A 144,179-nucleotide genomic window follows, 5' to 3' on the forward strand; every position below is an offset into this window, starting at 1 on the left:
CAAAGTAAGAACAAAAGAGTGGTGAGGCCACACTGGGAGCGCAGGGCTCGTATGCGGGTCGTGCAGCACCAAAGAGAGCTGGAGTCCAGCAGAGTGCCACGAAGATGCAGGGACCGTTCAGCCTGAAGAGGCAGCTCGGGAGCAGACTTCCCCTTCCAAGTCTGCCTAGACGTGTTTCTCGAGGCACCTGCGGCTCCTCCTGCGGGAGAGCCCCTCGGGCGAGCTCAGCCCCATCATTTCCCAACCCGTTCCGTGCATACAGCAGGCGGAGCTGCGCCTCCCACACGGCCACCCCGCCTCGCCGGGCCTACCTCTCGGGGGCGGTGGTTGCGCCTGCGCCGTGCCGCTCCAGTCGCTGACCGCTGGGCCGTCCCGGGCGCCGTGTGCTGCGAGCCGAGCGGACAGCGATGGCGGCGGGGCTGCGGTTTGACGGGAGGGTGGTGCTGGTGACTGGAGCCGGAGGAGGTGAGCGACGCTACTCCGCGCCGTGCGGTGCCGTGACAGAGAGGAGCTTTGTCGGCCCCGCAGGGCGGTCGCTGCCCGAGGCCTGTCCGAGTGCGCTGCCGGCGGTGGAGGCGCGGGTGCTGCTGCTGGAGCGGGGTGCGGGCGAGGCGCGGCCGGGCCGGTGCTGTGTTGTTGGAGGGAGCTTCTGGAGCTCATCGCATCCAGCTTTACTAAGAGCAGGTTCCCTATAGCAGGTTGCCCAGCAAGGATGGGCCCTGAATATCTCCGGAGAAGGTCGCTGCGCAGCTATGGGCAGCCTGTGCCAGTGCACTGTCACACTTAAAGGGGTTCTTCCTCACATTCAGATAACTATCTGTGTTCCAGTTAGTGCCTGCTGCCCTGTGTCCTGTGGCTGCGCAACACTGAAAAGAGCTTGGCCCCATCTGTTTCTGCACTCTAGCTATTTATAAGCATTGATAAGATCCCCTCTGAACGTACTCTAGGCTGTACAGCTCTTTCCTCACAATAAGTTCTCCAGACCCATCATCAACTTTGTGACCCTCCGCTGGACTCTCTGGAATATCCCTGACCCCTAGGACCTTCTTCACAGAGCTCCTGTCTACAGCACGTCAGCTGCTGACCTGTACTGGTGGTGCATGCAGTTATTCCTCCTCGGGTGCAGGACCCAACACTTCTCATTGAACTTCATGAGTTCTGAGGAGTTAGTGACAAAATCTGTAGTTGTTCTTCGTTTTCCATTCTCCTTGCAAAAAGATTGTCCGTGTATCGTGACGTTTTCTTGTTGTTCTTTTGACTTCTGGGTAAGGACCATGAATGAGAGATCTTGTGAAAAGCAGTAAGTGGCTGATTTGTGTTGCTTGCAGGGGCTCACCCCAACAGAAACTAAGGGAAGCAACGTTTCTACGTGGTGCCTGTCAGCTTTTACCAGACCTGTACTGATGTGCCTCTCTCTGTGTACAAAAGTCACTGAAGTAGAGGTTAAGCTCTTAGCTAATAGAAAAACAAAACAAAGAAACACCTTTGTCAGTAGCAAGACCTGTAGAAAGCAGCATGTGGAGCAAAAATTGCTTGTTGTAAGTATGAGTACAGTGACCTTTGTACTTCTGGTCTTCAGCTGCTTGTAAATGGTTTGTAAACAGAGAAAACTGTCCTTGGATGTTTATTTCACAAGAGTTTTTTTGATAAGTGGATGATTAAATCCAAGCAAAGGTAAACAGAAGCCCTGTTAGCGTCAGGTTAGTTCTTGGTTTGTTTCTGTCTAGTTTAAAGCACTGCAGGTTAGCATACTGCCCAGAGATGTGGGTGCTCCATCCCTGGACACAGTGAAGGTCAGGCTGGACAGGGCTCTGTGAGCTTGCTGTAGGTGACCTTTCTAATTGCAGGGGAGCTGGAATAGATGGTCATTAAGAAATCAAAATATCCTGTGATTCCGTGGTAGTCTGCTGATTGCCTTGTTTGTTGACACTGGTTGTTTTGAATGGCAATGAACAGATGCGAGCTGAAAATTTATCAAAAACATCTTCATCAGTAGTTTGTTTCGAAGAGGGACATGTATTCACACACACAGGCATCTAAAAATGCTTCATTTTGCTTTCATTTTGGGCAAATCCCTGTGTAGATGACATTGTACTTGCCTATCACGTGGCACTGTCATTGTAATTAATTAATTTTACATTGAGGTTATTTTCTATTTTTAAATGCTCTGCTCTTTCTTACCAGTTGAGTGCACTGGCACATACTATTCTTTGTTTTATAATCAGTTACTTTCTTTTTATTACTTTCTTTTTCCATGAAATTAGAGTCTGCATCATGGATTTGAATAACTTTTGACTGAGAGGGGTATAGTGTCCATCTGAGTAAATCATCTCTCACTACAGATAACTAATGTTTAACCCATCCAGCATCAAATCAGACCAAAAGTACAATAGGCTTGCTTTGGTATGTGAGGCAAAAAATATGTTCTACTATATGTTAGACTAGGTGAGCTGTGTGTACCTGGTACTGAGATCTTGCTTTGTTCCCAGATGCTTGGAGGGGTTTTGTCAGTACATCTTCAGTCACAGTTTGGTTTGTAAAGTTCTTCAGACCTTAAAGGCTAACTTTAGCTCTGGAATTCTCTTAGAGTGTAATTAATTAACTTGAAACGTCCCCTCCTGTGAGTCTGTGTCAAGACATTAAACTTTCTGCCTTAACAGTGTATTTTTCAGTCACAAAGGAAGAGATAGCAGCAGGCAGCGTTCCCTCATGGTTTTGCTGAGTGCATTAACAAAGAGTAATCACGGGCAATTTTTTTTCCCCTCTTGTCTGTCAAGAATTTATCTGCGAATTAACTTTTATGATTTGAAATTATGTGAAAGTTCAGTTCCAATCGGAGATAAAATTTGCATTGTGCTTTTGTTTAGCTTTCATTAGAATTGTGCTTCAGGAGACAAACTGACGCTTATCTAACTTCTGCTTTTTTAATCCAGGTTTGGGCAGAGCTTATGCTCTCGCTTTTGCTGAAAGAGGAGCTTCAGTGGTCGGTAAGTTCTGCTGTAACTAACTTGATCAAAACACTAACCTGTACCTTCTCCCATAGCTGGTATTCAGCAATCGTGCCCTTTATGGCAGTGGGCTTTCTTATAGAATAGTTACTTATCTTTTGCTGTTTAGATTCTAAGGTTTATTTTTTTATGAAACAAGATGCCTAAATTTGTCCAGGGGCTTATCTTGGCTGGAGAGCCAATATGAATGAGATTATCATCCTGCCTTGAATTTCAACCATTCTTCATGCTACCTTGTAGCCAAGGAGCTTAGTATCTCAGGTGAGCATGCTTCTGAAACTTTTCACCACTTGGAAATGTGAATATATATCTTCTCCTACCTCCTCGTAGGCAGGTAAGTACATTGGGATGTAATGCAGTACTGGTAGCCCCAGAAAGTAAGGTATATGCTGGAAGTGGCGATGTTGTTTCCTTCTGCAGAACATGACACAGGAGCCATCAATAAATAACAGTAACAGGTATCTCTCTGTAAGGCGTTTTGTGCTTATGGCTTCCTCCTTTAGCTCTACCATGTCAGAAGCTAGTTCTGGAGGCTGTTACATTCTTGGGTAGTTGTACTCTGCCATTTCACTGCCTTTGAGTGAATTTGTACAGATATTGTTGATGAGTTCAAGATTAAATGTTTAAACAGCTTGTGGGCAAGAGTTTGCCAGTGGATTTCTGCAGCTTTCAAGTGAACATTCCAATCTCAGTCTATACACTTCAACAAAAATTAACTACATTTACTTTCATGATTAATTTATAAAAACAAAACAAAACAAAAAAAGCCACAAAAACTTCTGTTATATACCTTTTATACTGGAAACTTGAATACTTCATTGCAAGTTCTCATTTAACATGAACTGGATCACTAAATAGTCAAAATGTTTAGTAATGTTGATTCTGTGTAGTTTAGTACTGTTCTGACTTTCCAGAATGATCTGAAAGAGAATGCATTATATTGCTTGATAGCTAATACTGCTTTAGCTCACGGCCTTATTGCACAACAGCTAAATCATTATGATATGAATCAACTGTGAAGGAAGGCTCTTGTTCCTCTCTGTAAATTGAACCTCACTTTGGCTTGTAGAGGAGTACTCTCCTATTACCAAACTTCTGTTTAATTTTCTCATGATTCTGACTCCAGCGAGTTGAGAAGTTACGTCTGTAAACTTTCTCCCTTTTCCTTTACTATTAAAGTTACTTATTGTCACTTATTTTTTTGTCATGCTTGGTATTTTCCATATTTCCTATCAGAAAGACTTGTTAGCCTGAAGAGGGGAATGCTTTTTGTCTCACATGCTGAGTTATGTCCAGATCCTGCTCTTTCTTCCTTTCAGTGTATCTGCAGTCTGCATGCTTCTCTGTGTTGCTGTTTTAGTTTGATTACATGAATCTTTCTTGACAGTGTCTGTTTCATTTGCATTGTGGGATGGTACTGAAGTGGGGGAGTGAAGTTCCTTTGGAAACCAAACCAGAAGATGAAATTTAGCAGTGTGCACAAGTTCTTCCATATGAATATTTGGTTTGTAGCCCCAACTTACAGATAGTTGTTAAATGGTTTGTTTTGTCAAAATGCTGTACTTGGGATGTCAGGTGCTCAGCACCAACTGTTTCACTGTACATATGTGCCTCTGCTTTTCTGCACTACTTCTGCTAGTAGTGTACTCACAGAAGAATTCTTCTCTGAAGCTCAGGATATGACCATGCTCTGTCACAACTTCTGCACTGTCTGGCTTTTGTAATGGATTTTTGTAATTGAAAATTACAAGATGTTAAGCTTGAGTTTAGATGAAGTTGTTTATGTGTTGTTTTATTTTCTCTGTTACACTTTCAGCTATTTTATCGTTTCCTAAGCCCAGAATAGCTTTCTTCTTTCTTGTATACTCATTGTGTACAATACAGCTTCAGTTGTGTTAGTGCCTGCACACAGCCTTGGGTACTTTCCTGACTTGGCAGATTTCCCCAAGTGATTAATTAAGCTGTTCTCAGAAATTTACTTTTGAAGTGAAGGAGAGCGGTAGTGCCTTTCAAAGACTAGCTGAACATCTGTGTATAAACGTTTGGCACAAAATTATCCACGCTTCTTACACAAAACATGGTAGAATTTCCACTCCTGATCCTCACTGATTTCTCTTTAATGTCAGATTTGATACTGAGGACTAAATGGTCTGCCTACCTTGCCTATTCTCATGCTACACTTAGAACTGATTTTCTTAATGCCTCATCTGAGTTCTTCTGGCTGTGCGTTTGGAATATTAGATATTGATCTATTCAGTTTGGAGATTTTGCTTCCTTCCTCTTTTTCATCAGTTTTGTTACGTACTTGAGCATATCAGCATGTTCTGTGTTCATTCTTCCTTCTTCAGGCTGTGCGTTTTTCTTTCTTTGACCCTTTCTGTAACTCATTTCTTCTAGGATTTGACATTCTTTTTCACACATTTGGATTTTCTCTAGTGTTTCCATCTCCCTCTGAAGTGTTACACACAAAATGTAATACATGGCTGGCTATGTCAGGTGGCCCTCTTGTCCATGCAGAACCAGGATCTGAAGTCCCAGGGCAGGCTCTCCTCCTTTTGTTCAGATTCCTTCACTTGTTCTATAATGAAGATTGCTAGTAACGCTTCACCTACTGTGTTAAACAGGCACACAGTCTTCCCAGTTTTGTTTGCAGTTAATTCTGTAGCTGTGGCAGTTTGACAACAGACCTGAACTAACTGCCTATACTTGGCTTGCTATCTCAGTCTTCGTTTTTGAAATACAGCAACACAGAGGTGTAGCCTGGACAAAGCAAGTAAGCTGTGTGTGTGGTGGAAAGAAAAAAGAAAAGTTGTTTCACTTGTGACCTTCTCTTTTTCACTAAAAATCTGAAATTCTCTGTAGGATCCAAAGCAGCAGATTTTATTAGCACCACTTAGGACTTCACTCGTGTTAATGAGATAAGCAGAGACCAGAAATTTTGAGTATTATAAATCAAAAATCAATGTTTTCTTTTTGTACAGTGAATGATCTTGGAGGTGACTTCAAGGGATATGGAAAGAGCTCTTCAGCTGCTGACAAAGTTGTCAGTGAAATCAGAGCAAATGGAGGGAAAGCAGTACCCAATTATGGTATGTTGTTTTTCCAGACTAGTTCAGTGGTCTCTCAGTAGGCACAGTGGACATCTTAAAAGAAAGATTCACACTGCTTAATAAAGGAATGCTTCAAGCTTGCCAGTACCGTATCAATGAAACAGGTGGACTGTAAGGTGGAGAAAGGTGGCAGATTTGATAAAAGCAAGTGCATAAACAGTTTTCTAATGAATACTCTTTTAGCAGTACCTTTTTTTCTTATATGCTGTCCCGGCATTGGATCTCTGAAAACATATCTACCTGCAGTTGTCAGAGAGAGGGTGGGAATGGACAGTTTTTATTTGTCTGGCTTACAGTGCCAAAGATTTCACCATTAAGACTTACCAAGCAGAGTTTGCTTTAGGCCATGTGCAAGTGATGGCTAGATTTATTTTATACTAGAGTTTTATGCAGTTTATCTTCTGAGATCTGTGGAATTAATATTCTGGAAGTGCAATGCATCTAGCTCATTTACTTAAATTCACTTTTTTTTTTCCTTACAGATTCAGTGGAAGATGGTGAAAAGCTTGTTAAGTCAGCACTTGAGGCTTTTGGGAGGATAGGTACGGTTGCATAACTCTTGTCTTAACTTGTTCATGAGTGCAGTTAACAAGTGTATGAAGTGCAGCTTGGCATCAGAAGAACTCAAAAGCTCTTGGTCTCCTTAGACTGTAGAGACTTGCTGCTTTGAAACTAAATTGATATCTTTTCTTTGTTGTGCTTTTTAACACAATTTTAAAGCTCAGTGTAGGATTCATGTTTCCCTGTCCTGCAGAATTTCTGTACTTAAGTAATGGTTAATAGTTTTTGTCTCAAAGTACATCACCTATCAGTTATTATAACTAGCTGCATAACACTGAATAAATACCTGAGCTGAAGGATCAAAGGGGCTCTGTCATCTATTGGAAGCTCCTTTGCCTATGTGAAGATCACAGTGCTTCAAGAGAAATTAAAAGTATTAAGTATTTTTTTTAGCAAGTAAAGATCCTGTTTTCCATGTGGTTGCCACTGTTTACCTGTGATGTTTATGTAATTTTAGCCCATTCTTAAATGGCTTACATTTATATGATCAAAGCCAAGAGCGAAATTAAATACTTGATCAAAAGTTGTTTTTGATCCAAGTTGTCTTAGTGGCTGTGCAGCTCTGCGGTGCTTCTAGCTTTTATTTGAGATTACCATGACAAAGATGGTGGTACAAACTGTGATATTTGGAGCACTGTGGAATATCAAGGAGGCTGTAAAACTGATCAGGATGTTTGTGTCCTGTAGAAAATGTACTCTCAATTAGCCAGGACTTCTCAGCTTTTCCTCTGTAAAGCTATTTTGTTGTTATGCTGAGACTTGCTGGCACTCAAGTATTTTGTCTTTTCTTAACTATTGTTTTCTTAACTAGAAGAAGTGCTATGCAATAGAATGTGACATGTGTTTTAACTTAATACAGTTTTTAACATTATGTGGTTGTTTGTTTGTTGTTGTTCTATTTTTGAATTGGAGAATGACAAAAGTAAGGTTATAGTTTGTCAGTGCACTCATTTAGTTATATTTTCTTTTTTGCAGATATTGTTATAAACAATGCTGGGTAAGTGAACCTGAAGATACTGCCTGTATGTCCGTGTCATGTCACTTTTGTGTAAATGCTGTTTCATTTTTCATTTTCATTCTCCTAATGATGTTTTCTAGAATTCTAAGAGACCGTTCGTTTGTTCGGATAAGCGATGAAGACTGGGGTGAGTTAATAAACTTAGAAATGTACTTAATGCGTTGAAGACGGAAGGTACGTCCCCCCCACTTAGATATGGAGGTAGAGAGGAGGGGAAAGTCTGTCTGTGCCAGATCAAACAATTGTGTTTGCCTTGAAAGTTTAGTGGTCAGTTAATTGTGTTCTGTTGCCATGTGTTTGGCTTGTAAACCAGATCCGGGAGGCATGATAGATGGATGAATTTTGGAAAGGGAAGGAGGGCTCTAGCTGCCACTCCTATTTTCTGGATGGAAAATGAAAAAGAGACGTGTAAAAAACCAACAGTTTTTGTGTCTGGAATTCATTCCTAGCGTCAGTACTGACTGAATGCTGAACAGCCTTAGGAGACCCAAAACTAATGACAGAAGGAAGAAAACTGGTGTTCCAAAGGACAGAAGGTCCTTCTTCTAGTGAGAGTAGAAAACTTCTAGTGAGGCAGTAGGTAGTGACAGAATGTCAAGCAGTGTTCTTTAAAAATGTCCTAGCTTCTTTAGAGATCGTTCAAGTGCAGACATTCTGAATGCTTGTGAATTCTGTACAAGAGATTCTCATCCAAGAGGAGGAAAGCAAAGTGTGTTCTGCAAATGCTCAGATTATACTACACACAATTTGAGATGAGGATGCTGTTTTGTCACAAGGAAAAAAACAAATTATGTATTTCTAATATATAGATGAAATTATGGAATTATTACATCGTCATTAATTTGTTCCTAGATATAATTCATAGAATTCATTTGAGGGGATCATTCCTGGTCACTCGAGCTGCATGGAATCATATGAAAAATCAGAAATTTGGCAGGTAAGACTTAATGTATCTTTTTTTTTTTCCCCACTAAGATATAGAGGAGTGATGCATGTCATGAAAGTGAAGGATTTTTTGCATTCTTTTCTTTCACTGTCACCGAGATGAAATAAAACCTGTCCCAATAGGAAAATTCTTTCCTTTCTGCTCCCCTCACTGCTGTCTTTACACTTTCTTTCCACGTAGATGAAGATATCCCAGACTAGAGCTGTAGGGTCGTACAAATATGATTTCATTTCATTAGAACTCATTAGAAATGTATATTAGGTGCACGTTACTGCAATTCAGGGAGGTCCTTCTACTCTTTTCTTCCACTTGCTTGGAGGTGATGTTCAGAATAATCAGTTCTTTCAGATTCCCAAGGATGGAGATAAGGCTGACAGGCCTGTAGTTTCCTAATTCCTCCTTTTTGCCCTTTCTAAAGGCTGGAGTGGAACTGGCTTTCCTCCAGTTTTCAGGCACTTCTCCCATTCTCCGTGACTTTTCAAAGATGAGAGAGAATGTCTTGGAAATCACTTCTGCCAGCTCTGTCAGCACTTACAGGTGCACCTGTTGGGGACCCATGGATTTGTGTGCATCAAATTTGCCTAGACAGATCTTTTTGATGAAGGGGACGTCTCCCTTTTTCCAGCTTATTTCTCCCAGGGTCTGCGATTCCTATGGGTCAATCTCAGCAGTGAAGGATGAAGCAAAGAAGGTGTTCAGTTACTTCACCTTCTTGGTGGGCTCAATTACTAGAGCACCCACTTCATTCAGCAGTGGGCCTGCATTTTCCCTTTTCTCTTTCCTAAAAGTCTTCCTTTTGCTGTTAATATGCTTAAAGAAGTCTTTCTTAGAATCATATGTGGTCATCCAGTCCAACTGTCTACTTGTTGCCCTTGACCTCCCTTGCCAGATTAATTCCAAGCGAGTCTTAGCCTTCCTTGTGCCATCTGCAAAATGCCTGTGTTGCATAGAATTTGTAGCTTTTACTCATCTTGATAATACTGAGCTAATAATTGTAAAGTTAATACTTGTAATTTCTGTTTAGATTAAAAACAGTAGTGGAAAGTGGAAATGACAACAGAAACGAGGAGTGCAGTAACAGTGCTTCATAGGGCATATTCTTAGCAACAGAACGCTATTTTTCAGTGTAGTCACCAGCGTTAGCTGAGCATTTTTGCCAGCAGTGAATGAGAGTCTGCATGCAGTGCTCATAAAAGCCTGCATCAGCAGAAGACCTGCTGTCACCACTGCTGAAACGCACCTCCCACCACCTCATTTCACTGACAGCCACTGGCTGGCATGCATAAACATTCAGAGAGCGTCAGTGAATATCAGTGGGTGCCGTTTTTTTCCACAGGGAGGAATTCAGTGACACAGTTCTGCTTCATGTGCACTTCCATGCCAGATGCCATTGTGTCAGAGTGCCCCTCTGTTGCAATTTGTTGCACAGCAACAGCATGTAATGGAATATTAGTGGGAATTTTCAGTCACCAACATCCACCTCTGACATCATGGGCCAGTGAAATAAAATAAGAGCCACTACTATTGGGACAATCCTTGCATAAAGTGCAGCTGTTTTAAAAGTGTTTTCTGAGCAGTTCAGTCATCTCTAAAGTAATGTTAAGGGACAGCAAAGGCGAAACCTTGTCTTTGTCTTTTAGGTAGTCAATAGACAATAGTATTCTTTGAAATTTTCTATGAATTCTGTAATGTTTCTTTATGTGTTAACAAGTGTATATTAAAGCAAAGGCATTTTCAATGAAATAGTTTGTCCTGACCACTAAAGCCAATTGGTACTGATATCATAATTTGAAATGCAGTTAGAGCAGAGAAGAATCTACCTCTTTCTACATCATAATCTATTGTATGAGGCCATATATTCTAGTTTCATAATATAACTCAATAAGGTTCATGACTTTATTAGTTGTTTGCTGCTTTGGTAACTCAAGACATGTCCAGTGTTCCCCATCAGTCAAACATTAAAATGGTACCTTGTTTTCTGGCAAAAAAAAATCATATTTTGATTCTTATTTCCACACTTTCATTTTGCTGTCAAGAATTGAATGAGATGAAATAATGTAATTACTTTTTCTCTTCCCCTAAGAATAATTATGACTTCTTCAGCTGCTGGAATATATGGAAACTTTGGTCAGGCCAACTACAGTGCTGCAAAACTTGGTCTTTTGGGTCTGTCAAACACGATTGCAATTGAAGGCCGAAAGTATAACATCCATTGCAACACCATTGCACCTACTGCTGGATCCCGACTGACCCAGACTGTCATGCCACAAGGTGAATTTTATTTAAGGTGTTTAGACGTTTTTCAGTGGATTGAAGCACAACTAACTTTCCTACTAGAAAAAGCAAATTAAATTGCTTGCTCTTAACAAGAATTGAATTAGCTATTTCTTGTCTTTGAACAGTCAGCCTGCTAATTCACAAAAACAATTCCATGTTTCAAGGCTATTTAGTTATATTCTTTTCCAAGGCTTTCTTAAATAGTAGAAACACTTGTTTATTTAATTTGTTGTGGAATCACATGTGCGCATAGGCTGTGTGCACTTCCAATTGTGTGATTTACAGATGCCATTTTTTACACAACATGTCGCTTGTGTTCCCCTTCATTTCATGATCAGCATTAGTGATAATGAACTGAGTTGCCTAATACATTTTTCTGTATTGCACAACTTTGAATGCTTGAACAGGTTATAACAAAACACTGTACCTGAGAAGTCACTAATAGAGTATGTTGTGGAAGACAGCTGTGTGTAAAGTGTAAATTTAGTATAAACAGACTGTGTACTTTGGAAATGACTGGAGAAGCAAAAAGAATTTGATGGAAAAAAAACACCTCTCTAGAAAAGAAATTGCTTCCAAAACATCTTCTTGTCAGCTTCTTTCGGCCCCCTGGTTCTTTTACCTAGTTGTAGACAGTACAAAGCCAGCAAAATTATTAAGTTTCCAAACATAAGATAGCAAAGAGTTTGTACATATGCATATATTGTATTGTATGTTGTGTATATTTTGCATATATTGAATACATTATTTTATTTCACTAATTAAGTTCTGTGCAAAGTGTACTTTTGAGAGATATTTAAAAACCACCAGATTAAATGCTGTTGTTTTTCCTGTTACCTGTGTGGAAATTACAAAACTGAACTTGTCTTACTTCATTGTGCTGGTAAAGAAGTGTAGGTAATACCAGACTTTTCCAACTCCTCATTTTCAGAAAGTGGATCAAATACGTGTTTATAGCTGCCTGGACAGCCAGTTTTGGTCTTTGATAATTTCTCTGTTTTCAGTTTGTTTTCTCTTGTGCTAGATGGCCATGTAAATAAAAATAATAATAATAGAAAAAGATATTTAAAATTAGTAGGATTGGTATTACCCAGTATCTCACTGAGAGATTTTTGCATTTTGGAATGAAATGTTTCTCAAATAGCAGTTGCAAGCATTCTCACTATCTGTAAGTTATAAATCAAGAAGAAATTGAAATTGCTTAGGTACATTTCTGTCAGGTTCACGTCTGGATGACCTGTCCTTGTTTCAGATCGATGGTCAACTGGAAATTTAGGAAGGTTTCTGGCTTTTCAGTCTGGGGGTTAGTGCTCCCAGCATTTGGATGTTTTTTTATCTGTCCAGCTCAGAACCACCATGGTTTGGTGTAGAGGCAAACATTCTGTGTTGCAGGGTGAATGTTGCAGTGAATCTTCAAGTGTTTAGTTTTGTTTAGCAGAATACTGTTGTCTAAACTTTCTTTGTGCCTTTCATCAGAAGGTGTTAAGTAAGGACAATCTTTGTGAAATCATACCATATTTCTGTCTTATGATTTCCCTTTCTCCAATTTGTTCTAGATCTCGTTGATGCATTCAAACCAGAGTATGTTGCTCCGTTAGTTCTTTGGCTTTGCCATGAGACCTGTATGGAGAATGGCAGTCTTTTTGAGGTAGTTTTTCATTTTCATTTGTTTATTTATTTATTTATTAGCTCCTCCTTCCTACCACCTTGCCAGCTGAAAATCAGTCATTTGCTTGTATAGTCATAATGTTTTTACTAAAACTAAATTGTCCAGTAAGATGATCCATACTAAACACAGACAGAACAAGAGTGCTATTGATGATATATATGTCAATAGCAACGTTGTCAGATTCTGGGGAGTGCCCACATTATTACTGATTGATTGCTAAAATTCTTATTGTGACCATGTGTGTTTGAAAAGATTGTAAAGCAGCCACTTCACAACAAAGTTTGTATTTTTAAAAGTCATTCAAACATACAAATCAATTGACAAGAAGGATGAATTAGTTATGGATTACATTATAAGTATTATCATCAAACTGCTAGCTCTTAAATTGAATGGAAACTGTTATCTTGTTCTTTAAATTGTATGTTGCTTACATTCCATTGTTTGAACTGCTAAATGCCACTAGGGGTAATTTAGAAATTTTTATTATGTTTAGTTTGTTCTGAGGAATACTTCTGTTTTTCTACATTATGAAAAATTGTGTAGTGATATGATAAGCTGATGATGATTATCTTTTCGTTTGGCAGGTGGGAGCAGGATGGATTGGAAAATGTAAGTACTTTTTGTTGCAGGATTGGCTTTGCTTTTTATTTGACAAGAAATGTGTACAAACTTTTGCAGTAAGTTTCTCCTTTCAACCATTTTTTTTTAGCAATCTGAGGGAATTGTTTATTTTAGGTGGAAGTTAAAAATTACACAGTACATGGGGGAAACTGGTAATTTAAGAAAGTGTTCTGAAATACTTTGAGCTGATTAGTGGTAATCAGAAATCTACCTAAATAACTTTTAACTCTTGGTTTGTTGTGATCCAATGAATCTTTATCTTCCCAGAAATGATTTCACATTAGCCTTAACAATTTATCTCAAGTTGCAGTATTAAAATAAGGCTGCAGGGACTGTTATTGGTTACTGGTATTAACATTTTTCATATATATTTTTTGTATATTCTATATAGTTTCACAAGGCTTTCAGAAAATTCCTGACTAGCCAAACGTTTAAAAAAGGTCATGTCAGAGAAGAGTGTAGATGCACACTAGCCATGTTTCACTAGACAGAATTCTAAAACTAATATTTCAAACAAGCAGCCCATTGTTGGCTTTAACAAAATATAAGATCACTGCTATTACTTTTCTAAATATTAACAAAAACCAGTGAGTCTTTTTATTCCAGGCTTAAGTTATACTGTAAAGCTAGACTGGAGTGTCTCCCTTAAAAGTAATGGTCTGGAGGAAGGAAGAGTACTTAAAAATAACTAAATGGCTTTTTGCTTTATACCCTGACAATCAGCTTTAGCTCTCTTGTCACTGTCTCCTGTTTCTACTCTCCTAATTAGTGCGCTGGGAGCGATCCTTGGGTGCTATTGTCAGAGGAAAGGATCAGCCAATGACTCCTGAGGCAGTAAGAGATAAATGGGAGAAGGTCTGTGACTTTAATAATGCCAGCAAACCAAGAAGTATCCAAGGTAAAGGAAATTGTAATAGTCTCCATGGTTAGACAAACAAGGTTTGAAGTGAATACCTCTTTATGTGCATCTACTGATACTTCACATACTCTATAAAACTGATTAATTCTCTTGTGAAAGTGTAATACTGATCATTTACTGTTTCAGAGTCGTAAGATCTTTTGTAGGAGGCTTTTGTGTTCTTGCTTGTATTATTGAGAGTTTTCTAAGGTGATGTTACTGCCATTTTATGTATTGCAGCCAGATTAGAATTAATGTAATACTTGATTGGACACAAGTACAGGCAGTAAGCAGTGTAGTGGAGAGGTCATATATTCTTTTCAGTTCTGGAATCTTTGTTTCTGGTAGGCTTTTCCATACCAAAAAGCTCTTTGGTTGGTATAAGCAGTGGTATATAGCGTGAAGCAGTTCGTCACGTTGATTTCAGTTCCTGAACAGCATCAGCCCCTTTACCAGTGTCTTTCAAAGCTGGTTTATTTTTTTTTTCAGCTATTTTCCGTATCTTCCTTCCTGCTCTTGTATCTGTTTTATGCCAAAATGACTCTGATCTTTTTTGTTACCATCCTTACTTTGCTTTCAAATTCCAAACTGTGTCTTCATTGTCTATCTGTCTGTGTAAAAAAATTTGTCTGAATAGACTTTAATTTCCAGTTCTATATTAAAAGTTCTTCATACTGTCAGTATTTCACCTTTTTTGTTTGAAGGCATTCAACTGTTAGATATGGGTATGTGCTTTAAAAATGAAGTTACAATACCTATTACATGCACATTAAAAGCTCTCTCAGAAGAGTTAGGTAATTCAGTGCTGGGAAGAGCAATCATACTAACCATTATGTATAATTATAAAGAAAAAAATGCTAAGTAGAGAAAGTATTTGCCTGTAATGTACTGGGAAAAGTTTAATAGTAAGAGATGTTAATCTTAGTTCGAATTTGGGCATGTTACCAATACTGGATTGAATCTTAATTCCTTGTGGATTATAAAAACTAGCAGCATTTTGTGTTTGCTTGTTGTTTGTTTTGAAAGATAATTTCTCTCGCATCTGTAAGACCATAATAACAAAATATTGGCATTAATTTTTTAATTTTTTTAAGCATGAAGCATAAGGGAAGGCCTTCCTCTTAGATAAATTTAAGGACTCCATATGTAATATATCATGCATCTTAGAACGCGGTCTATCCAACAGTCATTTGTTGTTTAGCTAGATCATGCTTATAGTTCTATACTTCAAGCGGTATGAAAATAAAACCTTTAGGAAGACAAAGAAATGGAAGAATTAGTTTTGCTGATTTTCCCACGTTCTCTTTACCAATGTTGAAACGTGACTATATACAGTGAAGGTGTCAGGGCCTCTAAGGCAGCAGTGAATCTGCAGTGTCAGAGCTTTTTCCTGATTTGGATGATGATGTTGTCTTACTAACAGTTAAACTAAAGTCATATTTATAGGTTATTTTACCAATTCAGAGCAAGCTCAGAAGTCATTCAAGTAAGTAAGCAGAGCATACTTAGGTCCTTGGGGTTGGGACATAGAACAAAGTTACAGTGACTTTCCACTTTCCTGTATGTCAGGCAAGCCACTGTAATGCGTAATGCTCTCAGGCAGCAGCAGTTGCAAAATAATGTGACTTGGCTTAGCTTGTGCTAGAAAATTATTGATCAGACTCATTTTCAGCTGTCTCTTAGAGATCTGGGACTCCTATGTGTAATGAAAATGAATGTTCATCAGGACAGCTTGAAGATTACTGAAAAGTCAAGTTTGTGCTTATGTAAAAACCTTACTTTATCAGTTCATTTGTTATCTTCCATTTCTGGCCAGCTATTAGCTCATAACAATGTACCTAATCGTAACCTTTGTACTTCTTATTGCAAAAGTATAATTCTCTATAGCTATTAAGGCGTAACCCTGCCTCACACAAAGGATTGATATCTGATCAACTGCTAGAATTTCACTGTAAATCTAATGCTGTAGGTACTAGTCCAGCTTGTTATGCCAAGCAACAGAATTTCAATGGAGACTGAAAGGAAATAATATGTTGAACCACTTCAGTTTCATGCTACTCTAGCAGTCTCTGGAAGACAAAAGTAATATAGGCGGGTTTTTGACTGGGAAACTTCTATGTTATAAAATCATTAAGGTTGGATAAAATCACTAAGATCATTAGTGCAACTGTCAGCCTATCACCACCACCCACTAAACCATGCCCCTCAATGCCACATCTACACATTTATTGAACACCTCCAGGGACAGTGACTCCACTGTTTCATTGGGCAGCTTGTTCTGATGCTTTATGGATTTTTCTGAGAATTTCCCTTTTTTTCTTAATATCCAACCCAAACCTCTCCAAATGCAACTTAAGGCTTTTACCTCTCATTATATTGCTCGCTACCTGGAAAACGTGGCCGAGCTCCACTACACTACAGACTCCTTTCAAGTAGGAGTTGCACTAGTTGCAGAGAGCCATGAAGGCTTCTCTGAGCCTCCTGTTCCCCAGACTAAACAATCCCAGCTCCCTCAGCCACCTTTCATAAGGCATTTGCTCCCAGCCCTTCACCAATTACATTACCCTCAAACATGCTTCAGGGCCTGGATGTCTTTCTTAAAGAAGGGGCCTAAAACTGAACACATTACTAAAGGTGCACTTACCAGCCCTGAGGGCAGAGAAATGATTATGTCCTTGTTCCTGCTTACTGCACTGCTTCTGATACAAGCCAAGATCCCATTGGTCTTCTTGGCCATCTGAACAAGCAATTGGCACACGTTCAGCTGGCTGTTGGCTAACACTCCCATATCCATTTCTTCCACATACCTTTCCAGCTACTCTGCAGACATGGGGTTACTGTGACCAAAGTGCAGGATCTGATACGTGGTCCTGTTGAACTTCATCCATTGACCCCAGGCTGTCAGTCCAGCCTGTACAGATTCCTCTGTTGGGCCTTCTTACCCTCAGACAAATCAACACTTCCACCCTGCATGGTGTTATCTGTGAGCTTAGTGAGGGTTCACTCAATTCCCTCATCCTGATCATCAGTAAAGGTACTAAACACATCTGGCTCCAATACTGACTCCTGATGCAAATCACTTGTGTCTGGTCGCCATCAGGATTTACCTCAATTCAGCACCACACTATGGGCCCAGACCTCCAGGCAGTTTTTTACCCAGCAAAGGCTATGCTTGTCCAAGCCATGGACTTCTCCTGGAACATAAACAGGGAGACAGAGTCAAAGGCAGACCCTACAAACTAGGTAAAGTATATCCACAGCCTTTCCCTCATCCACCAGGCAGATCACTTGATCATAGAAGGAAATTGGGTTGCTGGCAAGGCATGATCCCCTGATTGTCCCACACATGCCTTGTGATTGCATTCAGAATGATATGCTTCATATTGTAGTAATTGCAGGAGAAATATCATTTAGCCATACTAAGTTATGATGAACAAAGAGAAGCAAGCTTCTTGATGCTTTGCCTTTACCAGAACTGAATTCCATGCATCATCTTTCTTGTAACCTTGACATTAGTTTAAAGGGCCTTTTTGTTGTTGTTGTTGTTTTGTTTTGCTTTGTTCTTGTTTGTTTGTATGATCATTTAGGAAAGAAATTAGCCATCAGGAGATGCGATCTATTACATTTATGGCAAATACAAACAGTACTAACTTTCAGATGCTTACTTTTGAGACAGCTGAAAAATAATTCCTAGTATTTTCTGAGTACTGTTGTTCAGTATTTACTGTTGGTGGTATTTCAGACACCAAGTCTTGTAGCTGATTACACAGAGCAGACCTGATAGAGCGGGTTGTCTTGTTCTTATCTGAAATAGAGGGTTTCTTTTTTTGTTTGTTTGTGTTTTTTGCAGAGGCTCATATTGCACTGTATTTTGGGTTGGCAATGAAAACAGTGATGATGACACACCAGTATTTTAGTTTTTAGTTCTGTCTTGGCACAGAGACTCCTCAAGTGAGGGCCTGCAGGTGCATGAAAAGCTGGGAGGGACAGAACCAGGACTGCTGACCTGAACTGGCTAAAGAGATGTCATAAGTTGAAGGTGGAGGTAGAGAGCAGTGTTGGTGGGAAGAGCAGGGGTGATGTCTACAGTGATAGTATTTGCCATTTCTCACAGTGAGCCCTGCTTTTCTGAAAATGGTTGAATATCTGCTTACTGATGAGGGGTAGTGAATAAATTTCTCGTTTCACTTTGCTTGCATAAGCAGCCTTTGCTCTACATAGTAACCTGCCCTTATCTCAACACAAGCTCTCCTTTTCTTCTGAGAAAGGGAGCGAACAAAGTAGCTGCATGTTGCTCAGTTGCTGTCTGAGATTAAAACCACTACATGTGTGCAGACACCATTTACCATCAATCATTGTGTAAATGCCTGTAGAAAACAGCACTGTGGTCAATTTGCAGGAGTATACTTGTGTTTAAAAATGAATTGAGAAGCTACATCTTATTTGCTGTCGTGTTGTGTGTATAATCAGAATATCTCATTTATGTCTGATTTCAAATATTGTTGTTTTTTTTAATTCCTTTCTCTAGAATCTATAAGTGTGTTGAATGATGCGTTAAGTCAGATAGAGTCACAAGGGAGTATATCTATGAATTCCACAAGTTCTGGATCGGTGGTCTCTTCAGCAGTTGACACGGTGAGTACTTCTGCACTTAAACCACAGCTTGAACCTAGCTGTGAAAACCTTGGGCATGAACACTTGTTTTGTTAGTGATTAGCTTCTATTCTAGCTTACAGTCTGCAGAACAAAAGATGTGAAGGAGCAGAATAAGAAACTTTTGTGGACTCCACTCTTTATTTTTCTTATCACTGATGGGAAAACTTGATGCTAAATTGACAGAATAATATAGAATGCAAATACTTGTAAATTTTCTAAGCCTTTTTAGTTAGGTATCATTCAGATAAGAATCACCAAATATCCCAAGATGGAAGAGACCTGCAAGAGTCATTGAGTAGAACTGCTGGCCCACATGGGACCACCCATCATTAAAACACTATGTCTGTGAATATTATCTGCACACTTAAACTCTGGCAGTGTGGGGCAGCGACCACTGACTGCCCTGGGGAGCCTGTTCCATGCTCACCACCCTCTGGTGAAGGAGCTTTTCCTAACACCCAACTGGTCAGTCCCAAGATGCAGCTCTTTGGTGTTTTCTCATGTGCTGGCACTGTCACCAGGGAGCAGAGATTGGTGCCTGCTACTCTGCTCCATGTGAGGAAGCTGGTGGGAGAAGACATCAACTAGGCAGTGCATTTTTACTTCTCGTTTTTAAAATATAGCTAATTTTTCCTCTTTTCGATTTTATTAGTACTACTTCATTGACAGCTTGTCTTTAAAAAAAGCACTTGTACATTGCTGGGCACAGAGCCATATGAAATTACAATGTAAACTGCTTGCAGTAAGACTGTTACAGTAAGGTTGCTTGTAGTGCAACTAAAATACTAATGTGTTACAGTATCTGCACCTTTACATGGAACTATACTTTTATGAAAACGCTCAAATCTGGATTTTTCTTGAAATGAGAATTATAGAAAGAGTGCAAGTGTGTTACTAAGTGTTAGGAAGTTTTATTTTACACTGATTTCTGATTTTCAGACAAGCCTTGTTGGCCGGAAGTTGACTACTAATGTGTATAAATATACTCACTTGGAGCCTATTCTGTATGCTCTTGGTGTGGGAATGTCAACTAAGGATCCGGATCACCTGAAATTTCTATTTGAAGGAAGTGAGGAGTTCTGCTGTTTACCTACCTTTGGAGTCATTCCAGCTCAGACTTCAATGTTTGATGCTGTTCCTTCTATTCCGGGACTAGATATGGATCTTGCAAAGGTATGGAAGAGCTAAGTATCTTTGTTTGTCCTTTTTGTAACTATAAATTGAATTTAATGAGCACATTTGTAATACTAGCAAGTCTGTTTTAGAAAAGGAAAATTCAGTGTTTTGTATTTGCTCTTCATAAGAAATAACTAATTTACTTCATTTACATGAACTGAATATTTCTAAAGTGGTATGAAAAAAAAAACTTAAATATCATTTTGAAAATACTTGTTGTTGGACATGAAGCTGGAGTTAAAAACAACAACAACAACAACAACAACACACAATTCATCACATTCTAAAATATTGATTTCCTGGCCATTAAGGACTGGGGGGAATGAAGAGCAACAGAGTATGGAGCATATTTTTATTGTAACATTGCCTCTCTCTTCATAGATGCTTCATGGTGAGCAGTACCTGGAACTGTATAAACCATTACCAACCTCAGGTCAGTCCTTTTGTGTTGCTGATTTGCTTGTCATCATGTCAACTTTTCTTATAGTCATGTTAAAATTAGGAAGAGGGAAGCTGTGTTTCAATTTGTTTTATTTTTTTTTTTTGTTTTTTAATATATTTACACTTATTACAAAAAGTTGGGGAGAAGAAAGGCCAAACCATTGCACTGTTGAAGGAAATAAGAAACTTAATGTTTTGGAGCTCTGGTGTTATGTTCCTGGTGTTATGGTGTTATGTTAATGCTAAGAAAATACTACACACGCTGATCTATTACTTGTATGGAATCATATGATTCTCTTCAAGTTTCTACGATTCTGTAATTAGATATTAACTAGTGATCTGTACGCATTCTTGAAGGAAAACCTTATGATTCTAAAATATGTATATGTTCTTATTCTCTTACAGGAGAACTAACGTCTGTTTCAACTATTGCTGATCTACTTGACAAAGGTTCTGGAGCAGTCTTGCTTATAGATGGTGAGATGGTTCATAATTTTCTAGGGAGGTGTACTAAAATTTCAGAGGCTCAATATTTAATTAGCTGTAGCAGTAACTGCCAGACTTTCCATAATAAAATCTTACTTTAACCTTCTTACATGTTAATGAGAGCTGAGAAATGAGCTAATTACTGATAGCTATGTAGATAATGTCACTGTTAGGCAGTCAATGTATTGAATTTAAGAACACTGTTTTTTGGAAGAAGATTTCGGTGGTTTGCTTTCTGTCTGTGCAAGGGAAATAATGCATTGTACAAAGTGAAAAAAGTTCTTTAATAAGAATAGTTAGTCTTGTCTGAAGGCAGCCATTTTAGATCTGCTGCTCTTCCACAACAGAACACGTGTCTCCAGAACTTTCCTTACTCTTGTATCCAAGTCAAGGGATCAGAACATTGCTGGAAGTTGCTGCTAAGTGGATGTTTCCTGAATTTTGAAATCTTTAGGTGTGATATACCATGAAGAATTAGTCTACAGGAATAGATTAGTAGTCAGTGAATCTCTAATCACTCTTAAGTTTTTATTTTCCCAGTCTACTGACAAAATTTTATAAAGGTGCTTCTGTCCTTCTGTTCCTCCTTGTTGTGTTTTGCTTCCTTATTGGCCTGACTTGGAATCATAGAATGGCTTAGGATAGAAGGGACCTTAAACCCTGTCCAGTTCCAACCCACTACTTGCCACTCACCAGATCAAACAGCCCAGGGCCCCATCCACCCTGACCTTGGCTTCTTTTTGTGAGCAGAATGGTTATTTATGATGGTCATTATGTAATGGCTATTTATTTATAAACATTCATTTAAATTCCTTCTAGAAATGAAAGTGGGCATTACTGTCAATATGTTAAATTTCAGTCTGACGTGTGAGGAAGTGGAGTATGCATGAACTGGAAATAGGAACCTGAGTTGTAATGATTCAGTGTGAGATGTTTAGATTCAGGAATGACTGACCTTAAAGTAAAGCTTGCTCATGAGCTCTTTTAATGCACCACTTTATGTAGAATGGTATTACATTATTGTGTGAGTTGCTAGCATACTTTACACACTAGGGATTCTTAATAGCTTTTAATAACTTGTATTTTATAGCTCAAGACTGTCCTATTAAATAAATTGCTAATGCAGTGTGAAATGCTGAAATAAATACTAATTGCAGTGATGCATTTTTAACACCTTAAATGTCATCAGCATTTTAATAGCTCATTTTTAAATTTAGTGCTTGCGTATAGATAAAATTCAAGATAATATAAAAACAGCTGGTCAGTTTTTGCTAGCCAAGAAGTGATTCACAATAATGCAATATGAGAGTGTAACCACTGTTTTTTTTCTTCCTTATCTTGTTAAAGCGAGCTTTGGCATATCTAAAGCTCAACTATTCTCTTGTACCAACGCATGTTAGTTATATGGAAAAAAGTACATTATACAGCCATTCTTCTTTCTTGTTTTTCAGTGAATACCTATTGCGGAAAGGATCTGGTGTGCTATAACCAGTTCTCTTTATTTTTTGTTGGAGCTGGAGGATTTGGTGGAAAACGAACATCAGAAAAGGCCAAGGTAAGTTAAAGCAGATTCATATTAAGAAAAAAAACATTAATAATTCTGTCATTCTCAGAAAAATACTTGCTATTTCAAGTAGGAAGGGATAGTACAGAATAGAATAGCTCAGTTGGAAGATACCTCAGAGATCACATCCCGCTGCTTGACCTCCGCAGGCCTAACCAAGTTGAAGTGTATTATTCAGCACATTATTCAAATATCTCTTGAACACTGGCAGGCATGAGGCACCGACTGCCCCTCTGGGAAACCTGTTCTAGTGTTAGACCACCCTCACAGTGAAATGAAGGCAGTAAGAACCTGTGAAAAAGGTAATGTTCAGGACCTGGACAGTCAATGCATATATTCTTACAATTAGAGAGCAAAGTGAACCTCAGCATGGTACTGGTTGGATATTCCTACAATAAAATATTTGAAATTACAAATACAAAATGTTTTAAGTGAGCACAGGATAGCAATTACCTGGAAAATGTTTAGAATCAGAACTAAGTTGCATTGCTGTAGTTGTAAGTAAATGAAAAAGCAAAAATAGAAGTTTTGGGAACTGGTATTTTCATATTCTGTGCTGCTCTAAATTTGTGAGGGGCTGTTTGCTTCTCTCTATCTAATTAATTCTATGGTATGTCAATAGCAAGTATTACATGAACATTTTGTCTGTCATTAGTAAGGATACCATTTCATGCTGACAGTATTTATAATAACTTGCAGTCATTTATGAGCTTGGCATTAGAAAATAATGTCTTTCAATTAAATCAAAATTAATATGAAATCTATAGCATGACAGGAGGCTTCTCAAATGGATTCATATTAGGTCTTTTAGAAAAGGATCTATTGAAGTTGGCAGTCTAGCTGGCTGTAACCTGGAGTATCTAGATTTGGTCCAGCTATCCATTCTATCAAACTGCCCTTCTGCTGCCATCTGGCACACAGGAACAACATAGAACAGAATACTGATTCAACCTCTACTGCAATACCACCAACATCCACCTCTAATGTTGAGGGCCAACGTAATAAAATAGGGGACATTACATTCAGAGCAGCCCTCATATTTAATTACTGTCAATGACACTTATTAAACAGACTGAGGAAAAAAATGTATGTTTTGTCACAAAAGCCAGCCTTGATAGTGTCTCTTCTCAATTTACTTTTGATCTCAGCAACTTTTAAAAACTGCTGAGACCTGAACAAGAGCAGTAAAGTGTCTTTTATTTGTAAAAGTAGATTTTTGGAGCTTTAGCTCTCATGAGTAACTTTAAGATCGTAATTTTTTGGCTGTTCTTGTTTAGCATGAGCAGTGATGTCAGTGACAAGAAGGAAGTTGAGACTTTGCCTGGAGGCCTACTGCTGAGCTGTAGGGATTATGCCATCTAGATACATAACAGTCTTTTTTTGTGTGTGATTTTAACCCTGTACCAATTTTGCTGTACTGACCCCACTTTAATTTCTGTCTGAAGTTTATAACATCAATTTGGAATCCATGATGCCATGTTTCATCAGTTTATCACTGCAGTATATTATTTTCCTCCACTTCAGAACTTCTTTTTATTTTATTTGGGAGGGGTGAGGTAGATCAGGGGGCTGTTTTCATTTGAAAATAATTGATCTCTAGTGGCAATATTCTGTTTATGTATACAGAGGGTGCTAATGTTTCATTTAGTATATTTTTTTTCATATGTTAAGTTTGTGCTAGTAGTTGATCACATTTTAATGCTTCAATACATGGCTTTGGAAAAAATCTTAGCTTGCTAAAATGCTGAGGAGTGTTGGGTTTCAACTTGCAGTTTCTGCAAGAAAACTCTAGGTGCTGCTCTTCATAAATCTATGTGTCCATATGAGTGAGGTTTGGAAAACCTAAGAGCAGAGAAACATTTTTATTTCTCACTTCTGCTGGAGTGGTGCTCCTGCATTCTTGGGGGAGAGTTAGCAAGTGATGAATGTCACATGAACACACAGTGTGCATGTCCAAATGCATGCAGTAACTGCTCGGATTTCTGATGTATAACTTCTCTTTATTGCTATGTGGAAGAGTAGGGCCAGCTCTGACAGAATGTTGTTACTGTGAATTAAAGCCTTGAGGCGCTACAATAATAAGTCAGTTCAACATGGGCTATTGTAAGCTCAGCATTTTCACTGATTCACACCTTTTTTGTACATTTGTAGTACAGTAGGGAATGTTCTTTGGGGTTTTGTTTTTTAAGTTTTGGGTTTGTTTTTGATTTTTTTATATTTTTTACATAAACCTGTATCAGTCATAGAGAATTTTTGTCAAACTTCAAGTCAGACTTTTTGAATCAACCATACCTGTATGCATCTGCAGGTTGCTTAGAATGCTGTGTGGTTTCGTGTTCAGAATGTATTTGTAAAGACAGAAGGAAAAAGCTACTGAAAGACTGAAGGCAACGTAGTTTGTAAGCAAGGGAGTAAATCTTTTTGTATTGGATATAATTTTAAAAGTTTCACTTTTATGTCTACATTCCAAAATACTCTTGTTGCATGAGACTAGTTTTTAATGTAATTCTTGTTTGATCTTTTTGAATAGTTTGGAAACAATGTAATCAAATTGATTGGCTAATTGATTGGTTAATTAGGCAAATCTGGTGCCTTATACTCTCTGTCATTGCAAAGGCGGGTTTCGAAACTTATTTTTCTAATGTTAATATTTTTCTCCTGGTTGTCCTTGAAGAAAGGTTGGGAGAAACCCTGACAACTTTGTAAATGCTATTTAGTCTGTACATTTTTAACTGTAATTCTGATAAAAGACTTCTTGTGGTGAAATATTGATCTGACAACTTTTTCTTTAGGTAACAGTTAATCCACCCAACAGACCTCCGGACGCTGTACTTTCTGACATCACAACAGCTGATCAGGTAGAGTGGTACATGCTCAGGATGTAAAAATGTTTATTTTACTTGGAGAAACTAGTCTTGCACAATACTAATAGCTCCAGTTTTGTTATAACTCCAGAATTTATATATCCTTGTACTCCTTGTATAATTTGAAGGTAAACTTTTTGCTACGTTAAGATACAATAGTGTATTCAGTGTAGTAAAACGATTTTTTCACAAGATGGTGACACCTTTATTATGCTTTTTATTACAAAATTCTACATAGAATAAATTAACATAGTGAACACACACGTGTAGAGGGAAAAAAAAGAGGAAGTTCAAAATTTATGTTAAATGCTGCATGCAAAAAGACAGTGGCTTTAAAACATAAGAGATTTTGAAAATTTTTATTTCTTTGGTAGTTTTTGTTAGGTAAACCTGAAATACTGACATGTGTCTGTTTAGATATGTTTCCTTCCATCCACAGTCACACTGAATCACAGGCATCTACTTTCCAAAGGTAAAACTTAAGTAAATAAAATCTATCCGTTTCTGAAGGTGCAGAAATGTAAGACAAGAAAGAAGGGAAAGGTACCAGCATTAAGAGAGAGAATATTAGTTTTAGAAGCAGTGCAGTCCTGACAGGAGGCTATACCTTTTGGAGGTGTTCAATTAAATTATTGGTCATCAGCTGAGCTGTGGTAACCATGATGCCTGCTTGGCTCTACTTATGTACACAGTAATTCAACTGAAGTCTCATTCAGCTGATTTATGTACTTGAAGTCCTAGTTACTCCTGTCACTTAAACAAGACAGACACTAGGTCAGCATTCCTGTTTCTGTCACTAATTTACTTGCTGCATCGCAGAAGACACAGTGTCACTCTAAAGGACACAGACATCCAGTTCTGATTAGACTTTATCAAAAGCATGTAAGCACATCAACAGAAAGGGAAAAATGAGAAAATATTTTACTCTGGAGAGGTGGAGAAATGATGCTGTCTAGCAACTGACACTTTATTAGAGATAAAGTAAGACACAGCAATGGTCGAGTTGTTAAGGCATTTTGTTCCAATGCTGAAAACCAGGTTCAGATTCTTCTCTGTGTGATAGTTGCAGGATTAATTCCAGATTCATCAGCTTGCAGAAGGCATTTGTGACCCCTCATTCCTAGTTTAGTTTCTGAGCCTAAATTTCAAGCTAGAATCTGTTTAGGATTGTTGCTGTGTGCATCCTATGATGTAGAAATTTTGAAACTTTGCTACTGCAAAATAGCTTGTTGGCAATAAAATAGGTGGCACAGAATAGCCATCACACTGCTTTTGTTTCATTATCTGCTCTGACAGGTAAGTATACAGTGATAATTCATCTCAGATTAGATCTTGCAGGGCTAAAGGCACTGGATTTTCAGCATTAGAAGGCTTATCTGTTAAATTATTCAATAGCACCTGTGTTCAAGTCATGATACTAGTGTGTAGGATGGAGAATATGTAGATCTCAGGAACTATATGGGAAAAGTACAGGATTTTAAGTGTTGGACAACTTGGGGAAACATTATCAAAATTTTACATTCCTGTGTCAGTGGAATGACATGTAACTGCCTAAAATTCTTCTTGTAAATAGAAGCTGGCGTGCAAATTGCATTAACATTTCTGTTATGGAATAAATGGAGTTTATTTCTTCTTTGTGTTTAAATGCCTAGGGTGTTGGCAAAAATTGCCATTGCCATTCAGCCATCAAAACAGTTTAAGAGTCATTTGTTAACGTGAGCTGTGTTAGTTTCCAAAGATTGTTGTGACATTCAGCAGGCTGTTTTTGTGTCACCACAGTTTACTTAAGAAAAACAAGAGTTTTGTCCCCTTTCGCTTCTCACAGTCTCATCATATAGTAAACTTCCTGATACCTGGATCATCACGCATCTTTTAAAAACATTTACAGTGACTCCTTTCTTTCATTGAATTCGATGACTCTGGTTGTTGTAGAAACTACATTTAATTTTAAATTAACTGCTTGCTGTTACCTATGTGTTGGCATTTCCCTAGCTTCACTGTACACTGCACATTGCAGCTGTATGTGCACTCTGCGGATACAAGAAGGCTGCTGAAAACCCTGAGTAAAGTTGGAGTGCGAGAGGAAGGGTACTTTTTATTGTTTCCAGGCAGGATTAAGTGCTTTATAGGGAAGAGCATACTGGGAACATAGGCACAACAGCTGATTTAGCCCTTCACTGTGTATGTTGCACAATGGAGGGTACAGCAACTACAGTTCCTTGAAATATGATTGTTTATGTCAGTGTCTACTGACATAAGTACTGATCAGAGCAAAGTGATCCCTTTGGTTAGTGGTATCAAAGGCTAATTTGATAGTATAATAAGGTACTATAATGAGTCTTTACCCTGCAAAAATTTGAGCCTATTCTGGAGAAGTTGTTTAAAGATCAGTCAGTGCTTTTGAATGAGTGACCTGAAGTACCACGTTGTAAGCTCCTGGAAGATGAAAAGTAGTTAAGTATCTGGGCTTCTAAAGCTGTTTAAGGATTAAAAATTTTATCCTGCTGAAGTACATAAAATGTTTTCTCTGTAAAGAGCAAGTGACGTTTGTCCCATGTTGCAGAGATACGTTTGTGCTGTGGAATTTTCTAACTTGTTCTCTGTAACCAGAGCCATGCTTTACTGGGCATACTTCCATAAATCCTTTGAGTAAAAATAGAGCTTTTGACAGAAGAACACAAAGTCTAGAGGATGCTCAACTATTAGCCATTTAACAAGAAATGATTCATACAGTTTCAACCAATTAGGGAAAGTATAACACAGTTCCAGATCTTCAGTATCACCAAGCTACTCTTTTTTTGCCAGCTTTCAAACCAGAAACTTATGCTTCTAAATCAAATAAATTTTGGTAAATGATTCCTCATGCAGTTTAGACGCACTTAAATCTTAGACACTTGCATCTCCAGAGAGTTACTGTCACCTTTCCAAACGTGTTGGTTTCTTTGGAATTCTTTAGTGGTTGGTAACCCTGCGCATAGCAGGGAATTGAAACTAAATGATTATTGTGATCCTTTTCAGCTCATGCCATGATTCTGTGAATTCATTTTGTGATGACAAACACAAAATAAGCTGTAGTGTGTATTTGAGGTTCATGGTGTCAGAGTGATGCAGGCCACTTTTGAGGAAAGAAAAAGGTGTAAGGTCTTGAGTTTGTTGGAGCTTTCAGTTTTTCTTTTGTTTGCTTGTTTGGGAAAAAATCTACAGTATTCTAATATTGTTCAGTGCAATCAGTTTCTTCTGTTATTTAACTGCTAGTTAGAACTGTTACCTAACTGCAAATATCAAAATGAATATTCAGCATATACAATATTGTCACAGTAAGTACACAGTATCCCACAAAATTAAGTTTTCCAAGAAGCAGTTTTGGTTATACTGTTCTGTGTTCCTTTCCACTTTGTTGATAAGGAAAATGGAAGCTACAAGAAGCTTGAAGAACTTCCAGATTTTTGTTAATGTCAAGTTAGTTTGGTAAAATGTCTAGCTTTTAAGGAATGGTTATCAATTGAAAAATTACCTTCTCTTGTGTCAGCATCTTGTTTTTCACTGTAACATTCTCCCGTTTTCAATTTTGAATCTTGAGTATTTGTTGTTACTTAAATTGATGAGAAACAGGCAAGGTGAAGAGGCAGACAAAACTGTTCAGATGGATTTCGAAGCGTCTTCGATCTCCTGTTATTTTGGAACAAACTGTATGTAGAGGCAACTGCGCCCCCAACATGCCTCTGCTAAAAACAGCATCATGTGGCTTGTCACACAAATCATACTCCTGGTACTGCTGCTCCATGCAACGTAGCTGTCTCAGGCACATGACAGTTCTGGTATGCAGCTAAAAAAAATTAGCCATCCTTTTGGGTAGATCTTTCAAGACTTTTTGAAATTCCTTGCCTGTGAATGTTTCATGATGCAGTTTTTAATCAAATGTTACACTGGAGAGCCAGAATTGGTTTGTGCTGCTGACAATTCTGACCTTTTCTGCTGTCTTTCCATTTTCTGTCTGTAAGTTAAAGATGTTTATAAATTCACGAGGCATTTTAATTCCACAGTGTGTGTTTAAAGAAGTGATGTACGGTGTGTGGTGCTCTTCAAGACAGTGATACAAAGCAGCATAGAGAAGCCAGCTGTAGGAAACGTAATCATTTTGTATTTATTGAGGGATTTTCAGAAAGAGTCAGTAAATCCACACTTGAACTTATCTGATCGGATTTAAAGCACACAAACTGCATAAAGCCACCTATAGATCAAGTATTGACTAACAAGATGTGAATAAATTGTTCCTTTTTAGCCTTTTTTTTTTTTTTTTTTCCCTAAAATACAGACACTTTTATTCTCGAAGAAATAGAATTGGTACCTCAGGTAGTGTTGTCATCACCCATGTATATGACTTCAGGAGTCTCCCCTCTGTCCTGGTTTCATCTGAGACAGCACCGATTTTCTTCATGTTGTCTGATATGATGCTGTAATTTGGCTTTAGGTGAAGAACAGGGTTGATAATGCTCTGATATTTCGGTTGCTGCTGAGCAGTACTGCACAGAGCCAGGGGTGTTTCCATTTCTGTGCTTCTCATGCTGTCCTGCCAGTAGGGTGGGCACAAGATGCTGAGTGGGGACATGAATGAGGACAGCCGACCTAAACAGGCCGAGGAGATGTTCCTTACTTTATGACAGGTGATAAAACTGTAAAACTGCAGAGAGTTGTCAAGGGGAGGAAACATTGCACAAGGACTGGCTGGGCATCAGTCAGTAGGTGGTAAGAAATCATATTATGCATTGTTTGGCAAATGTTTATAAGACTGTGTGTATACATGTATATAATTTTTCCATACATGTATATATATAAATGTTTACTATTATTTCTTTCAGTGTAAGAGTTTTACTTCAGTTTTTTTACTTCCCAATTCTCACCTCTATCTGGCTAGGTGGAGGGAGTGAATGAAAGGCTGCGTTTAGTTGCCTGCAGGGTTAAACCACAGCACACTCCCTTCCTGAGTGACTCTCAGTCTTGCTGTCCTCTCCCATTTACGGCTCTTCTCTAGCTGTTTGAGTTTTCACTGTCTAATATCCTGTCAAAACCACACTTCTTCATCCAAGTGAAAACAAGCATGAAGACAGTGTACAAAATAAGTTTATTGCAAAAGTGTGGACTTTGGAATAAACCTTATTAAAAAGATAACTCGGAGGAAAGATGTGTACAGGAAACATTTAAAAGTCTAGTGTGTTACTGAAGTGAAATCTACTGTAAAATGTTGTCCACCCATTGTCACCAGGTCCAGTGCTGTAAAACACCGCTTTACATGTGAAATGTGAAGATCCTTACAAGCTTCTGTGTAATTAGGATGCTGGTTCTCACCTGTGGAAAATAATCATTTATACAATACATTTCATATCTGTTTTCGTTTTAAGCCTAGTATTAGAAAACATAGATGTAGGTAGAATATGCAATTTTCTCATTGTGACACTGTGCACAGACATTAGTTATTTCCAGCTTTTGCCTGTTTCTGTGGAGAGATTTTATTCTTATTTTTAACAGCTTGGAATAAAGAAAAAAAAAAGAAAGGAAGAAAAAAAAAGAGAAAGAAAACAAAAACAGAGGGATGGGAATGTTCTGAATTAAGGCTGTTTTTTGAATGAATGGAGCACAGTCCTTTGAGAGAGATGATGATGAAAACATGTTCATGCAGATGGGGAAAATGTGGTTACAAGACAAATGTTTCTTTATGTCCTGCTCTGTAAAGATTGTGGCACAGCATTGCCTGAAAACATGTAAATTTAAATTAACTTCAGAATATAGTGCCAAAGAGCCTCCTGAGAGCCTCAGGTAATTTTTTGCTATTTGTAGCATAAATAATTTGTTTCATAATGAAAAGAACAAAGTTCTGCAGTAGGTTCACAGATACTGAGAGCATGTCTGACAAAATGTGCTCAACAACTAAGGATGATACATGCAGAACCAAGGAATGTGAAGCCATAGGAAAGACGTGACAATGTTATCTTAATTGGTCTAGAGGTTTCAGGATTATGTAGATAGTGAATGGTTGCATTTGGAGTTTATTACGTATTATGGTGCTTGCTGTACCTGATTGATTTTGTTGTTGTTGCTTTGTTTTGTTTTTATGTATGTGTGCATCCCCACTAGGAAGATCAGAATATACTAATTATGATAATAATTAATGGCTTTCTTTTATAGTAGAATTTTGTGTGGTTAGATTGTACAAAAAGAAAAGGTGTTAGGATAGCAGTGATTTTGTTTAAGCAAGATGATCATCATTTCCAACAGTTGATTTCCTTCCCTTGTCCATGGATTTCTTACAAAGATCTATAACACTTGTTATTTCGTTTGATTTCCTGTAAAACAAAATGATGTGAAATGGTTTGTAACTTTTAATTGAGAGGCCCCACTAGAGAAAAAGGCTCCCTGTATATTCACAGTGCTAATAGCTAACATTCTTCAAAGCATGTGCTAGAGAATTGCTGAGCTTATGTTGTCCAAAGAAAACTTAATTGCAAGCTGAAAACAGTCTAGGAAACTACAATTGTTTTTCTTCGTTAGTCTTGTTATTAAATAGAACTGTATATGAATCAGGTATCTGCAAAACATATTCAAGCATTGGAAGCTGTTATGAACAACTTATAGTTTCTGTTATATTTTATGCAAAGACCTACTTTGGTAAGAAAAATGGTTACCGGAAGGAACAAACACTTTAACTTTTCTGTGTGTTGTTGTTTACTCATTGCTCCTTCTCAGTATCTGTGCTTAGGCTTAAAGAGATAGTTAAAAAGGAGTTACAGCAAGTAGAGATCTCAAGGAGTTGAAGTGTAGTTGCTTATTTATTAGTATAGTGAGTTATTTTGATCCCTTTAAGCATCAGCACTGACAGTCTACCTGGAAACATTCATTGTTATTAATGTAAGTTAGAGCTTGTTGAAATGTAATGAGATTTTCTCTTTTTCTTCTGTTTTTCTTCTTTCTCAGATAGCTTGGCTTTAATAAGTTGGCTGAGATAGTTGCTTTAAAAAGTTGTTCAGTGTACACACATGCACATAAACACACATAAACAAAAGTACTTGAAAGCGTAAGCTGTCGGGCAGAGCTCTTTCTGACAAGTTAGAAGGCAAAATATATGGAGAGCTGGCTTCATTTTTTGTTAACTTTACCACTGACCTTTATTGCAGTCCACAGGCAAGACTGAAATGTTGGCACAGACAGTTTGAATATCGCCTTTTCTTTTGTGGTCTGGCAGAACTCCTAAATTGTTAGGAAATTAGACTTGACAGTTTGTGTTATTAATTGGAGAACAATCTAACCATATTATGACTGACTTCAATCTAATGCCTAGCATCAGTTGGCTCTTGTCATCCTTCAAGAGTGCATTGCTCTGTTTTCTTTTGTGCTATCATTCAAGATTTCAGGAAATGTTGTTGTAGGAGTATAGAAAATAGGGCCAGCAAGGCTTTACAGCAGTTCTGTTCCAATGTGGTATGTAATTCATATAATTTTATATAATTAAGTAATGCCAAAGAATGCAGTAAATGAAAGAAAGTCTGGCGGACCTAAGGTGACTGCACTGTATTTGAATAGTCCGCTCTGTAACTGCATTACTTGTTCCAAGCGAGGTGTGTCCGCACAGTGACCAGGACCACTTCCAACTGTCAAAGATAGAAAAGCCCAAGTATTTCCTATATTCGTGTGCCAGGTTTTTAGTAAAATACATTGATTGTATTTAATTCTCTGAACTAAATTATTTCCCAAATGTTATTTTGTTAGTGGAGTAATAGTATTTTTCACCACAGCTATTTTGAAAGGCATTTTGTATACGTATTGTCTCCCAAGCACTGCTTATCATCACCCTAAATAAATGATTGGTGTATTTTACAAGTTCAGTAAGAAACAGCTGCATAGCTAGATTTAAGTTGAAATTTGGTCTCTTATGTAAATAGAATTCTCCACTACTATAACTGTTATTTAGTATCAGTTAGCATTGATTGCAGTGGCTCCTTTGTGGAAAACCTTTTTAAAAAGTCTTTTGACAGCATTTTATTTACTTTAGAGTAGTGTAATAATTTTGTGCAATTCACGTTTGGCAACTTTAATTTTGTGCTTCTAAAGAGTGGTGATTGTTACATTCTTTTACTCCATTGAAAGAACTTCATTAATAAAGGTTGATACTCTACTTTGTTTAATTGTGTTGACAGAAACTTCATTAAAATTGTTATCCTGTAATTTTTTTTTTTAATGAAACCAAGGTTCTGCTTCCCACCAAAACTAACTTCAATATTTGTGTGTCACAAAGACCATAGATAGGTCTTAGCAAAGAAGTTAATGGTACCTCAAAGCTGCTATTCACTCTAGCTTTTGATAGTGAAAACAAAATTGAACTCCTTCTCAGCAGAAGAGTGAGGACAAGTGAAGATGCATCAAATCAGAGGAGCAGGATGTGTTCTCTAAACCAATGCTGTTTCTGTGTGTACGAGTGGGGAGTGCAGTGCCACGCTTAGTTCCCTTTTTTATCCTTCATTTTCTGTGAGAATTGAGATCAGACAGAATGCTGGTAAGCTCTGTGATGCAGTTAACATGCTGGAGAGAAGGGATGTCATCCAGAGGGACCTTGGCAGAGGGACCTTTAGAGATGGGGCTGTGTGAACCACCTGTGTTGGTATGGGAGAGAGGTTAAATTTAGATTAGACATTAGGAATAAATTCTTAACTCAGAGAGGGGTGAGATGCCAGAAAAAAATTGCCCAGGGAAACTGTGGATGCTCCATTCCTGGAAGCGTTCAAGGCCAGGCTGGATGTTACTTTGGGCAGCCTAACCTAGTGGAAGGTATTCCTGCCCATTGTAGGGGGTTTGTAACTAGATGTCTTTCAGATCCCTTTCAACACAATTTTATAATTATGGTGTATGAAGGGAGGAGATGCTTTCCACAGATAGATAGCATTAATCAGCCCCTTCCCAATTTTGTCTTCCCACTGTTCGTTCCAGCTGCCTTCTCTGTGGCATTGAAAATATTTACATTAATCTCCATTTTCTCCTGTGCTTCCCTGTTGGTCCCTCAACCAGCACTGTGTATTTCACTGCACACTCCCTGGAGACCCCCTTTGGAATGTCATCTGTGACATCAGATCAATTGACAGTAAATTCCTTCTTTCAGCTTGATTGGATTGGGCTTGTATGTTGCTAGCTGTAGTGTCACCCCACCAAAAGGTTCTTATCATTTTTAAGGGTTTATCAACATTCACAGTATATTCAGTATATTTGTATTTCTTATCTAGCGAAGGAAAATATTTAACATGAAGCAAAAGTCTTCTAGAAAACCTTGCCTGTCACTATGGGGGCTTTTATTTGTTTAATATTGAGATCAGCCCCGCTGGAAGTTGCTGAGAGAACACTATCACACTTACTCTTGCTGCTCTTAAAAAGCAAGGGATGTTTCTGACCTGTGTAAGATGCATCATGTATTGAAGAAGCATGGCAGCATTTTTTCTTGTTGTTTACTTTGAAAGTTTTCGTATGTTGTTTTTTTTTTTTAAGTGAATGAATCTGTCATGCAAGAAGACTCATTAAGATTTCACTTGAAGCAAATGAACCTATGGATAAATTCTAAGAAATGTATTACTTCCTTGCTGTTAAATTTTATTTAATCTGGATCTGCCTGTCACCAGAATGTTTTTACCACAGTTCATTATTTTATCATGTACCAAGGCGCCTCACATTTTGTTAGTTTATTCTGGATCTTGGCTGCCTGTCTATACAAAAACATAACTTTTATTTAGTTGATGGTAGAGTTTATTAACTAAGAGCTAGTAAAATAAATTTAAAGTAGTTTGATAATCTATGATTTTAAGTAATTTTGCTGGTTTCTACAAGCCTGGCTAACCTCCCATTTTTCTTTGCTTCTGAAGGCTGCCTTGTATCGGCTTAGTGGGGATTGGAATCCTTTGCATCTTGATCCAAGTTTTGCTGCACTGGGAGGTGAGTTGAGGGATCCTCTTGTATTTGTATTTGGATAAAGGATGATGCAAATGTATTTCTGTTTTCTTCATTTTATCAATAAGTATCTAAGAGGCTGGGAAAAGCAGTGCTTTTTCACAGGTGTCCTTAAAGTCACCTTTAGATGTCTTCAAAGTTTTGTGTGATGCCTCACTTAGAAGCATTGCTTCATGTAGCTAGGAATGCATAGAATAATGCTCAGATTCTTATCTACAGTGGGAGCCCATCTTTTGTCCTATTTTTCTGCTGGAGTTTGTGTGTTTCCACCTTCCCATCTGTTCAGTCTCTGTTTTCACAAGCAGAAATAATTCAATTAACTATCAAAAGCTTTGGAGGAAATTACATAAACTGTTTGATAGATCATTCTTTCCATCTAAGTGATTTTAAGATTGTGTTAGTGTTGGTGTAGCATTTTCTGCTTTTGAGTAGTCTTCTCAACTCCAGTAATTGACATGAGGTCAGTATAGAGTGGGTAGCAGGTTTTCCTTTTAGGGTTTTATACCTAGACCTCTTGGTAATGCAGTAGGTTGGCCATTGATGAAATGCTGCATTAAAAAAGTCGTTGCAGAAGGAGTAAAATTCTTCAACATACTGAGAGCGCTGGTACTTACAGTGAAAAACAAAATTTACTCTGTACGTGAATCTGTCTGAATAGAAGAAGAATACTTAATAGAAGAATACTTAAGAACAATGCAGGATGTGTCAGTTTCCTACTCATTTTACAACTGTGTCAGTTTCCTACTCAAATATCTATACTAGATTGATGTTTAAAAGAAAAAAGATTACTGAGGAGATCTTTCAGATGTATTTATTCTAGTTATTCCAAAACTTTTTTCTTAAGATGCATTTAAACTCCTGTCTTTTAAATTGACTACCTATTATCTGTGTGCACTGGAAGGAAGCATAAAGCTTAATGCATTGAGGTGGTTCCAAGATTACTGTTAAGCCTTCTTGCAGATAGATAATGTTTCAGAGAAGATATTGGAAGAAAACATGTAGATATCTTTGTGGTTTTATTCTTATAGCATGTGAATACTTCTAGGGTATTAAAATGTGAAAACAGCCTTTATTTTCCTTTCATCTTAGTCTAGGTAAAAAGTCACTTGATTACCTTAGGGGTTTTTCTTTGAGTATGTATTTTTTGTTCTTCTGTCATGTCTCTTTTACTAACCTAACCAGTCTTAATCTGTATTTGTCATTCTGATTCCTGGTAGTCTCTTCTTTCCTTCAGGCTCTGTCTTAGACTTCCTGTCTTCCCTACATCAAGTGCTAGTGGCCTTTTTGTCTCAGTCTTGAAAGTGGTGTCTTTTATCTCTTCTGATTCTCCCCAGGCCAGTCTTTCTCCTGTCCCCAACTCTTCCCCCACAGCCTCCCCCCCCATCTCTCTCTATTTATACTCACACACACATTATTATTTATTTTCTCTTTTTTTCTTTGTTTTTCTCCTAGTTATTGTCCCTTCAGACAACTTTTCATGATGTGTAGAGGCTGTGAGGAGTTGTTCATAGAGCTCAGGAAAAACAGATTCTGACAGTTGAGAGTGGCAGATGAGTTCCAGGCAAAACATCTATTTTCAGAGCCAAGGCCGGACAGACCTGTCTCAGATCCAGATCCATGCGCTGTTACAATCATGATCAATTATTGTTCACATGCCCAGTGAGATCAGAGCAACCTACTAAGGGATCAGAATGTACTCAGTGCAAGCTGTATTTTTATAACTTAATCATTGTGCTTTAGCACATGTCAGACTGATTTTTAAAGGCTTATTTTGTCAGACTTGGTAGGACTGGAAAAAGATTAATTACTAAATAAAGTTTATCCTCTTCCATGACCCAGCTTGTGCTGTAAAGCTTAATGCTTCAAGGAAGCCTGAGCAAAGTGTGAATATGAACAAAACATTGTAACTTCTGTTTTGTTCATTTCATTCTGAATGCCGTAACCCTTTTGAGTGTTGTTTTTTCCATTCTTAACAAGCTCAAGCTGTTACTGAATTGTGTTCTAAATATGAAGATGTTTGGCAACTATTAAAAGGAATTCAAAATACGAAGCATTTTGTGTGTGTGTGTGTGTCACCACCTTTCAGTTATTACTGTATCCCTTATTATTAATGTGCAGACATCCTTGTAATGATGTATCTGGTGTGCCTTTCACACATAATAACATGAATAATCTTATTTTCATTTTATCACCAGTTCAGACAGCCGCTCATTCTGCTTATGAGTTTTACATGGTATATTCAGTGTTAAAGTTTCAGTTGTCAGTGAACACATTCCTTTGCCTTGAGGTATTAATATCAGTAGGTACAGATGCTTTTTCAGTAAGAGTAATTTTATTAGACTAATTTAAGAAAGTCACTGGAATAAAATATTCCAGCTAAAACACAAATACTTGCAGTAGAGACATGCAAACTCCTAATATTACAATCGCTAAAACATTAATTTTTGAAATAGGATTTCAGAAGCCAATACTTCACGGACTGTGCACCTTTGGGTTTGCTGCTAGAAACGTCTTGAAGCAGTTTGCAAACAATGATGTGACCAGATTCAAGGCAATCAAGGTCTGTAAGTTTCTTCTTAGACATTAGTTTTCTTAACATTCTAATTTCAATGCCAAGAGAATTCTTTAGGGTGCAAATAGGATTTTCATTGTCGTGACTGCCGCAATTTTACTTCATTTTCTCTAATCTTTTTATTTGTTTATTTTCAGGTTCGCTTTGCAAAACCAGTCTACCCAGGGCAGACTTTACAAACAGAAATGTGGAAGAAAGGAAATAGAATTCATTTTCAGACCAAGGTGAGAATGCAACCACTGTTGTTGACTTGAATGAAAAGTGTGGCTTGTGTAAAAGTTTGTGGGTATGACAGTAAGTGATAAAAGTATCTCACTGAACACACCATTGAAGAAGATTCAGGGAAGAAACGAAGCAAAAGGAATTAAATACTCGTTCTTATTGTTTCACAAAGATTACAGTAAAATAACAGAAATATTGTTAGAGGACTTTATATGCTCCTTGGTTAACTAGTACAAGAACTCATTTCATTGTTTTCTCTTTGTCTGCTATGGAAAAAGCAAAAAACACTCATTCTTAGGTCAGTATCTGTTGCTTTTTGCAGATAATCTTAGCCATGTTTGTGTGTCTTTTTCTTTAACATTTGCTTAGCATGCTGAAATGAACTCCTGGCAGTTAGCAGATGAAGGTGAACTTCAAAAAAAATGTAATTAAATTGAGTTAAACTTCATCTATATCTACACAGAAGAGCTTACTTAGCAATTGAAATTTCGTAGCAGTCAGACGTAATAACTACAGTGAAACAGACCTTTCTCTTCTATAAATTCACTTTTTGTGTTAGTCAGATTTCTTTGCATTTGGTGTTAGCATTTTATATGAGTATCCTGTAGTGGTGGAAAACTTCAGCGTCAGCAAAAATACTCCATGTGGAGGTGAAAAGTAAATTGTCATTGTTTCTGTTGTAGAGTCCTGTGCCACTGGTATTTCTGTTAAATCATGAATTGCTGCTGTTATTTGTCAACATGCATTAGCTTGTACAGATGTAGTGTACATTGTTTTGGCTGGCCAAAGTTTTGCTACCCATATCTCTGTAAATCTGCAGCCAAACTGTTAATCAGTGTGTACAGCTGCAATGATAGAAGCAGGTAAAGAGAGGATTGGGCAGGAAAAATCAAAGGAAGAGGATCGTTATAAGGACGCAGGATAGATAATGCTTCCAGCAGAACACAGATTTGCAGAATACATGTTGACTAGTGAAGGTAAATTTCGTTTGCAGACATGATAAGTGCTGGTAGCTGTGGAATCTCATATGGACAGCATTAAGTCTACTAGATGTAAACTCTATCTCAGGCTACTAGTAGTCAGTCAACAAGACAGTTTAATTCCTCACAGGAGTTCTGGAGCTACTGCACAGCTACAGTACTAGAGACATAGAGATGTGTACCGATATTTAAAAGTTAGTATTGCTCAGCCCTGACAGAACTTCTAGATCTTTTTGAGGGTTGTGTGTACTAAACTAACACTGTTCATGGTATGCTTCCCAGCCCTTTGGAAGCTTGTGTATAGAATGTGATCCTTCATTGTGTTCAAAGGCTGGGTTTACTGTTGTGCTTGGTTTAGCGTTAGCATTATATACAGAGTTCTGGGGGATATCGATAACGATTATTTTTTAGTAAGCTGCAGTGTGGAATAACATAGTTTGAAGACAGAGTATTAGTGTTTACCACGATTATGGAAAACAATGTTGTTTCAACAGTTGCTTGCTCAAAGCAATTATTACTTTTTGTAATTCAGAGTAGTCTAAAATCAAGTCATATCATCTGCGTACATGTAAGTACACTCGAGATAAATCAAACTGAAAATACACACTTAATTGTGATGCAGTAGTTTAAATTCATTTTCAGCACTGCCTGCAGTTGCCGTGATGGTGGTGACAAGATGTTAGGAATGACCTGAATAATCTTTAGTGTACATTCTTTCTATCTTAAATTCACCTGTGCAATCTATGCAGACTATGGTTTTGCCTCGTCTTTTCAATTTATGGTATAACTCTCTGTATGCACTGTCAGTGAATCACTTTGCTGCTGCCTTTTTCTCACTGTCAGGAAATCAGAATGGTTTGTGTGTCAGTCCTCATTAAAGAAACAATGCCAAAATGAAACTCAGTTTCATATCTGATGCATAACTATTTCAAAAGATAAAACAGAAAGGAATTCAGATATTTTTCCCCCTCTTTCTCCTTGCAATCTTTCTGATCTACAGGTGTTTAAATAATTGTTTCTAGTGTAAGATGCCTAAAGATACTGTCAGCTGCTTACCTACCTCACTAAAATCGTCCTGGAGCAATGTGTTTTTCTCAGAGCTATTTAGGAAGTAATATTAACAGTTAATCGTGTCAGAGATGATAATTTTTCAGTTACGTAATGTTTTTAGATCACTTCGTAAATAGAAAACCATCATTAGCTTTTGATTTAATTTGTCAGGAATCAATTAATTGTTTCATTTGCAGAACTGTTTGCAAATGGTCTAAAACTAATTGGCTTTAAATCTAGACTTTTTGTTTTTCTTCTCACTGAAACCTTTATTATTAATTTTTTTTTTTTCTGTTTGTTTAACCTCTGGGCTTAAGATGTAAATGAAAGCTTATGCTGTTTTGTTTTTTTTTATTATTATTATTATTTTTATTTTATTTTATTTTATTTTATTTTTATTTTATGTTATTTTATTTTATTTTATTTCCAACGCACTATGTCTTCAATGTCATTTTTTCCCCTTCACAGGTCAAAGAGACCGGAGACATTGCTATTGCAGGGGGCTATGTGGATCTAGTATCTGCCTTGGATAAGCCTTCTTCCCTGAAGCCTGTAAGCAACAGAAGCATTGACTTGTAAAGGAGCATAATGGGGCCGTATTGTTGGGAGAAACAGGAGAAGAATAATAGAATCACTTGCCAGTCCTATCCACAAAGATTTCGTGTGAATAAGACTTCAGAGAAGTGATCACACGCTGTGGTTATTGTGTAGGGCTTGTGGATCTATTTTGAAGGAAACATGCTGAGAGAATCCACAGAATACCTGGTGGAGTTTGAAGTTCTTTATGCCATTTGAGCTGTTATGTAAAAGCATTCCTCTGCGTGTTACAAAAAAAGAGAGAGATGCAGCATGCAGGGCCACACATTAGGGCAGTACCTGTAAAACGAGCATGTCGATTTTCTTTTGCAGATGATTGAAATTGAGCTCATTATAAGCTTTAAAAATTAGTGACTTTTCTTTCCCTATGTTTGTAGAGTTGTGGGGAAAGCGACAGGAAAGCACTAGAAGAAGAGAGCAAGTGAAAATGAAATAGTGTCCTCACAGAAAGAACAATTTTATCATTGAATTATCTTTTTGAAAGAAGGCTCTGGATGCTGTTTGTGCATATGACCTAACGCATATTATGTAATTCACAGTATGTTTTCTCTCTGAAAAGGAGAGGGATAGAGAGAGAGAGAGCTCTGACTTGATGGGATATTGGTATATACCCAGGATACTGAAATGTGCTGATGTCTTTCTGGGTTGTTAGTGAAGTCTTTGGAGAACTGGGTACACAGTACCTTGCCTTAATAAACCTTGATTTTCATTCCATTGATTTTTGTGTGCAAAACTTCATTGCATTGAAGTTTATGAAATACCGAGATAGCGACATTCGTCTAAAGCTTGTGATACATTCCTGTAACCGAGTTTTTACACTGGTTGTGTGCAGTCCTTTGATATTCTGAACTGTTGGCAAATCTACATTTGAGGTTCAAACATCTAAGCATTAGAATGTGTATGTGAAATAATTACAGAGGTTTGTCTAACGTGGACAGCACAGGTTTGGTTTTTTTTTCTTCAAGCTAACTTTGAGAAATTAAGGTACTTGGGCAGGAGTTTCCTGATTGATTCATGCAGGGGAAACTCACCTGAGTGACTGTCAAATTGAAATGTCATCAGAAATCATATCGGATGATGTAAAATGTTTCTTAGTCATAACTGTGATGATGAAGAGATAGCAGTGTAAGAAGTACTGCATCCTTATATGCAGTATCTGGGTAGGTACAGCAAAAAAAAATAAAGCTAGGATAACTTCTTGCTTTGGTTCTCTTTGGATAAAGATGTTTCTCAGGGGAGCTTCTTAAAGTAGAGCTTTTTATCAAGTATAAATATTAGTTGAGGTAAAACAGTGAAAGGCTTGCACAACATCACATGTTTGGAAAAGTTAAAAGATGTGAATGTAGCTGATCCCACTCTGAAGTGGGCAACGTTTTGTGACTGCACTGGGTTCTGACTGTGTTCATATTGCGGTCTCTGATAATCTATCGTGCCGTACTAAGGTAACATACTGGTGAAAACATTCGTTGTGTTTTGAAAATGAATATTCCATTCACCATGGAAGAAGTGGCAATGGTTATCCTCTGAATGGAGGAAAGGGCAATTTAAAAGCTGTCAAAAAATTCCTAAGTGTAAAACATATCTTAAATTGTAGTGATAAATGGCAAAATCCATAAAAGCAAGATATGAACTAATTCTCCAGTAAGAGTCCATGAGTGTGTTCTGCTAGAGTATACTATTTAATGCAGACGATTGCTAGAAGTAATTATTTGTGGTGGAAAACATTTTGATTGCATCGGATAATTCTGCAGTAGAGACTCCTGGATGCAGTGCTTAAACTAATAGTCATATGTGCTCTTTTTTTTTTTTTTTTTTTAAAGAGCTTTCCTTTTTAAATTCTTCCTGCTCTCTTTTTCTTTTTAAGACTACAGGGCTGCAGAGTGACCTGGTGTTTGAAGAAATTGGCCGTCGCATCAAAGAGTTTGGACATGAATTGGTAAGGAAAGTAAATGCTGTGTTGCAGTGGGACATCACTAAAGATGGAAAAACAGCAGTGCAATGGAGTAAGTAGTAGCTCTTACATAATGTCCCAGTGTGCTTACGTTTTCCAGAATAGGTCCATACTGCACTTAGGCTAATTTAACCTTCTTCTAGGCATGTTATGCTGAAATAACTAGTCTGTTGATAATGTACAAACTGACTAATCTGTATTGAGCAAGCATTTATTTCTTCTGCATTGTTCTTGTGCCTTCAGTAAAAATCCAATTTATTTCCACTTGAAATTTGTGATGTGAAAGTGTAATGAATATAAACATTGTTTGCCCATCCCTCAGGGAAGGACTGGATTGATGAACAACCTAAAGCTTGTAATGGCAGTGGGTGGGAGGGAGGGGTGTAATTTGCACTCAGGTTGTAATTTGCAGGCCTGTCTGTCATCTTTGTGGAGAAATGCAAATCTTGGGGTCAAGCCTGTCCTTTGCACAGCTTGATTTCTGTTGGCTTCAAAGGCTGAACCCAATCAGAACAGTTTTAAGAGGTACTCATGAGGTGGGCTTCCCCTTGGCCAGCTGTTGGGAGATAGTGATTCTTAAAGTCAGACCTGGTCTTTTTTGCACTTTGTCCTGTAAATTGTTGCTGGATTTTCTTTGTTGTTAATATTTTATTTTATTTTATTTTATTTTATTTTATTTTATTTTATTTTATTTTATTTTATTTTATTTTTTAATTTTGGTTTGCTTTTTAAGAAGCGTTGAGTCTGTTTAATGTCATGTCCTCATGAAATGTTTACTGTGTTTACAGAGCAGTTTAGGACCTTATGATTTCACTTTCTTTTAATTCTAAGGATCTGGAAATTCTGGAAAACATCACCTGTAGAATGATCAACATGGTTCTGTATTACATTCTCTGCAGTTTTTAAGGAAGGGGGAGAGATGCACGCTTGGATAGCAGTTAATCAATGTGTTGAATATACTTGTGTAGATTATTAATGCTGCGTACCTATAAATCAAAATGAGAGAAAGGATGCTGCATAATTTAACTAAGATGTCTTGAAACTTATTACTACTCTTAATCATTTCTACTGTTCCTCGGGTCTTCTACTCTTAACACTTTTGTTAATTCAAATGATACTTAGAACTGGTTTATGAAGTCTTTTCTGTGTTTCTGCCTGAATTTTTAGAAAATACATTACAAATATACAGATTAGACTCCAAAACCCTAGAAGTGGTTACTTGTGTTTGTTAACTACATCGTTCTCATCTGTTGTTTCATCTGTAAGTAAAGGTAATACATGGCAATTGTGTTTACAGTAACAAATAGGAAATGACATTGTCATTAACATAGTTTACTGTTGTTTTTAAATTTACAATGGCTTTGTTAAGTGGCTAAATATTATGTACAGAGAATGGATAAATTAATGGAAGAAGAATCTGGCAAAGAATACCATGCAAAATCTCTGGTTAAGGAAGACTGTAAGCTACAGATTACTGAATGCAGAATAGACATGCTTGAAAGACAGAAGCTTGAGCAGTGGCTTTATCTGGTTCACGAGACCATGTTTTATTATGGTGGAAATGGTTGGATATTTTTGCCTCTGTACGTAGAGAGGAAGGATCCATCCTTGTTCTCTCTTCTGTTTACTACTGAAGCAGTAGGAGGGAAGCAGTGCCTTCTTCCAATGAACGTTTCACTGCCTAAAAATAATTAAATGGACGTAACTTTTCTGTATCACATTTTCCTTTGCTTGAGTGAGATCCTGGAAAATAAATAGGCATGGTATTGGAGAGAAACACATCAAATTAATTGAGAATTAAAATTAATTTAGAATTTGTTTGCTGCGAGTCAATATTGCATGTTCCTTCAACACATGTTATGAATTCTTATCACTGAAACAACTGGAATGTCAGGAGATTAATTTGGGAGAGGCTTTTGTTTTTCTCTGAGCTCTGAGTCTGTACTAACTGTTTTATTATACATCATCTTTCTAAGACTCTACTTATAAGAGCCTCCCAGGACTGTGCAAATAGTGCTTACGGCTCTCCTGTGCTACCTGCTGGGCTTCTTTCCTTCATTAAATTCATTACTTAGTTGTGCTGGCTTGTCTTCTGATCTTTGGACTTATCACTTTTCACAGCTTTGTGCTGTTGTGAAAACTGCAGCAATTGACAGTGCTAGAAACGATCAGGGCCCTGTAGCTCATTGCCATCTCACTTAATTGTAGCATCTCCTGCTAATGTCCTTGAGCTTCTTGAGATCTTGGAGGAAGTTGAGAGGGAAAGCAGATAAGAGAAAGCAAACTGTCATGGACTGCTGTGACTTTTTTTCTTGTACAGGCAGTCATTCCAGTGTTTTCCAAACTTTCAAGGCTTCGGTGCTTTTCATTTTCTTTTAAAAATTATTTACCTTTAGTGCCTTAATTGTTATTCTAACCTTTTGATCTCTGTTTTTGCACAGTAAGCCAAATTTTTTGTTATCTTAAATAGAATATGTGAACTCTTGTTACAGAGGCAACTCCTGATGATACTAGTAATGATCATAATAGTAATGGCATTTTTAATTTGCAATGATCTTTATTTTTATCTAGCTTTCTATATATGATATGAAGCCGTGGTTATAGAAATTCTGGTTTTGCACTCAAGATACGAAAGTTTTGACAGCTCATTCACTGTCAGAAAAGTGTTAAAATGTAGCTGTTGACAACTGATCTTAAGTAGAGGTTTTTTTCTTATGGAAACAAATGGTTCTAATTTACATGGATGCTGAAAATGGAAAAGAAATCAATATCCATTCTGTCAGTATCGAAACTGTAAGGGATAAGCTAAGAAGGGAAGGGTCATTTTTTAAAACAGAATTCTTGTTAGACACCCACCAGCTTTAACTGCAGCTTCTCCCATTACGTTCAGTACCTAAAGCATACTCTGTACTCTTCTGCATTTTTAATGCTGTACAATTGCTTCAGTAGTTTTCAGACATTGCCATTGAGATTTATTAGCTGATAGCTAATAGAACATTGCTCAGAAGTTTAGAAGTTTCCTCTTCTGTTGCTTTGCATCATGCTGAGGGCATAAAATATTTCTTTTCCAGTTCTTGAAAAAATAAAACTTTTATAGGAAAGTTTATGTGCATTTCATTGTCACTAAAATTACCAGGAAGCTGCTTAATAATTTACGATGCAAAGTAACTCTGGGCAATGAAGAGTGAATGACGCTTTGTTCTGTTTGCTCTCAGGCTGAGGTTTATATTGCAGCTACTTATCTTCTGCAAGGGAGAATTGGGGTGAGGGGAAAAAAAAAACAAAGGCAAAAGCCATGTAATAAATGCTATATTTTTCAATTCTTGGGCTACTTGCTGTTGAAAGCCATTGTATAGGGTTTTAATCTGGATAAATGTCATTTTTGACCTTTGAATTATTTCTCTGACAAGCATATCTTAAGGAGAATAATAATTCTATGTATTTACTGTCATGTACCATTTCTGTATGTAATTAGAAACAAAAAAAATTGAAGGTTGGCTACTGCTTCATGTGCTGTAACTGCTTGACTTTGTTGTTTACTGGGTGAGCAATACTGGAATTCCACGTATTTGAGAAGCTAGTTGATTTTGAAAAGGGATTTCAGCTTCAAGTTTCATTTAAATTAAGTTCCTACACAGAGTATTGAAGAAGTAGCATGCCTCTGTTTCAAACTTCTGTTTTTATATGGAGCAAGTCAGCTGTGTGAGTGGGTAGGGGAAAAGCTGGGACATCCTGAAGCTACTTAGCTGTTTCTGGAAGGTGTGCTGGCAGGCCACCACACAGCTGAGGAACTACTTGGAGTCCAAGCAGGGACACAGACACACCACTATCACATCATTATTAAGGTGTCCACTGTAATGGCTGTGCAACATAGAAACTTTAATCTCAGAGACATGTATCCTGGAGATTTGTGTAGGAGACCTATATAGGAGGCTTGTTTCAAGACCATTTACCTCTACAGCAGACAGCTGTGTTATTTGCCTTAGTCTCATAAAGGCATACTTTACAGGAAGGCACCATCTTTGGTCTTAAATCACCTTGGAAAGAATTTTTCTGCTCTGAAGGTTGGAATCTGTTCTGGTATTCAGCTCATTTCTTTCGTTGCTTATTTATATCCACTTTTCTGTGTGCTGACACTGTAGTCTCAGGAGAAGATCCTTCATGTTTTCATGAAACTGGCAGGATTTGTTGTTACAGTGCTTTTCATTTGTGACTTCTGGTATTTACTTATTTTTGTGTTTATTTTTTCTTCTTTACTGAGTATAGTAGTACTATTGAAGAGAATGAAGTGGAAGTGGAAATTACAGTTTTCGTATAGTTGGAATAGAACGTAGCAGTAGGTTATCTATTTTAAAGTTTTCTAATAACTTTTAATTAAAGATGATTTAAAGATTTCATATGAACAAGTTCCATGGTCATGCAGTATTTTAAGATGCTCTTGTTCCTTTGGAGCTTGCAGTTATTTACAGGAGTGACTTGATAAGGAATGCAGATGTGTTTCAGATGTGAATTAGAAGAGAGAACAGCCCTGGCACCACAATGTATTACATATTTTATTGTTCAGATATCTTAGAATTTGTCACAGTGTTTAAAACATTAAATTCAAACTGTGTCTTCTAAACTTTACAATACTAAGAATCAACAAATATAATTGGGATATATCAAAGCTGCCTTTCTAGCTGGTGCTCAATAGAGAAAAGAGTGTCTTTTGTGTCTTAGGAGGTGTTATATCACATTTTCACCATCTAGGTTCACTTTTGGAACAGGCTGGGATTAGGAGCAACCAAGAAGAAAAGTAATGAGTGTAAAATGGAGCATAAGAAAGGGACTTGTGCTTATTTATTTATTTATAAGGTGAAAAAGTAATTAAAAATAGTTGATTAGAAACTCTTAACATCTAGTAAGAGCACGTGTGCGTTTTGTGAATTTATTCCTTTGGGTTGCATGTGGCAAGGTTTTCTTAAGTAGGTGGCCCTCAGGGGTTGGCCCCTGTGAGAGGAGACCCAGGGCTACCCACATGCTGGATACAGCCATCACAACTCCGAAACCGATCCACCTCAGGACAGAGTTCAGTCAATCAGCAATGCTGGTGGTTTCTCTGTCACAGCGCATTTGAGAAAGTGTGAAAAACACCACACAGCAGCTAAGAGAGAGCAGTGACAAAACTCTGAGAAGCATCCCTTGCAGGCACCAAGGTCAATGTAAAAAGAGGCCAGGAGGTGCTCCGGGCAGGGAACAGAAGTTCCCTTCAGCGCAGGAGAGGTCCATGCTGAAGCAGGCTGTCCCCTACAGCCCTTGGGCTCCACATGTAGCAGAATGGCAGATCTCAACACATAGCCCTGGAGGTGCAGCAGTGGACGTGGCCTGAAGGAGGTAATGGCCCATGGAGCAGAGCCCATACAGGGGCAGATTGTCCTGAGGGACTTACAGAGGAGAGAAGAGTGAGGTGAGAGGAATAACAGAGAGGAATGGCAGTGGGCTGAACGCAACACCCATTTCTGTATCCCCTGTACTGCTTAGAGCTGGGGAGGGTGTAGAGGAGTTGGCAATTAAGCTGTGCCTGGGAAGAAGATGGGAGGATATTTTTAGTTGAGTTTCCATTTCTCACTAACTTGAAAATAAATAAAGTACATCTTCCCAAAGTCAAGTCTGTGTTCCCAAACATAATATCTACTGAGAGCTCTGTCCCTGTCTTAACCCACAAGATTTTCCAGAGTATTTTCTCTCCCATCCTGGTGAGGAGCAGGAGTGAAGAGTGGCTTTGTGGCTCCTGGCAGCCGTCTGAGGTTGAGCCAAGACAACAGGACTTGCTGGTCAGTGCAGTTTATATGGCTCAAACTGAGCTCAGTTAGTTTACGGTGGTATGGTTTATGGCTTAAAAGGACGTTATACAGCTCCAGCACACAAACAAAGGGGGTATGGAAAACCTGATGTGGCCCTAATGCCAAGCAAATGGTCTTTGACCTGGCAAGAAGCAGAACTTGATGTTTTGTTTCACTAGCTGTGAATGATTTTGAAGAGAACAAGGAAGTCTGCAGTATTTCTTAGTTTTACTTGTATCTCGAATAGCTATATCTTAACTACTGCTATGCTTTTGTTCTTTTACAAGCTTGTTTATCTGCTTTTGAGTAATTTTCCTTCTATTATTACTGTGTCAAGGTAGTGATGTACGTTAAACCTGTTTCTGAAACTACAACATGCCTTAATAGTAAATAATAAAGTGAATAATAATTGTGTAGTATGTAATTTCCCTCACAGAACATCACCGCACACTTAATTCTCTTTCTAGTTTCATTTTAACTGGAAAAAAAATAATATTTAGAACAAATTTCAGGAAATGAAAGATTTAACTGCCTCAGACAAACAGAGGTGGTGTAGTTAGCCTTTCAGAAATACTATTCAGAAAAAGAAAAACAAAAGGTGAGCTGGTTTTTAGTCTCTGCTGTTAGGCAATTGCCTTAAAATTTGGCAACTAAGTGAAGCTGTCTGACAATCCCTGTCCCTGATTAGCGGTGTTATATCCTTCAGTAATGATTATGTTTTGTACCTAAGAAAGAGGGGGGATCAGAAGGAAAATACGTAAAGAGAAAGGCTGAGAATCTGCAAAATCTGAGAAAGAATTGGCAGAGCATAACCTGTCAAAATATTTTAAACAAGTGACACTATACCTGATAGTGTTAGACCTGTAACAGATTATTTTGGCAGGGCTTTTCATTTGGGAAAACACTCCAAATCTCCAGGCACCTTAAGAAATTTTTTGGCTTTCCAGAAAAGAAGGACAGATGTTTGGCAAGGCTTGAAATGCTCTCTCCACCAAACAGAACAGGCTGTGTTTGCCTGTCAGGCAAAATAAGGAAAGTGCAAACATGTGTTGAACAACCATCACGTTTGGTTTCTCTGACTAAAGGGTACCAACTTAAAAACCTCATAGCTTTGCTGATAACATTACAGTTTTGGAATATTTGCAGTCATTAATAACTTGGGACTCTTAAATGTTTAAAAATGTTTTCTTATGTCTGTGCAGCATTTTTAAACTGGCAGTCCTTCCTGTGAGTTCCCCTCCTCCTCAGGTGGACAGTCTGTGCATGCCTTCTGGAGTTAACCAAAGGGCTGAGAATCAATTGAGAACTTTCCTATTATGTTTTTTTTTCCTTCAAGAACTGCTTCAGTACCAAATGATTGTCTGTTTTGGTTTAAACAAACATTTTCCTGCCCTTTGTTATCAGTAGATTTGCTTTCCTTTTATCCCCTGAAGTTCCCATCCAAGTTGCTGTGCTACTTGTGTTAAACCATGCTGATGGCAGTGAAATTATTGAAATATGTGCGTGGAACCATGATAAAATAATGAGATTTAAGTGCACGTGCTCCTTAATCATTTGCTATGCTAAAAGGAGCATGTTTTAAGGACAGGGACCAGTCTAATCTGAATATCAAAAGTTCAATCTAGCATAGTTATTTAAACAGATGTTTGAAAAGTCTAAATGACAAGGTAGAGTCATGCAATGCTGATGCATAAATTCTGTCTCCATAAAAATAAAAGGGCAGGGTTTTTTTAAGGTAATGTGTGTATTTTCTCTTTGATTACTTTAAAACTAGGTGCTTGTGACTGAGGTGTGAATTGATCAACAGTTACATTTTTTTTGTGTGTCTCTTCTGGTCTGCACTCTAAAAACAAAACAAAACCCAAAGGATAAAACTTCCTTAATCTCCACGTTTCTTAATCTCCATGTTCAGAGTTTGGACTTAACACAATTCAATTACTTTTAACTGCAAGCATGCAGGATGCATACATTTGCAGTATCTGAACATATCTGATCTGCTCAGGCAGCACAGGAATGGGTGGGTTTTTTTCCCAACCTCTGTTATTTTCTTTCATTAAAGAAGAAGAATTAGAAAAACCTTCATTTTCTAAATAATTATTAGCTTGACATTTATGTTTTAGGCTGGATGCTTTGCAATAATGGGTGTGGAGTGTTCTTTAAACCGAAAATTTCATCTTTATTTTGAACTAAAACTATGTTTTGCTGTTTTGTTTTTTTTTTCTAAGCAATTGACTTGAAAAATGGTTCTGGATCCGTGTACCAGGGACCTGCGAGAAGTTCTGCTGATACCACCTTCACACTCTCAGACCAGGATTTTATGGATATGGTGCAACAAAAGACCGATCCCCGGAAGGTAAAATGGTTTTGACAGACTTACTTGCCTGGGAAGTTTGCCTGAAATCAAGTTCTGGCTTCATGACTGTTTGCATTCCAAAAGCTGCAACGCTGGGTGTAGGCACACCTTGTACAGAATTAGTCAGAAGGCATAGAAAGGAATTTATGCCATCTTTACCTCTAAGGAGGACAGCGGTACCTCAAATGATATGAAGCCTAACATAACAAAGTTTTTTTTGTTGTTTTTTTTCTTTCTTTTTTTCCCTCTCTGACATTTCACAATAGGATTTTTAAGGTCCTACCACTAGAGTTTCAATATGTCATAGAACACGAAACTGGTATTTGTTACATTACCCTGATTTACTGCTATAACTGCGGTGAGGAAAAATGATGAGCGATGCATAAATTCACCAAAATTGGGTTGTTTTAAGATTTTAGCAAGTTTTATAAATGGAGTTTGTACTTTCAGTTTTGTAGAGTAATGAACTGCTTAAAACTTCTGATTTTACCAATAAAGGTGTCACATGTAAGAGTAAATTAAACTGTCACAAAAGTAGAAGTTCAGCTTACAGATTAACACTTGAGCAAACAAGAACTTCAGTTAGATCATCATATATTGAACACTTTGATTTCTTTGATCCCAAACAGAAGTTGATAGAGAATTGGTTTTAAAATTGGAGACTGACAGCGATGGCAAATGTCTGTTATAAGTCCAGATAGCACAGAAATAAAGTCCTTTGTGCCCCTCGGTATATAGCAAGCAAAGGGCATAAACCAAGCCCTAGATGTTGACAGGTAATCTCCAGAAAGCAAGAGAGCTGTGACTGCAATTCAGACATATTATCTATTCTTAGGACTTTATTATTTCCTTTGAGTTGATGCCGAGTTTTCTCATCTAAAGGAGCTATAAGCATCTATTCAAATTCTGTTCTGCCGTCTCTCTCTTCCTGATTTGCATCTATTTCAAGTTAATGGGGCTATGCAAAAGCATTTCCTTTGAGAACAGTTGAAGAGCTTTTCAAATTGTGAAGCCACAGTTTAACAAAACTTGGAAAAAAAATATATAATACTGGAATAGATTGAAACAGCATGTATAGCTCTGTGAGCTAGGGACAGCAGCACAGAACAAGCCCAATTTTCATTGCGTTTTTGTTTGGTAACAGCAATTCTTTGGATGTTGAATGGGAGGGCAAATGCATTTTTTTTTACTTTTCTTACCTCTTTCTAGGCATTCTTTTCTGGTAAACTGAAAGTGAAGGGGAACATCATGCTGAGCCAGAAACTGGAAAAGATCCTGAAAGATTACGCCAAACTCTGATCTCCTTGATCACGATCTGCCACAGTAGTGAATAACTTCAGCAGGCAAAAAAATAAATTACTTTAGCAGCAGCAACTGAAACATTTTGGGGATTACTTAACATTAATGCAGTTCATTATATTGCTCATATACAAGCTCTTTTACTTGCTGTAGGCGCGAAATCATGAAATGATCATAACCACTAATATTCCTCCTTTGTTTCTCCACAGCAGTAAAGAATGTGGCTATCTATCTATCTATCTATTCTCTCATTGTACATCTTTATCTGAATAAAAAATTCTTACAAAGATGCATATATTTCTGTATTAATTCTAAAGAAAATTAAATGACTATACCTCTTTGATAACTTCTGTGTGTCTGTTTGTCTTCATTTGCATTACTTTAGACATCCTGATTCCAGTGAATCGTGCTGGCTTGTTATTAAGAGGTTTTTTATCTTAATCTCTCATGGTCCCACTAAACCATGGAAGTCCGTTGTATGTGTTTGCACTGTGGTGTTGTGGGTTTTTTTTCTGTACAGGAGAAAGCCCTTAAACTTCACCTGTGCCCATCACTCCTATATGTGATGCTTTACTCCTATGTACTCCTGTATGTGAGATCACTCCTAACTTTTGTAAATTACATGGAAATTCAGTGAGGCTTTTTCACGTAGCTCCCTCAGTATTTCAATTAGGGCTTTTCACACTGAAGGCCATACTGGCTAACAGCTTCTCTTAATATGGAACACTAGGATGCAAAGGTATGTAACTGGTTGGTAACATGAGTATAGCACTTAGGCATAAGAAGTGGCAAGAGGCGGCTGGCACACCTATTGTTAAAGTCTCTGAACTGCTCATGACACGTATTTTTCACTTTCATGTCTGTATTTACCACCGGTATAATCCATGCTTAATTCCACAGTGCAGAAGAGACGTAGACATGCTCAAGAGAGTCCAACAAAGATGGACCGTGGAGATGCTGAAGGACATTTTCATCTGAGAGGTATTACACAGCACCAAAGGTTACGGCTGCAGCCAGATTATTCTTCATGTAAATGCATGCTCATAAAGGCTGGTATCATGATGATAGCAAATACGTTCACTCATATGGGCAGAGCTGGGATATCTGCGTCCACATGTTTTCCTGAAGAAATTGTGCTCGTGTATACTTGTTATGTGAACACCTGGAAATGGAAGATAAATATTTTTGAGCCTGAGATGTGACACCAGCCCCGCTGTCTGAGTGGGCTGTAGCTGTCAAAGAGCCTGTTGAGACTGTAAACGAATGGACATTTTGAGGACAGATGTTACAACTCTTAACATTGGATTCAGTTCTCCACAAAATTATTTCTTCTTGCTTAAGTTAAGACCCATGGTTTATTTCAGATAGAGAAGTATTAAACTGACACACGTCAGCTGGAGTCTCTCTCATAAACTGCACCATCAGTAGATGAGAAACACAACAAGTGAGGTGACGTTTGCTGCCTCAAAGGGCCCATCCAAAGCCGATGAGTACATTTATGTTGATCCTAATCATCGTCTGTACTCCGAGCTCCCCCTTATGAAGCGGCTTTGTGACATGCACAGGAAGGTGCCTCTTATGACAAACATTTTTATTTTTCTAAAATATATATATATATGTATTAGAAAAACCAATTTGTTGCAGCTCTGCTATCTGTGCACACCACGTACATGAGAAGCAATTTTCTATGTATACCTTTCCTGTGTAAATATGTGTCTTAAAAATGTGTTTAAAGAATAAATGAGGAAATAGCTACGTGTCCAGGAAAGCAGTTATATTTCTTAATGAGACGTTCTCTGCAGGTGACAGAAACAGTCAGAAACAAATAAAGAAATATACATTTAAAAGGATATATTAAGGAAATGACAGACAGTTCAATAGGCTGGTATTTCAAAGGTTTTCGGTTGCTTTCATTTGAGATGGCATCGTTCTGATTTTTGAGCCTGTGTTTCAAACCTTTCCAGATCTTTCATCTGGAGCAGTTCTTAGGGCCTTCCTCATCATTTGGAGGCTGCAGTACCATATGCTGTTGCATCCGTTTCCACACAAGTCACAGAGATGTGAGAGAGCTGGTCACTTTGTCACTTTCCTTGTGCGTGTGCTCAGAGTAGCTGTTGTTTTAAATGCTTTTTTTCACTGCTAAGAAGTGCTGTTACCTTGGATTGCAAAGCCCCTCTTGTTTCCCAAATGTCCCAGTGCTCTAAGTGGGTGGTGACGCACTGGAACAGGTTGCCCAAGGAGGCTGTGGATGCCACATCCCTGGAGGTATTCAAGGCCAGGCTGGATGTGGCTCTGGGCCATATAAAGAGCAAGGCCCTCTGTTGTTCATCATAACATGCGTTTTACCATGTTGTGGTAAATTCTATATGCATGTAAACAACGGTCTGTCTGGGCATCCATGTGAAATCAGGATTGTAGGCATTCCAGGTAAGAATTCAGTTGTTTGTCTTTCAAGAATACTTGTGTTAAAGCAAAATCTGGCTACGTGAATTGCTGTGCTTTTTAATTATGGCCCATTTTTTATTATCCCTCTTTTTCCTCTCCACATGTTCATTAGAACCTTCCAGCTGGCTTGCAATTATGTTCATCATTCAAACCTTAAATTGCAGTTCCACAGATGTGTGTCCTCTTCACTTGTTTACGAGGTCACTGACTGAAGCAAGAGAGCAGCGAGCACAGATGAGGAAAGTTATAATCTTTCCGACTTGCTATCTGCTTCAAATAAGTTTGTGCTGAATTTTATGCCTTCCAGTCCCCACAATTGTTCTTATACCTGTTTACTGCAGTGGAGTTCAATACCTCCTGCAGGTGTCATCTATAATTACAGGCAACAGCTCTTTAAATGTTGATGAGTACATTCATAATCAGAGAACATTAAGATAAGTAAAATGAGGGAGGGTGGAAGGCATGAGAAGGGTGAGCTTGAGCAATTTCATGTAGAGAAACTTGAATTCCATGTCCTGTAGCCCTTTTTGATGCTTATTCTCTCCTTACACCTGAGCATTATGCTCTTAAGAGCAATTTGTGTTCATCAGTCGGACTGAACTGCTTGTAAAAACAGATGTCCACTGTTCCAAAGTAACCATGAGAATGCATTAGAATGATGCTGCAGTCTGCAGTCTAGTACCAATGTTATTAGTGCAGCACATTCCCTATAGAAAACTGGAACCTGAACTGCTATTGGCGTCAATCAGCATGACTGGATTAAGTCTCAAAGCACATCCAAAGCACATTCCTCTTACTGGGATTTTTTTTGTAGTTGTTGCTCTTCAATTGTGCTGGTCTGTCCTTTAAGATGAAGCGCATGTGACTCACGGAGCTGCCTGACCTTTTCAAGAAGCTGCCTGACTCCCTTGGCTTTAGCTCCCATATGTCTCTTTCTTTTCTGGTCAAAACCAGCCTGAGTTCTGCACTGTTCTGACTCCCGTCGTGTGAAACTCAGCCTAATTTTTATGAACAACAGACGATGCAGTTCTGTATATCTGCTGTAACCTTATCAGGGGCTGTAATAGCTGTGATGCTGAGAGCATCGTAATCCTGTTAGAAAAAGATGATAAAAGGGTGGCAGGCTTTGATTGAATGTAATACATGTGGGTTTTTAGATGCTTCTTTTTTTTTTAAATAAAGATAAAACAAGGCTGCTTGCGTATTATATCAGAGAAAATATAGCCTTCCTCTCCCAGAGCATATTTAGAATGTATTTCTAGTGGTTTTCAGGGTTGCTTTTCACATTTGTCACTAAGCATGGTATGGAAAGATATACATTTAGAAAATTAATAATAAAAAAAAAGAACAGAAACCAAAACAAACAAGCAAACTTTTCTTGCTGTTTTTCATTTTCTGAGGAAAAACAAACAAACAAACAAACAAAAAAACCCAGTCTAAATAATAAGGATAGCAAGGAATATTTTCTTGCTGTGCTCTGTGACTCACACCAGAAAATGAGTTAAGCGAATACCTAGAAGGCACTTGTAAGGCCAATAGCGCTCAACACTGACTAAACTCCAGTTTGGCTTAGAATTCTGATGATAGTTGATTTTGCTCACATCTGAAGTAAAATCACATCCCATCACTTTAGGTCATTTGCCCAAAGTTGGCGGGTTTGAGGTTTTTTTAGGTGTTTGTTTACAAGACTTCTGCAACTTCCAGCTTGATGCACGCTGCCCAGGGAGGTGGTGGAGTCAACGAACCTGGAGGTGCTGATGAAATGTCCAGGTGTTGTACTGAGGGACATGGCTCAGTGGGAAATATTGCTGACAGGTGGAGGGTTGGACTGCATGATCTTGGAGGTCTTTTCCAACCTTGGTGATTCTATGTAATTCTTGTTGATTCTGAGTAATTCTAGCCCACTTAATGCTCCTGTAGTTTCAGTACTTTTCATAGTCAGCCTACAATTTGAGGCCAGTGTTTTTAATTGTTATAATAGGCTGCTTTGTAAAGAAATACCGACTTAAAGTCAGAATGGCATGCTTTTATTTCTTTTTCTTAACTGGTGAAACCACTTCTCAGAGATCAAGAGTCCTTTTAAAGAAGTACCTGTTTGACAGTGTAAGATCAAAGGACGGTGTCCTGTTGTAATTTATGACAGTCTGTGTAAACCTAATTGCCAGTTGTACTAAATTGGGCTCTGTGAGCTTCTGCAGCACAGAACGCTTCATCTTTGGAGAAACCTTTTAACAAAGGTCTACAGAACCTAAGACTTTTTCCTGCCAGACTTTGTAATGTTGGGGGATGTGGCTGTAAACACCTTTTCTATTCTCTGATCTTCAAGTGTTCTAACGTGTATTTCACGTCAGGGTTGCAAGGTGATTGTCAGAGACAACGGCCAAAAGGCACTTTGCATTACCATCTTTTCAATTCTAACCAGGCCATACCTTAACAACATCGCCACTGCTTCAATCCAGCAAAGCCCTTACAGCTGTTCTATGAAGAACAAGTGAAACCAGACCACAAAAGATTACGTTGGCATTGATGACTTTGCACACTGTTGATAATGGACTAATAAAGCATCTCTCCGAAAAGCAGCTGTGCTGATTCTTGCCTCTCACTTCTGCTCTTTGAGTTAATCCTGTGCTGAAATGGGAACCAGGAGTCTGCCTCAATGTGACTCTGAACACTGACGCACAGATTTAATGAAGATGCTGGATTTGCAATAAGTTGTGTTTTCCCCACTGTCAGTCTCAGTGAAATCCTCAGGGATCTGTAGGTAGTGAATATTTGTGTCTCCACTCCCACCCGAGGTACAGACTTACCATGTGACCTACCGCCACCCTATTATGCTCTGGTAAGGCCAATCACATTTCTGATTCAAGTGCTGTAATTATACTGGCTAGATTAGCTCAGCGTATTCTTGTTCTGCGTTTTGCTTGAAGTTAATAGGAAAATGGATCCATTTCTGGCATTTATTTTTGCATGTTGGCTAATACAATGTTCCTAGTAAATTCACTTGTTACATGCTGGTTAATTTCCTTTTTTTCCCCTTTTTTTCCCCCCCTCTTAGTGTTTATTAGTTTCAGCAGAGATGTACTTATGGGATTATAGCATCCTATACTGCTTTAGGATGCCTTTTTCACAGGGGGTAGTTGTCTTACATGGAACAGCTGAGGAAATTCTGTTGTTAAAGAGAAGCTATCTTTGGTTTTAAGAACTAATGGTGTGCTGCAAACTACCTTAGCACTTATGTTTTTGGTTTTCTTTTTAAAATAAAAACTGAAAGCTTTCATGGAGAAAAAATAATGGTATCTATATACCATGCCAGTTGTTTGAACAGTTCCCTTCTGGTCTCAGTAATGAGCTGGTGTTTGCAGCCCCCAGATGTACTGTATCTGCCTTCCAGCATGCCTAGTGTAAGTGCTGGGAACTTTGCTTTCTTGAAACTAGCTTTGTTTCGCCTTGGCCACTGTTAAACTTTCTTTTTCTCCCACTGTAGTCAGAGATTCTGGCAGGCATACAAGTTGTGATGTTGGATTTCTTCACGATAATGTCATACTGAAATTTCAGTTCTACTCATGAGAATCTTCCTAGAATCCCAGAATCAGATAACTTTCAGGTTGGAAAAGTGGTCATCAGATCCAACCATCCACCTAATGCTGCCAATACCACTGCTAAATCATCTCCCTAATCACCACATCCATGTATATCCTAAATGCCTTTAGGGACCGAGACTCCCCCACCTCCCTGGAAGCCTGTTTCAAAGCCTGAACACTCTCTGCAAAGAAATTATTCCCGATGTCTAATTTAATCCTCCCAAGGCACAACCTGATGCCCTTTCTTTGCACCCTACCACTTGCCACCTGACAAAATAGACTGACCCCCTATTTACTGCGACCTCCATTCAGCTGTACAGAGTGATGAGGTCTTCCTTCCCTTTCTCCAGACTAAATAGCCCTTCAGCCACTCCAGATAACTCATGTTTTCTCATCAAATCATCAGCTCTGTTGCTCTTGCCTGCCCGCACTTGATCAACTCAATGCCCATCTTGTTAAGTGGGACTCAAAACTGAACACAGTACTCAGGATGCAGCCTCACCGTTGCTGAGTACTAGCAGATAGATAGATAGCCACATCCCTGGTCCTCCTGGCCACTTTGACTGCAGGCCAGGACACCATTGGCCTTCCTCATGAGGGTCTTTAAAAATCTGAAAAACTTGGCTGAAGTTCCTAATGCTTGTTGTTTGTATTTCTAGCAAGTACGCACATTACTTAAAGTCTTCGCCACTTTCATTAATATATATGTATATTTTTCCAGCTACTTGGTGACAAATGGAATTTTGCCTTCCTGTAGCTCGGGAATATAATTTGATGTCCTCATGGCTGCCTCTAAGATGTGTTTCTCTGCTCTACAGAACTATAGGGCTCTCCTCAGCCACATTCTCTGTGCTGGAGCTTTGTCTTCTTCCTTCACCTCCTGCTGGTCTGTTTGGGACAGACATGTGGTTTGTGGGGTTTCATTGTTAGCTTCAAAAGCTCCTTAACCAATATATCTAACATTCACAACTTGTCAGTGTGTTTTCACTTACTTTCAAGTTTTTCTCAAAGCAAGATAAATACTGTGTCACATAGCTGAAGTCACCGTCATGCAAACTGCGCTTACCAATTTAAAACTTCTCGGTTGACAAACAGCTCTGCAAGGTAAGTAGCACTTAGCAAAATCCTGACTGCAGAAAGTTGCCTGTGGATGCTACCAGTATTTAATAAACTTGGTGCTATAAACATTGATCAGCTTTGCTTGCACAATCTGTAGCATCACTTTCCAAGTCTAACAAACAATGCACTTTTGAAACTATTACTATCTCTGTGGTCATTAAGAAATACTCAGATGTACACACAGCTTGAAATTCTAAGTTGATTATCAAGTATCGTTATGTAGAATGTAAGTAATTACATGCTATATTAATTCTGTACACACCCTACTTCTTGAAACTCATCTCCAGATGGACCTGAGTCTTCAAGCCAGTGATTTTTAGTATCATAATGAGGATAGTTCTGTTAAAGATGTGGCTAATCTCCCTTTCTTCTGACTAATCTAGTTATACTGATTAGATATACGTCTAGCTTATTTGTTTGTAGGCGGTTTCCATCTTTAAGGACAAGATTAGTAGCCTAATCATGACTAGGAGCTCTTTTACTGAAACACTTTTAGCAGTTTCAAGGATGCTCAACCTGTCCTAGACAAAAGTATGTATCTGCAATACTTAAGGGTACCTACACAAAAGCTTGTGCAAACATTAATTCCCACTTGACTTACAACATTAATGTGTGGATATAAGTCCTGTCAAACTGAGAGGGCAGTCCAGTTAAAACCCATTTTAGTTCCAATGTTCAGTAGTCTGGAAGCTCTTCTGGGCAGCTGAGGTGGGGAGGAGAGGGTATGCTCTTCCATACGTAGAGGAGAGAGGGTTAGATGTTGTGTATGTCAGTCTAATGACTGTGGGAAATTCAGGGCCACTCCTATGGTCCTTCTGCAGGTCTGTGTTATATGGAATGAGATGAACACTTCAACTTTTGAGATTCTGTAGTAGAAACCATAAAAAGCAAATTAAAATGCAGATCTTTTAGATGAGCATGTATCTTCATTCTACATTGTCTGGAACCATTTGTTTGCATTTAGATGAGGACAGAAACATGTTAACTTGTCCAGAAATGTTATTTCTTGTGCAATTTTAAGATCAATATTGCTTTTGTGGTATTATTTATGGCCATGTAATGAAAACAAAGTCATGATAACAGGCATATAACTATGTTCTTGCCTACCGGTACTGTGTGTGCTCAGTGTTTTGCAATGGAGAACAAAAAGCCAGAAACCCCAGGTAGCCTCTCTAATTAGCATGGAAACTGGTTAGGGACAGTAGGACTGTTCAGTGGGGTAAATAATTGGTATAGACAGTGGCTTAGTCTTGGACTTGTTTAGCTGGAGGAATAACTGAAGTTTTAAACTTTCATCAAATCTTTTGTTTCTCTGTGTATTGTATTATAAACATAATTACTTTTATTGATTGCCAGCAATGTTAAAACAAGTGGAATGATGCTAATCAGTCATTTCAGAGAGAAAGAAGAGTAGGCCCTGAGAGCTCCTTGAAATATTTTCTGTAATTAAAAATCCATCCAGGATGGAGACTGAAACTATTAGCAGTGCTGTAGAATGCTTCTTGCAGGTTTGTGAATGAACATTAATTCCATTCTGGCAGAATGGTCACATGGAGTGCTTTCCTTGTCACGTTCAAACACTTCCATCTTTCTGCAGTACTTCTATATGTAATTATGCTAAATTTCGTCTCAATTGAAACACATGGCAAGATATTACTGTCCAATTTCATTTGACAGTACTTAGACAGGTGATGTTTTCCTGCTGGTATTGCTTATATAGTCTCCACTTTTGTAGTTTTTTAACTCATAAGGATAATGGGCATATTTCACACATGGAAGTTGTCTGTCTGATTTGCTCACAGTCACTACAAGGAGTGGGATATTAAGTTTACTCTCCAAAATCCTAACACAGTGTGCAAACAACTTTGAGTTTCTCTTCCATTTCCACTTTCTAGTTCCTGATGGAGAGAGATGCAGTCTAAAAATACCCAAATCAGAACTGTATACATTTTTCAGTCCTTTATATACTGTAAGCTGTACAATAAGTTCTTTAAAGTTGCAAACACCAGAGATTTTTGAACAGTGTTTTCCTTCTGATAATAAAACATACATATGTAGTTACAGGTTTCAGTGTCTTCAAATTGTTTCTTCTGTGTTGCAACCTTCTTTGCTGCATTAATAACAAATATTTCCACAATACACTGGCTGCAGTCTCAGCATAAATATGTCTTTAAAATCATGCATAGATATATATCACAAAAGAATGAATTTAAAAACTGGACCTGAAATGTTAAAATGGTGCACTCAGATGTACTCATCAAATTTTATCTCAATCTGCAAATTCCGATTATATTAGCAGGAAATTTGACATTCCCAATCGTTAACTCAAACTTCAGAGATCAAAAGCAGTGTGCTGCTACCACCCATATCCACAAGTCAGGCAAGTAAAAACCAGATCGCCTGGTCAATCTGGAGCTTGTATGTTGCTGAACTCAAGAAAATTTCTTGTTAAATTCTGGTAAAAGTTGGTCAGTATCAACTTAAAGGCACTGCGTGTCAGAGGGAAGATATCCCCAAAGTCCATGGCATTCTATCTTCTCTTTTTAGGCTCTGATTTTGCTTATTTAAGAATCAGTGCCTGCATGAGAGAAATCTGCTTGTAACCAGGCTATAATTTTATTGCACTAAATTGAGCGAGGTAAAGGCTTCACTGAGGAGTAAGTAATGTTGCCCTGAAAACAAACAACCATGCAACCTTATGCTTTTCCAAATATTCAGTGTAAATAACAAGTTTACTTTCGATTGCAGAATCAGGAATATAAAGATGTGCTGTATTCTAAACTCCAGAGTGGGACTGAATTTCCTCTTCTCTCTTTTGCCATCTACCCAGGAACTAGAGGGATGCCTCTGCTATTCTAAGAGGGAGTGCTGCAAATCACTCACTGTGGTTCTTTGCCTCTCCTGAGAAGAAGCTGCACCAATAAGTGCTTCAGTGTAATCTTAATAACATTTAACCTTGTCCTTTGAAGCAATATTTATTCTTTTTTTTTTTTTTTTTTTTTTTTTTTTTTTTTTTTTTTTTCTGATAAGAGAGATGATGATGCACTTTTCTGACCTATTGAGGTGTTTTCAGAGCAAAATCTGGGGTGGTAATGATCAGACTTTTACAAAGCTGCATTTAACCCTTTGAGTAATTATATTTCTCACTGACGTGTTGTGATGCAGTTCTACACTAATTGTGGGAGAACTCAAGGATTAAGTAATTTGTTGACGAAGGTTCATGTCTTCCAAAGGTTCTGTGCCAAACCAGGGCTTTAAATAAGAAGGGAAGAGAAATCCAATTTTGCCTCAAATCAGTAAAATCACAAAATGAAATGGAGGAGAGTATAACAAAATAAGCTTTATTCTGGTGATACTTGGTGGTCAGGTGCAGCCACATCCTACTGTTTCTGTCTGCAAACAGTGCTTTTCTTCTGACTCGGCAGGTACTCTTATTATCAGGCTCCAGTAACATCCATCAAATTGATTTATCTATGGAGCAAATGGAAACAATTTAAAACCTTTGTGTGGCTTTGTAGTAACAATACCTGTGCTATTATCACCACTTGTTTTGTTATGATCACATTTACTACAGAAACGCAGTTCTTACAGCCAACCATACAGGAAGATAAACAGTTATACTTTTCCATCTCCTTCCTAAAGTGACATATAGAACCTTACTTTTAAGTTAAATATTAAATTACTTGAGTCATCCTTGCTTGAAAGAAAAGGGGCTTATGTGAAGCAGTAAGAAACGCTGAAAATTATACTCTCTGTTTCAATGCCCTTCCCTTTCATATCTTAAAAACTTTCATTAGGGTTTGAACTTTCTATGTGAAGGATTACATAAGGTGCACCCTGGATAGTCACGGTGAACATGACACAGGAAAAAGTCAGATTTATTTGTGCATCATATACTGATTAGTTTGATAGCAGACACGATTGAAGTATGGTTGTCTGGGCTCCAAGCAGCTAAGGGAACATTTTCTGCTTTTGGTTTTGGAGAATGGGTGCAATTCATCACTGCTGTAAAAATCCAAGAGGCCGTGAAGAGGATCTTAAAGTCTTTAGATACGCTTATTCTTATTGAAGTGTGCTCTTCTGTGCGGTCTTTTCAAAACTGGTGAGTAATAGATCTTTTGTATTCAGTGCAAGATTCTTTTAAAATATATAAACTGATTATCTTTATGAAAGAATCATTTCCAAATGCAGAGACATTTCCAGCACTGGCTTGGTGAGAGATTTAGAAGATACACAAGTGCTTTTTTGACATATTAACCTGGATTATGCACTGTTGTTTGTTTGTTTGTTTGTTTTTAATGACACTTATTCAGTGTTATATATTTGCGTTCAAGTTTTCATGTGAAGAAATCAGGCCTATCAGTCTTACTGGTTGTGTCAAAACTAACAGATATTTTAAAATCTTATTGCAAGTTGAAAGTTCCCAGCTTTGTAAGGTAACAAAGACTGTCTCATTAGTAAGCTTTTTTTTCTTTCTTACTTATTCCATTTTCTGGACGTGGGAATGGTTGAGTTAAAACCAACTAAGAATTCATTTTAAAAACAAAAGTATCTTACATGCACCCATATGATCTCAACATCAAAGTGGAAGCAGGAGAATTAACAGAGAAGCAAAATAAATGCAGTGCTAGTCTAGCATCACTGACAGCTATCTGGAAATAATGCCCGACATCCAGCAGCAGTTGGTGCCAATTTCTGATGTTCCTTTATGTCAAGGCACTCACGTCAAAATCTAGCACCAACCTCTGCGGTCCCACACTCCTCGCTGAGCTAGACTCACCACAAAGGAACCAGCCCTGCTCTGCTCATTTACTGCTGCCTTCTGTGTCTCCTTGCTGCCTGCCATTGTAGCTCTGTGTGTATAACCAGCATTCTGAGTGACTTTCATGTGCCAGCTTCTTCTGTTCTGCAGTCTAAATCTGAAGAGACATCTCCTCAGCCTGTGAAATGCATTTCTCTCGCATCTAATTTCTGCCAGGGAATAAGTCTGGTTGTTGGTATTTGCATCAAAGATGACTCAGAGTGAATTACTTCAGTCTCACTTAACTCACTACATAGGAGGAAACTTTGGAATTTGAGTTAGGGAATTTGCACAAAATCTCTTTGAAGTGTTAATTCCATTTGATATTAAGGAAGAGCCTCAGTAAGTGGAGCAGGCTGCCCTAGGCCTCTTTATGTCTTTTGATACTGTTATGTTTGTACTACTATGCTTACAGAAGGACCAGGCCCAGTCTGAGCTCTGCTACTGAGCCCTCCAACCCCGGGGACACAGAGTGACCACTTCTTAAAAACAGTATTTGCAAAAAATGTTTAGCACTGCTGATGAGAGAAGTCTTGCAAACCCAGAGCAGTGTCAAGAAGGAAAATGTCTAACACTGGCATACTAACCTGTGAGATGCTGATATATGAGGGCTGCTCTGAAATTAATGCCTCTTGGTTTATTGTGCTGGCCCACAGCGTCAGGGATGCCTGTGGGATGGCAGTAGAAGTTGAACCTTCCTGTCAGTATTTCATTTCAAGTTGTTGCTGTGTGACAGACAGCAGTGGAGGGGCAGGCTGACAGAATGGAAGTCAGAATGAAGCAAAGGTGTGGAAATGAATTACTCCGTGTGGAAAAAGTTGTACCTATTGACATTCACCGATGCTTGCAGAACATTTATGGAGACCAAAGAGTGGATGTGGTGGGTGATGCTTCTCAGCAGTTCTGACAGCACTAAGAAAGGTAAGTTCAGACAGCCACACAGGTTTTAAGGAGCAAAACATGTAACACTGTTTTTTTTTTAAGTGTGAATTTGCCCTATCAAGCAGTGGTTTTTTTGCTCTTAGTTGTCATGCAAATAAATAGGAAGCATTACTTTCAGAGCAACCAATGCAATTGTCAAGTCATCTGTAGCATACCAAGCAGACATAATGACCAGCTCACCACTGGTTGGGTTGTGGACATTGCCTGTTGAATATTACTCATATTAGTGCGGGTTTGTGTAAATTGTGTTTGGCTGTTTCCTCTATATTAAACAAACAAAAGTGTGTTGAGTTTAATGTAGCTATGTTGGAACTACTTAATAATAACAAGCAGCATGCATTAATCTTACTTTTTTTTTTTTTTGTAAACTGACACAACGTCTTGCTTTATAAACAATTAAAAACATTTCATACAACTGAACTAGGCTTTGCTTTCTCACATTACCAAAGAGTAAACTAAGAATCTGAGTAACATCTTAGCTTGCAGACAGACTGCTGCCCTGCAGGTGGATGCTGATCAAAGACCTCATGCACTTCCATCTGTGAGAAGCAGAGCAGAGAGCTGTCAGCCACAGCTGGTGCCACCCCACCTCCTCAGCAGGACTGCCAGTTCCTCTCCATTCATTTTTACAGGACCTGTCTGCTATCCATTGTCTATGTGGCCCTACCTTACTTCTGGGTAAGTCCAGATAAGCCTCATGACTGAGCAACAGATGTGGTTATAGTATTAGGTTATTTTGTTCTGTCTCTGAACACCTCTGCATATAGCAACTGTTTCCCATGTTCTGTGACTTCTTGAAACCCAACATAACCCAAAATGGTAGTCAACTCCTGCTTCATTTCAGAAGTTCTGGAGCAGTTGTTTGCTTTCTCTTCTGGTTTTCCAAATTGGTGATCTCACAGCATGCCTCTTCGTTCATTTGGAGGAAGGCACTGTAGATACTTTAGATCACAGACCTCTGCTCTTGCAATTAACACTAAAAAACTGCTTCAAATAATCCTTGAAAATTAAAGCCTTGTGAACAAATGGTATATATTTCAGTAGTCGTGTGCAACTCTTCATACAACCAAGTAGAACATTATGCAACATCTGAATGATGTATGCAGAACAGTATAAACACTTTCTGATAAAAGAGAACTAAGTTGTTTATCTGTTGTATTTGCCTGAGTAAAAAATAAATGCATTTGTGCAAGGGATTGTAATTTATCATTCATTACTCTGTGCATATGTGTATTAAAAACCCTCAGTGAACTCATGCTGTAAGGTTTGAACAGGTTCTGGACTATAGGGGGGCCTGTAAAAATGTGTCGATTGAGGCAGATACTTTGCTGCTCTGTCTGACAAAAATACTTAAGACTTGCCTGGACTGTGATAATTGTTTACAAGGCAAAAGCACTTGTTAGGCAACTGAAGGTTTCAAAGTACTTGAAAAGGAATTTGGAGTGACCAACACGTTCAATGATGCTGGCTAATGTGAACGTCTCAAAACCAGTTTAAATGACTGGGAAGAATTTCAGCTGATATCCTTTAATTTTCTCACACGAGAATAGGCAATTTTTATAGACATGACTTTCTCTAGAATTTTTTCTTTAATATATAGTATCTCACAGTGAATAGTTGATATACCATGCAAAAGATTCAACACCTAGGGGCAGGAAAAATGTCATTAGTGGAGGAAAATCAGCCTGGAGCCTGCTGTCAGAGTATCACTTCATTCACAGTCCGAGGGGTAGTTTTTCTAGTTCAATTCTGTGCCAAATCTCTTTAAATACAAGCAGCCAACACTGAAGCAGAACATTTCAGATCACAAGATAGACCAAGTAAGAGCAAAGCACTTTCCTGAGCAATTGCTCTTCCTTGTCTGAGATTTGGAGCAGCACATTCAAAGCTCAGGCAGTGTAGCTTCTGCAAAATCACCAACACTGTGCTAGAAGGGTTGGTAGCTGGGTGTGCATCTCCCCATGTGGCATGCTTCTACTGCATCTATCCCTTGCAGCAGCATGGTTATTCTTGCTCTGCTTAGCTGAAACTTTTCTTTGACTTAGACTCATGCTGATTGAAAAGCTCAGTATCACTCTTCAATCACTCTTTCAGAGCTCCCTTGTTAAAGCTTTGAATCCATCTAGTTCCTTCATCCATGGACAGCAATTGCAGTGGAGGACTCCCCAGGATCTTCTGCCTTACCCTACACCCTCCTTAAGCACCTATCATTTTTCTTCATTTCTCTGTTTGTATTCTTTGTTTTAGGAAGGCTGTGTTTAGCTGAAAGCAACCATGAGAGAAAAGGAGAGCTTAGCTGTAAACATGACTTATCTCTTCAGTGGTGGATCGCAGAACATTTCATCATGTTTTATTCTTCCTTGCTACTGCAACTGACAGCGTGAAGAGGGCTGACTGCCTCCTGACAGGATGACTATCTCTCCTTTACAAAGCTTTATCTGTTTTAGAGATGCTACATCTGGTTTTAAAACAATCTGTGTGCGTGTACTGACTTCTTAAGTCTGTGCTCATCACTGGCAGCTGGATTAAAACTGTCAGGCTGTAGATATGAAAAATTAATGAAAACAATAATAAGTGATCTTGGTCTTATCTGTTTTCTTTCTTCTCTGCTTCCTGTGGGAAGGCTGCATTGGACTGAAATAGTTGGTCTTCAGAAACAAAGGATATATTATTGTTAATAAATAAAAGCAATAGGAGCAGTATGCTTCCTGAGCAGTATCTTGCTTCTTCTATAAAGGCGTGACTGCCTAGAAGGCTGTCAAAATAGCCTGTGCTGTCTTACAGGTCAGTTAATAGCAATCTCCCCTGTTAATACTCTTCAATCTGATCCATCAGTTCACACCCAATGCAGTTCTTCACTACACTAACCTGTTACTGTGCATGAGATCCTCTTGTTTTTGGCCAAGTGTAGTTAACCCACTTTCAGGACTTTTTGTTTGCTTTGGAGCTGGTGCTATCTATTTTAATGATGACTTGTAAAAACCAGCTTCTTTCACACAGGTGATTTTATGCCAATGAACAAAAATGTGAATGGTATGCCTGTGAAAGGCTGCCTGATGCTGTTAAAATCAGAATCTGGGGTGTGAGATGTTTCACCATATCTGGTGTCTGAGTTCTGTGACCAAGGTCAGTGTGTTTAACAACATTACCAAATGCCAGGATCCCTCAGTCACTCAGCACTGAGCAATGCTTGTAGCTCTGAGGTGAAGTGTTTTCCAGCAACGTTGTAGATCTACTTGAAAGGAAAGAATAAATAATGTAGAAGAATACTGATCAACAGAGTTAATTTACCAACCAGGTGTGCTCATCTGGATTCCTGGGGACGTAGAAATGCAGTCTGTCAGGATCACTCCTCTTACCAGGGTAACTGATGTCATTGTGAATCAGTCTGTAAAATTCTTACTTTCTCCAGTATTGTCTGATAAACCTCCTTGGATTATCATTGGATTATTATGTTTTTTGTAGTGATTTGGATACTACTTATGATAAAAGTAATGAATGACAGCTGAAGGAATCAATGTGAAGATTGTCTTTCCTTCTATGCAGCTTGTGCTGGGTAAGAACATGGGAACAAACCACAGGATCATATCATTAAGTACTGACTTCATGGCTGGTTCTGTCACCAGAATTTTGTGGGTGTTTTTGGACAACAGATTGACCCATACTGCAGCCAATTTGCACAAAGCCTATAGTGTTGCCTGGAGTGGTTGTGGCCAAAGTGCAGGACCTGGCACTTGGACTTGTTTAACCTCATCACACTGGCATCAGACCTATGATCAGCTCATCCAGATCCCTCTGTAGGGCCTACCTACCCCCAGGCAGGTTGGCACTTCCAGCCAACATTTACTGAGAATGCACTCAGTGCCCCCATCTAGGCCATCTGAAGTAGTATTGAACAGGAAAGGTCCCAATACAGGCCTGTGGGGAGCACCACTTGTGATGTGCAAAGCTTGAGACCTTATTGAAGACTTTCTCTAAACAGACTTAAGATGCCTTCTGTGCTGCATAAAATATATATGCCCTGAAGGAAAATGAAGTTTGCTTTCTAAATATATTTTTTATGAATGCATGTACTGTAAGAGAAACTCTGAACTTTCTATTCCATGTATCTTACATGGAAGGTACCTGAAGTTACGTGAAAGAAGAAATAATTTTCCTTAAAACATGAGTAGTAACCTTACACACTCAGTGTCTTTCCACTTTCCACTCTACCAAGCGTTGAGTTTTCTTTGTAAAGCAGGTGGGGCCTGAAATATGTCAAATGTGTCCAGAAATTTTCAGAGTATGGCTTTTCATCTCTCTACCAATCAAGCATCCAGGAGAAAGCCATCTCTGAATTTAAGACTCATAACTCTTTAAGGCTTTAGCAAATACCACTGAAAGTGTATACTCTAAATGTCAGCCATGTTTTTCTGGGGAGATTTAGAGGAGTGAGTGAAGAATATCCATCAGTTGTAGCCCAGTGACCCTCTTCATCTCAAATTTAACAATTGATGTGTATACAGCTTTTGATCAATGGCAGAGTGGGAGCCTGCAGGAAGAATAACCTTTCTCAATAACAGAAAATATTTTTGGAGTCTAGAGCCTCCATGATTTTATTTTATTTCTTTTTCTTTTTCCTGTTGGAGCTAAAATGAAATTGACTTCACTGTGTTGCAAATGAAATTTGATCTATTTCCACCCATTTTAATTTGTGTTCTTCTGGTTCTTTGGAATCTTAAAAAAAGTTTGGTCAGGGTTTCTTACTAAGGCTTAAAATTTTCTTCAGTTTTCACTTCTATTCAGTAGGTATCGCTCTTCTCTCTGTGCAGTCTCTGTTGTCTTCTAGCTTGATTATAAAATTGTTGTGTTGCATCCTTCACCAGACTGATATCTCTCCTCTTTCAATGCTTACATTCTGCCATATCTTGCAGTGCTTGTGGATGTTCTTATTCATGTGAATAGTTCATTCAAAGTCAATTTATTAGCATTAGCAGGTTTATAACGTGTTTCCTCCGCATTACATAAATGTAACATCAGTAAAATAAAGCAGAAAAAAACAATAAATCCTTACACTACCCAGCAGGATACTGTGTACTGTGATCTTAGCACAGCTTTGAGGATCTCTAAGCAAGAAGGTTCACATGGGGCAGTTATGACCTACCAGTGCTTTTATCCTTGTCATATTTCTCTTCAAAACTTCTGAGACCAAGAAGAACTTGTTTCATTTTGTATGCTAACTCTAACAATAGGAGAACTATTATAAATTTGGCTTTTGCTTAACTGCTAGATCAGCGCCAAATTCCCCTAAGGATTCTCTTGAACCAGGAAGATATTTTTCTGCTTCATAATTTACTTTGTAGCTTTAAAATGAAGACTGAAGGCTTATGGTAGAAATTTAAGCACATTAAAAGTATGAAAAAGAAACCAAATTAAGTCAACATTTCTTTAAAAACAAGGAAGATACCTTGCCTTGCAGAGAAGACTCACTGATGCACAGGTTGATACTAGAGGTGAATATTGTTAGGTTGTACTTCTTTTCATTCATAGTGCATTATTTAATCTGCCCTTAGATGAAAAAATGAGTACGTATTCAAGAAAGAAACTAAATAATGTCTGAAGGAACTCACTATGTACTGCTAACAGGGAACCAAAGGAACAAATTGTCTGCTTCTACATCAAGTCGTTAGTATCTCGACGTATTAAAATACTAATGATTTCCATGCTTTTAGTACAAACTGTGGTGTGAGTATTCATCGCAGAGCTCAGACGAAACGGAGTAGAAAAATGGGTGACTGTTGAGGTGATAATGTGATGATATAAATCATCTGCTACTGAAGATGCATAGGTAACAATAACCATGGGCTGCCAAGCAGCTCTGAAGACAAGGATGAAAACAGGAGGATAAAACTCCAAAATACAACATTTATTCTTATTTTCCCAAAAGGACTGAAATGTTCTGATTATAGATATACTTCTGCAAGTTTGAAAGCACATTATACTTCAGACAAGTTAGAAATGTCACTGAAGTAAGAAGTCACAGACTGGCTAAACTTGGACTCACTGCTTTAGCAGGAGGAAGAAGGAAGAACAGTAAGCCTAATTTACCTAAGTTTGTAAAAAATCAACCTGTTCTAACTAAAGCTAGTTAACGTTTTAACAATGATTTATTATCTTGGGAAGATGCAGGTTCAGAAAAGACTTGTGCATCATGTTAGGGAAAAAGCTGAACATTAGTTTTCTGTTTAGGAGGAGATGTACTCTTTCTGACCAATTTAACAGAGAAATCTCAATTGGGAACTTCTATCACTCACCACTAACACTCTAAAATTACATTAAATTCAGTGCCAATACTTTGAGATGACAATTGGCAAACACATTAAGTCCGGTTCCAATACCTTGGGATGAAACTTGACAAATCAATGAGAAGTCGAAAATGTTATCAAAAAAGCAATAAAGTTTTAAAGCATGTTATATGGGAAGCTGCACAACTTCAGTCTACACAACTGTATGGCATCTGAAACAGAAAAGTGCAGTATGTGCCAAAACCTGCATAATCTCCAAGAGACATCAGCTGGAGCAAAACTGAGTAACAAATCATAGCAGAATCTCCACAATTGGAAGTTTTTGAATCAGCAGCAAGCTTTTTAGCCTAGTACTTAAATTCTAAATCGGAAGATTATTTTGGTCAGTAGTGACAAAGAAATCAAATTTTCCACGGTTCTTCAGATGGTAAATTCACCACATTAACCACATGGCAGCTTTGGAACTTTGGCATGTCAATGTTTAGGACCCTACCAAATAAAAACATATGCTAAGAAAAATGCTATTTGTTTCAAGAATCCTCATAAAACATTTTCTTGAGGATGTTATGTTAGGCAAGTTCATCAAAGCACATTTTGAGCATTTACTTTCTCATAGCCACACTTAATTAACGTATACATTCACAAGGCTAAATATGATTTGTTCTGTTTACAGTTCTTGGTGATCTTAAAGCATAAAATATCTCTGCAGTGTACAGAGCAAGACAGAGAAGGAGTGGTCCAAGTGAGCAGCTGAGGTGAAGCTATGCCAGCAAGAGGAAGTGAGCACAGGCACAGAACTGAGGAGGAGATGTGCTGGATCTGATAGAAAAATGATAGAAAATGATAATCAGAGGTGGCCAGCATTCTGGGATGGATCAGGTGCTGCGTGGCATATCCTCCTGCTGCTCTGGATGCAATATGATACCAGCAAATGAATCAAAACGTTTTTAGTCTCAGCACATTTTTCTAACTTTCTTTCAAACATATGTTTTTGCTCTATTTACAGTGCAAAATTGAAGGTATCTTATTTTTTTGTTAATTCTTACGGATGTGCAGAAGTAATCCACCTGCTGTCACAATTAAGATGCTGTCAGGCACCATAAGGCCATGCCTTCCTTCCTGTCAGACATGCAGGAATGCCAGTAACACCATGACACTTGTGGGAGGAAAGTGATGGAAGGAAGCGCTTGTCAAGAACCCATTCTGTTGAAGCTCCTTCAAAAAGTTCTGATCAAATATGCATACAGAGAGTTCACACCAACTTAGCACTTGATTTATTATGATTAGGTCAGCAGAACATGATTTTTGTCAAATAATGGCCTTCTTAAGTCATGCTAACTGAATCACAAGTGAGTATCTGCTTTTCATCTTAGACATAGCCACAACCTGGAGAACATCAGGCAGACATTTCCACCACAGCCTTTTTTTTTTCATATACTTAAGAACTCATCACTTAAGATTCACCGTCCTTTTATGAAGAGTATTCAGCATTTCTGCTTCAAAGAGGAAGTTTTGGTGGGGAGGAGGCTGCTTGTGTCACATTACTGTCATTTTATGGAGAAGTGTGTACTGTGTGTATGTGGGAGAGAGATGGCTGGAAATCAGCAGGGTGGAGGAGCTCCTGGTGAAGGACAGATACCAGCAAAAGGGAAAAAAAAACATACAGGCAGTCTGTGTCAAAAACACAGGCAGACAAAAGCCTGCAGTGTAAAGAAGCTAGAGGAGAAACGAGCAATGATCCTGGTGGGAGAGATTACAGAGACCACAAAGACCTTGTGCCATTAGGTAAATGCTCTAAGCCAGCTCATCCATGGAGACTTGGTTTGATTTTCTCTTTGGATTACCCTGCATTTTTTGTTTGTGTGTTTGTTTGTGTGTTTGTTTTTTCCTGATGGGATAATTTCATACTTTGGATTTGTGAGAATGTGAAAAAGTGAAAAATCACATCATGTTACTTCCAGCTTGTTGATTCCAGTCAATTCTTGTGTAGAAGCACTCTTCTTTCTGGAGAGTTTCCCCTTTCTGCATTGGCATGTTCTCCTGTGTTCTTCACCATTGCTTCTGTCTCACAGATACCAAAGGGCCAGCTGCTTGGCCATGGATATGTATGACCTGACCTTCATTTTGTCCCAGAGAGAGTCTTAAAGATGATGGAGAATAGCAGCTTTTTGATCTTACAGGTGGTCTAGACACTATGATCAAACACTTTCCTGGCTAAGAGCAATTGGTGATGTACTTTTGTGTTTAACACAATCTCATTTGAGAATTAAAAAAGAAAAAAGAAAAAAAATTAAACCGAACAAATAAATGAAACAACAAAAGAACAGTTAAATACCTCCAAATATATGAGAATTGAGTGTCAGGAAAAGAATTACTAATTTACTTTTTCTCATAGATTCACATCTAAATCAAATGATATTCAGCAGCAGAACTCTATTTCTTTTATTTATTCATTTATTTATTTCTGACAGGTTTTGTGCTTTATTCTTTCCTTCCCACAGCTCTTTTACTTGCTTTGAACATGTGCACTGGTACTGGAATTGCATCCAAGTTGGTCCTCCCACTTTGGCACTTGTGATCAGCTTGTATAGTTCTAATTCCTCAAGGACTTCCAGGTTAGCACGTGGTTTCTGTGATGGCTGTTGTTGTTTCAGCATTTCTAATCAGAGGGTCGCCTTGCTGCTCTCTTGGGTTCAGACTAAAGGCTTCTCTGTTTATCAGCTTCGCTCTGGTTTCTCCCAGCCACAACTCTGTTACTGTCAATAGTTTCTAAAACTGAAGGTTGAGAGTTGAACGGGCAGTGCTGGTTATGCAGCTGTTGTGCAAAGATCAAAGTGACGAGTATGTATGTAATTTTTAACAAAGAAAAGAATATTGTGGGGAGAGCACTTCTGTAGTACTGTTTTACTTTCCAGTCTTAAGAACAGTAAACTGAGGAGTAAAAATGATTTTGTTTAGTTGGAAGGTTATGAATTATTAGATGCTAATCCAAGAATGGAATGTGATGGATTTGGGTGAATGTTCAGTCACGGAAAGAAGCTAGATTCTCAGATGATGAGCTCACTTACTGTATTACTTGCTGAAAATTTCATCTTAAACCAAATATGCACAGAAAAATTGGTGTTGCTGTGTGATAGTTCTGCACAACTTGAGTTCTAATTATAGTATGTGGTTTTTCTACATATAATTTTAGGAAATTTTACTGATGCTAAATCAGGTTCTCTGAATAACAGCCAACATTTCATGCATTTACTGAGCAATCAAAGAGCACTCATTAAAATGTATGCGAGAAATAATTTTCACTTCACCCTGGAAAAGGTTGTAGAAAATGTATTAGTGCTATCTTCTTTTCTCCCTCTTCTATAGAAACCTGTTCAGGTTAATTCTATGCTGAAAAGCTTCCTGAGAAAATTGAGTAACTGTAGATTAGTTTGCAATGCCCTTGAATAGTGTACCCATCACTAACCGTGCTGTGCATAAGCAGCTTAGCAGACACTACCCAGTGTCTAACTAAAAAGACATATAAAACCAGAATAATCTTATAAACAGGAATTCCTTTGTTTTTGAAGACCGAAGGACAGAGCATCTTCTTGGGATGCTAAAATTTATTGAATTTGAGAACCTTGAAAATAGATTGAAACTACATGCTTTATCTGTTATTGGTATTTCTTACTCTAATAAGTATTATAAAAAGGCAAAGGTTTTACTGTAGTTTAGAACACAATTTACTTAAAAAAGCTAAAATGTCAAGTTAATATTAATTGTCATTATTGTCTAGCAAACTTGTCAATGCAGTGTGCTGCTTTAGTCTGTTACCTCATTTTGTTTTAGGGTTTTTTTTATGCTCATATCTAACAAAGCATATGGAACAGCCATTTTATTATTATTTTATCATTAATGGAAAGAAGTCTAATTTTATAATGCAAATAACAATGTTTTTTTTGACATATGCTTAGAACATAGGAAACAACTTGTAGTAAACTGATATAAATAATGAAATTTTAAAGGTGTAATGATTAATGAAGAAATCATTGCCCTCCTACCGGCCTTTTAGTCCACGGTACTCTAGCCTGGGAAAAGTCTGAGCTTTTAAGCAAGATGATGAAGAGGAATGAGATTTGTCTCATAGGAGTAACCATGCTGAAGAACAGGAAAAGAACCAGTTATAAATAATACCATTATGCTATGTTGCTCATAAAGAGTCAGGCACGATGGTAGACATTGTCTTGTTCTGCTGGTAGCCAGGGTACCTGGTTGCCCACAGGTGAAATGGGCAGGCCAGGAGGGCGGCACCAGCAGGCTGTCATTATCTGTCTTTCCTCATACAATCTCCCAATCACTTTGGACAAACTGATATTGCTTCAGCGCTAAGCCAGGGAGCACACACAAACAGAACAATATTGGTGATATGTGAAAGGTTGGACTGGATGATCTGGGAGGTCACTTCCAACCTTGGCGACTCTATGGTTCTATGCATTGTATCAACTTCCAGATGAATTAGGTGGCTATGCTTGGGGGTACTTGTGGGAACAGTGCCTGAGGAAAGCTTAGTATGTGGCTCATGAAAGCAGTGGAGAGGTTTGAGTGTTTTGTTGGTTCAGACTTTTGTCTCAGAATCTAGTCTCAGTAGGGCAGTATCCTGCTATGCCACTGAGCTCTTTCAAGCTACACAACGTGTCTGTTTGGACTCCATCTTGTAGCTCACGGCATTTCCTATTGGGATTGAAAATTCTTAAAATTATTGTAACTGCCTAACATCTTGCAAAACTGTTTTGTGTGCTTAGAATTTTCTTATCTGTCCTGGCTTGACTATGTTTTTATATGCTAGATATGTGTTTGTTCTTGGTTTGTTCTGGAAAACCCAAGTAACCAAATTGTTTCAGATCAGAAGAACAGAGAAAAACACTGTTTATCATTCTGCATTAAAAAATAAAATGCTTTCGTAGTTGGTAAGTTTTGTTTTCTTTGCTTGTTTTGAAAATGTTACTGTACCTCCAGACCTTGTGCTGGGAATCAACTGTGTTGGTGTGGCTTTGTCTGGCATAACTATAACTATACCAGGCATGACAAACTTGCAGATGTTGTGTACCATAAATGTGAAGATCTGTTCAGAGTTATCTTAAAAACCACAAATTATCTTTTCCAACATTAACTTGGAAATTTTGTTCACTGAACGATGTTCCTAGTTATGTTCCTAGTTATCAGTGCTTTCTAGAACATCCTAGTGCTCTCAACAAACTATGACTGATTTTCACTGAATTGGTATTGCCTAAAACAATTACCAGAGTAAAGAGAACTGGGACCTTATCAAAGACACTTTCCTACAGCACAGTGTGATACCAGGTTTGGTATCCAGGCTCAAGGGAGAAGAAAACAAAGGGAAGAAAAGTCTTGCTAAGAAAGGAGCAGTCTAGAGTAAATAATCTAGTGACTGGTGTAGAGAGAAAAATTGTCTAAGTTAAAGAATACTTAGGGCAATTAGGAAGAAACCTGACCTGGAGATACTTGGGAATATACTCCCCATTTCAGACTGGGAACAAAAGAGTGTGTATTCTCCAGGTGCCATGTCCAGGGAGGAAAAACAGCCGTGGAAATGGTGATATAAAAAGAGGTAGTTTTAGCTTGAGAGCGTTTGAAGTAGAGCTCTCAGCTGATCTGATCACGATGTTGTCCAAATTCAGATCTGCTTCTGATGTGAAACTGGCGGCTCACTGCTCTGCAAAGGAGAAAGAAAGGATTTATGACTGGTGTCTTAGACATCCCCCTCCCCACCCAACACACAGAATTTACTTTGTTAACAATTTGTGTAGGGTCCTAAAGAAGCAGGTGAGTAAATTCAGTGTAAGGGGAGTATTCTTTACACTGGTAGTCACTAAAAGAAAAACCATTTTAGTGAAAATCAGTCACTGCTGGGGAGTGAAATTACAGATGTAAAAGCAGAATTGATCCATTTTTAATCTTCTGGTACAAGATGACTGTCATGGTTTTGCAATTTTGTAATTTTGCTATCAGTATTCCACATCATAACATCATGTTAAGCATAGATAATTTTGACGAATCTGCTGCTCACAGAAAGAAGACTACATGTCCCAGGGAACAACACGGTCAGTCATATGACCAGGACTATATAATCTCACTTCAGTGCTGGACTCGCCCTCTTGGATCCTGCCAGCCAGGGGGAGAGCCGTGTGGGAGCGTTCCAGCCGTTTCGCCTAGAGTTACAGTAGGCCTCTCGGTTTCGGGACTCACTCTCTCTTATTTTACTCGATTCGTTAGCTTTAATTCCAATTATATTGTATTATATTGTGTTATTCTGTATTCCGATATAGTATTTAGTAAATAAGTGTGCCTCCTTAGATCGCTGCCGCTGTATTTATTTCCTTTTCCCTGTTTTCTTTTCCTTCTGGGCCAGCGGCCTGCGGGCCGACTGCCCCCCTGTCATGGGTGCAGGTAGATTTTAGGCTAACCCACGACAATGACCAAGTCTCCTTGTACTTGTGAATGAATGCTTCTGCTGAAAGGAAGAGAATATCCTTTTGCTGGTCACTCTTAAGTGCTGTCATGCTTTTTTCTGTGGTTGGGCTATGTACCTATTATAGCCACTTCTATCTCCTATTCTCTAAGGTTACAGCCTATTGAAAATATAATAACATAGCATTTCTGCTCTTTCATATTCTGCTCTACGCTGCCACTGAACGTAATTGGAAAGTCTCATTTCGTTAACGTTCTGGTGAAAAGTCATGGAAAAATCAGGAAGAAAAGGTTGTATGCTCTCCCCAGCAGACAGAATGGAACTAATAGATTCAGTGACATTTGAAGAAAAATGGTGATTTCAAAAAATAATCACGAAAATGGAAGGAAAAAGAGAAATCATTAGTAAGTTGGAAGTCTGTAATACGATCAGCTTAGGGAAAGGACAGACTGTTACTTTAGAAAGAGTAGAAGAAAACATATGAGCCATGAAGATACATAGATATGCTTATCTGTTAGAGATAACGTATGATTATTACATTCAGTGTTTGCATTGTGAGAGCTATAACATCTGGTGAACTGAAGAAGCTCTGTGCCATCAGTGGGTCATATTTTGAAGCTACCGAAAAAACGTAACATAAAATTAGGTTTCCATGCTCTGGCCAAGGCACTTTTGTGTATGCTGTTAGCAGCCACTTGAGACTTACCCAACTGACAAGAGTATTTTGCATTGTATAGGATGACTGTTGCTGAAGTAGCCATACTTTGCTCTTATTCTACTGTATCAGTGATATGAATGTTTGGTAAAATCATGATTCCAAGCCATGGACAAAAACTGCCTGTCATTGTTACAGGAAATACATAACTTTATTTTGGGTCACTGTTGTGGCTGTCAATAAAAATGGTAGTGCTGTGTTTTAAAGAAGCTAACTCATTTTCATTGTAAAAAAATTGCACAATCTTCCTCTGCTGACAGATGCAGCTTTTTTTCCACATAACTGACAAAATTAAGTAATTACATTACATTGTTTTATATCAGAAGAGCCTAGAAAGAAAAATCAATATGCTGCAGGATGTTGGATTATATTTTTAAAGTACTGACTTAATTAACACGGGACTTACTAGAGACATTTTATGTTTACTGTTTGTGATTAGAAAATTGTGCAGAAAATCAAGGAAAATACTAGCATCCATGCACTGGCATCTTATTCAGCTTGTACCAACTCACCTGAAAGTGGATTTCTATACAGGTAGGCCAGTCAGAAAGTAATGCCTCCTATTTATTTCCATGTAAAGTAGAAAAGATAAAAGAGCATGATAATGCTATTTCACAGAACAAGTTCTCAGCTCTAAAACACTGTTTTTCGGCATAGTCACCCTGCTCTTAAAAATCTGCATGGCCATCTGGGATGTGGCTTGTTTTTCACATTGCTTTCACTACTGCTGAAGGCAATGCTGACCACCTTACTATGCTCACATCCACTCTTTGGTGCCTATAGAAGTTTGGTGAGCATCAATTAATGTGTGCCTTTTGTGAATTGTGCCTAATGTGAAGAACTCAGTTCCACACTTTTGCTCCATATGTCTGATGCCATTCTGTCAGGCTGCTCCTCTGGCACATCGCAACAAAATGAATGGGATATTAGTAGGAAGGTTCAACTTCAACCTCTAGCATCCATGTCTGTGTTCATGGAGTCCTTACTTTCAGAGCAGCCCTTGTATCCTAGCAGTTATCTCTCTGGTGGGCTGTTATTTGGACCTGAGACCATTCATTATTCTGCAAGTTAAGATCAAATATACAGCTGCTGTGCAATCACGCTGTTTCATATCATGGCCAAGGTATTTAATGCATTACACAAACTGCATGTGATTCGTTTTCACATTACTTCCTCTAAAGTAGAATAATGATGTGTATTCTCTGGGATATGGCCTGGAGTTTCTCACACATCATTTCTGTACTGAAACTGGATTTTTCTGACAGAGAATATCTGGATTCAAGACAACAGCTCACCCACGTCTGTTCTGGGCAGTTCAGATCATTTTTATCAAGCCTGAAAACAACAATAAATCTTCATCTTGTCCTGTATAGCCTGAAAAAATAATTGGCATGCTCATTACCTTTCCCTCTGGCCAAGATCTGAGTGAAGTTTACTGTTATATACTATGTGTAAAAGATGGATGTATGATTTCTCGTTTGTTGTGTTTCGAAGGCATATTTGTTGTACTACTGCTTAGCATTTTATTCCAGTAGCTTTTTTATTAAAAAAAAAGTTGTCCAAGTTTTCTGCTCTCCAAGAAATGGTTTTGGCTACTTATAATAGCTATAAATGCCAGTGAAACACATATTATGTAAACACACCGATTCCTGCCCAAATAAGAGTTTGAATCAGTCTATAGAAACCTCACTTCTCATTTAGTATTTTAAGTATTGGCTCTGGGAAATTTCAACATGTCAAATGCATCTTAAATCTGTAAATCTTGGGGGGGGACAAATGAAACAGGGACTATCAGTGTGATGGAACTTTGTTTCCTCTTTTAGACCATGATATTACTAGTTTATTCTGAATATATTAAATATTCCCAATATTGATTGAACATGTGTTCCAGTTGGACTGTTTCCTCACATTACTGGTATGGAGAAGATGATGTATTTTCATTAGGAAGGTAAAACAGGTGAAGAGAATGCAAAAACAAGCCCTGCTCATATTATCATAGGAGTCACAATAGCATCATAAAAATACGTATCACAAGGATTGAGAACTATCTCCTTCAGTGGAAAGTAAGTACTTTGTAGGTATTGTGAAAATCACTGAATGTCTTGGATTGGAAGAGACTGTAAGGACTCGTTCCACACCACGAGGAACAGGGCATCCACAGATTCTCTGAGCAGCTGTGCCTATGCCTCACCACTCTCTGAATAAAGTATTTCTACTCAACATCTAATAAAATAATAAAAAAATAATAATATAGAATCTCTCTATAATATAGAGATATAGAATATATAATAGAATATATTCTATTATAATAATATATAATATATATAATATATATATTATATATATTATATATAATATATATATAATATATATATAATAATAATATATATAATATATATAATATAAATATAATAATATATATAATATATATAATATATATTATATATATATAGAATATATAGAATATATAGAATATATAGAATATATATAATAATATAGAATCTCTCTATTTCTACTCAACATCTAACAAAAATCTCCCCTCCTTTAGTTCTAAAGAACTCCCCCACCCTTCCACACACCTTTCCATACAATCACAATCAGATCATGTAAAAAAAAAGTCTTCATCCTGTTTACAAGCTTCCTTTAAGTACTGGAAGGTTGCAGTGAGTTCTACCCAGAGTGTTCTGTTCTCCAAGCTAAGCAAGCCCAGCTCACTTGGCCTTTCTTCATAGGAGAAATGCTCAACCTGACTGATCATTTCTGTGACCCTCCTCTGTACCCACTGCAACAGCTGCACATCTTTCTGGAGATCCCAGACCTGGATGCAGCCTCATCTTGCACTTAGCCTTGTTGAATCTCATTAGGTTCTTGTGGGTTCAGTTTTCAAGCCTGTCAAGGTTCTCCTGTATGGCAGCCATTCCTTCTGCTTTATCAGCTTACTGTCATCCTCACTCTTGCTGAGGGTATACTTGAACCCATTGTGCAGTTCATTGATAAAGGTGTTGATGAGCACTGATCCCAAGAAGGACCCTGGGGAATACCATTCATCACTGGCCTCCATCTGGACAAGGGACCATTGACCACAACTGTCTGGCTGTGACAATGAAACCAATTACTTGTTCATAAACTGTCCATTCATCAAATCCAAATTGCTATAATTTAGACGTGCAGGACAATGCCAAAGGCCTTGCATAAGTCCACATAAGCAATGTCAGTTGCCCTTCCTTTGTCCGCCAGTGCTGTCAGTCTTTCACAGAAGGCCACCAGATTGATCAGGCACAATCTGCCCTGAGTGAAGCTGGTCTGTCTGTCTCAGATCACCTCCTCATCTTGCACAAAGTTGAGTTGGGCAATTTATTTCTGTCCTCAAAGGCATCCTGCATTATTCTTGTTACTTCTGTACTATTACTACTCTGAAATGAACTAAATCCCAGTTCTTCCATGGTTAGATAACAGTATAATTATTATATTTTAGGAGAATTCACATTGGTATTGTGTAAATCTGTTAGTACCCACCAGGATAAATTTTATAATGTTTGTCCTCTTCCTTCTCCTATCCCTACTCTTTCAGTGGAAATTTGATAAGAAAGCAGATGGTTCTCCTCAAATAAGATACGGAGAGCTGTCATTTGCTTAGTAATTTTCTTTCTGTTCATCCTGGTCTGATAACTCTGTTAAAGGCAATTTCTTTGGATATCTAAATTTATCCATTCCTAAAGACCAAATTTTAACATTTCTAAAGTCTAGGAAAAAAAACCCAACAACAATAAAAGAAAAACTCAAACATTCTGACTTTTGAGGTAAATACCTAGAACATACTCTCATTATACGTTAGTACTGTTATTTCGATCGTAGTAGGTGTCCTTTACTTTATATTTCCCCCTCTCCTCTTTCTGCCGATAGTGTATGTCACACTTGGATATTTATTACTCTATTACTGTGTTTGACGTAGTTCAGGTGGGACAGGCAAGCATTCAGTTTGGTCTGAGACCCATCCATGATTTCAGGCTTCTTTTGAAGACTATTCCCAGTTAGCTGCAACTCTCTAGCAAACACTTCTAAATGTCTGCCTGTTGCAGAACCATCCTGAGGAGTGCTCCTCAGTAACTTTTTCTTGTCTTTGCTGAAGAAGTCAGTGTGCCTGCTGAGACTTGGTTGAAGCAGTCAGGTGTGTTTCTTTCTCTTTGATTTGTGCAGCAGTTTGCAGCAGTTCTCCCCAGAGTAAGCTCTACTGCAGCAAACCGCATCTTTGTTGCTGATGGACCAGAAAATTGCTTTATCCTGTAAAAATGCTCAAGCATGCATTTTATATATATATATTTTTTTTTCTTAGGGCAGGGTGAAAAGTGGAAGGATGCTGTCAGCCTGGTGATTAATAAAATCCAAGAGGCTCAGCTGGTGCTTACTGAGAGGCACAAAAGCATAAAAGAAGTTCGTGTTATCCCAGATGATATCTCAGGGGCAGGTAGAGAGCAAAATGATTTTAGACCCTTGAAGTTTCTAGAGACACTAAGAATAACTTCTGACTTAGTGGGATCTTTGGGGACTTGGTACTAGCATTGCACAAAAATCTGTAAATCCTTCAGATTCACAAAAACAGAAACCAAACTCTTGCTCTTTCTTGCTCCTGGAATAGTTAAAAATAAGAGTCTCTACACATGACTATAATTTTAAACCTTGGCTGATTATCTCAACATGTCTTCAATCAACTCTGGACAAATTTCTTGCTCCAGCGGTTCTTACTTTCAGCTTAGTTTCAGTGTTGTCAGGTGTTCATGTTATAAAACAGACATGGAAAACTTTAATTGTGTTTACACATATGTGCATGTTAAGTGACAACATGAGTGTAGCTAACCTCTAAAGAGTATGACATTTCATGGAGTTAACTTTGGTTATCAATCAAGCTATCTTTTAAGAAAGGCTGAGTAGCCAATATTGGCTATATCCCTGCAGATCATTTATTGTAGCAGGAAGGTTAAGGGGAGGAAGAGGTAAAGGCAAGTGATATTTCTTGGAAATCACACTACCAAATATCTCCCACATTTAATATGTAACTAAAGATCTTCTAATAGCTCCTGTAATATCTAGCAGTCTTGATTTTATTTCCTCCAGTTTTGAAACCTTAGGAAATGCAACATTCTCTAGTCTTTCAAAAGCATTCATAAGGATGATGTTATATTTTTTTAATAGCACTGTTCTTTACTGTAGACCTCTGTTTTGGCCTCCTTTGTTTTTAAACAAAAGCCAGACTGACATCCACATTTAAATTTCTAAATCTAGGTTGCAATTCACATTGTGGAGTGGGGAGGGGGGAATCTTAAACCTTTCTGCATATTCTCTTTATATTTCCACTCCTCTTTAATATGTGAAAGAACTTTTTTTTTTTTTCCCCCTGCATATTTTAAATTCTTTACTACTACTTGAAGTTTTTCTGTTTTCTGACTTTGGTTCCTGTTGGTTATACCCAAAATAGCATCCTTTCCATTTATGTCTTCATTCAATGAAAATACAAGCTATTATGTATATGTTAAACTTCATTTTCTGTGCAAACTCTGTATGTACAATGTATACATCGACCGTGTTTTAGTAATTAATGTTAGTAATGTTTTAGTAATCTCAATTCTTCATGTTTTTGCTATCCCTTAAATATAGTTATGATGTACACGTAATGCAGTGTATATGTAATATATGCAGTGGTTATTCTTTTCTTCAGTTACCTGTTTTCAGAAGATAAGAAAATGCGCTTGAACAAGTTAGTAATGTCTCAGTTATGTCTTTGGAAGTTACTTGTTTTTCTTATAGGTTTTGATGTAGATTGTCTGCACACTGAAAATTGGAAGTAACATGGAAAAAATGGATGTCATGCTAAGCAGAACCTTCACAGTATGAAATATTTCTCTCAGAGTTTACCTGATACATAAGATTTGGTATGTTGGTATAGAATTGACACCTCTATGAGATTCCCTCATGTTCCTGCAAAGGTTTCTAACTTTGGCTGTCTAGTTGACAGAGAGACGAGTTTTTAACCCATTTGCAGTACTTGCTATTGATCTGTAGTTGGTCACTTTACTGATATGTACTCATTCTTTCAGCATACCTGCCCTTTTCGAGCTTCATTGGTCATACCTTTATGTATTCATCCTTTTCCCAAAGACACTTTTTCATTGTAGTATTTGTGTAATGGGAAATTGCTATTGAAAGAAATACGTTACATGGCCTATGCAGAAGCAAGGGGTGTAGATGAGAGAGAAACAAGAAAAAAAAACAGGTTTTAATTTGGGCTCAAACATAAAATTCTGAGGCTGTTCCTGAGCCTATATGGACTGACTTTGAATCAGTAACCACATCCTTCAAGTTCAATACCCTTCATGGCTGAATTTTACTGGATACTCCTTCAGGTTCAGTGTCTATACTTAACATGTGGCACAGCTTTGAAAAGTCATTATAAGAATCACTTTTATTATTTAACAAATGTGTCTTTTTGTGTATTCATTGACATATCTGCCAATCTGAGTTATAAAGTTTGCTGCATTTACTCAAACTGATAAGACAGAGCAAGCACTGTCAGGAGAAAGAAGTTGGACTCTAGCCCATAACCTTGCACATCCCCAGAAGTTCAGTATGTTTTTTCTGGGCTTGTGGCTGTGCTCTGAACACAAAGAGACTACTTGTACTTTTGCAAGATCATGTGCATAACCTGGATGTGACTGTCCTGTAAACAGGCAACATGCTTCATGTAGGATGTTTGTGCCCATGGTAAAAAAAAACAGTTTAGCTGATTGTGTTTGCTGAGCTGGCAGAAGAAAGGAGTTTTTAGCAAAGAAAATCAGAGTGGTTGTTCCCCAGTTGTGACGAGCAAGAATAAACAGACATCTGTGGTGAAGCTCCATGAGGCAGGAGCACAGCCCGAATGTCACAGTCCGCTTCGTCACCTGCCTCAGCTGGGTAGCAGGATCATTGATTGGGCGTTCCAGGAATGTGTGAGGAACTGAGAACAGTCCAGAAAGCCGCCTAAACATCGTGTTGCTTGTAAAATTGGCTTCTCCATCTGGGATACAACGCTGCATAAGTACGAGGCAGGTGTCTGCATCAGTGCCCTCAATTGCTCGTATACATACACCACTCCGAGGCAGAAAACGATGAACTTTGTAAGAAACCTGTATGTTCCAAAAAACAGAGCGGCCTGCAGTCCTTTACACAGCACTCCTAAAACAAAGAGCAGCTTCAGGTTGGCAGATGCCAAGGGAAAAACTTGGTGCAGTGTCCAGACTCTGTTGGACTGCCCAGCCTGTCATCTACTCTATGAGGGTCAAAACACTTGTCACGGGTTACCTAGATTTACCTGTACCCGTGACAGGGGCAGCCGCCCCGTAGGGCCCCCGGCCTGGAAAGGAAGGGAAAAGGGGAATGGGAAAAAGAACAGCGGCAGCAATCTAAGGAGGAAAACTTATTTTACTAAATATGATATCGGAATACAAGACAACACAATATAATACAATATGATTGAGGCTAATAAATCGAACAAAACAGAGAGAGAGAGTCCTCGAAAACCGAAAGGCCTACTGTGAACTCTAGGCGACATGGCTGGAACGCTTCCCACCCTCCGACAGTCCGAGAGAGAGAGCTCCAGCCTGGGAGCGAGATTATATATGTCCTCCTCCTGTGATTTATCTCTGGCTGCGACGTCCTCTGGGATATGTAGCTCTCCTCCGAGAGCTGAGCACTCTAGACGCTGCCATTCCATGGACCTGGAGCATGAACCTTCCAATGATCCATCCTGCACGTGATGTTATGATGTGGAATATTGACAGCAACACCACAAAACCATGACAGCGCTGCAGTGCTTAACAACTTAGTTAAAGTAGAATTGGACAGTAACATCAGTAAGTGTTGGTAGGAAGAGTTCCCTAGCAGAAACCGAACAAAATCGAGGCTGTATTTAGAGAGGAATTTTCAATAAAGGCAGATGAGAAGGTGAAATCCAGCTGATGATGAAGATGCAGCTTATTCTGGCACGCAGAATAACTGTCTTCAGTAAACTGAAATGGATAAAATCGGTCGCAGCACATCACAACGGAACAGCAGTCTTCTCCAGGCAAATAGTTCTGTGTGCTTTGAAGGATGTGTTTTAGTGCCATTCACAGAAACATCTCAGTCCCCAGTATGTAAATTTCTCTGGTGTGGACAGAACCGTAAACAAACTGTGTTGATCTCCGTATGCATTTTTAATGCAATACTTGGAGCAGCAGAATTCAGTGCAGCGATTTTGACAGTGAGAAATGCAACTCCTGTAAAGTCTAAAAGCACGAGGATCAAACAGAATAAGTAACAAGTCCAGAAAATAGCCAGCTCTGTAGGCTGTATCAGCTTTTATCTTGCAGCTGTCAATCAGGAAACAATAAGCATGCAGTTGAAGCAATATTTTGCAGTATTCCATATCCAGCCAGAGGATGATGCATTCAGCTGCTCACACATTAACTCAGAGTTGGCTTGCAGGAGCTGCATACATTTTTTGTTAAAGATAGATAAGCTAATACAAAGTTTGATCCCACAATTAAGAAAAGCCTGTAAACAAATGACAGCGCTGGCCACAAACTGAGCACATAATAAGGCAGTGGGATTCTAAGACGATGCTTTTTAAGCTGTTTGATATATCCTACAGACATCACACAGCATACGGATCTTCCTTTAATCATGACTGGTACATCTCAAATTTAAGAGAGCAGTCGTGCAGAAATGGATCTCGGGGTTCTGTTTGATGGCCAGTTGAATCTGAGCCAAAGATAGTGAAGGGTCTAGAGAGCAAGATCCATGCAGAGTGGCTGTTTTGCAGTCTGATGGCTTCAGACTTCAGATCCTTCTGATTTTGCTGTACACACTGTGTATGCCTAACACTTCACTGGATCGAAATATCCTGTTGTTTCAGGACCTGCAGATATCCATGTATTTCAGTTCAGGAATACTTGTTAGCGTTAAAAATTCAGTACTAAGAATCCCCAACAACAGTAAAAAGAAGCCTATCTGCATCTAAGCAATGCAAGACAATAATGGCTGATCAGTATTTTTTTGCTGTGAATCCCCTCAATGCCAAAGGCCAAGTACTTTTGCCTACAGTACATAATAAAGCAATCAGGTCAGAAGTGGTTTAGCATTACTTTTTATTTCCATTTTTTATTTTCTTGATAGATCAAGGAGCATTTTTGGGACTGCATCATCATTTTTTCTGGAAAACAAATGGAAAGAACAATCTGTTACAAGCACCTACTTTCTTTGGGTGTTTTTCTGACAAGCAAAGTCAAATTACTGGTCAGGGAACTGAATGGAATGTAGTTCTCCAGATTGCTCATAACACAAATGCCTTCCTGATAGAAATACGTAATTAAGTAGTGCACATTATTCATATTAATACTAGAGGACATATCGATAAGAGGGAAAATATTTTTTATCATACAATCGAATCATTGAATTGTTTGAGTTTTAAGGGGTCATTAGTGGTCATCTAGACCAACGTTCACCTACACCTAGATCAAGCTGCTCAGAGTCTAGTCCTGTCCCCAGGGCAACCACTACTTCAGGCAGCCTCTTCCAGCTCCTCCCCACCATTACTGTAAAAGCCTTCTTCCTAATATTCAATCTAAATCTCCCTTCTTTTAGTTTGAAACCATTTCCACTTTTCCTATCTGTTGTACTAGGACTGCTGCTAAAGCGTCTGTCTCCTTCTTCCTTACAGAAACCCTTTTAGATACTGACAGGCTGCTCTCAGGTCTCCTGCAGCCTTCTCCCTACTGCACAGCCCCAGCTCTCAGCTCTTGTAGGAGAGCTGCTCCACGCTTCTTTGGATGCTGGCGCTGATTGTTTGCAGTCCAGGACATGGCTGGCTTTCTGGACTGCGAGGGCAGACTGCCGGCTGGTGTCCAGCTGCCGTCCACCAGTACCCCAAGGCCTTTCCAGCAGACCTGTGTTCCATCCTTGCGCCACCGACTCGTACCGATAATGAGGGTTGCTGTGACCCAGGTGCAGTATCTCCAGCAACCACCTCTGACGTTGTGGACCAACACAAGAAAACGGGAGGCATTACTTTCCCAGAAGCTCTTGAACATGGGATTTTAAGATCTCACTTCATAGTCCTCCCTCCACGCAGCACAACAACTGCCAAACACTGCAGCATTAACTCAGGACACTTTTAAGGTAGCGTAAATCCTTCCAGTCCTTTGGAAGAACAAGACCCGTGAAGAGAGGTCCTTCAGTCTTTTCCTTTTTATTTTTTCCTTGATGTTTTGAGCACCTCCACCCCCCCAAACGCGTTCCTAAGCGTCCCAACTCTCTCTCTCCGTCTTTCACCCCTTGCAGTTGAATATGTAAATTATTCAAGCCTTTAAGGCTCGTCATTCCAATTTGCAGTAGTGCTTTACAGCGTGCCTTTGGAAGAGCTCCCGGAGCCTCAACAGCGTTGAACGGAACGGTCTGCCTGCAACTAATACCAAGCAGCCCGGCCCGGCCCTGGGATGGCACCTATTGCTCAGCAACAACCGCCGCGTCGCTGCGTTGCTGACGCTGTCTCGGAACCAGGACCGTCCCATCCCGCACGTCCAGGCAGCAATGGAACCCAAATCCCTGGCCTAGGGATTGGCTCGAGCCGCCACCGCCCTTCCGCGCAGAGCTGCAAGGAGGGAAGCGCCGAACGCGCCTCGGCTGCCGTCGTGGTTCCCCGCGACGTGCCGGAGGCGCCGTGAAAGCGGAGCGCGTCGCACGGGGCTGTTTGTTCACCGCCGCGGGGCCACGAGCAGCAGAGCGGTTCAGCGGGACGGCTCGGGTGCCCGAGGGTGAGCAGCCCCGAGGCGACCTCCGGCAGCGGGCGGCGCACCCGCGGTGCGGGTGCCGGCTCACAGCAGGGCGCTTTGTGTCGTACCCGTGGAACGCCTGGGCTACCCGGCTCCGGCGAAACAGTGCTCGAGCCGAGCTGCTCGTAGAGCAGCCCCCGGTTCAACCGATGCTGTTCTTCGGAGTCCCCGACCATGTCTTCCCTGAGGACGGAGCCAGATGACCGAGAGTCGTTAGAGGAGACCCGCGGTCTCCAGACCGGTGAGTACGCAGGCGGCGCTGGGCCCGGCCGGCCTCGGCCCGGGCTTCGGGCTTCATGGCGGGCCGCGGTCGGGGCTCGACGGGCAACACCGGAGCCAGGGCACGGCTCTTCGCCTGCCTCCCGGCCCTGGCCACAGCTCCCCCCGCGCCTTCTTCGACAGATGGCGCTCCCGCTGCCTCCGGCGTCGGACAGCTGGACGACGCGGAGAAGGCGGACTGCGAGTTCTTCTGGTCCTTCCTCGCCGGCAAGGAGAAGGTAACGACGGGCCGCTGCCCTCCGCAGCACCGCCGCAGCCCCTCAGCGCAGCGGCCCCGCTGGCCGTGCCTGCCCCCTCTCACCCTTCTCGTCTGTCTGCCGTCTCCCCGACCGTCAGGAGCTGGATGCGAGGAACAGGTTCCTGGCCTCCCTCCGCACCGTCTGCAGACTGCGGCTGGAGGGGAGGTACCTGCCTGGCGGCAAGCTAGAAGCGCAGCACGAGGTGAGCGGGCACCCGCTGAGGCTGAGGGAGGGGGCCGAGCCGGCCGGACGCTGGCCGACGGGGACGAGTGGGACAGGCCTCTGTAGGCGCCGATCTTCCTGCTGCCCGGGGAGCTTCTGCCTCGGGTGCCGGTGCCTGCAGCTCCCGCGTCCCAGCTCAGCTGTGCCGTCTGTCTCCCTCCAGGTGCTAATGCGAAGGAACTTCCCCAGCTACCGGCGCCCAGTGATGTGCCTGGGCAGGCTCACCCTACTCATCATCGCTGCAAAGAGGCAAGTGCCCCACAGCCCGGCTGTGCCAGGGCCTCTCCACGGCAGGGGCCCGTTGGCAGCAGGCACGTCCCAGCTGCCAGCATCCAACAGGCGTTCCCTCTCCTTGCAGCAGTGAGACTGCAGCCCACATCGAACATCACCTCAGCCCCTGCATTAGCTACATCTGCTCTCTCGCTGATGAGAGTGAGATGCCCACCTTTGATTCTCCCCTCTACGCTCAGGTAAGCGTTGGCTGTGCTACAGAGAGCCTGCCAGCCAGTCTGCGGGCTTCTTCCAGTTAGCTTTGGCTGCTGGAAGGAGACAGCCAAGGCAGACCCTGAGGCACCACAAGGTGGGCTCCTGGCTCCACAGGGTGGCTGAATTCTGCCTCAGGCAGCAGGAGTTGAAGCCAGATTCCTGCAGAGAAAGGACAAGGAAAAGTGCACACCTGCTTTGTTCTTCTTGCAGATCCTGCAATCTCTGGACACCATGTTGCAAACGCTGCTGTGTCTTTTTCCAGGCTTCACCACCCTCGACCTGGTGATCACAAAGGTCTGGCATATGCAAAGAGCAAGGCTCACAGGGGCTCTTCCTTCCTCCAGAGGGACTGTCTAGGGTGGGCACTGCGTCCCAGAAGCAGGCACAGAGAGCGTGCGGTGGGGCGTGGGGCACGACCACCCAAAACACAGTGGTTTGCACCTGAACATTGGAAGGCCGTTGAGTGCCCTTCCCAGACCCCACAGTGGCAGCTGGCACTGCTGACCCACTGCCTTACTTGCCTGCCTTGGTGATGCTCTTCCTGCCGGATGTCAGCAAGGCCGAGGTCTGCTGGGATTTGGCCATCATGCAAAGGGAGCTCAGCCTCAAAACTCTCTTCTAGCCACTAAAAGCACCCAGCAGTGTGTCAGCCCCAAAGCCCTTCCCTCCTGGAGCGGGAACAAAGGTCATTTTTTAGGAGCTGGGGATGATGATCGGTGACCGCAGCAGATCTCCACTGGGGCAGACATTCCTGAGGCTGCCAGGAGGCCGGATCTCTGTTCCAGGCTCTTCTCCTGTTCAGGGGAAGCCTGGGTACCTTGTCAGCACCCCTCCAGGTGCCTGGCAGAGTGGCAGCTCCAGGAGCAGCTGACCAACATCATTTGTCTTCTTAGGTTCTGATGCCCTGCATCAACTCTGAGAGTGCAAGAGTGCGCCGGTGTGCCATGGAGAGGATTGCTATCTTGAGCAAAGTCCTGGTCCCAGCTTTTCTGATGGAGGTAAAAAGCCAGTTGGACAGGGAGCATCAAAGCCCCCTCTTGCCCCTTCCTGGTGCCTCAGAGGAGCTGGTAGTTCTGGGCACCCTGCAAAACCAGTAGTCCTGGGGAAGAGTCCCCTAGACACCAAAATCCCGCAGCCATTCAAAACCCTTCAACAGTTCCCACCAAAGGCAGTCAACGTGCTCCTCACCGAGATGTGGGCCTGCCATGGGTCAGGGGGTCAGGGCTTTTGCCCCAGGTTCAGCCCAGCTAACTCTGCCTTGCCTTTGCTTGTCTCAACAGGATGAAATTGTGGATGATGCTTTCTTCTCAGATAACAAGACTGAGATTCTCCTGGGGCAGCTGTTGGGACACCTCACTCTGTGCTATGCTGAGGAGGACCAGGACATCAGGCGTTGGTCCTTAGAGGTTCTGCATGCTGTCCACAGCATCCTGGAAGTACACAATGGTAAGAGAGGCTGGGACGGGCTGGGGTGCGCCACACACAGACACCCAGGCAAGGCAGTGCACTTCTTTGGCCACCCTTCTCTCCTCGGGGAGCCTGCAGCAGTGGCATGGCAGGGCTTCTGTCCTCTTTCAGAGCAGAAAGCTAGACCTAGCCCTCCTGCCTTGATGCAGCCTGAGAGGTGGTCTTGCCTTCTCCCCCTTGAAACAGGCACGCTTCTGCTCTGGCACATCCTCCCTGGCACCAAAGAGGGTGGCTTTCTTTGTCTACCTCAGATCTTTGGCACAAGCACTCTTATTGCTTTCTCCAATCTCCAACTTCTCTGTCATTCCTACCACTCACTCTGTTTCTCCTGCTGCCCAGGTTTCAGGTTCAGATGTGACAAGCCCAAACTAAACACAGAGGGAGGATCCTGGGACTACTTCTGCGCCGAGTATGCTGTCACGAATGCACTGGTAAGCAGCTCGTCCCTTGCTGGGATGCCTGATGGGGGGGTTGGCAGGAGGCTCACATGAGCCAATGCGCCAAGAAGTGGGGGCACGAGGCAAGGGGCTGTCTTGGCCTCTCAGCAGTTCGGCTGCAGGGTCCAACCGTGTCAAAGGCTTTATCTCAGTGTCAGAGCTGCGACTGCAGCTGTTCTGGCCATCGGTGATCCCCAGCTACTTGCAAACCAGTGCTCTGTGACCCTGACCTCCAGCCCAGCCTTTGCTCTGAACCACTTGCTCTCCACACCCACTGAGGCTGCAGTCAGACACCCCAGCACTGGGCTCCCCTGGGGTGCAGTGCCGGCACTGCCCCGAGTCTCTCTCTCCAGAGCCACCCGTGCTGCTCACACGCACCCCACCACCATTAAACACAGTGCATCGGGTCTTATCTCCCTTCTTCCTTCCCACAGGTAGTGGGCAGATGGCTCAGCCCCACTGAGAGGGGTAACCTTATCCTAACCATCCTGGAGGGCGTGCTGCATCCGAAGGTCTCTGACATTGAGGTGGTTGCCAAGACATTGAGTGAGGTCCTGAGAGATAAGAGCTCTTGGGTCTCGTTGGTAAGCAGTATTCTGGCAGGTTGCCCTGTTTTTGCCCTCTGGGAGCTGCTTCTCCTGACCTGAGAGTGGGGCTTAGGAGCTCAGTTGGCTTTTCAAGCTGGTGAAGCACCATAGGAGGGAAGCAGCAGTTCCCAGTGGCAGCTCTGGCTGTGGCTGTGCTCCGTCTCAGTGCCCTTGTGTCTCCTCCAGACACCACAGATTGTGCAGACCGTCTGTTGCCATCTCATGTCAGACATCACTGAGTTGCTCCGGGGCGTCATGATCCAGACCCTTTTGCAGATCATGCCCTTGGACCCACAGAGTGTAGTCCGGACCGTGCTGCGTGACATCCCATGGTTTGACAGGTGCGGGGCCTGCCCATCATGGACGGCTTAAGACCTCTGAGGCCAGCACAGGCCAAAGGATGGTGGCTGGGGCAGCCCCTGATGCGGCGCACTTTGTCTCTGCAGGTCTTCCACACTCATGTGGCAGACAATGGCCTCCGAACCCAGCTCTGCAATGGTCGTGGTGGAGAACCTGCTGAAGGAATGGCCACACGCTGGGCATGATGGCATTGGTCCAGGCCACAGCTGCACCCTTCACCTGGCTGTGGGTTTCTAGATGACACCTCGCTCACTTCTGGCAGGGCTCTGCTCTCCTCCCTTCCTCTTCCCTCCCCTCTGCAGCCCCTCGTCCTCTCATCCCCTGCCCTTGAACCCCAACCTCCCAGCCTGCAGGCTTGGGCAGCACTGCAGGGGCAGCTGTATGCTGAGGGCCATCCCTGGGTGTTTTCTGCAGATGCGCCATGCCATGCACACGATCCTGCGTCTGCCCTCCGTTAAAAGCTGTGCATGGCAGTTGATCCACAAGCTGTATGGGCCACTGCTCTCTGAGGTTTCCTTCGCCCTGGAGTGCTCACAGCGTGGCTGCTTCAACCTGAGCAGCAATACGACAGACAACGTGTCATGTGCGAAGGACGTCAGGTGCTCCATCCCTGCTGCCAGATCTCTGCGCCAGGCCCAGAGCCAGGGCCAGGGCTCCCTGTGTGACGCACGCTTTGCTTTCCCGCAGCTCTGCGGTGGAGAGCGTGAAAGCTCTTTTCCGACACCTGATGGACAACAGTGTGGTGGAGGACGTCGGGAAGCAGGGCGGCTGGGACATGCTTATGAGCCTTGAGACCTATCACACAGGCGTGGCTGTGGTGACCAGGTGAGAGCCACCCCGGTCGTCCCCATCTACCCAGCACTTTTCCCTTGGAGAGGGGCTGCTGTTGCCTGGGCGAGAGGGGACTCACAGGGCCTGACACCTCCCAGAGAGCCCTTTCCCTGTGCACTGCCGGCTCTGGCTATTGCTGGGGCTCTGCATGCAGTGTCACGGCCTGAGCTGTGTCAGAGCAGCCAGAAGGGTGACCAGCGAGCATGGGAAGAGCCCAGGGGCCTGGGAAGCTGAGGTGGTCACCGACGGGTGCCTCTGGGAAGGCCACAACTTGTGTGTAGGCAAGGCTTCTGTCAGCAAACTGAGCACATCTCTGTGTTCTTCCCCTGGGCAGGGCGCTGCCAAACACAGGATTGTACTGCTGTGCCACGGTGTTGGAAGAAACACTTGTAACACTCTGCCAGAGATGGGAGCACAAGGAGACCGGGGCCATGGCTGTGTTTGCTGAGGTGGGCCTAGAGGCAAGCGGTGCCTCCTGGAGGTGCTTTTGAAACCTCGGGGTTTCTGGCACAGTAGGGAGGGTTGCCAGTCGACAGAGCAGGGCTGGTGCCTGCACTCTCAGCCCAGTCACTCCGGCCTGCGGGCATCCCTGCCATGAGGCGTTTTTCCCCACGAGGCTGAGGAAAAAGGTCGAAACGTGTGCATTTTGTGCAGCTCAGGGGAGCGAGAGGCTGCAAATGGCTGTGAGGGCAGGAGCGGCAGGCAAGGAAGCTGTGCTGCGTGCCACGGGGCAGAACTGTGGCAAACCCTTGGGCTCTGCCCTGGGCCTCGCGGGAGGGGCAATTCAGAACAGGAATCCTACCGACGTGGACGGCCTCTCATGGTACTGCTGGGTGTGTTTCAGCTGCTGGACTGCGTTGATTTCACTGAGATCACGGAGCACGTTGGCAAGAGCAGCGTCCTGAGCCTTCTCCAGTCACAACTGCAGAGTCAGAACTCGGTGCTGCGTCACTTGGCTGCCACCAGCCTGGTCAAGCTGTCTGCAATACCCATGATGGTGAGCGGGTCCACTGAGGCAGATGGATGGCAAAGAGGGCCTGCTGCCCAGCCCCAGGCGGCGGTGCCCACAGACTTCGCCTGGAATCCTGGGAGGCGTCAGCCTCTCCACTGCCTCACTGCCTTCATCATCAGCCACTGAGGGCAGACTGACACAAATGGCTACTTCAGGAGCCAAAGGCAGCAGCCCTCCATCTTGTCCCATGCCATCCCGTCCCATTTTGTCCCATGCTGTCTCATTCCACACCATCTAATCCCACCCCACTCCACCCTGTCCCACCCCATCCCATCCCATGCCATCCTGTCCCATCCCATCCCACCCCACCTCGCCCCACCCCATCCCACCCCACTCCACACCATCCCACCCCACTCCATCGAATCCCACCCCACCCCATCCCATCCCATCTCATCCTATGGGGCCACCATGTGGGCTGTGCCATCTGTAAGCACAGGTGTTTTGCTGGGATGGCGCTTGGGTTTTCTGAAGACAAAATGCTGTCTTTGCCACAGGTAGTAATTCTGCAAGACCTGCTGCCAGTGCTCATGCAGCAACTTCAGGGTTCTCCCTGCAGCATTCGTGAGAAGGTCATGACTGTCCTCCACAACGTGCTGTGCCCAGCAGACCGGCAGAAGGCGAAACCCATTGCCCTGCAGCTGCCTGAGCTACTGCTGCCCTTCTTCTTAAACGTAAGGCTGATGGGCGTTGGGAGGCTTAGCTTGTATGGCTGTGCGGCGTGTGAGCGCACGGTCTGTTCCTCTGCACGTCTAACTGGCCTGGCCTGCGAATTCTTTTCCCACCACAGTGCCTGGCTGCATGCAGGAAACCTTTTGCTCAGTGCTCAGGCCGTTGTGCTGGGGCAGCCCCTCCCCGTGTGCAGCCCTGCATATAGATGCACGCTGCGTAACGGCGCTGCCTGCACAGCTGGCCTACCGCAGCTCCCTGCTGTGAGCAGGAGAGCTACAAATGTCTGGGTCCCTGTTGGCCGGCCCACCCCCCTGCTCACCGTGGGCTTGGAGAGGGCAAGACTGAGTTCCTCCCTTGTTCTGCATCACCAGGAGTCCGGCCGCACAAGGCAGCTCTCCATCCTTCTCTGCAAGGATGCCATGAAGATTGCAGGGTACAGGGCGATGAAGAAGGAAGTGCGCAACATCCTCCTGCCTCTCTTCTTCCACCTGCACGACCAGGACCAGAGCGTGGCTCAGGTGGGCATTTCTAAGCCGTGCAGTCACTGGAGGAAGGAGGTGCTGACAGCCGTCAGGACGGCCTGAGCATCGGAAGGATCTGCGCTGCACCCCCTGCAGCATCCAGTGGCGGTCGCCCCACGCATCTGCCTGAGCGCAGAACAGATCCCTTTCCCCAGCTACTGCATCTTCCTTTCCGCCAGAGCCCAGGAAAGCCCTGAGCCGTGGCAAGGTGCAGGACGCACAGGCCCTGTTCAGCGGGCATCGGAGGCATCCCCGGTCTCTGTTCTTTCTGCAGGCCTCTCGGGAAGCCCTTCTTTGCGCGGCCAAGCTGCTGAGGCACAAGCACCTCAAACATCTGGTGAAGAACGCGCAGCTGCAGAGCATTGGCGAGTGCCTGGTGAGGACAAGCGCCCCAGTGCCCCCGAGACCTGGCCCAAACGAGGCCTGCCAGCCCCTCAAGCGCGTGGTGGCTCGGGCTCTTCTCCGGCCTCCTCTCCTCCTGGAGGCCTGGCCTGCTCCTGCCGGTTGGCTGTCGGGGCCGGCATCCCGGCAGGCGGAGGCGGCGGAGGCCCGTCCCAGGCACGGCGTCCGCCTGCCCGAGGGGAGAGTCTGCGCCCGCCCCATCCACGTGTGCTGTCTTGCAGCTGGCGCGCCACGGCGGCAGTGCCGACCGATTCCTGGAGCAGAGCCTGCCCTACCTGCGGAGCCCCCAGGAGCCCCTGCAAGAGGCGGCCGTCAAGTTCATCGGTGAGCCACGAGCCTCGGCCCTTCCGCGCCCTCCGGCGGCCCTGCCCGTGCGGCGTGTGCATCGCGGCCTCTCGGGCCGCTGCGGGGATGGTGGGGGTGGGGGCTGTGCTGGGGGACGGGCTGGTCGGCGCGATCCGTGACGGGCCGTGTGTGCCTAGGGCTTGCCGCGCGACGCTTGAGGCGTGGACGTCAGCGGGAGGAGAAGGTGACCCGCGCCATCCAGGGTGAGTGAGGGCGGCGAGGGGGTCAGAGCGGCGTGGCGGGGAGGAAAAAAGACCTCGGACGGCGAGCTGTAAGGCCGGTCCCGACCCGGGACGGCTCCGCAGCCTCTGCGGACGAGGGACGGCGCGGGTGAAGCGGCGAGCGTTTGCTGCCGGCCCCGCTGCAGCTGAGCCCGCTGTCTCCGTGCTCCGTGCTGGCCCTGGGAAGGGCTGGGTGCGGCGGCTTTGCGCTACCGGGGCTCTGAACTCCTCTTTTCTCTTCCACGTCAGCCCTGAGAAGTTTGGAGAGCGCCGGCAGCCCTTCCATTTCCACCCTGGTGCCTGAAACTGTCCAGCTCCTGCAGACGCCCCCTGGATTCAGCCTGCGAGCTCTTTGCTGCTGGCTTAGCTGCGCTCAGAGCTAACTCCAGCTCCAGCCTTGTGACCACTTGCACCCCTTCGTGTGTTCTTTGCTGGCCCCTCCGCTGGGCTTCCCGGAAAGACACATCCCATCCCATCCCATCCCATCCCATCCCATCCCATCCCATCCCATCCCATCCCATTCTATGATTCTATGATTCACATCACAGAATGTGGCTGATGAATTTTCTAATTCAAGCATTTTAACAACTCGTGCATATAGCTGGATTTTCAAGTATCTTGGAGTAAGTGAGAATAACGTGCTGCACTCATCTCAATTGAGGGTTGATTTCTGTTTGGACACTCATGAATTCTTCAGGAATCCTGCAGAATGTAATGACACCTTCAGCTTTCTCACAGCACCAATTTGATATCACTGCCAAATCAATGAGAGATCCCCAAAATGGTGCAATTATAGAAGCTCTAGTAAATGATGTAAGATCTGCTAAAATCTGGAGAGTTAATAAATTCATTTAATACATCTTTAAACCTTGTTCTTGTATCACTGGAAGTGCTGTCTTGCATAAACTGGTATGAAGAACTGACTGGATGTCCAGGGTGGAAGAACTGTAGTGAAAGGTTCAAACACGGTGGCTGGTCAACAGTGGCATTCTCCAGGGCTCTGTCTTGGATCCCATTTTTTTACATCTTTACGAGTGATTTGAACAAGGGGACTAAGTACACCCTTACTAAGCTTGCAGATAGCAGCAAGTTTGGCAGGACTGTTGTCCTACCTGAGAATTAGAGGGTATTTGCATCAGCTAGATGAGTGAAGTCCAACTCTTCACAGTCATCCAGCCACTCAGCCCCATGCCTATAGTGCTGCATGGGGTTATTGTGACCGAAGTGCAGGACCCGGCACTTGGCCTTGCTGAACCTCATCCCGTTCACCCCAGCCCAGCCATCCAGCCTATCCAGATCCCTCTGGAGGGCCTCCCTACCCTTAGGCAGATTGACACCACCTCCCAGCTTGGTGTCATCTGCAAACTTACTGAGGGTACACTCAATGCCCTCATCTTGGTTATCAGTAAAGATATTAAACAAGATGGGGCTCCAGTACTGACCCCTGGGGGACACCACTCGTAATGGGTCACCAGCCAGACTTAACTCCATTAAGCACTACCTGTTGGACACGACTCTACCCTTACCCAAAGAAGGGTATACCTGTCCCGGCCAGGGGAAGACAGTTTCCTCAGGAGAATACTGTGAGAGGCTGTGTCAAAGGCTTTGCTGAAGTCCAGGTAGACTGCACATGTCGTGAGATCTCATCCAAGATGATCTATTTGTTCCATAACTTTCCCCAGTACCCAGGTCAGGCTGATAGGCCTGTAGTTCCCCAGATCCTCCTCATGGCCTTCTTGTGGATGGGAGTCACATCAACAAGCCTCCAGTCCTCCAGGACCTCTCCAGATAACCAGGAGTGCTGGTAGATGGCAGTCTTAGCAGTTAAGGCTGAAGCAAAGAATGTGCCCGGTATCTCCTCGGTGTCCTCCTTTACCAGAACAAAAACGTGTAATGGGAAAGAGACAAAAAAGATGCAGAAACGTGAGAAACTGGGACAAGGCTGCGTGCTGCACTGTATTTTCATCATTGAAAAACATGGAAGGCTTTCATAGAAAACAGTATCTTTGATTTTGTTCCAGTAGGGCTTGAGCTATTGTTATGGTTTTGTAATTTGGTTGGTGTTGCTATTCCACATCACAACATCATGTGGGATAATGGGAGTTAAGGGGACAAGTTTTTTTCCTGTGGACTGCCTTAGATGGGCATGTGGGGAGAGGCACCGGACAGGAGGTCGGGAAGGGGACGGGGTTTTCTGGCCCAATTCCCTGCGAGGAGACAGTGTGGTCGGAGCTTCCCGCCTCCCGCAGCCTGTCGGTGAGATTGGGACTTGGTTTTCTCCTTGTTGAAACTCTCTCATTGTTGTTTAGTGTTATTGGGTTTATTAAAATGCCGTTCGTTCTCAGATCATTCTTTCTTCATTTTTTTTCTTCCTAGACCCATTTGCAATCTCCCTTCCATTCCCCTCTCCTGGAGCGCACGTGGCGGACCAGGCCGCGCCACGCCGCACTGTTAGAGAAGGGAGGTACTTTTATTCCTTCTCTCCCTGGGTTTGTTCCCACTGTCACGGAGTGAGCTCTAGAGAGAACTCTGTGACATCTGCAATTTGGGCCATCCAGAGTATCAGCACTTGTTTTTAGGAAGAATCTGTAGCTGCTGACACAACTCTTTGCAATGAGAGTGGGGCCCTTGTTTATCTTCCCCCTCATCCAGAGGTTGACAGGAAAGAGGAGCTAAGCTGCAAGTGGAGAAAGAGGCAGGGATATACTGTTGAAGCTACAGAAGGATATTTTGGTTATAAACAGATCATCCACAACATTTGATGAGATGTGAATTGCACAACATTTGCTTCTGAGTGAAATCCATGACATTGCATCTTCCTGTACACTGTAATCCTTGTTTGTGTAAATATTCCAATAAGAAACTAGTGTTCATATGGTATGAGAAGAGAGTTCAGCTTCCATTAAGTATTTAGGAAAGTGTTCTTTTTAAGTTCACAAATCCACCCTTTAGTTTTAAATCCAACTGTTTTAAACTCCCATTTCTTTGTGCTAAGTATTGATTCCACATAAATAAGAGAGTCAAAATCAATGCAAGTGTGATTAAACAGAGTTTCATCAACTTCAGTGAGTCATCAGGTTTCATTTTATTCTTAGAAGTTATACTATTTCTTCATTCAAACTAAAGTGTGAATTTCAAAACATCAATTACACATTATATTGTTTTAGTATTAATATACCGAGGTTGTTTTCCTTAATAGGCTAGTCCAGCAAAATTTCAAGACACAACTTTTGACATTGCCTTCAGCATTTGCTGAATTCATCACAGTTGTCTGTGTGTGGAAATATGATTGGTACAAAGTAAAATACACTTTTGGCAGCTGGTATATTGTTAAGAACGTCACTTGATACAAGTATGATGGGTAGATGTTTGACTCATCCTTAGATGACTGTCTTGTTGACATGTTCTGCTGGACCTGAGTTATTTATTGTCCGTGAGAAGTTATATAAAATCTTCAAAATAAATATTCAAACTCTTCTTTAAAATTAGGGCAGATTTATATCTTTAAATGAGAACAACAGCGGGTTTCCATGACGACTGCGCTATTGACACAAACTGGGATTCTCCAAGTTAAAAGCTGATCATCGCCTAAATAATAGAGCACTACTTTTGGCAATGTCTCATTCTCTGGCAGAACACAGTGAAGTTGTGAGTGGTTTTTAATTCAAAACATAACTGATGAAACTACAATCAATTTCTTAAACAAACAAACAAACAAACAAACAAACAAAAAACGTTTTCTAGGTTGCTCTTGAATCCCATAAGCTAAATCAAGGGTGTGTTAATAACTAAACAGGCAAATACGATCAACTGATGGCAGACTGAATAAAACAGATAATATGGTGATAACAAGGTGGAAGGAAGCAAAATGCTGAGCTTCTTAATTTTAATTGAGACCGAGAGAAACAGAGCCCAAAAGACTGGCTAGCTGCATTTGAAGCAAGGAATCGAAAAGTGAGAATATGCAGGGAAACTGTGTTCAGTTTCTGCACATACATGGCAGCCTGGAGCATAACTCCTCATTTTAAATGCATTAAATGGCACTGGATTTATGTTTTCTTTTTCCAACTCTTTTTTTTTTTTTTTTTTTTTTTTTTCCTCTGTGAGGTACAGTTAGTCACAATTGGTAGACTAGTTAGGATTTATTACAATCTGTACAGTCTGCTCAGTCAAGCAACATGCGCCAATAATTATCTGCGTGGCATCTACTTGTTCTGTTCTGTTTAAACTTTACTTTTATTCCTACCCTTGTTAATAATCATCACTGTACCATGAAGTACCAGTAGCATGGGATGCTACATGGGATCCACATGGGATGGTGAGGACATGGTGGCCACAGAATATGAAGGTAAGAGTGGTCAAATCATCACTGGTGATTTGCAGAGATGGATTGAGAACTGAAAGCTGCAAATGAAGTACAAGGGAATGGATCCTTGTACAGAAGATTTCCTGCAGCCCTGATTTGAATGAAGTGTGCACGTATCAAGCTGCAATAGTTGTGATGTTTTCTGGCAGATTATGGACTAAGTTTGTTTTTATTTCCCTCAACCGAATGGGTAATTCATGGTAAGATCTTTTCTGTCAGCACCCATGGTACTTAGTGCTCAGAAGTGAGAACGTGTTACTCCCTAGTTCTTTGCTGGATGCTACAAGCCCTGCTGCTGGCAGAGCTCGGAGGAAACACTCTGCTTTACTGTGCAAATTTTTGGCTCACAATCATACAGAGATTCACCAAAAGAACTCTGCAGAATGCCCTAGAACTTGCCAGCCCATTGCAGCCCTGGCAGAATATGGCTCTTATAGTTTCATTGCAGATGTAACTGGGCCAGATCCAAGTAGCACATACGGTGTACTACACCAGCTTAACCTTTTTTCAATTACATCAATGCACTCATGTCAAGAATATTGATTCCTCTCTCATGAAGATGTATGAGACAGAAAGGAGAAGTTTTATTTCTTGCTTATGTGACGTTGCTTTCAATTAGCAAGGGCCAGATCTTCATGCCATTTTTAAGGCATTTTGGGGGGCTTCTCAATAGAAAATCTCAATGGCCTATGTTTGAGAAACGTTTTTCTCCTTGAAATTTAGGGCGTATTGACTGGATTTTGCATCCCAAAAAATTTCACTGCAGTTCACACGTATAATTTTGTTACAGCTTCTAATATCATTAGCCTGTGAAGTCCATCATGTGTAGCAGTCTCATTACCTTGTAATGAAAATCATTTTCCTTCATGTTAAAATTTATAGTCCTCACCCTTCTGCGTTTGCAGGTTTTTACACCTTACAGAAAAACCTTAAGAGGAGGAGCCTTTCTGGTTCCATTCTTTCTGAATAATGTGTCTTGACATTTCTTCTCATTGTTCAAATCAGAACCTTGGTGCTTTAGGAGATATTTTCTCAATTTGATGAACTTTCATCAGAAAGCATTTCCCAGAACACCATAGTGCCTAATTAGCTAAATTGCCTTCCCTTTATTTGCATGTACTCATCTTGTTTTAGATTTTCTTTTCCCTCAGAATTGCTTTTTGAAAACACATTTTTCTAGCATAATCTAAAGTCCAGGTAGGTGAACAGTCTAAATGACTTTTGTACGTGTCAGAGACTTCATCTGTAGCCACTACTGAGCTTAAGTTACTTGGAAAAAGTTTACTAACAAAGAGGCAGGAAACTTTCATAAAAGATTGTTAAGGAATCTTAGCACAGGAGTTATTGGAAATAATTATTTTGGGATACTTAAAAATTTCTCCTTTTCTTTTTCAATTGTTTAAATATATTTTTGGAATCTTAGACATCACTTTGTAGCTTCGTTTGATTCTACAAGAAAGGCAGTTCCCCTTATGAAGGGAAGTACTATATTTTTTGCCTTTGTAACCATGATATATTTTCAAAAATGTTAATATAATCAGATTAAATATGGAGTGCAGGCTTCTGTGGGCTTGTTTCCTGGGCAAATCAGTGGCATATATGCGTATAAAGAGCTGGGCATATTGATCACCTACAGTCTGTGGCTTATCCTTTATAAAAATACTTTGCAGAATGAACATTTATAATTTGCCTGTGTAATGTGGATTTAGACCTACCTGAAAAAAATTTAATATTTTTCTAGAGAAAATCAAATGAGTCCTGATGTTAATGTCTCATTTCCATGTCAAGAGTGCTTTTATTATTTCTAATTAAAAAAAAAAAAAAAAAAAAGAAATGGTATTTTTAAGTTTTAGATGAAAGATGCACAGATTCATTACTTTGTCAGAATTATACGAGAGATAAAATCAATGACGTATTAGAATATGGACTTTGTTTTTTACTTTTATTGTGTAATTACTTGATGCATATCTGATTTTTTATCTGGTCTTTTTTTCTGAAACATCTTTGAGAAGGCAAATCCTTGGGACAAAATGGTTGATATTGATAGCTAGGTGACGCAGGAGGTCTTTTATCCCAACAAAACTAACAATAACTTACCTCCTGTTCAACCCAAGTGTTAAAGTAAGGACAAAGCCACTGTTCAGATTATTCAGCCAGGCATTCCTAGCCCAAAGAGAAGCCATATGGGAGGCTGGTACAATTTAGAGCAAGATTAGTCTAATAAATTTCCATCCTGGTTGTTTCTTGTGAGAAAGTGAGGTATTTAATGTGGGCTATATTTCCAGATATGTTCGGGCACTATTACATTTATCAAGCACGAGAATTAAGTCTAAACTGAGCAGTGAGCAACTCTTGGGTTATTTCTGTTGTGACCAGAAGGTATCAGCAACTTTGTGTAAGTACTGTGTGATTTGTTATTGAAGATAATAATACACAGTTACCAGATTATTACTTCTGCTGTGGTATTACCCAGCAACTATATGTGTATATATATATATATATTTAATAGAATGAATCTGAATTCTTTGCTATGAACTTGGTATCAGTTATGTGGTAAAACAATGTTTTAATTGACAGCCAGAGTGGCTGGAATTGTAAAGGTGTTCTCTGATGAAATGACTGCTTTGCATTTTGTTATGTTAACAGAACTCTTCACTGAAATGACAGCCTTTCCACCTGGAACATTGCTTATTAACTCTAAGCTCCAGTAATTGATCTGGCAGCACGAAAGGTGTGAAATGTAAAACTAGGAGTTTCATTACCACATCTCATTTGAGATGGTGAATATTAAAGGCTTTGGATCCCTTTGAGATAAGAAAGAATTCGTATCCACTGAAGAACATAGGTGCTGGAAGAAGATTAATTTTCTCTTAAAATGAGACGTGAAATAAATATCTGCACTATATTTATCCAGGTACAAGAAAAACCTCAGCTCTAAACTTAAATAATTATAGATATTAAATACAATTATTATTCTTTATGTTTAAATGCTATTTAACCAATAGGTGCCTTACTGTTTTCTGCCCTTGGTAATATTCTAAGTCAAAGCATGGTTGCCCCCAGTGAACTAGAAGCTGAGATATCACTATATCACTTATTTTGCAGGGATTGAATAAAATGCCTTGTTCTGGTTTTGCTTGAAGTAACACCTGGGCACATATATACATGTATGCTTTCAATTTGAGTCAGAAGCAAGACTGCTGAAGTAGCCCATGTTTGTAAGTCTTCAGGGCCTACACATGGGAAAAAGTAACATTCTTTCTAGAACAAGGTGTAGGCAAGTTATTTCCTTCAGGCTGGACATGTCCTCAGAACTGGTACAGGGAAAAGAACAATCAGGTCACTGCCTGAAAATCAAATGCATTGATGTCTGGTGTTTCTAGCATGTTATAGGAATGAAAGAATGGAATATAAATGCTAGCAACAACACTTCCTAGGTTTGAAACATAAAAGACTGGGACACTGAAATAATTTCTTTTTGGAACTCATAAGGTATTGTGTGGAGGGAAAGAAAATATAGCCCACGGATAGCCAACTTCTGTGACTGCATGTCAGAAATTAGAGATTTCTGACCTGCAGAAAATGGAAATAGGTTGGAAACCCTTTTGTAAAACTCACATTTTCCCTCTAGTAGTACCGTGAGGCAGGATTTTCTCTATGTGGGTATTACACTATGCCTGCTGTGCAAGCATGCCCAGCTTATAACTGGTTATGCTGACCAGTTTTCTGCCTGGTGTTAAATCCCTTAAGCTGCAATGGCTTCAGGAGACTGCCACCACTTTAAAGCAGCTCAAATCCTCTCCATTGCATGGGTACCTTGTAAAATTTCCATGGGTGTCATTAGTATTTTTGTGAATGTAAAGCAACAGATAACTCCAATATTTTCAGAATTATTAATCAATTTTTCTGATGCATCCCCTCCTAGGAGCTGGAGAGGAAATAGGAAGGAGACAATAAAATTATGAAGTGCTTTACAAAGCTCCATATGCAAAGGATGGTCAGCCCGGTGACTTCTTTTGGCCATGTCCAACTCCAACTTCAGATACTGAAGTTTTACAGGATTTCCTTCCTTTTTCAGATAATGTGCCTTCGTACATCTACACACAACATTTAAATCAGATTAGCAAAGAATATACTTTGTTTTCTTGGTTTTAGTAGGCTTTTCCAATGTACTGCTGCTTGCTGCTTTACTGTCCTGTTTTCTTTGTAAAATGAGCACCTTCCCAGTTCATTCTTGGCAGTTGAACTCCAGCCAAAAACATTATTCAGAGCAGTTTCTTCCATCATTCTTCACATACAAGCTGAGGGTTTAGATTTATTGTTCTGCTTGTTTTCAGTAATACAGGTGCAGCATGAAATATCAGGTCTGCACTTGGGGAAGGAAACTGCTACAGAGCTGAGAAAGTGAGAAAAAAGAAGCTATTTCTTCAAAGCTAGCTCTTCAGCCTTTATATTACAGCTCAAGGCTAACTTGGTATTTTTAACAGTGCTGATGGTTAACATCCTCAGAAATATTCTTTGAGGTTCCTAAAGGTAGAATTCAAGAGGATGGCCAAGGAAATGCACACAGTAGAACAAGGGTGCCATATTAACTGTGCACTGTGAAAGATAGCACGGTTTTTGAAAGTGAGGAAAAAATAGTTTGAAGTGATGAGAAGAAGAATGGGTTGCCAACTCTTATAAACAACTTTTATTCATAGAATGAAATTGGCTTTGCAAATCTGAGTGTCGATGCTAGGAATGTGATGCCAACAGTGGATGCCCATTGCTCTGTTCACATACCTACCAGCTTGTCCTTGTGTTTTTTAATTCTTACTAGCTGGTAAGATCACCACTTTTATTCATTCTTACAGTCTTTGCTTGCAGCTATTGCTCTCACTTTTATATTCCCATAAATTTTAGCTGATGGATGCATTGCTGATGCCCATTGGACATTGTATAGTCTTAGTAGGTATATCACACTAAGAATTCATTAACATTTTTCAAGCAGTTAACTTCAGAAATTGCCTCTCTGCTTACTGAGCAGTCTTGTAATTGGAAATGAGTTTTAGAAATAGTTTGTGCATATCCATTATGTACAAATGAATTCTGAATCTTGTACCTAAACTGCACGCATACTGGAGACCATACATGTAGAAACAGCATTCATTGCAGCACAGCAGCTGGGAACTCAGTGTGAAGGGATTGCCGTTCCAAACACATGGCCAGCTGCACTTGCTGTTGCACAGCATTAGCAGTCGAGTGGCAGAATGGGCTGTTTTTACCTTAGTGTGCTGATATCTCAGAGTCAATCCAGAAGTGCTCATGCACTCTTCCCCCCCCCCCCCGCCCCTCGTGAAGCATGTGCAGAGAGCAGCACACTGCTTTCACCTGCTAAGAAAGCATCTGCACAGCAGCAGTACCATTCTGCCTACTTATAATATCTCCATTCCTGTTATGATAATTTGAGTGAAGATATTGTCTTCAGGGATTTACTATGTATTTCACAATACTTTTAAATTATTAGTGCTTTCACTTTCATTTTATTTTGAAGTTTGTTTCTCTGATTTGGGCGTTAATGGCAACAGTATGTGCTGAGTTATCAGTAACACCTGTCAGCATTATGCTTGCAGTGTTAACAATTTTCTTCGAGGAATTGGAAGTGCATGAGCAGCTGGGCGGAGGCAGACCCAGGACAGCTGACATACTGGTGTAAAAGGGACGTCCCGTTCAATCTGATGGCATCCTCAACAATAGAAACTGGAATAAAGAAGAAGGGGGAGGGGCATGTTTAGCATTACAATATTTGTCTTCCCAAGAAACTGCTATGTGTGATGAGCTCTGTTTTCCTGAGAGTAGCTGAACACGTTTGTTTATGGGAAGCAGAGAACTAATTCCCGTTCTGCTTTGCTTTGTGCACGCAGCTTTTGGCTTACCCTGCAACCTGCCTTTATCTCATGCCACAGGTTCTCAAGCCATTACCTTTTGTATTCTCTCCCTCATCCCAGCTGGAGAGAGTAAGTCAGTGTCTCGGTGTGGTGCTGAGCAGCCTGCTGGGTTAAACCACAGAATCTACATACAGCTGGGTTTTAATTCAATGTTTTGTATGGCTGCTGAAAAAAACTTCTCTGAAATACAACTGGTTCTTTTTGTAGGTATATGGAAGATGGAATCTCTGATTTATTTGTTATGCCATTATTTTCAAAGAGTCTTTGCAATCCATCTGACAATACAGCTCATACAGATTTTAATATGATAATTGTGCAATTTTGCCAAAATTTTGCAAAAAAATTAAAGCATAAAAAATGCTTTAGAAATCAATCAGTGGTCAATGAAAAAAAAATGTATCTACACCTTCTTGGAAAAAGCCTGTTGCAAATAAAAAAGTGTTTTTTTTTTTTTCAAAAATTGAGATCAAAATTCTTCATATGCCTGCAATTTCTGTGACTACATCAGGTAGGTACCATCAAGACATCAAGAAATATACATATATATTTTGATTATATTAAATACTAATATGTAAAACATCTTTTTCAAAAGATGTAGTAGTGTATAGTATTGTATAGTACTTGCTAAGCAGAAAGTTGTGTGACTGTTGGGCTGGGAGTTATCTGTGTGTCTGTGTGAGTGCCTGTGGCTTTTAGTTTCAATTATTTATGGACATTAAGATGTCATTTCTGGTATTTAGTATTTTCCATCCTTACATCACTGCAGATCTATATGCACCTTCATTTCATAAAATATGCCCTAATGTACTTTGTATTTGTAGTTTAAATTCAGTTTCCCAGAACTCACTGTTAATATCAGGAAATATAATTCCAAACTATCAGCAGTAGTATCTTACCCTCCCTCAACCTGTCTTCTCTGGTGCATGTTTCCCAAAAAGCTGCTGTGTTTAATGTGGAGAGTATTTCTGTACAGACAGACAGAACATCTGACAAACTGAAAATCAGAATTGCACTTAAGGAACATGTAATTAATTCAACTATTTAATTAATTTGACTTATTTAATTAAAACTAATTTGGCGATTGCAGCTGCAAATGATGCAGTTTCAGAGTCCTCACTGTCATTTATGCCTTCTTATCTGAGCTATGATGCCAGAGGTTTCTAGTTTTAATGATTCTGCCTATTTCCCCTCTGCCTTGATATCTTCTAAAGCCACCCCTGGAGGTATGTGGTCAGGCCTTAAAAACATGTGATGTTTATGGCATAATTAAGCTAGTAATCTTCCTTTGCCCCTGAAGGTTTATAAGATAGCTTCCACACAGGGAAGGGCAAAGATTTTTCTTTCCTTGAGTGAGTGAGAGCTGTTTGCACAGACCAGAGGCAATGTAGGAGATCAAAATCCTTGATAATATGCATTTCTGGAAAACAAAAATTAATGTGGCAAATAATGGTTGAACTGTATGAGGAAATGCTCATTCTCACAAAGCATGATGGTGACACCTCAAGCTTTGATATTTACTAATAAAAAAAAGCCTGTATTTAAGTCTTTCTGCTTTGTATAATTGGGGTTATTTATTAATACTCGCAGTATATTGGCTATGAATGTGTGGTGTTTATAGATAATAGCAAGCCCTATGTCTCCAAGGTATGGTTTTGTACAACAGCAGAAGCTTTACAAGGAGCACAAGTAACCTTATAGGTGCAGATGACAACTTCCTGTACCTAAATTCTATTTAAACCTTTGCAGAAATCCAGGATAGTCATTGTAGACTACTATTGGCAAGTATCCATTGTGATTTTAGAATATACAGATCTTCTTCCTCAGCTTTTCTATACTTCCCCAGTCTTGATAATCAATTAGTAATTGGATGCTCATGGGTTCTTTAGGTTTTAATTTAGTTTTAGCAGGAGATTTAAATAAGACTTTAGAAGACCCTTAAAAATTAACAATTTTATCTACTCAGCCTTCTATAAAATGGTACATGATTATGGCTACTGTTTCTTCAGAACATTTTAAACATTTTAACATAGGATTGGAGTATTCCTTCCTCCATCCTTCCTCTCTTTCTCTCTCTCACATTTGAATTTTTGACAGACCTATGCCAACTTGAAAAAAGGTGTGCTTAACCAGATGGTTGTGTAGACAGAGGACTGAAATACCACCTAAGCATTGTTTGATTATGAAACACAAAGCTGACAAGCCATTTATGAAGCACAAATTCTCTCAGACCTTTGAGTTATAATCATTTAAAATGAATCTGACTGTCCTTAATAGATTAGTAATCTTTGTCACTGATTTTTATATATATTTTTTTAACATAAAGTTTAATGCTATATGAATGTTTGCAGCTGGAAGTGTAGAAACAGCAAACAAACTGATTTTAAAATATGCCTATTAAATTAGCAGAAAAAGAAATGTATAAAGTAGCATCACCCTCTACTTGGCAGATAAGAAAAGATGAGCCAGAAAACAAAGGCACTGAGTCAGACACTTCAGTTGTTAAAAGCATAGGCAGTACAGTTATTTTTCCCTGGAACACAGAGTGTCTGATCTGTCACTTCTAGCCGTTAGCTGATCCTTACCTTAATCATTTCTGACACTTTATTGCATTTAGATTTCTGCATGGTAAAAAGTTTTAAATTTAACTTATTGACAGTCATTTAAATGAGCAGGAAATGTATGCTGAAATTGCAATATTTTCTTGTTCAAGATGACAATGTGTTCCTTGAGGGAGTGCTTTTCTGATGTGTTACATAGCAATGATAATAGATGATCATAGATTTAATGGAGAGAAATAATTAAAATTACATAGGCAATCTCAGTCTATCTAGAGTGAGCTCTAATTAAACCACATCTCCTTTGCATTATAGCTGTTCTGTCAAATTCAGTGTGATGTATTTTGTCATTTTTATATAGATGAAATTTCCAGTCTTTAATAGACTGAAGAATTTTGGCAGGATTATGAAAGACTACATCATTTTACATTCATAGAAATTTGAAAGACTTGCAAGATAAACATCCATGACCTTTCTACTTCCAAACAGGAAAAGAGGAAAGGTAATTAATGAATCCGTGCTCAGGTTTTTACTCAATTGCTGTTACTGGGGCTGCCTTCATGGAAATGTTGGGAAGTGTCTTCTTTTAACAGCTATGTGAAAAGGAAGGGCACAGAATTCCCAAAAGCTTTTTGCAGGAAAAATTTGTCAAAGAGAGAAAACAGCAGGACTATTGTCTTACAAAGGGCAGTAGAGCATCAGGTGGGAGAGAAACTAGAGGGAACAACAGGTGAGATGGTGTCCTTCAGAGTAAGAGTAAGGATCTAAGGAGGAGAGAAGCTTCAAGGAAGCAGTTAATAAAAGAGAAAATGCACATCAGAGAGGGTAGGACCAGCGGACAGGAAGGGGGAAGGAAGAAAGAAAAAGGAAGAAAAAGTATAGAGGGGCTCAAAAGAAATGGCAGAAACAGCAAGCATCTACAAATATTAACTGTAATAATGTGGAACAACTGTTATGTATGATGGTGATGTATTTACCTTAATCATGCAATTAGATTTATTGTCTCCACAACATAATAAATTTTGTCCTCCTATGTTTCTAGGCAAAAGACAAAAAAAGAAAAAAGGTTTCATACAACATGTTTTTTCCACTTGAAAAAGCTCAGAACATGTCTGTAAAATATCTGTTTAGCTTCCTAGTGAGACTGTCATATTAGTCCTAAGCATAATCACCAGAAAGAAAATGTGGGAGTCTACACATAGCTTTGAAGAGCATAGCTATCGCTGATATTAATAAATATAACTTTATGGACTGCAGACAATATTAAAAACACTTCTCAAAACTACATACATAGCTAGGATGCATTGTTCATTCCCTCAACACAAATGGCAAACTCATCCTGTATTCAAATGCCTTTTGAGGGCTGTGTAACTGGAGAATCAAGCACTGTGCACATTCAGTATCCATCCTGATCTTGATGGGTGGTGATGACATGTAGTTTTAACAGCTCTTAGGGGTGAAGTCAAGGCACAGGAGAAGGGACGCAATGTGGTGCCAGGCCAATCTGAGCAGATCCGAACCTACAAAGTTTAAACTCATAGTACAAACCTGGGTGGTGAGTATGCTCTGTTGTTCAGCTCAGGCTTAACTGCACCTTGCTTCATTTTTCCATAACCTCATGAAAAAGAGAAAAAATAAGAAAAAAAAAATAATGGTGGATGGAAATGAACAGTTAGCATTTTCCGCTAGAGGATCAGCTCCTTCATGAGTTGCTCTAACGGTTTCAGCTCATGAGCAGACCATCTGGTCTTGCATATGTCGTCAGATGTAGTCAGACCGTAATTTTTTCTCAACTTGATGGCTAAAGTGTACTTAACCTTCATGGTAGAAGCATTTTTGAGCATTGTCAAACTGCAGCATGAATAAGAACCAGAAAATTCTCAGCAGCAGTGGGGAGAGGTTCTGCAACTATTAACTGTGAATTTGTCCCAGACGGTGTCAATAAAGACCAGAGATACTGAAGCCATCAGCAATTATATTGCTGTAACACTGTGGTTTCTTCCATTTCATGACAGGTATTGACTGTTAACAAATTCTTTTTCAGAAATGCAACATCTTTATTTTCTTCATATGTCATTAAGTCTTATGATTATGATGTAATAATAGATGTATGATGAAATTGCTTTGGTTGGAATGAACCTTAAAGATCATCTCGTTCCATCCTCCTGCCATGGAAATATGTTACCAAACATTAGACTGTGCTTCCCATCCAGCCTGGCCTTGAATGTGTCCAAGGATGGGATATCCACAGCTTCTCCTCATCACCCTCTGAGTAAAGAATTTTCTCCTAACATGCAATCTAAATATGCCTTCTTTTAGTTTAAGACTGTTTTTCCTTGTCATATCACTATCAGACCATGTAAAATGTTGGTCTCCATCTTGTTCAGAAATACATTTTATGTGCTGGAAGTCCACTATAAGGTCACCTCACAGCCTTCTGCTCTCCAGGATGATCAAGCCCAGCTCCGTCAACTTTTCTTCATAGGAGAGTTTCTCTAGCCCTCTGATTGTCTTTGTGGCCCTCCTCTGGACTCTCTCTAACAGCTCCACATCTTTCCTGTATTGGGGGCCTCAGACCTGGATTCAATACTTCTGATGGGTCCTCACAAGGGCAGAACAGAGAGGAAGAATCACCTCCCTCTCCCTCCTGGCCACTCCTCTTCTGACATAGCACAGAATACAGCTGGCCTTCTGGGCTGCAAGAGCACACTGCTGACTCATGTCCAGCTTTTTGTCCACCAGGACCCCCAAGTCCTTCTCCTCAGATCTGCTCTCTCAAACCATACACCATCCCATAATCTGGGATTACAACAAACCAGGGGCAACATCTTTCACTTGGACTTATTGCACCTCATTAGGTCCACTTGGACCCACTTCTTGAGCTCAACAAGGTCCCTCTGGATGGCATCCCTTCCTTCCATTACTGCAACTGCACCACTCAGCTTGGTGTCACCCATAAGCTTGTTGAAGGTGCACTCATCTTACTGCCTATGCCCCTGATAGAAATGTTGAAACAAAAGGGGTTTCCTTTTCCTTACAACTTTAGAAAATTCCTTTTCCCCTTTATAGGCGGTTCACATCGGTGTTAAAGCAAAAAAGTTAAAAAATAATAAAAGAGGTGAAGCAGCAGATTTTATTTAGCTTGCATAGTATTGCATAGTAATACAAAAATAGCCAAAGTTTGACATTAGTATGTCACTTGCAACAAAAGGTGTCTATATAGAATTTCTTTATTTATGATCTTATTTTTTAAGTTTTCTCCAGTTAACCTTTTTTGTTGTTGTTGTTTGTTGTTGTTGTTGTTTTGTTTTAGCTGTATATTTCAAATATTTTATCTGGCAATTTGAATTTTAGGGAACTTGGTGATATTTTCCTGTACATTTGCACATGCAACTCTGTCAGTTATTAAATTTCACAACAAGTTGCTACAGCAGTAATGAGGAGATGTTGAGGAATGCTTACATACAGTCTGCATGTACCTCAGCAGTAAAATGACAAACACAACTGTTCATTTATTGAAATTACTAAAGAAAATGACCATCAGCTAAAAAGAATGCAGGTAACGTTAATGGGTGAAAGACTCAACTCTGCTTTCTACCATTCTGCCTATATAGATCTGCTAAGAACGGAGTCCGCCTTGGAGCAGCACAGAGAGTTCAGGTGGGGAACAACACAGCAGAGATGTTTTGTAAATTGGCCTTTTCTTGAACTCAGAACATCACATGGATTCAGCCAGTTCTGCTGTGTAGATGTTTGCAAATAGACTTGTCATCGTGTAATTGCTTGCTTTATTAATACAGGTAAGTTTAATTTAGCTGATCTGTTTTACACGTCTCTTTTTGAGATGAGAGTATCCCAATCCCCATTGATCAGCCTGAGTAGATCTCCACTTATTGCTGAGGAGCCTTAGGGGAGAAAGACAGACAGATGCAGATGTCTCCACAGAACAAGCCTTCATTTAGTTAGGGGAATGATGAGTCTGTTTAGGAGGCTCTTTGTATTTTGCTGATGAAGAGGTAAATAGATTTTATGTGAGTACAGTAATTTTTAGGTCTCCCAAAGAGCAATTTGCAACCAGTTGTAAATTTCCTGCCAGAGCTAAACCTGGTTTTTTTGAAAGCCTCTGAAATTTGGGCTGTTCTTTAGGAAACTCAAACAGGATCTCCAGTTCTGAAATTTTACCCTGATTTGATCTTACATCCTGTCTGCGCTTCAAAACATATAAAACACAAAGAGAGGATCACAGATCAATCACAAATTATATTTTTATTAATATTTTCCATCATCTTATACATAACTTGGCACTATAAGGAAAAAAATATGTTAAAAGGAAACAAGACAAAGGGAGCATATGTACGTACTGATTGAAATACCATATTTGATTCTAAATATAATTAGAAAGTCTTAGAAATTGTAAAGTTTTATTTATTATACATATCCACATTAACCTAATGAATGAGTACTATCAAATCAACATTTTGATTACCAATTGATTTGATTACCAATATTAATATTTTGTCTTGTCCAGAACCCAAAACCTTTCATGTCATTTATATGTGAAAGGATATTAGCTACTAGTAGCTTATTTATCTGGGCTCTTCTAATACTTTCTGTCCTTCAAATGGAACTTTGCAAGCCTGTCCCTTCATCAGGAAAGGCTCCTCTGACATTACCTACAATACTGAGTTTTTGACTTTCTGCTTTCCGACCCACTATTCCATCTGCATTTATTTTTTCTGCCTCCCACAGTTCCTGATAGATTCTTTTCCTCTGAGGTAATTACCCATTTATCACGGTATGAAGTCTTATGACAATGATTCAAGAGACAACAGAAAGTTACTTACATTTATCCTATTATAATGTGTATAAAATGCCACCTTCTACCTTCCTCCTCCTTTTCTCTCTATTACAATCCATAACGTAATAAATCACAAAGGAGTTTGAAGATAAAAAAGAGAATTCATTTATACTCATTCCTCATAATTAAAAACTTCATCTTGCTTGTTGACTCAGTTGTTACATTCTTATACAATAAACATTTTTATAGTTCAACTATGTTTTTTTTACCACTGCTTTGTAATAATTCCTTACTGGACATTTTATTTTTCAGTCCTAATTTGTGTTGCTTTGTCTAGGGCTCAGCACAGAGAAATAACTGGTTGCAAAACTTTGGAGTGCAGAAAAAAAATCAGTTTTGATGACCATTATGTCAGCTATACTTTTTTTTTCCCAGAGTTTTCAGTGCATTGTTTCTTGGCATAGATTTCCCTTTGCACTGAATGAAAAGATGACTGCCTCAGTCCCTCAAAAGTGCAAAGAAGATTTGTGCCTTTATATCAATGTGTGTCCCACCTCAGCTTAATTTTAACTGCCTTGGGGGTAACTGCTCTTTTTAGTCAGGCTTTCTTGTATACTCTCTAGGTGGGTGAGGGCTTAATACTACCATTAGTGTTTCTTCAGGTAATATTATTTCCCCCCCTCACTAATAGCTTCCTGTTGTCAGCGTGATAACTTTTGTTGTCATGGTTGACAGGGCTGATTGCAGTAGAGCTTCCAGAAAATGCTCTTTTGCCCTGATTTGCTGTAGATTCATCTTTTTGAAGAGATCTTTCACTGTCCTTTCATATTAGTCCTCCATATTACGAGGTCAATGAATTATTTCTTTTTGTCTGGAGAGAAATACACTCAAGTTTACATTAGTAGGGATGAAAAGTTTCTGACTTAGAGTATGAAATAAAATGTACCAAGAATTATTTATGACCCTATCAAAATGTTCTGTTTCTTTAATGTCCAATATTTACCTCTGGAGAGACATCAATATTATATTCTGATGTTATTTCATTCTGAGGTAGCTATGTCATAGAATCATAGAATTGTATAAAATCATGGAATGCTTTGGGTTGGAAGGGACCTTAAGGATCATGAAGCTCCAACCCTCCTCCACAGGCAGGGCCACCATTCTCCATATCTAATACCAGACCAGGCTGCCTAGAGCCCCATCCAGCCTGGACTTGAACACCTCTAGGTTCTGTGAGAGCATTCTGAGGAAATTTTTGGGCAGCTCAACCCATGATGGAAAATTCAGTTGTTGAAAGCTTTAATTCTTCTTTCCCCTTAATTTAGCTGCTAGACGTTGGAATATGAAGAAAACTGTGCTCCACTTCTTTCCTATTTGTTCCAGAAAATTTAACCATTGCTGGAATTTCACTGCACTTGAATTAAATGCTTGGGCAGTGTGGAAAAGACTCCTAGTGGAAAGACACTCTTCCATTCTATGAGAAATGAAGCATGCCCAGCATGTCACTGTAGCTGTGCTGCCTTGATTAGAACACATCTGTATTTGTACACATGCTCGCTAGAGTTATCAAACTGCTTATTGTAGCAACACGTTCCTCTTAATTCTTGTACACTGCACACGTTTTGCATTTTATTATTATTATTTAATTTACAATTGGTCATATATTTCATTGTAGAGAAGCTTCATACCCTAAGATACTTAAAGGAAATTTTAATTATCCATCATCGTAATACTGCTTTTTTCTTCTGCTGAAAACTCATTCAATTAACTTTGTTTATTTTATTCCATATTACTTAATATTTTTGGGATTTTTCGCTTTGATTGTATATTTGCTACCACCTACTGGGGTCTCTGAACATATGACATCTAGTGTTTGGGTTTGGACTTTACTTTCTTCATGGAGGAAATCCATAGCTATTCCCAGAATACAGCTCTGTTGTTGTTAGTGGTTGTATATTACATCTGCTTAATCTTCATTTTTGGGAATGTTGTTTGCTTTTTCCCTCTACAATCTCTCTCTCTCTCTCTTTTTATTTTCCTCTCTCATTTGTATTGTAGGAAAGATCTAGCAGAAGTTTTAGGCAGCACCTGGGCCTGAGGGGACCCTGCCTGGGGGAGTTGTGTGAGCAGTGTTCTGCAGCCAGCAGCAGAGCAGATTCTGCCCTATCCAGAATGAAGGAGATCAGATAGATAGATGTGGCAGTCAGAAAGCTGGAAATTAACAGGAGATGAAGCAAAATGCTTCAGGCAGATTGTATGGATTGCAGGTCACAAAGGAATTTGCTATCTTGTGGAGAAAACCTCAGTAGAGAGTCTGATGAGGAGGGGAAATGCTGCAACTCAACCCTGGGGATTATGTAATAACTGGAGAACTAAGGAAAAACTGAAAACTGTAGCTGGATCATGATTGCTCTTCTGTGAGTATTCCAAGAAGGCTCCCAAAGGCGGACTACTGAGTTGCTAAGCCCGATGGCATAGCACAAGGAGAAAGAAAAAAAAAGCAGGAGGCAACATTGTGGGCCATTATAATTTTAGGGAAGAATTTTCTTTTGTAAAAATTGGGATGAGAAACCACTGAAATGCTTGGGTAATATAAGCAATACATAATACATGCAGGTACAGATCAGAGTTTGTTAATGCTGTAAGGTATTTTCAGTAGAAGATAATTGTTCCATTAAAATTAAAATTTATTAAATCTACAGCACTGCTTTCATTCACTAATTTCTCACTTCTTAGGGAGAAGGGATATAATTCACTTTATCAAGCAGCATGTTACTTCTTATAGTGAAAAAACAAACAGTAAGCAAGTAGTTTTTATCTCATGGTTATTACTTACTGTTCTTAAAACAGTATCTTCTGATTTTTAGTCTTTTATTCAAGTCAGTGTGTATTTCTAAACAACAACTTGCAGCTCACAGTGGTATTTCTGAAGTGCAATCCATAATGCTCGGAGCTAGCCAAATTTGAGAACAAGTTCTGGAACTGCAATTTATGTCCTATCACCTGACTCATTAGGAATTCTCCAAGTGTGCAGTCAGAAGGTGAGAAATGGCCTGCCCTCCATTAGAAGATCCACCTGCCACTTTTCCCTGCAGAGGCAAACTCTGAGCAGTTGGCTAACTAACTAAAATACTCTATACACTCCAAGCTCAAAAAGGGAGACTGACGCTGTCATTATGATGGTATTCACAGCTGCTAGTTTCCCTGAAGTTGGGTGATGAAGAAGCAGGATAGCTGGCAGCTGGAGCGTGAGCCTTCCCATCACTCCATGTAAGATTCGGTAGGTGCTTCTTCAATAAGAAGGTATCAAGTTTCACAAATCAAAAATGATGTTTCCCAGTGGTCAGTACTGGAGTCTGTCCTGTTCAGTACCTTTATTGTTGACCTGGATGAAGGCATTGAGTGCACTCTCAATAAGTTTCCTGATGAAACCAAGTTGGGAGGAATTGTTAATCTGCCTGGGAGCAGAAAGGCCCTACAGAGCAATCTGGACCGCATGGGTCATTTGGCTGTGGCCAACGGGATGAAGTTCAGCAAGGCCAAGAGCGAGGTCCTGAACATTGGCTATAACACTAGGCAACACTACAGTCTTGGGGCAGAGTGGCTGGAAGACTGTGTAGAGGAAATGCACCTGGGAGTATTAGTCAATGCTCAGCTGAGCATAAGCCATCAGTGTGCCCAGGTGGCCAAGAAGGCCAATGGCATCCTGGCTTCTAGCAGAAATAGTGCAGCCAGCAGGAGTTGAAGTGATCATCCCTCTGTAACGTACTGTGTTCAGTTTTGGGTTCCTCACTACAAGAAAGACACTGAGGCCCTGGAACGTGTTCAGAGAAGGGCAATGGAACTGTGTGGGTGTCTGGAGCACAGGTCTTATAAGGAGTGGCCAAGGGAGCTGGGATTGTTCAGTCTGGAGAAGAGGAGGCTCAGGGAGAACTTACTGCTCTCATATTCATATTATTTACTCATTTTGTAGTGTATGGGCTTGTGAAAAATAAAATCTTGAATGAAGAATCCCAGTAACCTTGTCATCTGCAGTATTCAAATATCAAGGAAATCTCTCCAGTGGAATATCCCCATAGGATGAGGAAATGTCTCATCATTAAGCTGATTTCAGATGGCCACTGTCCAGTATTTCCTGACAGATGTCAAATGCATTATGATGAAAAAAAAAAAATAAAATGGTCATCATAGAAAATATGAGTGTGCTTCTGAGCAAAATTGTATCTTGCTGTAGTTGGATTCTAGTTAGAGGGCTTGGAAAAATACATGAGCTATGCAGTTTTTATCTTTCAACCTTGGAGAACTCCTCCTTTGACTTTATTTAATTGGCAAGAAAATGAAAGGCTTTGCATATTTTTTATAACAGTCTAGAGAGTCTCGTACACTAATTGTCGTACTATTTATGAGCAACAGAATTCAACTAAATTGAAGAGAACGAAATCATAGAGCTTTGTCCAAAAGATTTTCATTATTATTTACAAATAACTTCAAATAATAAACATAGCAAACTCACAATCACTCATTCTGTGAGTGGTTATTAGTGCTAGTGGGGCCTACAAACTTAAACATTAACAACCACAACAGAATGAATTTCAGCATCATTTGCAAAAATATACTTATCATTTTAGAGGATTTATCTAGGCAGTTGTAAAATTAAAGGTTTCAAATTACCTATAATTGTTCCAAGTGTTGCAGTTAGAATTCAGTGCTTTGGGTACCATGGTTTTGAGCTGCGTGCTGTGATTAACTTAGAAGTGCTACATGCAGAGAACAATAATCATTCAGCCAGAAGGGGGCTAAGATACAGGAGGAAAGCTCTATAGCAGTTTGAAGAATTGTTTTCTTGCATGCACGTGAAGTCTCAGAAGAACAGAATACGGTGAAATGTGTCCTTATGGGGACAAATTGTGCTAGGAACAAGAAGAGATGTACCAATAGCAGCAAGACATACCTAATCTGAGGCACCTTTTTAGCCAGTGAAACCCATAACCCAAAGTTTTCATGTAGTAAGCATTAAAATTGATTGTTCTGAAATGAAAACTATACTCTGGATCCTTTTCTAAGAGAATTCTTCAGTTATCACACTTGGGGATCTCAGTGCAAGAATGGCCAATAGGTGTCATGTGTTGCTTACACTCTGCCCCTTCCAGCCTTAGGGTGCTTTCATGCAGCCCAGCAGAAAATGACACATAAAGCTCTCAGGTGCTGGCAACTGGGCTCATACACTGTTAGAAGCCACGTATCTGCAGTGTGAAACTGACCCTGAAATACCACCTTGGAGATCAGTGCAAGGTCAGTTTTCACTATGGCATGTGATCAGTAAGCAACAAAGGGATTCATGGCCGTGACTTCTCTCCCAGATGACTAAGCCCTCCTGCAAGACAGTTGATTTGCTTGATATAGGAAATGAAATCAGTCAGAGAATCTATGACAAGTAAACAAGGAGGCTTATGTGATGGAAAAGAAATATGGTTTTCAGCTGCAGCGTTCAACTCATTTCGAGAAGAGAAAGATTGTCATTTCAGATATTTCTAAGTATCATGGGTAGAAAGATCCTTCCTGAAAGCGCATCTCAAACGAGATTTTGAACTATATTTGTCCAGCTGTCAGTGATAACCTAGTTCTGGAATATACTGGAAAAACAGCACAGGCACTTGGCAGAATGGACACCTATGTGAAATTACTTCTAGCTTTGACCAGGACCCTACCAGCTCTCTTTAAGTCTTAGGGATCTCAGGGGGGGGAAAAAGGTGAAATGCCAATTAGCTTTTAACTACTCAATGTCCTTGAAACATATCTGGGGAGGAAGCCAGTAGGGAGTACTAAAGTAACTCAGGTAACCGCTGCTAATTAGCTTTACATATGGAGAATGTCAAAGCCTGGGTCTAACTAGAACTATTGGTATTTTATGTGGACCATTCTCATCCAAAACCAAAACCCAGTTAAAATATCAAAATCAACAGCCCCTTGCAGACTGGGGGGAACTCCTATGTGGTGGGTGCTCCATGCCTGTGGCGCTGTCATGATCTGGCCAGCAGACTGGGCATGTGAGTGCTGAGAGGGTCACAGGACAGGGACATCTGCCATACCTGTCGTGTCTGGTAGGTAGATCTTAAGATTTCTGTCCCAGTGGTCTGGCTGTGCACCTCAAGTGTGGCAGATGAGGAGGTGGAAGTCCCCTGAGTGTACAGGACCCTTCTGCAGCTGCTGAGCTTAATCAGAAAATCAATTGGTTATTTGTCTTAAATAAAAATAATTTTTAAAAAAAGATATTACTGTTATGTTAGTTGAATGGGAAGAAAACATTTTTTGATGCTATGTTCAAGGTTCAGTATGTCTTTTAAATGGTTGCTTTCGCATTATCTCTGCGTGTTATTTTAGATATGTAAACTGACAACAAAAAGCTACTTTTTCCCTCCAAGCATGTCTGTCTTTTCCTTCATCTTTTCTCTTCCTTTGGCCTTGGCTTTAACTTGTGCATTTCCTTTTCCTTCCTCTTTTCTTTGTTGATGTTCTTATATTGAAATCTGTAACAGATGTAAGATTCACTAATTTCTTTGGTCCATGTTTCATTTCATCTAATTAAAGTCATGAGAACATAAAGCAATCTGTTTTATGTTGAATGAACTAATTACAACTATAATAATACGAAATTGAAAGGTGGGTAGTATATTAAAACAGGGCTCATTATTGTCTTTTGACTTAAAAACCTTTCAAATTCTGTGTGCTCAAGATATGTATCATCCATCTTTGAGTATGCTTGAAATACTGTGGGATTTCTTCTGTTCAGTTTCTATTTATTCTTCCTACTTAACTGTTTTATTTATACAGTATGATTTATTTATTTATATATATATTTTTTTGACAGGTTATTTTTTTGTGTGTCTCATGATAGAAGATTAGAGCACTGTCATGTAGTGGCTGAGTTTGCTTTTCACTATCCTCAATATTTGGTCCTAAAAGTGTTCTGAAAATGAAGGATGTAACTTGGGAATAATTTCACTTGTGGGATCTTTATGACCATCTTTTAGAGATGAAAAGTAATTGAGAGTTGATAGGGAGCCAGATTTGCCCTCTGGAAACATATTCAATAAATGAAGGGATGAAATATGGTAAGAAGGCAGGTCTATGGCTATCACGTGTTCAGTGGTAAGCCCCATTTTATATCAAATGGCAGTGTGATATAATGTCACATTTTTTCAATGCCATTTACTTCTGCTATAAATCTGGATATATTTACAGAAAGAAAATTAAGCTATAATAACATACTGACATGGAATAGAATGGAGATCATTAGAGCATTTCCTGTCAAGTAATAAACCTCTGCTTTCTTTGTTGTGACTCGGCTTGAAAGGTAATTGGAGATATTTTCCAGATTATTTAGTTTATGATGCATGTATGGTTATGTAGATTTTGTAATTATCACAGTCATTGTGGCCACACTTCCCAGTTACATGTGATTTATCTTCTTAAAAATACTTCTGATAATCACTTGTGTTGGTTTTTCATCCTTTTCAGCTTGAGGGTGGTTTTCCAAAGGCTTTGGGCACTAATGCAAAATATGGAAGACACAGTTCACAGTCTAAGTTTTGTTGCTGTTCAGACTTTGGTTTAGAGTCAAACTTTCACTTGCAGAGAGAAGAATGCTTTTTTGCAGGGAAGTATTCTGAAACAAGAGCATTTCTGGACAACTGCTGATTTACTAATTCCCTTTCCTCTTTGTACATTTTGCAGACACCCTGATATACAGCAACTTAGGGTTCAAAACTGTGTTGTCATTCTGTCCAGATTTGTTTTATAAGTCTAAATGAGCAAATAAAATGTTTTTGTAGGGTCTTTACACTGGTGGTATTTTGTGTCAGACATACCTGAAACCTCCATCCACTGTTAATTTTTCAGTTGTAAATTTCACTTCAACATAAATGCTTAAGGTTTTCTTTCAGCCATGTCTTAATAAAAGAATTTAAAACTTTTAAAGTTAACTAAAACATGAGTTGCTAAGATAGATAATTTCATCTGAATATGCTTGAACCTTACTCATTCTATACTCTGATAATTCAGATATCCCGCAGTATGTGCACAAAATTCGGTGACCTCTCTTTACATCCCAGCAGAGATTTCAAGGAAGAAAACTGTATTTCAATGTAACTATAAATGGCTTTTATTGGGAATACCTTAAATAGCATCTGTGAATTCTGTTTGAAGTCTTATTACAACTAATGAAACTAAACCTTACACACACCCTTTGCAGATGCAGATATGATATATTGTTGCTTTGTTTCTTTATAGCATTCTTTCTTTCACAAAAGTCCAGGGTGAATGGAGCTCTGAGCAGCCTGAACAAGCAGCCCTGCCAACAGTTGTGAGCTGGAACTACATGATCTTTAAGGTTCTTTTCAATCCAAGCCATTTTATGATTCTATGAATTTTCAGTTGTCCCTGTTTTGGTGACTGAGGACTTAGACAGAACTTGCTGTGGATGTGCTCAGTACTGGAGAAAAAGGGTTAGATAAAATGCCAGGAGTTTCTGAGAGCAGTCTTTGTCCTCTTGCTGACAAATCAAGATTGTGTTTCTTGTGTACAGGTGTAGCTTGTGTTCAGTATCTCTGCCATCATGCCCCTTGGAGCCAACAAATTACTTGAAAGACATGCTTCCAGAAAGCCATTTGCACATCTCAGGCTCTTTGATACTCATTGTTCAGATAAGCTAGACCTTCTTCTGAGTGGAAATTTAGAAACAGAGGACAGTTCTGTTTTTCCATTTACTGCAGGTACTCCATGCAGTCAGGTGGGAGTGAATGCTGATCATGAACATCTTTTCCTCACAGGGAATTTCTGGAACAGAAGGCAGACTCTTAGCACTGAATAACACAGTGCAAAGTAAAGCAGATGAAAGGAAATGTAATGCAATAAATTTTCCTGAACAGTGGATCCAAATGTGTTTAATTTCTAAAATGCAGTCCCTTAATTCGTTTTTAATCTCTGGATACAAATTCTGGTGTTTCATCGGTGTGATTTATTTAAACTTTCAGGCTTTGCAGATGGAGAACATGATGATAAAAATTTTTGTTCTTAATTTTGTCAATCGGTTGAGTGCAGAGATGGAAAATAATTGTAATGGAGTTCTTTTCTATGTATACTTTGATCACTGGTTTTAAACTGAATCAAGAGGGTGGTGATGGATTTGCTTATGTAGAGACAACAGTTAAGTAGGGGCAACAGTTCAGCATTTGATTTTTTTTTCCATCACTGATATATGTATTTCTGTGTTCCGGTCAATGATTTCTAAACACACCATGGTTAAAGTGCACAATTTATGTAGTCTAAACATTCTTCTTTCTATAAGGTTAAGCATGAGTCATCAGAAACATTTAAATCCTGAATGGTGATTCACAATGGTGAATTACTACTCTTGGAAAAAGAACAAGAGGAGAACAAACAGATGACTCATAACATTGCCAGAAGCTCCGAAAAATCGTTCAATTTCATGATCAGTTTATCAGGCGTTCTTGTGAGAAAACAAAACAGAGCTTTGATGTTACGCTTCTACTGTCGTAATATCTAAAGGCTTTAAATTTTAATCACCTCTGAAAGAGCATATAGGTAGAGAGTATATGAACGATCATGTAAGTAGACGTATTTGCTACTCTAAGGAACTTAAGCTTACTCTTAAATTAATTGTTAAAAAATTTTAAATGAATGAAATTGGTGGTGTAGGGTGAGCAGAAGGCAAAGCAATACAGGAAACTGTATGCAGCAGAGCGAATCATTTAGATGCATTTTCATACACTTAAATAAAAATAAACCCTTCTCCCAGTGGGACAAGTAACAACAATAAGTAGCAGTGGATTGTTATGCATCAAAGTAGAGTATAAGCTCATCTGGCACTGGAAGTGGGAAGTGTTAGCCCAGGACAGCAGTTTGCAGAACCATTTCTGGCTGTTGGGAGTATACCATAAGGCTGTGAATTACACTGGAGAACATACCTGTAACAACATGTGAAAGAAGATGTTGCTGGAGTGACACAAGAAAGTGACAGATTTACACCATTTTAATAATAAATATGTTCTTGGTTAAACAGATATGCCAGAGGTCCCAGAGGAGTGCAGAATAATTAGCTATTATTATGTAAGGAAAGCAGATGGAGTAGAGGAATGGGTTAAAGGAAAAAAGAAGAAAATGGATGATCTTGGCAACTGTGACATTACTACCAGCAAAACATGAGGAGTTGCTTGTGTGTGTTATATATACACTGTTGTATTGTTGTTGTTTGTTGTTTTTTTGTTTGTTTGTTTGTTTGTTTGCATATTTTTCTCTGGTGACAGCATTTATAGCAAGACTAGTAATATTACTGCTAGACTGATCTGAAAATGCAGTAAAAAAAAAATATATATATATATACATATATGTGGAAAGCTATTTGTTCAAATTTTACATTGTCAATGATAAATTTTGAGTTGCTCACTGGATTGGAGCTGTTAAACAGTTACGCCACCTTAGTTGTATGCTTTAAAGTGCTATATATACTTAAACAAGTTTAGACTGATGAGACTTTATTGCATTGTCAAGCTTGTCCCCAGGGGTTACACTGGAAGATAATTATTTTAGCATTTCAACTATAAAAATGTACCAGCCTGCTCTAAGTTCAGAAGCAGGTCTTATCTGTCTGTAAATACCTGAACTACAGAACAGTGAGTGAATGTCTGCAGCAGCCTCTTTCAAATACAATGGAGTTTCAGAACTTTGCTTTTCTGGAAGTATTAGGCTGAGGGAAGTGTCTGATTGCGAGCATCGACCCAGTATTTGCAGGTGGCCAAAGGTCAAAAATCTTAACATTCTGTACAGGGCTTTGATAATGGAAAAAGTGCTCAAGTCCTGAACTCAAGGTTATTCGGGTCTTGCACAGTCAAAATAAACAGTAATGAGGTAAATATCCATGGCCATTCTGATTCTCACTAACTCAGAGCTAAAATGCTTGTAAATAGCATCCATCTGTATCCATTAGCAGTGTGTGAAAAACACTTGTCTTTCAGTCCAGGTTCATAACCTGTGATAAAGATCTCTGACTTTCCTAAAAGCCTGCTTTTTCAAAGCTCTATGTGTGAGCATGTTTGATTTTAGCTCTAAAATATCATCAGAAATCATTAGTGTTTTTAATATGGACACAAAACTAGGACTCTTTTACAGTATCAGTTGACCATGGCTGAGTTGGAGCAGTAAAAAGTTTGCATTGTTGATTTCAAAAAAACATCTGAAATGCAAACCTATGTACACATAACTAACATAGCTTAACCTTTTTCTTAATGTATGAAAACTGAACTAGTTTCCCATTTAGAACTCATAATGTTGTTACAGTTATTACATATAGCAGAATAAATCAAATTCTTCTGTAAGAATACTGTTTGCGCCTTACAAAACCTATTCCAATACTCCTTATGGCACTAAGCTAATGCCTATTGTGAATGTGTATTTATGGATCAAATGTGAAGAGGGAAATTAAGCCAGTCAGTCTTCTTAGTAATGCAGGTAAGATTTCCATGCAAATATGCTGCTATATAATAAGGAACTTAGTTGCTAACTGCCAGATCAGTTATGTTTATTGGTTAGTGAAATCTACACACTTCTTAGCATAAAACATTCTAATGTATGTTTCTGGCTATGAACACATTTCACTTCTTGGAAAAAACAAAAACAAAAACAAAAACAAAATATCTTTAAAACAACAGTAAATATTAACCATGTTTTATTTCGAGTTGTGGAAAGAATACTGTTTGATTACATTGAAACATGCTTGGTTCTTATAACACCGTGTAAAGACGGGTACAGAATGCTTGTCAGAGCTGATGCTCTTAAGTAGATCTTTCTCCTGAGGATGGATAGTCTGAATGATTTCAAAACTAAGTGAACTAACACTGCAGTCAGTGCAAGGATGAAATTTAATTGCAAATTTCAGATTAATTATGCCTTTTGTGGTCAGATGCAATACAGTGGGTGACCAAGGTGTGGCAGAGCTTATGGAGTAGTTCTGTGGTAGAAAGTGGTCTCATAAAAAAGGGGGTTTTAGACCAGATAATTACTCTACAATTGCTGGAGATGCAGGTTTCAATGTGCTATGCTGCTGAGTGTTTATTTTAAGCTAAAATACTCAGTTTCCTACATAAAGTCTCAAGGTTAGACTTTGCCAGGACTGTGTGCACTAGCGAGGGGTGCTGCTGCAATGATAGAAGTGCATGTCCTTGTGGATTGTGTTGGAGGGAGCTCTCAAAGCAAGGCATAAGAACAAGATGTGTTCCTTCTGGTTTCCTGCAATTGGCATCTTTCTTGTTTCTTTATGTTATGAATGACATCTTTCATAGAATCATAGAATCACCAAGACTGGAAAAGATCTCTAAGATCATCCAGTCCAACCATCCACCTATCACTTATATTTCCCACTAACCTTGTCCCTCAATACAACATCTACATGTTTCTCGAATGCCTCCAAGGACAGTGACTCCACCATCTCCCTGGGCAGCCTCTTCCATCTTACTCAGTATTTACTGTTGGGAGCTTCTTGCATCTGTGCTTTCTTTGAGACAGTACTTTTTTTTTCTTTGAGTGAGGTTGCTTTGACTCAATACTGAAACGGCAGTAGCATGTCAATAATTTTTCCACAAGTTCAACACAGAACTGCAAACAGAAGCAACCATTAAATTCATTGTTTCTTAAGTTCCGCATTCCATAAGAAACTTTAAAGTCTTTTTATTTTTAAAGTCTCTTCAGGCAAGCCTATTTTTTACAAAAATAAGCAGTTTTACAAAATGTTTTACTAACTGTGTTGCAGATTTATTTTATCATCTTATTTGTATGTTATAATCTGCATTATCTAAATCAAACAGTAATCATTAGAGACTTTTCTGAGTACCAGGAGAATTAGCACTGTAATTATTTGATGTTTGCAGTTTGCAAAATGAGTCATGAAACAGCTAATAAAAATATAAAATCCTAGAAGAAATGAAGCTGTAATTATGCCACATAGCATATGCCATGCATTTGCAATGTCGCTGAACACCAGAATAGGAAAGGCAACACAATCAGTGCTGCATCTTTGCAGAGAGGTTGGTCATCAATGTTGTCCTGGAAGCAAAAGAGGTTGATGGCCAGATGAGCTGGGCTGGCTGGGAGAACCTGCTTTTACTGTGAAGATTGCAGTGCCAGTGCTCCTGAGGGAAGAATGAATATATGGACTGCAGGGCCTTCGGATACAGTCTCTGCTTTAACACTCCTCTTCTGAATGTCAAATGAAATGTTTAGAGTCACAAAAACACAAAATTACTCTGTACCGGATTAAACTGCTCATCTGCAAAATGTGTTATGTCTTCAACTGTGATTTTCAAAGCAAAGAGATACTCCTGATCCCTTGGTTAAGCTGTAGCCAAATGTGCCTGTATTATCCATGAAGTATCAGATATGGAAATAATGTGAAGTCTCATCCTTGCCCCTAACTATGGGTAGATAACAATGGGAATGTTTGCTGTTTGATGTTGCCCTATATGCATCCAAACCCACCAGAAGTTCCCAATAGCTTAACACTCTGCATTTACACATGAATGTTACACTTATGCCCATATACATAAAAGAGAAAAGCACATTTATATGCATGTGCTAGAGAGCGTGTGTCTTAAGTGTGTGCACAAACAACTAGACAGGAAGTGTGTTAATGATGGAATTACAAATAGCTGCTTGAAATACTGCCTGCATTAGAACATTTGCAGAAAGTGAGTCTTAGTGAAAAGGTCTGTAAAGTGACAAATAAATGTTAAACCAGAAAATGGACAGATGATTTTGAGTGATAATCAGACCAAAATGTCATTAGCCTACAGAAAATGACAGCACATGTACATTAAAAAAAGTGAAGAATGAGTCTCAAGGGATACTTTATTTATTATGAAATAAATACTTTTCTGAACTACACTGTTTAGTGAGACAAACATTAGCCATGGAATGCTACAAAAGGCCAGCCTTAAATGAAAGCTAATTTCTAAACATGTTTCATGGTTTCTAACTGGCAAGAAGTGCTTATCAGTTTGTAATTTTTTTTTCAGACTTGTCAGTCTAAAAGTAAATTTCTTCAGTAAAATGCTTTTCTTTTCATTTGAATCATTTATGTTGAAGAGAGCCCTGATTTTCTGCTCCTTAATGAAAATCTGCAAGTGAACCAAGCTAAAGCACTGTGAAAGTATGACATGTAAAAGAAACTCCTTTTTCCTGAAGAAAAAAGGAATAAAGAATGACTACCTCTCACTTTCTGTTCCTGTGCTGCCTCTAGAGAAAACACAGTGTTAGGTAATCTCTCATTTCAAATACTAGCTTTAGATCTATTAGGTTTTGTTTTTGCTTGCAAAATATAAATTTTATTTAGAAATTATTTAGTGCGAGCATGTTAGGTTATTTCACAAAATCCCCCCAAATTAGTGTTCTTGAAGAGATTTGCATCACGCTTTCATTCTCTTCCTATTTCTGGGGTAATCGCTTGAGTGCAAAGGCAAATTGGTGTTTACAAACAACTGCTGAAAGCCAGTTTCCCTCTTGTGTGCCCAGCATTAAGAAATCTGCAAAATATTCTACTCTATTGGGCCTGTTCGCTCTCTTTTCTGGCATTGTTCCTCTGGATATTGCACTAGAAATATCTCTAGAACACAAATTAACTGAGCCAGTGTTCGATGCTATGCACGTTTCAAATTCTATTAAACATGACCTTTTAAAATCTTGACCTTAGCTATGCCTTGTTGAGCTCAGGAGCCATGCAGAGACACTGCCTCAGGTCAAAAAAGGAGACACATAAATACTGGCTGCCAGTGCTGCCAGGCAGAAGGAAGCAGACTTAATCCTTCTCCTTTTTGTGAGACATAGCTAAATACTCCAGCCTGCCAGCTAGCACCCTGCTGCTCATTCTAGGGCATGTTGTGTAGCAGTTGCACGATTCATGTGGGCATAGAGGAGGAGGATTCCTTTGCCCTCCACCTCTGTTCCAGCAATGTGATGCCTCCAAGCTATGGTAAGCTTGTGTCTCTTGATTATGTATTTCGCAGTCTGTATGGTAGCCTATGGCATACCAACCAAACGCTGCTCCTCAAATATAGCTGCTCTGATTCTTTCCCTGGAATACATTTCTGATGAAGCAACCTTACCTTGCTCTCATCCATTCTGACCTCAGGTGGTTTTAGTGATGAAGCTGATTAGGATTGATGAACCCTAATTACACAATAACCCCAAGGACTATTAGTACCTTTCAGACGATGAGTATAATATGCCACATGATTTCCTCCCTGCAACCTTTAATGTTTTTACAGCTACATGTGAAAAGGGCAGTTTTCACTGACATGACTCCTTCTGACAAACACTGTGTGAAGCAATTCATAGTTTTTGAATACAAATGACAGCCAGCTATTGACTTGATTTCACTAAATCAGATTTAAGATTAAATTAATTTTGATTTAAAAAGTCACATTAAAGCTTAGGTACTGTTGTTCTCTTAGGATCTGGGTGACTTCTTATATTTCAGACTTCTTTAGTACTAAGAATAAAAAGCATCATAACAAAAGTGAAATTTTTCTATCTTTAGCACTCTGTCAAAGCTTAGTTCCCAAAGCATGTGGATCATTTCTTTTCCTGATAAGGAAGTCTGTAGAGTTTTAAGCTTTGGACTAATTTTTTATATGATATCCAGGTTTTGGAGTATGTTTATTTGGTCCCAAAGAGTAACAATCAGTTACTGCTTATTGAATTGCTTTCTTTTTCCTGTATGTAATTTGCCAGAAGTTATCATAAAGACTGTAGAAAGGAACAACAGAGTCAAGAACAAGGTTTTCCATGACCAAGCTATAGGAGAACATCACTTTCTGTTTATGCAGCATTTGTTAAGGCCAGAGAAGTAGGCACAAAGTGATGGGATGTTAAAGCTGTGGACTTGAAGTATGGCTGCATACTTGAGACCATTAACAAAAACATGAAGAGCTGGAAGGTGATTTGGGGCACTATTTTCTGCCCAATGCTTCTTTAGTTTTTCCTTTGCTTCTTAGCTGTCACGGTGTGTGCATTTGGAAATAAATTCCAGAAGCTGTTAACTGTTAAAGCAGTTTCAGAGAATGAAAATGATATGCTTCTCTGTAGCTACAGGAAAGTAATTCATATGAAAAGCATTTCCTAATAAACTATTGTTTCCACTGGAGTGAGCAAATACATTTGCTGGATATCAGTCAAGGAAATACTAGCAGAATTCTATTGTAGCAATTACTTTAAGAAGTAATTTGTATCATCACAGGATGTTACTCCAGGTAGAATTCTATTTTCTTTTAGGTGAAGAGAGGATTTATTATAATGTTTTATTCTTTGTAATTACAGAGTACGTTATCTATGATCTGAGCATAGTCACACCATGTAGATTTTTTTATGGTTTGTGCTGTATTGTTGTATTGATTCTGAGTAGGAATTAACCATACTTTGGCTATGAACGCATTCTGACTCCTAAGCCTTTTGCTTTTTTAATGCCTTCACCAGAATGTTCGTCACAGGGCTTCTTTATTATTCAACTAAACAGGACAAGAAAATCAGTGCATAATAAAAGTTAGAAGTTAGAACTAACTATGGCAAATGAAATCTGTCACTAACAAATACCTCCATTTGCATGTAGATTGGGGAAAACATAATGAACTTTTTAAAGTTCCTTAGCTCTGAATTACTTCTAATTAGTCAGAAAAGAAGCCTATAAAACATTCAGTAAAAATCTCAGTTCAGAAAGCAGGAGTCAAGAGATGAACTGAAGTAAAAAATTAAACTTTTCTGGTTAGTATTATTTATGTATTCAAAGATTAGGTCAGGTGTGTCCAACCCATGTCCCACAGGCTGCATTGCAATACAGGTGTCCCCTGCTCTGCACTGTAAAATCCACTTCTCTTCCTGTTTTGAAACTTGGGCTGGCCCCAGGCTCACACCCATCACTCAACAACTACACACTGGTGTCCTATCAATTCTGTCTGGGCTGAAACCAGGGCATGGAGACCATGCAGTGCAGTACTAATCCAAGTTGTGGCTGATAATTGCCTGCATTTTGATGCATTGCCTAAACATAGTCCTGTCAGCAGCGAAAAGGATACAGCCTTGCTTTCCATTTTGTTACTGTAATTTGAAAACAGGCTGTAAGATTTTAAATAAATAAATCATGAATGCATACGTATATACACATATTTGAATATGTGACTCCACTTTCAGTCAGTATAAATAAATTACTTGCAAATTTTCAAATAAAAGCTGCAGAGTTGCAATCAGATATTCAATTCAAAAATCTGATCACGTCTCTTCACCTCTTTCATGGGAACTCTCTTAGCAGAGAAAAATGTCATTGCTTTTTTGCAGTCTGCACATCTGTCAACAAGTTTTTAGGGATGAAGTACATAAAAAGGAAATTTCATCAGAAATCTCTGATGATCGCAGTGAGACCTCACTAAAGACTGCAACCACTGACAGCAAAATAGACCAATGCATTAGTCACAAAAAACAAGATTAAATATTCCACCAGTTTTACATTGTTGCTGCTCTTTTAAAGAATGTTTTAATAAAAATATTGAAAATTATAATGTTTCATTAATTACATTCTACTTCTATCTAAGTTTATGGTTCTTTTGCTGATCAGCTCCAACCTCTGCAGAGTATACAGCTGATACGCTTGCTCTCCCAATACTAGATCCAACTTTTTTGAGCCTGTTTTCTTCACTCTTACTTCTCAATGAAAATAACTTCCTTTCTCTTTAAGCAATATTTGCCATCACTAGGGCACTTAAGAAAAAAAAAATAAAAATGGATTGCCACAGGATTTTATTTTTAGTTCATACTGTGAATATTTGGGAAAATTAATCACACAAGCAGGTACAGAAGTCAAGTTAGTACTCATGAATATGAAAGGGAAGGCAGTGTATGTAGACATTCAAAGACGCTGTAATTATCTGGTAGAACAAACAGTTTTCTTAAGTTTCCCATAATTACACCAATCCAAACTTATTTTGCATTCTTAAATTCCCAGCATTGTTTGTATACTATTTGACATTCTATGAATAAAGTGGCAGTTCATACTTTCTGTGCCTGGTTTAGCACTGTTTTTATCTCTTCTTTTGTAAGTATACAAACAGAAAAGCAGAATTTGGTTAACCGCTGAGGTGTCTGTTAGTTTGCCACCATTAAACTTTGCTCCTCTTAATTCATTCACCTGCTGCTCAAATTGTGATATTTGACTCTAAATCTCCCACTTTGCAATTACCAGGCAAGTATACTTGGTTACCTTACGCCCTTATGTTACTCTGAAAAGCTTTATCAAGTCCTTTTAGAATAACTAAATTCTTCTTATTCCAGTTGGATTGTACATAAAAGGCTATTGGGAAGGATGCGAACCTTTACCATGTATTATTAAAATGAGGTTTGGGGGCTACTGCATTTGGTATTTCCCTAATGAGGAAGATTCAGGACACTTTAGAGTGTGACATTTGTCAAGCCTTCTTTATTTTATATATTTAGAGCCAAAATGTGAGTGTCAGTCCCTATACAGAGTTCTAATACTTTTTTTGTGTAGCCTGTCACTGCATTTCAAGAAGGCATTCAGTCTTATGCTCAGTATAATGACTTTTTCCCACTGATTTCATAAGTATTTGAGTAGATATTCTGCTGTAATTTGTCTCTGTTACTCAATTTGATTAACTGATGGGAAATTAAAAGACATGACAAAACAGTTTCCCCTTTTATTTTTATTACATTGGATATTTCATATTTCTTTGAATATTTCATCTTACCTTGATTTATGTTTGCAGAATACTGTATTAAGATTCAAATGAACTTTGCATTTTTTCTGCCTAAGAAAATGTGATAATTCTCAGCATCAAAATGAAATCTAATTATAGACATTATTGTTTAATTACATGGAAGACTGCTCCTACTGCATCTTACCATTAAATTTAACATATTGTGAAATTAAATTCTGAAATATCTTTTATCGCTGCAAACAACAAGTACATAATAGATATCACTAATTTGGGAAGATTATTTCAATGCAATCTTCAGATACCATTTGGATTTATTTGAATATTTGCTAGTATTGATAGTACAAAATGATAAAAAGCCTCAAATGATGGAGCTTCACTATACCCCCATATACACCTCACTGTAAGAAATAAAAGCAGAAGAAACAAGCCCTGTGAGAATGCAATTGCATTTTTAACTGTTTATATCAACAGATACGTGGCAGATTCTGAGGACCTGTTTGGGACAGGTCTTCTAATAAAGTGTAAACAGCCAATATGAAAGAATAGGCAGTATTTTTGGTAGTATAATTTTTCAGAATGCCAGCTATAGACATAAACCAATCCTGTCTCATAGTACTCAAACATAATTTTGGTGTGTGATTGATACTGATATTTACTCCGCTAGTGAAAACTGCAACATTAAGGTTAATCAAAATATCTGTATGAAGTCTCAGCTATTAGATGACTTCATCAACATCGTACAGAAGATTTTAACTACCCTACAGAAGCCAGGAATTTCTGAGGTTTGCAATGGTAAAGAAAGTTAGGAAAAATCCTCCTTGACCATTCCTTTAACAAAGAAATAGAAAGTGCTCAAAATATCCTTGAGAAAGAGGAGGTATAATCTGTAGGAATTATGTCAGGATGTTCAGGATATTCCTGTCAATAAAGTGAATGTGGAAGAAGGTGAAGATATTCAGAGAAATGAAAGAATGTCAAGTTCCCTCCATTTACAAGCAAGGGTGACAATGGAGAAATCAAAAAGGGACTTCCACTTTGACTGAAGAGTGGAACAAGGGGAGTCAATGTAATTTAAACAAAAGCAGACAGGTTAGTTGGGCATTCTTTTGCTAGTAATGGGGAAACAACAACAACAACAACAGTTGAGTTTTATATTATATATCATTGAGGAATATAACTTTAGACAAAATAATTATTATGGTGAAGGGCACTTATAATTTTGACAGATATTAGTCTGTTTCTCTGCTTATTTGTATCCAACATATACAGTGCTCTTAAACAGAACTAAATAGTATAATCTGAATGTAAAGATTTTTCACATGGTCTGTCTATTTTCTGTTCTTCATCTGTCTCTGATAATTATCTATCTTTCTCACATACTTGTGATTTTATTAAAATAACAAGAAAAAAGATGTTGTTATTGAAACAAGACTGGAGGTAATAGCCTCAAGATGCACCAAGGGAGATTCAGGTTGAATATTAGGAAAAATTTCTTCTCTGAAAGGGTGGTGAGGCATTGGAACAGTTTGTCCAGGGAAGTGGTGCAGTCACCATACCTGGAGGAGTTCATTATAAGTATGGATGTGGCATCCATGGTTTTAGTGGATATGGTGATGATGGGTTGAAGGTAGGACTAGATGATCTTAGAGGTTTTACCCAAACTTAACTATCCTATGATTCTGTATCTATTAACCCAAATGTAAATCTTACATGTTTAACTACTGTAGTAAAAAATATTTTAGACAAAGTAGCTTAGTTGTCAGACTTTTTCATGTTAGTCTGAATATGAAATGAATACTAATAAGACAAGTCTCAAAGTTGTAGATGTCTTGTTAAAATTCAGAATTCTAGCTGAATTCATACAATTTCATTTTTTTAAATCTAATTCCTCACTCTCTAAGTATGAAAATGCTGAGATTAACTCAAAATGTTATTACTTTCTTGTCAGATCTGGAATTTCCCATCTGAAGTTAATGCTCTTTACTTTCTACCTCTGTGCCACTGCAATTCCCTGCAGCAGTATTTTTCCCACACCCTTACTCAGTGGTGTTTCTGTAGGCAGGGATTTACTTTTAAGACATCTCTTTCCTTTTAGGCCCAAACCTCAATTCTGAACTATTTTACTGCTGTAGTCTAACCCATCTGGCAGTTAAGCATCAGTCAGTTGTTCACTTACTCCCCCACCATGGGATGAATATTTTATCCTTGCATAGAAATATAATGATAAGTCCTACTTTTCAGCTGGTACTATGGCTAGCACACTGGTCCAATGGCATTCCAGTCATGGACTTAAACCAAGGTACCAGAAGTTCTTAAGCTTTATGTATCTGCATAGGGAATACTTGCATAAGATGATCTGGAGGCACCAAAGAGCAGCAGAAGAGTGTCAAAAACTAATCTTTGAAAGTGTTCATCCCCTGAAAGATAATTGCTCTGCATTCAGCCATTTGAAGTAGGAGAGTAATACAGTAGGAGGGCACTGATCAGTGGTAATTCAGTCTGATATTTTACAAAAAAAAAAATGGCCAAATCTTTGGGTTTTGCAACCATATGTTAAAATAAAAATCCTAAATGTTTCAAAGGGGATGTGAAATATTTTAATCTTGCAGTCATGTAAGATTTTGTGTAACAGTGCTGGAAGGACATCTTAAAACAGAAATGGATGTACTCAGAGTACATTAAAGCCATTGGAAGTTGTTTCTTATTCATGGTGACCTTTTTCCCTGTGAGCTATCAACGTTTACCTAGGGCCAAAGAGAGAGCATTAGACTCATTGCTTAAATCTCAGTGTTTCTGAGTCAAAAGAGATTTTGAAATAAAAAGAATGAAGATTTGTGCCTCAGAAGTTCTACCTTAATTGGCAATTTGCAAACAGAAAATTGAGAACTTCTAATTTCTTTTTAAAGCACATTTATCCATTTTCCTATTAGTACCTGTAGCAGCTGATACAATCATTACAAGTTTTCTCTGAAAAATGTATGAATTTAAACAAACCCTTCCTTGGAATCCATCATCCTTCATTGTCACCTAACTGAAAGGGTATATTAGCTACATATATAAAATGATGTACTGCACTGCAAATGACATAAGTTTCCTGGCTAGTTCTTTCAAAAGAAAAATTAAGACAGATCAGTATTCTATGAAACAGACATAGACTTTTCTAGTGACCAAAGTGGTGGCAAAACCACTTTATTCAGCTTTCCTTTTAGCACTAGGGAGGCTTTGGCTCTGTGAGATAATGATGTATTTAAACATTATTTATTTTTTGGCATAGATAGAATATATTGTTTGTTTTTTTTTTCCCCTCCTGATTTCATTAATATGTATTTTTGTTTTGTGTTATATTAATTAAAGGAAGTCTCTCTAAATTCTTTTTTTTCTCTCTCTCTCCTTTTTTTTCTTTCTTTTTTTTTTTTTTTTTTTTTCCTGAAAGTGCTGAGAAGCATTAGAATTCAGGCTGAACTAAAAAGACTGCATTAAACCCAGTGAGATTTTATGCACTTGGCTTCTTTCTGTTTTACTGGAATTTAGAAAACAGTTCCACTTAACACATACATTTTAGTGTTTTTAATGTTTATGAAAATGAATAGTGCTATATTTTTCTGGGTAGTATTTGATGGATTACACCACATTCGGTGTGCAAGAAAAAAAAAGCAGTGTGCCTGAGGGTTTTGAATGGAACTGGAAGCAAAGTAATTGTCCTGAACCTTTCTCTCTTTGACTGTGAGAAGCACTTTCACAGCAAGAAAGCAGGAGAAAATAGGAAAGAAAAGTGTGGTAAAATGCATAAGATGGTAAAACATTTTGGGAGGTGGTGGAAATTTTGTAGGACCAAGTGCATCTGCATTGCAGTTAGCTTCCTAAACATCTTTTTGTTGTTGTTGTATAGATAACTGAAGACCTTGCTGCTGTCTAAGGAGCAGGTTGTGTTCTTCATGTCTCAAAGCATCTGTCTTCTGGGGAGGATAGAACCTAAGTGGAAAGTGGCTAATACAAAGAGATCATATTAATTATCAGAAAAAAATGTATTAAGTCTTTGTTCCCAACCAATTGCCCACACTAGATGAACACCTATTAAGATAAATCTGTTCCTGCATTTTATTTTACAGCATCCAAATGAATTCACAGTTATGCACAAGTTCAACAAAAAATATTGCTACCCAGTTTGTAAAAAAAAGGTGTTTTTGCAGGTGAGTGTTAGAGAGCACTGAAATGGTTTTAATTTTCTGCATTGTTGTACTTTCCCCTTCTATTGTCTGTCCCCAAAATATTAGCAGTAATGATTCCTCTTTATAAGGTCTAGGGTGAGTATCTTCTGCTATGAGATAACTGGACTGTTTTTGCTGTTGTAGCCTTCACAATAGTCTAGATTTCCTAACACTGGTATTTTCTCTGTTATGTAAGTCACAAGGAGAAGTCACCAGTATCAAAAGACAAGATGCACAGGTATTCCCTGCATCCTCAGCACATATTCTGCAGCAGGAGGCCTAGGAGACAGTTGCAAAATTTCAGATGCTTTGGAAGTGGAGCAGTACTCAGTACATGAACAGCTTAATGGTATCTCTGTGGCATGTCAGCGTTGCAGGGAGCTGGAAAGAATTAGTCATCATAGAATTACAGAATTGGAGGAACTGGAAAAGACCTCAAGAGATCATCTAGTCCAACTCTTCTGCTACAGCAGGTTCCCTACAATAACTCACAAAGGTAAGTGTCCGGATGGGTCTCAGATATCTCCATAGAAGGAGACTCTGCAAACCCTGCAGCCGGTTTCAGTGCTCTGCCACTCTTACTGCAAAGAAGTTCTTCAGCATGTCTGAATGGAACTGCACACTGCAGAGAAGAGCCTGGCTTCATCCATTTACCTTACACCTCCCTTTGGGTATACATAAACATTAATGATCTCCTTCCTGAGCCTTCTTGGGCTGAACAGACCCAGGTCACTCAGTCTTTCTTCATATGGGATATTCTCCAGGCCCTTAATCATTTTTGTGGCCCTTCATTAGACTTGTCTAGAGGATTCCTGTCTTTTTTGAATTGGGGATCCCAGAACTGGATACAGTAGTCTAAATGTGGCCTCACCAGGGCAGGAATTTAAGGGATCTTTACTGGAAAGACTTTCAATTATGTTGTTTGTTGCTGCTAGAACCTTAAAGAGAATCTTACTAGCAATAAAATTAGGGAAATAGTCTCATTTTCCATGTTCTTCTTAGAGGGAATTGTCTTCTGTATTCTTATCATGGTCTTGGCTTTTCTATGACTGATGTTTTGCACACATTTAGATCACCAGCCTGAATCTGTTCAAATGAGAGTATCTTTTTTCTTTTTTTTTTAATTTTTTTTTTTTTTTTTGTACAAAACATTATCTCATAAATTTGTCTGTTATCTCCCTCTCACACAGTAACCATTATAAGTGTGATTTGCACCTTGCTCACCTGTCACCAGACCGATTCCACATCAAAACTCAGCTTTACCTTTTGCTGCTGTTAGGGAAGGCTGTCTTGTTCACAACTGGGGAAACATCTTATGACAATATTTTATGCTTGTCTAGTGGGGTAGGAGCACTTCAGCTCAGCTAGATCAGAATCGTGCTTTTTTCTTCGCTTATATATCATACCCAGTTCATGCTTCTTTCATTCTGGTAATAAAGCAAATTATTGAGAGAAATCCATGGAATACAGAATAGAAACAAAACAAAACAAAAAACCAACCAACAAACCACCAACAAAAAAATAACAGCAGCCCCTCCTTACCATCTCCCCATGGTTTCGTTTTACAGCATGACACCATACTCCTTGGGATGTCCCTTTGGTCAGTTTTGTTCAACTCTGCTGCCTGTTCTCTTCTAGCTTCTTGTGGATTTCTGTCTTAATCACTGGCAGGGCAATGCAGAAGGACAAATGCCTTTGACTCAGAGTAATCAATATTCAACAAGAAATGATCAACACTAGTGTGTTATTGTCAAGGATGGAAACTACATTTCACATGTAATAAGAGGCAGGAATGTATTTATTGATAGAATATAGTGAATTAACTAACCTTAATCATAAATTAAAGAGCAGTTTAACAAGATTTGAGATGGTAAGGTACTCTTGACTATTTACAGCATAGAGCATCCAGGAGACCCTCTCACTGAGTCACAAGGTTCAGAGTAGACTCCCTTGTTTTCTAAACCCCTTGAACCAGAGAGGTAAGGAGCCTAGGTTCTGATGGATCTGCTAGTCCCAGATTTAGTCAAGAGCTTATCTCTAAGGGATCATATATGCACAATCAGTCCAAGAAATTACCTTAGGAATTCAAAAATAGATTAAGACAAACTATTAGTTACTTACCAGCAATTTATATCAGCCAGACATCTTGATGTCAGGACAAGAAGAATCTCTGCACAAGAATGACATTGAGAGGTGTCCCTCAACGGGGACATCTTGTCATGCAGACCACTGCCGTTCAGAAGAGCTCAAGCGGCTCTTGAGTTGCTCACCATTCATGAATAAAATGATTGGCCCACAGTCATATTATTTAGTGCATGCTAAATTGGACCTTGGGTGTTTGCTTTCAGTTCCCTCAGCATCCCCATTCTGAGACAGATTTGTGGTCATTATCTCTCTTTGTAAGGAAGTGTTATCAGCTCTGAGTGTGGCTTGGGCATAATGGCCAGGTCAAAGGTGCAAGTTTGGAGCAAGAGAGAGCACAACATCATAGTAGTTGATACTGTTCTTATCTTCACTCTGAAAGACAGAACCATGCCAGTCATCAGGAAGAAAACTAACTCTATCACACCTGAAGTCAGGATATTATTTGTGTTTTGTATCATCTTAGGTCTAGACAAAAAAGCAGCACTTTTTTGGAAGTTCTGATTTCACTTTAAGACAGATGTTTTTTCCACTTGGCTGCTATTTTTTTCTCTGCTATCAGTTGCATGTTTATGTACTTTCACTTGCTTCCTGTTTAAAACAATGTACTTGATTCTGTTTTTATTTAATTATAACATAGCAAATTTGGGGGTGGTGGGGGTGGTGGGGAACTTTGTAGAAATAACATCCAAAATTTTTAAAAGTTAAATTGATTAAGTTGATTAGATTTATAATCAGATACCAAATTGTATGGTTTTACAAATCAGAAATTTATTAATATTTAGACAATTTCCAGATCATGCTTACCATGTTGACAGTGTACATCTCAGTATATGAAAAGTCAGAAAGTTTATGTGTGCTCAAAGATGCTGCAGAGAAAACAGGTTCTTTGCTCAGTGAAAGAAAGCAAAATACTATAAGGAACAAACAATTTGCTGCAAACAGCCTTTCCCACAAATGCCCTAAGATGGAGATAATGAAATTTTAATTATAGATTTTGTATGACTTCCGTATTTCAAAAACTTTTAAAGCTTACATAACCTGAGGGGATAATCCTAAAGTGTGTAATGGGACATATGTCTTCTGATCATAGATGTTCATGAACCTACCGATAATATTTACCATATTTTTTCATGGAATCATGGAATCACCAAGGTTGGAAAAGACCTCTGAAATCATCTAGTACAACCCTCAGCCCATTGCAACCATGCCTACAAAACTGTGTTCCACAGTACCGTATATACATGATATTGAACACCTCCATGGATGCTAAGTGCACCACCTCCCTGGGCAGCTTGTTCCAATGCTTCACCACTCTATCAGAGAAGAAATTTTTCCTAATATCCAACCTGAATTTCCCTGGCACAACCGGAGGGCATTACCTCTCATTATATCACTAATTTCCTGGGAGAATAGGCTGACCTCCACATCACTACCACCTCCTCCAGGTAGTTGTAGAGAGTGAAAAAGTCTTCCCTTGTCCTCCTCTTTTCCAGACAGAACAATTCCACTTCCCTCTATTGTTCCTCATAAGACTTCTATAATATAACAAAAAATGAGAGAAGCAAAACAAAACAAAAATGCTTCCTCTTCCTACATGCATTAGGTTTGTCTGGGAAGGCATTTCTCTGAAGGCATAAGCACTGCCCGATTTCACCTTCTGTACTTTCATTTTGAACCCAGATCTTCTGAACATATTTATTCTTTTATGGTTATGTACCCCAGACACATAGAAATCTAAGGGATTTTTTTTCCCCACTTGTGTGTGATGCTTTCAGCCCAGTCTTGTCAAGTGTGTCTCCTGAGGCACTATGCCTTGGAAAAGTCCTTCACAGTGTATTATACAATTCTCAATTATTCCATGGTTTCTACACTGTTAGCTACTCAATATCTAAACAAAAAGAATTTTCTTTCCTATAAAAATCAAAGTGTAGGAGTTTATAAGCATAGCAGTATTTCGGCAAACATCCAAAGAAGATCTTGAAGTATGGATGACCTTCCCTCTGGGAATAATGGTAGAGGAGATTAATTCAATTAATCACTCCAAGACATTTTATTTCAAGTGTATATTATAAAATTGTGTTGTCAAAATCCCTAATAAAACTCTGGGAGGTAGAAGTGTAGGGATCCGAGTATCAATTACTATAGATTTCTCAAGGATAATGGAATTTTTTAACTGCTTGATGTGTTTCATATCATGCCCCTGGAATACCTGATTTAAGAGTCTTCAGTGTGAATGTCAACACTTTGTTGAATTCAAACTCATCAAAATCAGTGTTGCTAAGGAGATTACTTACAAAACATTACTAATTATTTTAAGAACAATTATCTTGGTGTGAATCTGTTTATTTATTTATTTATTTTTGGTGAGGAGATGCATTTTAATGTTTAATAGTCAACAGAAGTCAACAATCTGGCACCTTTAATATAAAGCTTTTCCTTGTTCAGTTAGCAGTCTTCAAGAAATATCGAATATTCCAGCATTAGCTATTACTTTGGTAATTACAACTGAGTATCAAGGAGCTACAGCATATTGTTACAAAAAAAGTATATTACCAGAAGAAGTAAGAAATGGCATATATTTGCAAAGATGTTGAAGAAATAGAGCACATTATATGTGATAAATCATTGAGACTACTGAAGATCACTGAAAACGAGCATAATGAATAAAAATTATGGTGAATCCCACATGCAGAAAAAGAAAAGAAATGTCTAGTCTTTAGACAAAGCAGAAACAAAACTTTATCTTACTGGTATATTGTGGTAAGATAAGATCTTGGGAACTAGAAGTCAAGTCAAATTTTAAGGCTCAACAATGAAACCTGAAATACATACACCACATATATGCCTATGTATGTTCAAATATAACCTGCTTATTCTACTTAGTATTTCATATTTTATTATTAAATTACGTAAATATTATGTAATATGTGGTATATTATGCACACATTTGTATTATGTTTATTTATTTATTTATTTTGCTTTTGATTGTTTGATTGAATGTAATCAGAACATTTTCAAAGGCTTCAGTTGTGTAGCACAGTGTATATCCCCAGGTGTAGGGAAAATATCCACAGGGAGCTGTGTCAGGGGAAGGACAGGTTAGGAGCTAGGAAGAACTTCTTCACCAGAGGGCAGTAGGCATGGAGCAGATTGCCCAAGGGCTGTGCTCACAGCTCCAAGCTGCTGCAGTTCGAGGTGGGTTTGGATGCCACCCTCAGGCATAGGAATTGGATTCTGTGCTCTTCTTTCTGGAACCAGGAGTTGGAATGCATGATCCTGTAATGGGCTGCCCAGGGAGGTTGTGGAGTCTCCTTCCCTTGAGATATTCAAGATCTGCTCAGCTACGTGACCTATTGTAGGGAGCCTGCTCTGCAGGGGGCTTGGACTCAATCTCTGAAGGTCCTTTCCAACTCTACAATTCTGTAATCCTGTAATCCTTGTGTGTCACTTCCAACACAGAATATACTGTTTTTATAATAATTATTCTCAGGTGCTTTTTTTCGTAAAATGTGATCCTGTTTCCTAACTCACAGGATATTGTACTGTTCTCTCACTGAAGCATATGTTCATTGTTTTGGGAGTACTACTCCCCAAATAGCTGGCAATTGCTGTAGCTTCAAATTGCCCTCAGAGAATGCTTCATTGGCATGTTCTGTGCCTGGTTTCAAAACAGAAATTCTGTATCTAGGGAAAAATGACTGTTTACTTCTTCTACAAAAAGAGACACATCCAGTTTGGGCTCTTGATAATGATATTTCTGTGTTTAACACTTCTTAAAATACCACTTTTTAGAAATCCAGCAAGTGTAACAAGCTAGTTATTCTGGCCCTTGTTCCTTACTGCACACTCATATAGACAGATCTCTATCATTTGAAGGCCTGGCCATCTTTATTTTTGATGTAACAGATACTCATTTGTGCATTCTATGACACAAATTTAATATATTATGTCTGGTGCTGGAGAATGCAAATGCGTTTCAATCTAGTTTCCTT

General features: G+C 39.5%; 1 protein-coding gene across 1 annotated transcript; it reads left to right on the forward strand.

Annotated features, from left to right (window-relative positions):
- The first annotated feature begins 295 nt into the window (after positions 1 to 295).
- Positions 296 to 53,884, forward strand: HSD17B4 (hydroxysteroid 17-beta dehydrogenase 4). The gene is made up of 24 exons (XM_072360128.1): positions 296 to 465; positions 2,934 to 2,987; positions 5,990 to 6,097; positions 6,601 to 6,660; positions 7,655 to 7,676; positions 7,778 to 7,824; positions 8,550 to 8,634; positions 10,727 to 10,914; positions 12,477 to 12,568; positions 13,174 to 13,198; positions 13,980 to 14,108; positions 18,637 to 18,743; positions 19,704 to 19,937; positions 20,322 to 20,373; positions 20,787 to 20,858; positions 22,319 to 22,422; positions 25,224 to 25,289; positions 35,192 to 35,261; positions 37,730 to 37,836; positions 37,986 to 38,072; positions 40,569 to 40,652; positions 42,562 to 42,700; positions 50,696 to 50,823; positions 52,033 to 53,884. The coding sequence occupies exons 1-24, from the start codon at positions 408 to 410 to the stop codon at positions 52,120 to 52,122; spliced, it is 2,208 nt and encodes a 735-aa protein (XP_072216229.1). The 5' UTR covers positions 296 to 407; the 3' UTR covers positions 52,123 to 53,884.
- Positions 53,885 to 144,179: the final 90,295 nt, after the last annotated feature.

The sequence above is a fragment of the Excalfactoria chinensis genome, chromosome Z, assembly GCF_039878825.1.
Source record: "Excalfactoria chinensis isolate bCotChi1 chromosome Z, bCotChi1.hap2, whole genome shotgun sequence".
Taxonomy (NCBI): domain Eukaryota; kingdom Metazoa; phylum Chordata; class Aves; order Galliformes; family Phasianidae; genus Excalfactoria; species Excalfactoria chinensis.

What these genes read in the sequence shown, in the direction of transcription:
- HSD17B4 (XM_072360128.1), top strand. Translation starts at nt 408, where the DNA reads ATGGCGGCGGGGCTGCGGTTTGACGGGAGGGTGGTGCTGGTGACTGGA. An exon ending in TAGATATGGATCTTGCAAAG is followed by an intron (nt 19,938 to 20,321) that starts GTATGGAAGAGC and finishes CTCTCTTCATAG; the next exon opens with ATGCTTCATGGTGAGCAGTA. An exon ending in AAAAGACCGATCCCCGGAAG is followed by an intron (nt 50,824 to 52,032) that starts GTAAAATGGTTT and finishes ACCTCTTTCTAG; the next exon opens with GCATTCTTTTCTGGTAAACT.